This window comes from Cibotium barometz, chromosome 59 (genome assembly GCF_041138505.1).
Source record: "Cibotium barometz isolate CiBa-2024 chromosome 59, ASM4113850v1, whole genome shotgun sequence".
NCBI lineage: Eukaryota > Viridiplantae > Streptophyta > Polypodiopsida > Cyatheales > Cibotiaceae > Cibotium > Cibotium barometz.
Window position 1 is genome coordinate 201,522 of NC_141104.1, and position 144,179 is coordinate 345,700.

Below are 144,179 nucleotides of genomic sequence, written 5' to 3' on the forward strand. Positions count from 1 at the left end.
TTCACAAGAGGTAAGTGAGAATTGTTGGCATTATTTATGTGGCTTACAAGTGGGCACAGTTGTTCATGCACTGTGCTTCACAAGAGGTAGGTGAGAATTGTTGGCATTACTGATGTGGCTAACAAGTGGGAGAATCGAAACCTTTCCTCAACCAATCTTATCTACTATAATCTTATCCACATGGCCATAGACCGGATTTCCACCCTACAAGTTGATGAACAGATTGTAGCAATTTAGAACTATGTATATGTGAGGTTGCCATCTTCCTTGGTGATATCAACATTGTCTAGGACTCTTGAATCCCACAAAAAAACAAGAACCTTCAGCAGACCAAAATGCAATTGTACAATGTTTGGAAAAAAAGGAATAAACACATCTTCAAATTTTTAGTCTTCAGTAATAGTAGTTGCATAGTTCTAGCTGATGTTCCAATGCTTTAGAATTTAGGCTTACAGTATTAGGTTGAGGCACAAAGGCCACCAGCAAGTAGGAGCTATAAAGCAAAGAAGGGCGGCAAGGAAACTACAAATATAAAAAGAGTTGGAAAGGGAGACAAGGAATCTATGGCTCTGATACCACATGTTGAGGAGAAGGGTAAGGAGGCTCAAATATGAACATCATGTTAAATTACACAGTCCACCCGTGCACTCCCACAGTGGAGCTTAGATGGCGATCTAGACAGATACTAGGTGAAGAGCTACTACCTGGAAGATCTGGTCTGATCTAAACTGATCTGATACAATGGACTAGGGAGGTCGCCTCTTTATAGCTATGAGGGCGGTAGTCGGATCAACATAGTCGGTGGAGTCGACCAGTCGACCTAGTCGGTGGAGCCGACCAGTCAACCTAATCGGTGGAACCGACTAGTCGTCCATGGAATATTCAGGGAATATTCCCACTGATGTAGTACAGATGATGGCTCCGTCCACCCGTGCACTCCCACAGTGGAGCTTAGATGGCGATCTAGACATATACTAGGTGAAGAGCTACTAGCTGGAAGATCTGGTCTGATCTAAACTGATCTGATACAATGGACTAGGGAGGTCACCTCTTTATAGCTATGAGGGCGGTAGTCGGATCAACATAGTCGGTGGAGTCGACCAGTCGACCTAGTCGATGGAGCCGACCAGTCAACCTAATCGGTGGAACCGACTAGTCATCCATGGAATATTCAGGGAATATTCCCTATACCGTCGCCTCGGGGCTCCCGCCCCCAAGAATAAGGGGCTCCCACACAATCACCTTTCATCAACATTCTCATTGATTGACCTCATCTAACATGCAAGTCACGATACATCCAGTGTCCCAGGCTCACACATGGCTTCTCCTCATATGGGGGCCTTACAACTTGAGCACCTTGGACCACTGGTGGTTACCAAGAGGGTGGGGCATTGAGCATATCTAACACCCCCCCTCAATGTCCACCCATAGGTGAACTACCTTCTCGGCCCAATGCCGAGTCTCTGAAGATGACCCTGAAGCTGATCCTTCCCGAGTGCCTTGGTGAAGATATCTGCTCCATTTTGCTCTGTTGGACAGTAGACCAATTCCACTATCTCGTCCTCGATCAAATCATGCACATAGTGATATTGAATCTCTATATGTTTTGTGCACGCATGAAACACTGGATTTTTAGCAATGGCCATGCAGCTTTGATTGTCGCACCTTAGCACAGTTGCCTCATCCTCTTGCACTCCCATGTGCCATAAGATCCTCCTCAGCCACACTGCTTCACATGCAGCGAAACATGCTGCCTCAGCCTCGATAGAAGACAATGCCGCTGTTGGTTGTTTCTTATTGATCCAAGAGAAGATACCTGAACCTAAAGAGAAACAATATCTAGAAACTGATTTCCTGGAATCAACATCTCCAGCCCAATCTGAGTCACAATGACCAGCCAAGGAAGTGCCCGTACTATCGGTGATGCCATAATCAAGAGTGCCCTTCACATACCTGAGCACCTGCATCCTTGCATTCCAATGATTCTCCCGGGGCTTATTGGAGAACCTGCTCAAAACGCCAATAGCAAAACTGATGTCCGGTCTGGTGTTGCACAGATAGATGAGACTGTCGACCAACTTTGTGTACTTCTCAATGTCTGCTTTAGTGGTGAGGCATCCTCCATAGACAACCTCACATTTACCTACATAGGTGTAGCTACCTCCTTGCACTCGGACATACCAAATGCCTTCAAGATCTCCCTTGCATATTTTTGCTGAGAGATGAAGATCTTGCATGGCTCTTGCAAGACTTCAATCCCCAAACAGTAGTGCATCAAGCCTAAGTCTCTCATCTCAAACTCGGTGCTCAACGCCTTTCTAGTTTGCTAGATCATGTCTTCATAGTCACCTGTAATAAGGAGATCATCCACATATAGAACAATAATAGCAGTTTTTCCACCTTTCCTATACACATACAAGTTAGCATCTGAGGCACATCTTTTGAAGTTTAATTTATGAAAGAATTTGTCTATCCGTTGGTACCATGCTCTTGGGGCCTGTTTCAGCCCGTACAGAGCCTTCTTCAGCTTCCATACCTTGTTCTCAGAATGGGGGGCCTCAAACCCAGGTGGCTGAGTCATGTACACCTCCTCCTTGAGGTCACCATTCAAGAATGCTGATTTAACATCCATTTGATAAACTGGCCACTTTTTATGAGCAGCCACCGATAGTATTGTGCGAATAGTGGTCATTCTGGCAATCGGAGCGAAAGATTCTTGAAAATCAAACCCTTCAACCTGCAAAAATCCTTGTGCAACCAATCTGGCTTTGTACTTTTCCAAAGTCCCATCGGCCTTGTACTTTACCTTCCAAACCCACTTGGTGCCAATAACTTTTCTCTTAGGTGGTCGATCTACCAGCTTCCAAGTTTCATTCTTCATGATGCTGTCATACTCTACTTGCATAGCATTTTTCCAATCTCGGTCTGCAAGTGCTTCCTCCAAACTCGCAAGCTCCTTTACTTCTGCAATAATCTCAGCCACCATCAAGGCCATATTGACTATGTGAGCAGAAGCCCTCCTTTGCTCCTCGATTCTCTGAGGCCACCTTGTTCCATCTGCATTATACTCAACAGACATAGGCATCTTGTTATCATGGTCGCAGAGCTGCCTTACCCATCGCGACAATGGCTTTTCTGGTGGTGTAACAACAGGTTGGTGACTTATACCTTCATCATCTAATATTCCTCCTCCTTTATAGCTCTTGGGACAGGTCCATAGTGAATTACTTCTTCGCTTGATGATAAAGTGGAAGAGCTCTTCTCTGCCTCCACTGCATGTGGGTGCTCCCTGAACACCACATTGCGGCTCGTTATAATCTTCTTTGCCTCTTGGTCATACAACTTATAGGCTTTCTTCTCATCACAATAGCCTAAGAAGATACATTTGGTGCTTTTTGGTTGTAGCTTGTTTTTGTCTTTGTCTGGTACATGCGCATAGCATTCACACCTGAACGCTCACCCAAACATTCTGAAGTGGGAGACAGATGGCTTCTTACCGCTGTAAGCCTCATGTGGTGTTTTACCTTTGAGTGCCTTCGTATAGCTGCGATTAAGGATGTAAACCACAGTATTGACAGCCTTAGCCCAAAAGTGGTTTGGCAGTCCAGCACCTTTCGACATACACCTCCCCATCTCCGCCGTGGTCCGCATTTGGCGTTCAACAACCGAATTTTGCTAAGGCCTATGTGGTGTCATCGTTTGTTGCTTGATGCCGATCCCTTTGCTCTTGCAAAAATCTCCAACTGTAGAAACAAACTCACCACCACCATCTGATCTGATTTTCTTCACTTTTCTCCGTGTTTCATTTTCAACAAGCTATAGCCATTCTTTAAATTTACCAAAATCTTGAGCCTTTTCGCAAAGAAAGTACACCCACATCTTCCTACTATAGTCATCAACAATCAATAAAAAATAGGAAGATCCCCCCAAGGCTTGTGTAGGCATCTTACCGCACAAGTCAACATGCACCAACTCTAGAGGAGCGTTTGCTCTATTCTTGCTTTCTTGTGGGAATGCCTTTCACTGTTGCTTGCCCATCATGCAAGCTTCACACGGTTCTTTGATTTCTGTGACTGCAGGTAAGTGAGCAACCATACCTTGCTTTTGCATCTCCTTCAGCACTGCAAAACCGATGTGGTCGAATCTTTCATGCTAAAGTCTGCTTGTAGCTCCCTCCTTGTCAAGCTCCCTTAGTCTCAAGCTCCCTCTCCCTCTTTCTTCCTTTTCTAAGCTCTCCATTGCTGTCCTCTCAAGATCTCCCTCCTTCTCAAGCTCCCTCCCTCTCTCTCTCTCATCTTCCTTGAGTCTTGGTGTTTGTAGTCAGTGGTTTCTTGACGATCATAACGGCTTCAATTATGAAATCTATAGATGCTTTTACCAGCTACCATGACATGAAGAATCCAAAAACTACACTAAATCTTATGTATTTATGCTACACGCGCCTCAATACCACCTCTTTATACTGTTGTAGTCAGTGGTTTCTTGACGATCATAACGGCTTCAATTATGAAATCTATAGATGGTTTTACCAGCCATGACATGAGCACTTAGCTCATACAGGTTGTTCCTCCTTACTCTTGTGCCACCAAGATGGCCTGCACTATCAAAAATTTTTGCTCTCCTGTCTTGTTGAACCTCACCTCATGGTCAAGGTCAGTTATGGAAGAAACTGATAGCAAATTTCTCTTGATTTGTGGATCATACAGCACATTAGATAGTTTCTTATCATCTCCATTTACAGAAAAAAATGAAACCGTATCTGTACCCTCAAGAGGGCATTTTGCGTTATTACCAACAACTGTCACGGTGATGGGTTCCTGTAGAGGCTGCATGGAACAATTTAGACCCTTCTTGCAGGTCATGTGACAAGAGCCACCACTATCCCCATGAATTAGTGGTTGAAGCTTCTTGAACTGAGGAACACTCTTCCTCAATGGCCAAAAATAGATCCAACTCTACTTCTGCTGTGTTAGCTATCTCTTTTTCCTTATTTGTCTTCTTCAGGATACCATTCTTTTCATCTGCTTTCTTGACCCTACAATCTGCAATCATATCGCCCTTCTTTTTGCAGTAGAAGCATTCTCCCTGAAACTTCTTCTTGCTGCCCTTCATCTTTTTGTCACCACTACTAGAGGACTCACCTTTGGTGGAGGAACCACCTTTGCCTTTCTCAGTGGAAGAGAAAGCAGCGTCCCCATTGCTGCCTCCATCTTGAGCTTTAAGCCTCAATTCCTCCTCCATAAGTAAAGCACAGAACTCCTCAAATGACAATGGTTGGGGTCTCACCTGAGTGTTAAGCACTGTTACCAATCCATCAAACCTTGGTGGACATATCCGGAGACACCGCGCTCTTCGCTAGTGTTTTGTTTCCCAGCACCAGCCATCTGGTCACGCGGATTTTTGATTCGGGTTATGAACACCTCCGCTGTCTCTCCTTCATTAAACTTCTCAGCTGTAAGCTGATTCTCCAGATTCTGAATCCTTGTCTGATTCCATGTCTCATACTGACTCTTCAATATGTTCCAGGCCACAGTTGCCTTAGACGTATGCTAAATCAAGGTCAAAACACTATCAGTAGTACTTGTAACCAGGGCACACAGAGCATCTGCATTCCAGCGTTTCCAAGCTCGTAGAAGGTCTACATGAGGAGGTATCGTACTCCCCGAATTTGCTGGATCGGGGGTTCCTTGTGGTTCTGGGTCAGTCCCTAGTAATGTCTCCAGAAGCTCATATGAATCAGTAATTTTAAACTTCCACAGAGTGTAGTTCGTACCATCTAGCTTGCCTTCAATGAAGGTTGGTGGGCGAATCCTCAATGCCTGGATTGTTGGTGCAGCAGCAGCTCCATATGCTATTGAAGCCCTCGCCTCTCTTCTATTCTTCGATCCTTAGAGCCGCCTGGGCTCTAATACCATGTTAAATTACACAGCGCAGTGGAACAGAAACTGAACAAAGAATAGAGAGTACACAACGAATTGGAGAGGAACAAACTTTTCCTTCAATACTGATGTAGTACAAATGATGGCTCCGTCCACCCCCGTGCGCTCCCATAGTGGAGCTTAGATGGTGATCTAGACAGATACTAGGTGAAGAGCTACTACTTGGAAGATCTGATCTGATCTAAACTGATATGATACAATGGACTGGGGAGGTCGCCTCTTTATAGCTATGAGGGCAGTAGTCGGATCAACATAGTCGATGGAGTCGACCAATCGACCTAGTCAGTGGAGCTGACCAGTCAACCTAGTCGGTGGAACCGACTAGTCGTCCATGGAATATTTAGGGAATATTCCCTATACCGTCGCCTCGGGGGCTCCCGCCCCGGAACCCCCACTAGGGGGGCCACTGGCCAAGCCCCAGCAAGAATAAGGAGCTCCCACACAATCACCTTTCTACCATCAACAGTCTCATTGATTGACCTCATCTAACATGCAAGTTAGGATCCATCCAATGTCCCGGGCTTGCACATGGCTTCTCCTCATATGGGGGCCTTATGACTTGAGCACCTTGGACCATTCGTGGTTACCAGGAGGGTGGGGCATTGAGCATATCTAACACATCATGACAAGGGAAAAGATACACCGAAAGCAAGTGATTGACATTTCATTAGGATATGCCTCCTTAAATAGACAAAGCACATGTTCCCTCCATCCACAAAGGTACATATGTCACCATCTCATTGATACAATCTACACTCTCCAATCACGTATTTTCTCACTTCATAGCCCTCCTCTATCACTCTCCATCACTCTAGCTCTCCATGGCACCACAATTTTCAATAGAAAATAATGGCACTTTACTCGTCGTAACATGAGTATGAACAACAAAGAAGAGGATAATTTTGCCTCTTCTTCTCATCAAAGTGAAGAACTTAGTTAAGCCCCTTTTTTAATGTAAAATTCCTTCTATAATGTTCAATGTACGACTCTCATTATAAAGGCATCCTTCATTCATGATTATTTATAAGATGTAAGGTTTAGTTCAATCCGATGCAATATTGCATTGAGGGGGGATGTGAAAAGAACTTAACCGCGGGTTAAGCTTGTGATTTGGACATACCCTTGAGGTATGTGGTTCGGGAAGGATAAGGTAAGGATTGGAGAAAAAGGCTACACATCACCAGTTTAGAGGGATTGGATAACCTTGTGCATCTATATAACCACATGGTAGCCTCTTTTTGTATATGGCTAGAAACTAATCAACTTAGATGTTTTAGTTATGGCTTGACTTGAGCTTCATCTTCATCTTATCTCTTGAATTTTGACGTGTTAAGAATAGATAGGGTTGGATAGATTTTGGTTGTGGATTCTATCCTTGATAGATCTCTATCTCCTTCCTCTAACTTGAGTGTCCATCCAAGCTATTGCCTCTCTAACGTCCATATCTCTCTCACACACACATAGCTTCCTCAAGATTCCATTATTACTCATCTTTCCCAAGACCCTGGATCACCAGCTCAGTGAGGAAATTATTGTATTATCATTTGCAAATTTGATGATGTCATCCATGACATACTACTTCTTAGAGAGATCCATTACTAGGGTCTTTATGGTGAAAGAATGGTTGGTTTAAGTGGCATAGAATCCTAATTTGAATTGTGAAGGTACTTGCATTTGTCACGAGGGGTCTATTTAACCTTTTGTAATTGACTTCTCTTGCATGGTTTACAAAGTTTTGGATGTAGAACAATGAGCCTTATCCACTCTAATGTGCTTCTTTCCTTTAAGCCTCCCCAGTTGTGGTATACTTGGAATCAGGTTCAAATCCCCATTGCTTACAATCTTCTTCTTTACCTTTGAATTTCCAAACGCAGTTCTCGAATTCTCCACCAAAATATGCACCATCCTTATAACCTCCATGCATATGAGATGCATACTTTGTTATTTTATGTCTCCTCATAACTCGCCTTGACATGATTAAGACTTAATCCCCATCTATTTTTTTCAATCTCATTGCTTAATCTACATTGATTTTCTTTTTCTTTTTGGTTCACCACTCAAATTCATCAATTCCACCACTATAAGATGTGTTTTCATTTGATAATACTACCTAAACTATCACTTACATTAACCTTTTTTTGTGTGTCTCCATGATTATCTTCAACATGATCAGATTGAGTTTCTTATTTACTTTGATGCCCTTTTTTGATATTGACTCCCCATCTAGTGGCAATTGTAGTAGCATCCCTTTTCTATATTTGCTCAAAGCTACCCTCAAGATCTTGTTAAAACAAGAACCTATCCAATTTTATGGACTTTCTTTTGTCCTAGCACACAACAATAGTTACAATTTTCTTGCTTCCTAGATGCATTTCCACTCATGGTACTAACCTAATTACTTCTCTTCCTTGGTTTTTCTTCCTAGGGATATTTTGTTTATTTTGTTGACTAGCCGATCTTTGATTGAAGTCCTTTTTTTTTTTGCTTATTGTTGATCTCTTTTCTATTGTAACCTTTGGCATATACTTCACCTCTTTGTGCCTTTAATTGGAATTTTCCTCTTTGAGAACATAGCTTTTATTACCAAAACCATGTTTCTAACCTTTATTTTCACTGGACTTTGCTCTAGATATCTACTCCTACATATGCATGTTGGGACTATTCCAAATCTTATACGATGCTACCTAGTGATCATGGTATTTGCAAATTAATTATATTATCTGTCTAACACATTTAGATCCATTTGCACTAATCTTATGTTTCAACTTTATTGATAAAGTTCTTCTGGTTAGTTTGCTAGATCCTTTAATGTGAGCAAGTAATTTAGGCTTGATTTTAATGAGTCTCTTCTTTATAATAATCTATTTTTTTCTTAAGAAAGAGATTGATATGTTTTTGGCAAAAAATCTATTGGCAAGTTCATTCCAGGAACCAACCAATCTATTGGCAGTGCATTCTAGGAGTCACAACTAGACTCTTCTTTCTCAAATGACAGGTATGATCTTATCTATTGGCAAAAATATGTCATAATGGTAAAGAAAATTCTAATTGGCAAGTGCGTTCTAGGGGGCAGAACTAGACTCTTCTTATTTTGAATGATGGGTATTGTCTCACCTTTCACATTAACTTTCATCATATATAAAGATTTAGCTATTTCATCCCATTAGCCTAATCATCAGTATCAATTGCAAGATGTGAAATTGATCCATCAACAATGTTCAGATTTTGGAGACCACTAACATTCTCAAATTTGTTCCATTAACAATGCTCAAAGATTTTAGAGACCGACAATATTCTCAAATTTGAACTTAAAGGTGCTAAAATTATCATCATACAATTTACTATTGTGATCTAGAGAGATTATGTCATGATACTGCAATACACTATCGATTGGGCTATTGGCCAATGAGTCATGGTTTTCCCTTGATAATTTTCACTTCAATCTAGTTTAAGAGATCTCAATTTCCATAAAGTGGCAAAAAGTTATGCCTATTGGAAAATCAACACTTTTCTAGGCACATTGACCTTGATTTTTCCAATTTAGCAAACAAAATATTGTAAGAAATGCAAAAATTACCAAGACATGGAGTCTAAAAAATGCCAAATGACTGAGATATAGAGACTTATTTAAAAATCAATACTTTTCTAGGACATTGACCTTAAATTCTCCAATTTGGCAAATAAAATATCATAAGAAATGCCAAAATGACCAAGATATGGAGTCCAAGATTTAGAAGTCACTACTACATGTTAGCCTAATACCGGCGCTTATACCGACGTCATTGAACGGGGTCTAAAAAAGCCCCGTCATCAGTATAAACACCGGTATATGCGTCGAAACCACGACGTCGGTATAAGCGTCGAGGAATAATACCGGCGCCTATACTGGTGTCTATACCGACATCTCACCGGCGCTAATACCAACGGCTATTTCGGCGTCTATACCGGCTACTATACCAGCACTTATACCGGGGTGTATACCTGCCTCTATACCGACGTTCACCGGCATCTATACCGACAGCAGTACCGGCATGTATACCGGCAGATATACCGGTGAATATACCGGTGTGTATACCGGGGAATATACCGACGCTGTACCAGAAAATTTTTTTTTGGCAGAATAGTGTTGCCTGGCTGTTGCCTGGCTGCCTGCAATGAACAGGATCAACAACAGCAAACAGACAGCACCATTCTGTCTAAAATAGAGCACAAAAACAACCGTGCTCGTTTTTTTATTTTCCAAATCGATAAACAAGAAATTAAATTAAACATTAATACTCAAGAATGTTTTGATCATATACCATTAGTTTGAAGGTCATCTTACATCATGGTAATGCCTCCCAATTAACGGTCTCTCCTTCTTCTTCAAGCATCTCAAATAAGGCCACAAGGCCATGTTTGTGAGCGTACTTCTCCTCTCGCCTACTTGGTGGGCGATTCATGGCCAACTCCTACACAAACGATTAACAATTATAACTTTTAGAAATCAACATTTAGCCCACATACATACATTTACATAAATAAAATTGCTACAAATACTTACGAATTCATGGTGCATGGTTTCGTAACCACCACTCCCAAGATGAGAAGCCCCTACTGTTTGGAGTCTTGCCCTTGCTGCCTCTCTTTGTTGTTGAAACCTCTCTGGTGTCTCTGTGAGCTCCTGAGCAATGGCTGCCCACTCCCTGTCATCTAGCCAAACAGGTTTCTCTTTCCCCTCTCTAAATGCATCCCTCGCCCCTCTGACCTACGATGCCCCATCAAAATGCGAGCTGTATACTGTATCCACTCATTAGAGATGACATTCATAGGGTCAGATGGCTGAAACTCTTGCTTTATCTTTGTATTTATATAATTTTTCTTCCCCTTATCTTGCTGATCCCATTTAGCCATGACAGAGTCGTGAAACTGTATAGTGCACAATTGTCGAATGCGTGTCTTCATTGCCTTCCCTGCACTATTCATTATTCACTACAAGACAATGCTGCCATACACACGTTTCATACACGCGATAAATTACGAGCGCGTGTATGGTCGCGCCTGTATTTGAATAGAATCAGGCGCGTGTATTTTATCATTTAAGTTCGCGTGTATATTTGCATTTATCAACGCGTGTATAAACGCGTTTATATACACGCAGTAATACACGCATCTATACACACTACCATACACGGATTAATACATGCTACCATACACGGATTAATACACGCTACCATACACGGACTAATACACGCATGGTAAAGAAAAACTGAAAAAAAACTGAAGAAAAACTGAATTCCTTTACAAAATTAAGAACTATTTTCTTTAAACCATCTCATATTACATTACAGTATACATCATTACACAATCCCACTACATGCATTTACAACAATGAAATATATTCAAAAATAAATCATGCATATGAGATGATAGAAATGTCATCAATTTAGAACGTACAGTGACGGATTGGTTAGGGTTCGATCTCATCTTCAATAAGATCCATCCTTGCCAAACGATCAACATCAATATCCATTTGATCAATTTGTAAGGCTACGATTAAATTTATTCCACTATCGATATTCTGTACTCCATTGATAATGGTATCGATGTCCTGATCATCCTCATCAACATCACCATCATCCTCAATGGTAGGGTCATTCTCATGATCATGAGAAATGGCACGCTCATCTTCATTATCATGATCATCTCTTATTTCTTGATCATCGATCACAACATCTTCATTGGCATGTTCGACATCATCTTCATTGCGGCTTGTTACATCCTTCATATGCTCCATATCAGTGAATGTATTATACATCACTTTGGAACGTGGTGCAATAGGGATGACGTACCACCATTTAATGTCATGCACCATTGGTAGATAGATAACCTACTCAAATACACATAGTACAGTAATTAATTAGCATATCAAAAGTCAAGGGATACGCGAGCTTAGATATATATGTACATGAAACACATTAGTAAAAAAATGCATACCTGCTCACATTGTTGTGGCAATACGAGCCTATCTTTCTTTGTTTGCCAAAACTTTGTAGAGTCAATAGTTACATAGCCACTTGCATGGCGTTTTATCGTTGCATCAGGCCCTTTTTCCACCACGTTCATTTGCCATTTGACATCCAAAACATACACAAAGAAGCAACGAAAGTCAAGCATAAATATGTCTTGGATTATGCCACAATAATCATCCATTTTTCCATTAGCTCCCTCAAAGCTACTAATGACACCGCAATCTTGTGTATTTCTCTTTTCATCAATTCTTTGTGTTCGAAAATGCTTGCCTTCACACCATATAGCATTGAACATAGTGCACTGGACCAAAATAGAAGCAATATTTGTGTAAGCAATGTGAATAAATATTAAAAGCAAATCACTTACAACTAATGCAAAACATTAGTTCTATGTACCTTTAACATGCATCCTCGTGCATACTCCCATTCTTCCGCCGTGATATGCAGCCCCTCGTCGCTCTCTGCTCTCTCCATTTCCTCATGCAACCAATCAACATGGATATCATTCGGAAGTGTTGCTAGATGCTTAGGGTACGCCTTCCGAGAGCCATGTTGCCTCCGAAAGAGAGCTCTTTCTACTTGCCTTTTTGTCTTTGCATCCTCATATCTTGTAACCCATCTGCTCATCACATCACTATTAAGGATACAAGTGAAATTGAGATCATCAATCAATGTTCTGTCAATTACTTTACTCTGTCCTTTTCCTTGAGGCACAATAGAGGTCATCCTCAAGTCCTCTTCATTGCTCCATAGTCGTGGCAAAGAGCTGTCCACCTGACCAAGAAATTTTGAAATATATACAAGAGACTCTTGTATCAACCAACCCTCGGCCATGCTTCCTTCAGGCCTTGCACTTTGCCTCACAAAGTCTTTTAAAGTCTTCATGAAGCGCTCTAGGAAGAACATCCAACGTGCATGCACAGTACCACATAAAGCGATTTCGTCCACTAAATGCACAATGAGATGTAGTTGACTTGTGAGAATGGTTCGCGGCCGGAAAAGTCTCCTCTACCAAACAAACCACCTCCACTGCCATAATACGCGCATCATCCAACGTGGCTGGATCAACTTCTTAGTGGTTGTAAAGGCTCCCTTCAATGATCTCATGCATCCAGTGGGAGTATGCAAAGTGGTGATGGCCTGCTTTACCTGCTTCTCCTCTTTCTTTGATATAATCCATGGTGCAGGCGGAAGACGAGCGTGCCCACCCACCTCTCGTGGCCAAGCTTGACGCATACGTCCTGCGACCCGCAAGTCCTCACGTACGCTAACATTGTCTCGTTTACCAATAATATGTTCCCAAATACCAGATCCCACATTCTTGAAGATGTGCATGGGATCAAGAAGATGGTTGATCTTAAGATGGGTCCAATATGGCAGCCGAAAAAAAATGGAGTACCTACACAAGGGATTGCTCTATGTGACCTTTAATCCAATTAGAGACTACACAAAATAAGATTGAAAAAACATTACTATACCTGTTCATGCCATCTGGAGGAAGAATAGTTGTAGACTCCCAAATACGCTTCCAATCTTTTGCACGAAGTGTTTGTGGAGGAATGTTACTCTTACTAGCAACATATTTAGGATGATCTGAGGGGAGAAATCGATGATGATTATCGAATATGGTCTTACACAAACCGTCAGCATACTCATGTACTAACGAAGGGCCACAAACAGGACATGCATGTTTACCCGATGTTTTCAAACCTGTTAAAATATAAATAAAAGTTAGAATAATAAAGTCAATATGTATAATTAATATATATAGCCAATAGTATTAGAGTAGGGAGGTAATTAGAATTCTTACCAGAATAATCGATGTATCCTGGAAAGTCATGCATTGTCCACATCAACACTGCTTTTAAGTCGAAGTGTCGAGAGGAGGGAGGCCTACTAATGTCCACCACTGCAACACCTCTCCATAGTTCCTCCAACTCATCAATCAACGGTTCAAGATAAACATCCATATGCTTGACTTTATGTTTCCCTGGCATTAGAAGAGATAACATAAGATGTCCCTTCTTGATCGCCATTGATGGTGGAAGGTTGTAATTCACCAACACAACTGGCCACACGCTGTATGCGGTGCTTTTGAAACCAAATGGATTCACTCCATCCATACCTAGGCCAAGTCTCAAGTTTCTGGGCTCTGTTTTAAAGCTGGGCCACTCATCTTCAATATGCTTCCAAGCAGGAGTGTCTGCGGGAATTCTCCACATGCCATCATTGATCGATGTGAGGAATGCCATGACATGAGCTCTGCTATGGATTTGCACTTGAACATGTGTTTGATGCGAGGAATTATAGGAAAGTGTCGCAAGACTTTACGAGGTACATCAAAACTCTTCATATCTATTCTATACCTTGCTTCACCACAAGTGGGACAATGTCGAGCCTCCTTATGCGTCCCACGAAAGAGAATGCAATCATTGACGCATGCATGTATGCGATCATAATCCAATCCTCCAAGAGATGTCACATAGCGCCTCGCTATGTCTCTTGAGGTGGGTAGTCTATTTTCCTTTGGAAGCATGTTTGATAATAGCCTGCATTCAATATCATCAATTATAATTAGTCTTAAATCTTAAACCTTAAACCACTAATTCAAATTTGTAAGTTAGAATGCTTACTTCAATAATGCGTCAAGACTTGCATTGCTCCATCCATAAACTGTTTGTATATTGAGTAGTTCAAGTGAAGCACGTAAAACAGAGAATGTGCACCCTTCAAACACCGGTGTCGATGAAGCCTTGTAAAGATGCTCTTGTTCCATATCATCGTCGTCCATACCTTTGGGATCATCCTTAAAAAGATTCCGCACCATATCATCAAGCACTTCCTCTTCCACAACTTCGTGGGGTGCAGGGCTATTGTCATCCCTTTCCCACTCATCTCTGACAATAGATCCCGAAGCTCCAGCATCATCTCGTCAACGCTTTGCGTGCTCTTGTCGCGCGTAGGGCACCATGTTAGGGTGTGGTACTGCATCCTGCTTCAATTAGAGTTTATATATTACAACTCTATTAATTTAATTTGGATACCATGAGTCATTTGAATACCATCACTTTACATCTACTCACCTCTAAACCTGTTTGATTCCATTCTCCATACATGGAGATGTGATTCAAGGTAATTCGACGTGCTCGTACAATGCATCCTTGACATCGATTACACATAAATTTGATCCGTTGTCCCAACCACACATCGCGATTACGATGACGCATTGTCTCATCTTCCCCAGAACTGCTTGAAGAGGTTGATGACATCCTATGTACAATCCAGAAAACACAAAATCATAATATGTTTGAAAGTATAAAAATCGCGTGTATTGACGCGGCTATTTCCTAAAATTTGCGTGTATTAACGCGGCTATTTCCTAAAAATCGCGTGTACTAACGTGGGTAATTCCTGCAAAACGCGTGTATAAACGCAGCTAAATTATCATACACGCGAAGATACACGCGTTTATAAACGCGACGGTCTGTTTAAACTAAAAATAGCCCGCCTTTCCCAAATAAAGATTTTGAACTAACATATCAACACTGCTTTCATTTTCGCCTCTTCCAACAGAAACGAAACCTAAGTGCAAGGAGGGAGCAGAGAAGGAGCACACACGAGAGGAAACCGAGCAAGAAAGAAGACTCACTTTTTCAGAGGTGAGTCAGTTTGTCCTTTGCCTTGTCTCCTTCCAACAGAAACAAAACCTAAGTGCAAGGAGGGAGCACTTTTTCATAGGTGAGTCAGTTTGTCCTTTGCCTTGTCTCCTTCCAACAGAAACGAAACCTAAGTGCAAGGAGGGAGTAGAGAAGGAGCACACACGGGAGGAAACCGAGCAAGAAAGAAGACTCACTTTTTCAGAGGTGAGTCAGTTTGTCCTTTGCCTTGTCTCCTTCCTCAAATTTGTTTATGCTATTTTCTCTTTGCTTTTTGGGTTTGTCTCCATCCTTTTGCTTCTGTGCACACGATTTTGGGTGCACGATTCTAACAGGGGCGACAGTGGACCTTTTATAAGGACATTTTGTCGGAGGTCGGTCCCTTTCAAAAAAAATTTGCGCAGGTCACGTGTAGAAACGCGTGTAAAAGCGCGTGTATCCTGTCTGCAGAGTCTGTTCACGCGGATATACACGCGTTTCTGGACGGGTGTACACACGTGTTTTTGACGGGTGTATACACGTGTTTCTGGACGGGTGTATACACGAGACTGCGTTTCTATGGTTTGCAGGCTGATAGGTGACTTGAATGCTGATATTTGTGTGAGTCAAGAGACGGCCCATGATGTACATGAGGATTATTTTTGCACGTTCTTTATGGATATTCCAGGTTCTTCATCCGATCCATTTGCCTACAGCAATTGGCTGATGGAGATGCTAAATCATTTTGGGCGCCATCCTGGTCCAGTTGAGCTTACAGAGTATATGTATGCCCATCCCCCTCCTTCCCTGCCTGGTCTCTATACCCCTACCGTGAGTATCCAGGGCACTCCAGTGTCGTCTATGCCTACGAGTCCGACGAGACGGCATGCAGCTTCTCCTCTTCCACGTCCACCGAGGAGACATACCTCGTCCCAGACACACTCATGCACACCCTCACAGCCACCATCACGTGCTCCCTCAGAGCCACCGTCACGTCAGGGCTCACAGCCACCGTCACGTAGACAATCCCCCAGTCATGACTCCACCCGCAGCAGTAGGAAGAGTGGGAGTGGGAGTGGAAGATGCGGCGGGTGCTTTGGTGGGGGAGGTGGGGGAGGTAGTAGGGCACGCGGTGAGAGAGGAGATAGAGGGAGAAGAGTTAGAGGAGACAATTCGGAAGAGGAGGAGATGAGAGAGGTGGAGAGAGTGATCTGCTATGATGTGACGGATAGGGGCGGGATAGTGATGGATGCGAGGGGGAGGGAGGTAATGGAGTACATGCGTGGGGTAGTATCAAACTCATATAGAAATTGTTTTATTAAATTTAAAGATCAAAATAGCCGATTAGTTGGGGAGGTGATAGAGGCTGTACATAGTCGGTACCCCAATCCCCCACATGCTACATTCTCGGATGTATGGGGAAGGACGCGAATAAGGGAGATCTTAAGTAATAAAAGATCTCACCTTAAAAAACTCGCGTACGATGACCGGCTAAATGTAGCTGCGGGTGGCGATCCTGTCGAGAAACCTACCACTGCGCACAAACGCGAGTGGAAGGAGGCAAAGAAACAAGCAGAGGGTGGCGTGAAGAGCAGGCAGCATGTGGAGGCACGACGGATCCAGATGGAGACCATTGGATCTTCGCATTTCGGATATGGCGGCGTCGAGTCATGGGAGGCAGAGTTCGTAAGTATTTTGCCACTTTATTTGATTGTTTACTTAATTCATTGATTCTATGATTGTTTTAATCTTACAAATTGTGTTGATTATGATACAGCGACGACGGGTTACGGGGAGGAAGCCCACAACCCACGATACTGCGTATGCTCGTCGACATAGCAGACGTGACACGTGGGCCATCTTCAGAGCCGAGGGACGTATTACGGACGTGCAGTTTGAGATGGCCATGAGACCATACGGTCGACAGGTACTTAAAAATTCTAAACGAATGATTTTGGTTTATTGAATTACATATATATATACTTATATACTATATATTACTTGAACAGGCACAAGCTGCTGATGATCCACCCGCCGCCACTGCAGAGGGTGGACGTGAGCACTACTCATCGGACATTCCGACCGATGTGAGCTCATCTGAGCATGGAGGGAGCACTGAGTCATCATCTGGGTCTGAGTAGTACTCACACTTATAGTATCACATTCCATATTGAGGATGTGGTTGTATATATTTTTTTGTAAACTGAAGCCATGGGCTACTTCGAGATAAGGACTCTCTTGTATATATGTGTGAAATTTTGATAGTAATATTGAATCGTGAATCGATAGTATTACATTCATGTCTGTCTTGAATCGTGTATTGACAATGTATGCATTCATGTCGTTCTTGTCTTAATTTTCCTCGTGCATATGTTCTTCGTGGATGGTCTAATGCACAAAAAAAAAATTCCAGAGAGTGTTATTGGGTGCTGGAATGCTGGAACAGTATTCAGGCACCAAATAGCACTCTCGGGATTTTTTTTTTTGCTCTCTGTTCGCGTGTATAAACGCGTCAGAACTGCTAAAAATCGCGTGTATATACGCGGATAATCTGTAAAATACGCGTGTATAAACGCGTCAAAACTGACAATTACGCATATATAAGCGCATCTAAATTAAGAAAACGCGTGTATAGACGCATGTATCAACGCGTCTGAGCACATCTGAACTGAACAGAATGCGTGTATACACCCGTGTATGAGCGCGTCTGGGAAGTCCTATACACGCGCTTTTACACGCATGTCTGTGGCCGCGATGATACACGCGCTGATACACGGGCCCGCTACTTTTTTTCACAAGTCATTTTTAGCAGCTAGGAGCGCGGGTATGAGCCCGATCCCTTGTAGTGATTGGTGCCCCATCCCTAATTGTGTATATCTTGCTGTTGTCACGGTCATGTGCACCCCAGGGAGTGGAAGGTGACCCTATGGGTGTGCTATCAACAGATGAGAGCGAAGGACGACGCTCACGTGGTGGTGGTGTCACAGCATCTGTGGCACTACCACCACAACAACCTCCCCCTGAAGACCTACTACGTGAGCGCCGTCTATGTGAAGAGGTGGTAGATCGAGCTGTAAGAGGAGTGGAAGGCTGTGTGGTATGAGGTGTGGGAGCTGCTGTCGTACCCACGGGTGTGGGAACTGGCGTCGGGAAGCCAGATGGTGAGGCAGATGTCCCTGCTCCAGAACCCCAATAACTCTGAGCCATGGCTCTCTGCTCTGGAGTCATGGACGAAAGAAAACCATATAACTGCTGGGGACTCATGCCCTGCGGTGTAGGATTCAAAATCTCACCCACTAGCATGCCAAAAATAGTTTCTTCACTAGCTAAACCTATTTGTACATTGACCGAGTGCCCTTTAGTAACTCCGGTTTTATGCCTATTGGGATAGGCATCCTTCACGACCCATTGGGGTTCTTCATTCACATGTCATAAAATGTTAGATGTGTTGAGGGCAAATGACAATAATTATCTTTGTCCTCTTTGAGTAAAAAAGTTTTATAGCCTCAACCTATTTAATAGGATCCTCTTACAAAAAATTTGCAAGATCAATTGAGTGTTGCCCAAAAAGCACCCAATAAGAATATGTGTATATATCTTCAATGAGTGAGCACATTAGCAAGGATAAACTTTTTCCATTTGTCAAATGGCATGAATCTAGTTTGGTGGAGTGATCTTCTGGGCTCATACTAAATTCAAGTCACATGCATTCTAAACCACAAATCTACTTTGGTGGATAGTCCCTTAGGTGATAATAGTACCCTAACCAAAGAGATCATGAAAAGTCTAGCCAAATAATTGGGAGACTACTCAAGCAAAGTCATGCTATTTGGGGTAAAGATCCAATGACATTTTAAAAGTTCACGATGTCCATACCTTTAAACAATACATAGCATCTAGTTACTAGAACTTCACTCAGGTGGCAATTTAGTCCACAAATTGACATACTTAAATTTTATTGATTTGGAAAAATGCCTTCATCCAAATTTATAAAAATAATGTTGTTAATATAATATATGCATATATAATATTTTTTATCTCAAATATAATAATAAATATATAAATTTATTGATATCATATAAAATTATATAAATCTGATGTGTGTGTGTGTGTGTGTGTGTGTGCATACGTGTGATTCCACACCAAAAAAGTGTGCCGTGTAATTTAACAGAAGGAGAAGGGAGTGAAGGGGGATAGAGTGACAACACAAAGGCACTACAATGGAAACAAGAGAACACCCAAAACACTCTCTTGGAAGAGAAGAGGGAGCTTGTATTCAAACTTGTGCAAACAACAATGAAGACCAAAGTCAAACTTTTGGCCTTTTATACAAGTCACCTTTTGAAGGGAGGGCCAACCTTTTTCCTTTTTAGCACTCTCCCTCACTTTACAACCATGGGCTCTTGGGCTCGTAGGGCACCAAGGCATATTGCTATTGTTACCGTCTCTCCCTACTAGTGGAAATAGCGCTTGTGTGTTAACCATATTAAAGCGCTTGGGACAAACCTAGTGTTAGGAGGTGGTCCTAACTGCCGGTTCCCAAATAGTGCTTGTGTTAGCCTCGCCACTCCTAGGCTCGGGTGATTTGGGGCTCAAACTCCCTGAGTGCCCTCACACCTTCACCTGTTTGTGTTCGAGTCTCATGAATGTGGCTCAAAACCTAGAGTGACGAGGCTAGACTTCTGTGAGACACTCTTCGGAATATTTGGGGAACAAACTCCCTGAGTTTGAGATGTATTTCTTCCGAGGCTATTTTTGTTGGTGTCACTATTTCCTATGGATGTGGAGCTGAACAGTGCAAGGTGCATGCACTCTTCATGGTCCAAAAGTTTGCATCTCCTTGTTCCAGGCAGGGGCAGCTGGAACGTACAACCTGTGCATGTTGCCTGGAATCTTTGGACTTTTGGGCAGGCTTAGGGTATTTGGGGATCAAACTCCCTAAGTTTGAGCTATACTCCTTCTGTGTGCACATTGCTTGTAATCATTGACCTTGGTGTATTTGGGTATCAAACTCCCTTGAGCTTGTCCTGTTGAAGTAGATCATTCGAAAATACAAAGAGCAAATAAAATCTAATATAGAAATATCCCCATTTTTTTACCTTTATCAAGTACTACATCAGGGAGATTGTTAATAAAGTTATAATGACCTTGAGACATCGAAGTTATAATGGGCTCATCTCTAGAAGATTAAAGAGCTCCCTCCATACCATAATCTTGGCAGTGCCCCTTAAAGTTTTTCTATAAACAATCTATATCAATCTTGGTAAAAGATTGTTCTAGAATATAATCTCATGTCCATTGTACCGCATCATTGATGTATTGCCATATAATGTTATAATCTACATAATAGTCTTATAAAATTACGTTCAGTAGGCGTTAGACAAATAAATAATAATAATCCTCTACTAGTTAATTTCAAACTTAAGCCCTCTCATGGGGTCAAAGTATAGGCCAATGGAGTACCCTTCAAGTAGTATAAAGTCCAAAAGAGGATTAAAACTTAGTAAAGGTCCCTATATATTTTGTGATGTGCCAGCTTTTCTTTCACTTGGCTTTTGTGAGATGAGCGAATTCGAGTGAGCTGCCAGAGAGAAAAGGCAGAGATGACAAACCATGTTGTAGCTCATCTCTATTCCATAAGCTCAGTAGATTGAGTCATATGACGGGCTATCAAAGTGGACGATCCACTCATTGGCAATGCCAGTGTTGTAAGAACAAGCAAAGAAAGACGAGTAGTTAGCAATACCTTTTGATATGACGAGTAGTTAGCAAGTTTCGGAGGAAAAGACAGGCTAACAAGCAGCTCACAAACCATTGTAGGTATCGTGTCTATCCCAGCGGTAGCTCATGAGCCACAGGTAGACAAGTAGGAGTAGTATATCCAAGCGAAATGACGCTCACCAGTTTCGCTTCCACCTTTTGAGAGAAGTCCTGGCTTTGCAACTTCGGTGAGGAACTGTGGGTTGTGATTCATGAGAGGAGTTGTTTTTCACGACTAGCGGGACTCGAAGTAGTGAGCCAGTCAAACTTGGCTAGAGAGGAGGCGATCTACATAGGATTTCGTGGAGCCTGTGCGATCTTGTGAAGGCCTAAGTTTCAAAGGTCAGAGACAGGAGGTGGGACTGGCCATTTGGCACAGCATCAGGCCTTTTCGCCACATACACATGTGCATTCCTACGAAATACAAGCATCGCCAGAGCGGAACCTTTGTAAACGTTCAACACGAAAAACAAAAGGCGAGCTTGCAAACTGCTAGAGAGCTTATCAAAGGCTAACTACTGCCCAGTGGATAAAAAATAGAGGGCATCATAATGTTTTCTCGTGCAGATGCAACGTAATGGTGGGGCATGAAACCCTCTGAAGTTTGTATACGCGGAGCTGGTACCGATTTTGGCATGGATTCTACTAAGTTGTCGGCTACGTCCAAATGATCAGTAGAGCTTTGTATTGCATACACAATATCCATCTCCAATGCATTTCGTATGCATAGAGGAGCGTGAATCTCAGAGATATTTTGAGCTATCAAACCAGTAGCTCGAATTGTCACGGCGGCAGGGATTGGGTCCTCGTAGAAGTCTCCAAAATTGTCTTCTTCCATCTCTCCATCTTGTCTGAGCAGAGACGCTTGCATATGCTGTGCATTCAGCTAGCCTTGAGGCTCATCAGCCAGTAGTCCGGTGCCTTGAGACATGCTGGTGGGTTTTGAGCCATACTCTGGAGGTCTTGAGTAGAGGACTAGCACAGTATGGACTGTTGCAGAGAACTAGTACAGTATGGACTCAGCCAGTAGTCCGGTGCCTTGAGACATGCTGGTGGGTTTTGAGCCATACTCTGGAGGTCTTGAGTAGAGGACTAGCACAGTATGGACTGTTGCAGAGGACTAGTACAGTATGGACTCAACATCACTCATTTTCCAAAGTACCATATGTCCTTCCACACTATTAATTATTTGATCCTTACACATAGGATTCCCTCCAAAAAATCATGTATTCCTCATGAAATTAAAAGCTAGGGAATTCCAACATCCATTGGTGAATTGGGAGGTCTAATAAATAATCCCCTCATGCAAGGTCTCTCATCTTTCTGAACCAAGGGAGAATACTTGTTAGAGCCCTATTCCTCCAAAATTACTAATGTAATCTTCTCAATGATGGGATCAAAACCAATAATGTTTGCCTGGGTTATCCAAATGTCAAACCATGGTAAAGCTATCAAGGGTATATCCCAAATCTTTTGGTTGACCTATCACAAGTAGAAAAGAGTCCCATAATCTAGTATACTAAAGTTTAAATTCTTAGAGTCTTAGCAAGATCTCAAAAACACAACGCTCCCCAAGTGTGTGTGTCAATAATTATCATCATTATCATTACTGTCATTACCATTAAAGTATTGATACACCCCAAGGACTGCAAGGGTCCCCAAGGGGGTGTGTATCTGTGTGTGTGCGCGTGCGTGCATGTGCGTGCGCGCGTGTGTGTGCATGTGTGTGCGTGTGTGCGTGTGTGCGCACGCGCATGCGTGCGTGCATGCGTGCGTGCGTGTGTGTGTGCGCTGCCTACTATTTCAATTAATCAAACTAGATCTCTGCCTTTTTTATCGCTTCTCATTTGATAAAAATAAGATGAAATAAAATAAGATAAGAAGCTCTTTGGCATCCATTTTTTGCTCAAGACCATGATTAAACCTTAATGCAAAAAATAATAAAAAGTTCAAAAGGACCCATTGTTAATTTGTCCCTTGCAAAGTCTACCATATTCAAGCAGTGAAATCTATAGCAAAGGATCAAGGGTTTCTTTTTCCCATTAGTATCTATTCCTTATATTTCAATGTGTTGGAAACATCAAACTTGTCTTGGGTTGTCCATTGAAATTATTTTGCTCAAGTTCAAATAGGATAAAGTCGTCCTTTTCAAAATTCCAATAGTAGCATCACAAAAAATTCATGTTTCCTACATTCCTAGTTACATGTGTCACTTCTTATAGAGTAGAGTCAAAACACTAGTTTTTTCAAACATCATCTAGCGATTCTATTCCTATTGAGCCAAAAAAAGCTAAATTAGACAAAGGTGCTGCTAAGTCCATATGCAGGCCCATAAATAACAGCAAGATAGTGAGGTATCTCCATGAAAGGTGTGCTCATGTCTCCTCCTTAAGCATCAAAACGTTGGGAAAAGTGGCCAAACTCACTTGCATCAATCAAAACAAGACAAAAATTAGAATAATCTTGTAACCATAGGCTTTAATGCTTGGCCACGGTTGTTATCCCTGTCCATCCCAGCATTTCTTCAAGAAGGAGAGGAGACAAAAGAAAATCCCATGAATTATCCAATGTATATCTCTATACATGGACATTTGCATGTTTAGTTTCTTCATAAAATGGATTGGGAAAAAGCATTTGCAATCTGATATAATGTCAATAGCTTATGCAAAATAACAGCATGTCACTAGCCCTTTCTATTATCAAAACAAAATATCAATGGCTATGGAGTAACAGTTCATTTTCCCCTATTTCAAGCTTCTTTTTTATGATCTCATCTTGACATTTCCATGTCTTCAAGTATGAGGATTCCTGCAAGGACATAACTGTGTTAGGACATTTAAAAATACCTCCTAAAAATGTAAAACTCCCTTAAAAATGGGGTCAAGCAAATTCTTAAAGGGATTATGGGCATGTCCTTGTATCTAATGTATGCCAAACTCATCAGATATGTCCTAAAAGATTAGTAAATCAACTTAACTTGTCCAGTAGTCCAAGTCAGTTAAGACTTTAGAAACATCCTGGGTTCTGTTCCAATAGAAAGGTTATTACTTATTCCACAGCTTAAGCAAGTTTCAAAAAAGGAAAAATGCTAAATGTATTTCTGACAATAGTTTAACATATAGTAAAGGTTACTATAATGACTAAAACTACAGCAAAGGGTTTGGAAAGAGCTTAAGAGGTGGCCAAGTTTAGTGTAGACGAGTATGGAACTATGTGAAAGCTAATGCTGTAGTTCTGATTGAAGCTTAGAGAACTAGCCAAGAGGGAAGCTCGTGGTATACCAAAACCACAAAGAAAAAGCTTGGTAACATCCAAAATAATTGAACTGTGAGCTAAAATCTTGTGTCTATTCACTGTCTAGACTACGAGATTCCATGCATTCATCGGTAGTAAGAAAGTGATTTATCTGCTCATAGTGATGATCTTGACCTGTTTTCATTGCCTGCAAGGATTTTACTCATGGGTGCAGCGCTTGAGATGTTGTTCGTAGAGAGAAGGTATAAGAACTGCAGCAGTGGAGTGGTGGTCGACTAGAAGGAGTAGCAGTTTGGAGTACTACAAGTAGCTCTAGCACCCAAGAAGATAGGGTTATAGTTCAGAGGGAGCTCAAGAACACAGACCTAGAGCTGAGGCGGCCATCATTGAGCGGCATTTTGGAGGAGAGTTGGAGAAGACGAGTAAATCGAGAGCCGTGTAGTTGGAGGGGAGGGGGAATGTCTCTCGTTGTGTTAAGAAGTGCTACCCCAATCACATTATGGCGTGTCGCCAATCCTGGGTGACCCGTAGCTTGGTGGGACGTTGTCTTTAGGTATCCATGGCATTACAATTAAAACAACTGTCAGCACTGCAAACGTAGTGATATGCAAGCTTAGATCAAATGTAATATGCAAACACAAAGCAGGAGAGAGAGTCATATCAACTCCCAGATAGAGCGTCGAATGGGAGGTGCCTGGTACCATAAGTTTGGTCTTCCCCGTGTCACTGGGGCACTTAGACTACCCATTTCTTGTGTCGAGGGGCATCATTCAATTAGCTGAGGGAGTCGGGCTAAGTGACAGAGAGGCCATCCATAGTCGCAAGCAAGGAGCCTAGTAGAGAATTACTCCAAAGTCTATGAAATATCTACCTGATGAGTTTCCACGGTTGCGACCTTGGCTCGCTACTCCCCGAAATGAGAATTTCTCCTTTCAAGGCGTCAGAACGGCTCTCCCACTTGGCCACCTTGTTAGTCTGGTAAGTCAATGGTGTCTTTGAATTCCAGTGAACTTCCTAAGAGCAAGCAAAGTGTTATCTCTATGCCAACATGGACTTAGGTAGCATAGAATGTGTGTCTAGAGTAGCGGCAAAGCTCCACTTGTACTTGCATAAGGCTAGGAATAATCCCTCTCATGAATCCAACTTGCATGTTCTACATGCAAGCTCTACATACGATTCCTACATGCAATTTCTACATGCAACTCCTACATGCATGCTCTACATGCAAGTCCTACATGCTACTCCTACATGCATGTTCTACATGCAAGTCCTACATGCATATTCTACATGCAAGTCCTATATGCAACTCATACATGCAACATGCAACTCCTACATGCAACTTCTAGATGCAAGTTCTACATGTAGAGAGAGAATGTCTTACGATTCCTACATGCAGAGAGAGAAGCTCTCCAATTTGTATAAATACCCCATAATGGAATGAAGCGCACACTCTTTGGGCATTGTGTTGAGTTCTACTTTGGTATTCCAAGCAATTGTCTGCAAGTGTCCATGCTTCCTTGCACTCCACGCCCAAAAGCATGTCCTAACCTTGCAACTCCTCCTCCCCTCTCCTCCAACTTTGCAACCCCTCCTTTCCCTCTCCTCCTCCCTCCTCCTCCCTCCTCCTCCTCCTCCCTTCTCCTCCATCCTCCTCCTCCCTTCTCCTCCCTCTCCTCCTCCCCTCTGCTCTTACACCTTCTTCCTCTCCCACTCCTATGCTCCCCTAAACCCTTAGTCCCTCAACCCTTGACCTACATGATGATCTATGAGGGAGACGAGTTCTCCACAATGTACTCTACCCTGAACCTTGGATCCTCCTTCTGAACCCTGAACCTCCCTCTAATCCTTAAACTCCCAATGAAGGCAAAAGCCATGATGACACACGCATGCTTGCACTATGTTTTCTTACCACACTTAAGCCTACGTCTCTCACCCAAATATGACCTGAGGCCATAAGCTACACTTATACTACAAACAACAACATCGATATATCTATAGGTGACGAAAAGCCTCGGAACCCTGCATGCTGAGAATACGCTGCTCTTCCTGCGGAAGCCGTGGGAAAGAGCCAACATTTAGCACCGTTGCCTGAGAGACTAGCATCTCAAGTAACGAGTAAACATACTCAAGTATGTGTAAAAAACAAACTACCACAAACTTTCATGAACATAGCACTCAAGGGCAAGGAGAGTTTTTAAAAAAATCCCAACTCTAGACAAAAATATCAACCCCAAGCATCAACCTTGGGTTACTACCTTTTTTAACGAGTAAACATACTCAAGTATGTGTAAAAAACAAACTACCACAAACTTTCATGAACATAGCACTCAAGGGCAAGGAGAGTTTTTAAAAAAATCCCAACTCTAGACAAAAATATCAACCCCAAGCATCAACCTTGGGTTACTACCTTTTTTAAAAAAATTTATTTCTTACAAAGAAGCCACTTGAAGAGAAAACCAGGCTATGTAATAGAAACCAATGTATAGATCTCACAATTTCGAACATTTTACCTTTTTACAAAAGAGCAATCCGAGCTAACCATGAAAAGTTATGGCGCAGGAAGAGTTTAGGGTTTATCCATAACCCCAAACCCATTCCTATAAAAACCCTTAACCTAATGATCGAGACGAGGTCTTATCGGAGAGCAACAAAGAAAGGAAGAACACCGAAATTGTGTAACTTACCCAGATCAAGGTAAGCTCTTATTATGTATGTATGGTACAAAGGGGTATATACTAGGCCATTGGCCTTCACCCCAACAACCTCCCATTTAAAGGCCAATGCACCTTTAAGGGAGAAGATGGGCATCCTAATGTCATCCGACACCCATCAATACTTTGCAATGTGCAAACCGCTCTGAGGAAAGACTCTTTGTAAGAAGATCTGCAGGGTTCTCATTTGTGTGAACCTTGACAAGTTGGATGCGCTTGTCTTCAACCACCTCTCTGATGAAGTGATACTTCACATCAATATGCTTTGTCTTTGCATGGAAGACAAGATTCCGTGCCAACTAGATGGCACTCTGACTATCACAGTGCAAAACTGGAACCTCTCCTACAATGCTCAAGTCTCCCGCTGGACGAGTAAGCCATATAGCTTCCTTGCATGCCTCAATGGCTGCAACATACTCTACGTCAGTGGTAGACAAAGCCGTACATGGCTGCAAACGAGAGACCCATGAAACTGCACCTCCAGTGAATGAGAAAACATATCCTGTAGTAGACCTCCTGGTGTCTACATTCCCTGCAAAATCAGCATCTGCATATCCAACAACAGATGTGTCCTTCCTCCCAAACAAAATGCACATGTTCTTTATACCATTCAAGTATCTCATGATACCTTTCACTGCCTCCCAATGCTTCTTGCCAGGATTTGCCATATACCTGCTAACAGCTCCCACTGCAAAAGCAATATCTGGACGTGTAGCAACCATGGCATACATCAGGCTTCCTACTGCAGATGCATAAGGTATCTTTGCCATTTCAGCCCTCTCCTCATCTAACGTATGGCTGTCCGCTTGGCTGAGTTTCACATATGGAGGCGACGGAGTACTTATGGACTTCCCCCTCTCCATATTGAAACGCTCAAGTACCTTGCTAATGTACTCTTTCTGTGACAAATGAAGGAGTTTCTTGTTCCTATCCCGAACAATCCTCATGCCAAGTATGTGACTGGCATTACCCAAATCCTTCATGTCAAAGGTCTCATGCAACGTTTTCTTCAAGGCATCCACATCCAAAGTAGATTTCCCAGCAATAAGCATGTCATCAACATTTAAAATCAAAATAAGAAGGCTGCCATCTGATGCCTTCTTTGTGTAGAGGCAATGATTTGTCTCACTCCGTGTGTACCCTTGGGACCGCATAAATGCATCAAACTTATGGTACCACTCCCTAGGAGCCTGCTTCAGCCCATAAAAGACTTTTCTGAAGCTTGCATACCATCCGTTCTTTGCCCTACACAACAAACCCCTCTAACTGCTGCATATAGATGTTCTCATGAAGATCTCCATGTAGAAAAGCTGTTTTTACATCCATTTGGACAAGCTCCATGTCCTCTCTGGCAACCAACGCAAGCACTATACGAAGGGTAGTCATCTTCACCTCTGGGGAAAAGATCTCATCAAAGTCAATAACCTTCTCCTGCTTAAAATCCTTAGCTACCAACCTTGCCTTATACTTAGGCAATGCATCTACTGGAGACATCTTCAACTTGTAAACCCATTTGCATGGCAATGCATGCTTTCCTTTGGGCAAATAAACCAAAACCCAAGTAGCATTCTTCATCAAAGAATCCATCTCTGACTGCATAGCCTTCTCCCACTTATGCTTGTCATTCCTAGACGTAGCATCCTCAAAGCATGAAGGCTCACCACAATCTGTCAACATGACATAATCTAGAGATGGAGCATATCTCTGTGGAGGTCGTGAGACTCTAGTGGAACGTCTCAACGCTTGCTCACCATGAGCATCTTGCTGTCCCAACTGATTTTCCTGCATAACCTGAGGTTGTCCCCCTAGATGTGGCTCTCCCACCTCACGATCTATGGGCTGTCCATGCCCTGCATCATGTGGAACAGGTTGTGCATGCCTCACATATGGTGGTTGTCCATCCTCTTGAAACACCACTCTGTGTATCTCAACAGTCTTTTCTGGCTTCTTGTATATCTTGTCCTCATTAAAGTTAATATCATGGCTGTGTACTATCTTCCTGGCCTCTGGATCCCACAATCGGTATCCCATCTCGCCTGAATCACCATATCCAAGAAAAATGCACTTCCTTGACTTTGGATCAAGCTTGCTGCGTTTTTCCTTAGGGATATGAACATAAGCTTCACAGCCAAATACACGAAGATGCCCATAAGATGGTAGCTTGCCTGACCAAACCTCTTCTGGCACTTTCCCATCTAGTGCCTTGCTAGGTGATCTATTGATAAGATGTACTGCTGTCTTGATAGACTCAGCCCAAAAGCCATGAGGTAGACCGGCTTTAGAAAGCATGCTTACATTCCTTTCTTTAATAGTTCTATTCATCTTCTCAGCAACCCCATTCTGAAAAGGATTCTCAAGAGTAGTCAACTCCCGCTTGATGCCACGTAGCTCACAAAAATTCTTAAATGCATGAGAGGTATACTCTCCTCCATTATCAGTGTGCAAGCATTTGAGCTTCTTGCCCGACTGATTTTTAGCAAATGCTAAGAACTTTTGAAATGCATCAAAGACATCCTCTTCTACCCACACTTTCCATGTGGCATCAACAATGAAAGTAGCAAAGTAAGAAGCACCACCCAATGAGACAGTAGGCATAGGTCCACACACGTCACTATGAACCAACTCCAATGGTTCAAGCCTCTTCTTGCCCAAAGATTTTTTATGTGAAGACCGTGTTTGCTTCCCATACATGCAATGCTCACACATGCTAAAATCTGAAAAATTAAACACGGGAACATACTACAAACCAGAAAGTATCTTCATTCCTGTCATGCTCATGTGTCCCAACCGACGATGCTACAAAGAGACGGATGGCTGCTCGGTCACATTGATTACACTATCTCTTGTGCCTGACACATGCATTGAGTACAACGTTCCATGCTTGGAACCTCTAGCCATCACAAGTGACCCTTTGTCAATTTTCCATGTATTGTTGCCAAAAAACACATGATAGCCATCATCATCAAGCTGTCCCCTACTTATCAAGCTCTTTTTTAGATTTCGAACATGCCTAACATTCTTGAGTACAAATGTAGAACCATTAGGAAGAGACAAGTGGATATCTCCCACTCCAACAATGTCACATGGATAATCATTTCCAAGTCTCACGGTTCCTTTCCTTCCTGCATTATAAATGGTAAACCACTCCCTATGTGGAGTGACATGGAAAGATGCTCCTGAGTCTAGTATCCAATTCTATGACAATGCATCATCACTAGTCACAAGAAAAGCATGCTCAAACATAGAGGCATAAAGAATGTCACCCTCATTACCATTGTTACTTATGGCATTCACTTCCTCTATATTGACCATGGATTTCTCTTCCTTCTTGGGCTGCGCATTAGCTTTGCCTTTGCCTTTATCGCTCTTCCATTTGTAGCAATCCTTTTTGAAATGGCCTTTCTCCCCACAATAGAAGCATTCCAAATCCTTTTTGGCATGGGATTTTCCTCTAGATTTGCTTCTAGACTTGCTTGTATTTTTGTCATGGTATTTCCCCCTGAAATATGACCTCCCTCTCACATTGAGAGCACTTGAACTTTTAGTTCCAGCATTGTTCTTTCTATTTACCTCCTCAGTGAGAAGGCTACTCTCAACATCACTGCTTGTCAGGCCTCCTGCACGGGCTGAATTGCTTATAGCAGTCCTAAAAGTGTCCCAACTTTCAGGAAGGGTGACCAATAAGAACATTGCCTTAACTGAGTCATCAAAGGCGATTTTCTGAGCTGAAAGTTGACTGAAATTTGTGTTAAACTCATTTAAATGGCTAGACATTGAAGTCCCTTCTTCCATGCGAAGATCTATGAGTTTCTTTAGCCAATACACTTGACAAGCGGCACTCTGCTTCTCATAAAGATCATGCAACTTTGTCCACACACCATAGGCACCACCTGCAGTATCTTTCACATTGAAATACACCGATTTTGAAAGTGTGAGCATGATCGTGGAGCATGCAAGCTCATCCAATTCCTTTCACTCTTCATCATCTTCCCAATCCTCTGGCTTTATGCCTTTGCGTTTTATAGGCTTTACTTGCTTCTTCTGCACCAGAACATTGTAGATTTGCTCCTTCCAATAGGAGAAGTTTGTGCCATCCAACTTCTCAATGTTAAACAATGCATTCTCTGATGCCGAAGCCATCACAATGGATGATAGAACAACCAGGATACACTGCACCAATGTACCAAACTCAAGCCCAAAAAATATCAAGTGCAATGACAATAGCCACATTGTCACTGTCACAAATACATGTTCTGCTGTAAGTGACCTCAGGGCATCCAAAAACTAGCCAATAGCTTTTGCACGGTAGCTCGGATGCAAAAAGTGTAACAGAATAAATGTAGCTTGTAGAAAACTCTACAACTTCTCAGTTTACAGCAAGTCCAAAATCCTTACAGATTTCCTTATATCTGCTGTTGGAAACCACCACCTGCAAACTTTTACTGCTGTAATAACAGTCTGCAACAGTTTTCGCCTGTTTTGAACTGTCAATATCTTCCCAACCGTAACTCGGTTGCCTTTGCTGTAAACACCAAAGTTGTAGACAACCAATAGTTCTACAAACTTTTAGTTTACTGCAAGTCCGAATTCATTATGGATTTTTTGATATTCACTGCTGAAAGCAGCTCCCTGCTCAAACACTTTCAAAAACAAGATTGTAGATTGTCCAAAAAACTAAAACTTCTTAGTTCAACTCAGAAGACAATTAAGTAAGACTTCGTGCTCGCTGAAGCTTCCGCTCCCCCCTGCTCGCACTGCCACCTGCACGTTTGCCTCCCTCCCCACCCTCGCGTCCCCCAGCCTGCCCCGTCCTCTCCGTCTGCTCCCCCCCACCTGGATTTCTCGCGCCCCCCCCGCCCCTACTCTTTCGCGCTCACCGCCCCCCCTGCTCCGCTTCCTTAGCGCCCCCCCTGCGCCTCCCCTTCCTTCGCGTCCCAACCCCCGCCACCTGCCTCCTGCCCTCGCCCCCCCAGCCCCCTTTTCGCCGCCTGCCTCACGCCCCTCCCCCCCTTGCCCCCTTCTCGCCGCCTCTGCCTCACGCCTAGCCGCCCCCCCCCCCCCCCCCCCCCCCCCCCCCCCCCCCCCCTTTCGCTTTTTCTTCCACCCCCCCTTCTGTTTTCAGCCTCCTTCCCCCTCTGTCTCCCGCCTTTCCCCCTCAGCTCCTCCCCGCTCCGCCTTTTGTGCAGCTCGGTTCTTGCAGGTCACTCCGCATTCGCTCCGCCTTCAAACACTGATGGAGGCTCCTCCCGCCCCACCTCAGAGAGACTCTCCCGCAGCCCCCTCGCCCGCCCCTGAGGATACCCCCATCAGGCTTTCTCTTTCACCAGAAGAGGAAGCGAGCCGCGCCGCAGAGGTGGAACGCCTCCACACACATTCCACCATCTGCCGTATAGTCGGCACTCGCCCCAGCAGAGGGAAAATCCGGGATCTTCTCCAGGCCCGCCTTCTTGCAGATGTGGGCAAGATCCTGGACGTTCAGTTACTGGGCCGCGGACACTACCAGATTGAGTTCGAGACATCCCAGAGCGTGGCCCAGGTCCTAGCCATGAGTCCCCTTGACATCAGGGGCGCTCGGGCATTTTTCAGGCCGTGGCAGCATGGCTTCGACCCAGCAGCGGCCGAGCAGGGAGAGCGCCTTTTCCATGTCACAGTTTGCTTCCCTAGACTCCGACGCGAGTACCTTCCGCTCCTTTCTAGGATAGGAGCATTGGTGGGCTCGGTGCTTGAGACTGGCCCCACAGCAGCTTCAGTGGTGGCTAGAGCAGCTGGCCTGCTTTCGGTCAGAGTTTTGGTTTCTGACATCTCCTCCCTTCCGAAGGTCATTCAGCTACCTAGGATAGGGGGGGGATGGATCGATCAGAGAGTGGAGTTTTCGGGGCTCCCAAATCAGTGTTTTATATGCAGGCAGGTAGGCCACATGGCCAAGGCCTGCTGCCCTCGCAGGAGACCCCGACCTTCACCGCAGCAACAGGCCCCCGGTGGCCCGCCCACAGATGCGGCTCGGCAGGCAGCCTCCGGGACACCTGCTCAACCCACAGAGACCTCGGAGTGGCAGCCTAGACAGGGGCGCTATAGGATAGACAGCCACAGCAGCAGGCCCAGAGGCCGATGCAGCAGCACAGTCTCAGCATCACTGGGTTCCAGTGAGGAACAGCTTTGCTCCCCTCCAGGAGGAGACCCCAGCGCAGGCTGAGGATCAGGAGATGCCAGCACCCCGTCCTTCGCCCCCACCCCTCCTCCCCCTCCCCCGTCCCCCCTCCCGCCTCGCTTCCACCTTCGCCTCCTCCCGTTTCCGCTCTCGTTTTGGCTCCTTCTCCACCCCCCTCTCTCCCCCCCTCCTCCCCCTCCGCTCGCCTCAGCTCCTCGGGAGGCCCTGGCAGCACCCTGGCGCTCACCTGCAGTCCGGCGGGCACTGAGCACCGACCTTGCTCGAGCACCGCAGAGGAGACCTACCATGCCGATTTGGGCTTCACGGATATCCTCTATCCGCAGTCGACTGAGTAGTCTCGACACTAGACAGCGCTCGGAGGCTTTTGACTTCTCCTTCACACGGCTTTTTGGAGCGGCGGAGGGCCCCCATGAGCCAGCACCCATCAGAGTTCATGTGGTGATACCTCCGGCCCGAGGGGAGGAGGCACTTGATTCAGTGGTGGCCTTCTCCTTCCCTCTTTGTGGCCCTAGCGACCGGGAGTGGACTCTGGATCTCGCTCTTAGCATACTGAAGACTCAGGCAGTTGAGTTTTCTCACCACGTGAGCGATCTGGAGGTGACAGACGTGATAGGCCGACTCTGGGAGCTGGCTCACTTCTTTGATTCCAGGAGTGCGGATGCCTCCGGGGTTCGCCACTTGGTGGTCCGCATAGTGGCAGACCTAGCACACGACCCTTATGTATGTATACACGAGGTTGCTCTCTCTGAGCGGGAGGCAGTCGCCATGGGACACAGCCACTGGCGCCTGATCCGAGATTCTTGCAGCACACCGGGTGGGCAGATTCGTAGCCGCTCAGATGGGGACTATTCTCCATCCAAGCTGCTTGTGAAGGCCCGCCGTATGGCTGAGATAGCCTCCACCTCAGCATGTCATCCATGAGGATCATCTCATGGAATGAACAGGGCCTTGGCGGCGCACACTATGTACGCTATCGTGGATGCTTGAGGCAGGAGCTTCAGAGATGCCTGGTTAGGAGCAGTATTGATATTCTGATGATGCAGGAGCACCATTTGAGTGAGAGCAGGATTCGGAGATATGGTTCCATGATGCCTGGCAGATGGGACACATTTTGGTCTGCAGGGTTTGGCCCCTTGGGTGGGCAAGGAGGAGTATGTATGGTCATTGCGGATGCATGGCGGCAGGCCATTGTGGATCGCGGGGTCATTGTGCCTGGTAGAGCATAGTATGCTATTCTGAGGATGCATGATGAGCCCTTTGGCGTGCTCAATGTCTATGCGCCTAACCATGCTAGTGCCAGAGCAGAGTTCTGGACCCTTGTTACAGATGCATTGCCCGAGGCCGCACATTGGTGTGTCGAAGGAGACTTCAACATGCTTGAGGACCCGGCCGATAGGGTGTGAGGCAGTCATGTTACAGTGCACGGCACGGAGCTTGCAGCTTGGGAGCGATTTTGCATGACACTGCGGATCAGTGATGCATGGCAGCCTGAGGCTTTCTCCCGCTCTCAGGACAGTCTTAGTTTTTCTCGGTCGGATCGCCAGCAGGGAGGGACTAATCTATCACGGATTGATCGCTTCTATGTGGGTGACAGGTTCGGAGAGCGTGGGGGCTCCGTTGGCCTTCTCGCTGGCACTTCTTTCTTAGACCATGCGCCAGTTATTTTGACACTAAAGGGGACACAGGAGACCAGCTTGCAGTTGAGGATCCTAGAGAGGATACTTACAGATTCCAGTCTTTCTGAGGACATTGAGAGGATATGGCATGATAGCCAGAGCTCTGACCTGGATGCAGCAGGCCAGTGTGCCCAGGGACTCATCGAGCTCAGCTCTTTTTTGCACGTTGTAGCCTTGACACGGCTGGGAGAGACACGAGAGCGGGAACGCCGCTTGAGACGTAGCCTTGCTTCGCTCCAGCGTCTTCAGGAGCAGCAGCCTACATGTGAGTGGGTGGCGTCCCAGCAACTGAGCCAGGCACGCCAGGAGGTTAGAGAGGCAGAGGAGCAGAAACATGAGTTCTACTATCATTGCCAGGCCTCACAGTGGACGCAGCTTGGTGATAGAGTGACTGGGGAGTTCTTTGAGATTACCGGACCCCGCCATGCTCGAGCAGGTGTACGCCAGCTCAGGAGACAGGACGGCTCGTTAGCCACTGAGCCCAGGGAGACTAGAGCCATTGCCACTGAGTTCTATAGAGACCTGCTCTTAGCGGAGCCAGCCGGCTGGATCCTCAAACTCAAGGCCTTGGCCAGGACCTTGTAGACAGTATTGAGGATCGTAATAGGTCTCCACTGTCGAATATCATCAGACACTCCCTCTCCCTTGGGGATAAGAAAGATCAAGCCCTCTGAAAAGCTTTGTGGCATCACCCCAGTGTCCAAAACATACTGAAAGCCCCTGCGGATGCCTGGCCCCAAAATGTCCCAATAGCGCATAAAAAAGGCAAGCGTCAATCCGTCCTCCCCAAGGCAACTATGGCGCGGAAGGACCCTCAAAGCCTCAACAAGCTCATCCTCTGAAAGAGGCTCACCCAGAACTGTGCGCATACGATTTGTGACCCTCCTCTGTACATGGGCCCACACAGTCTGTCTGCAAGCATCACGTGCCTCCGTCTTCCTTGGGGAGTTGATTCATGCTACCCAGACAGGATTCGTCAAGGAGCGCAGTATCCTTGACAACATTTTCACCTTCTGGGAGGCGACGGCCCGAGCTAGATTTCTCGGCGAGGACCTGGTCGTTATGCTTCTCGATTTTGAGAAAGCATACGATAGAGTCGATTGGGGTTTCCTAGAGAGCACTATGCTTCGCCTGGGTTTTGAGCCAGTCTGGATTCGAGGGGTGGCGACTCTATATTCCACAGCTCGGGCATTATAGATCCAGTTGATCAGAGTAGAGCCTTATTGGAGAAGCTTATTGTTCGGGGGTTGCTTCCAGGCGGCAGTGAGCCTTGGAAGGAGCTTCTTTTTCAACGACTGCAAGCTAGGGCTCCTCCAGCAGGGGGTACTTGGGCACCCGAGAAACGATGGATCTTCATAGAGATGAGGAGGACAGGCCTCAGTAGAGGATGGGAGGACAGATTTGCCTTGAGCATCCTGCGAGCTTGGGAGCTGCTGAGACCGGGGCTTTCTCAGAGATCTCCTACTTGTGATGAGGAGCGAGCCAGACAGCCGCTCATCTGGAGCCCCACGGTATGCACTGAGCAGGGTCATATGCTGGGTTCTCGGCCTCGTCTAGCCTGGGGACCATTGCTCCTGCATCATCAAAATATCAATACTGCCACCAACCAGGCATCTCTGAAGCTCCTGCCTCAAGCAACCACGATAGCGTATATAATGTGCTCCGCCAAGGCCCTGTACATTCCATGAGATGATCCTCATGGATGACCTGTTGAGGTGGATGTTGTCTCAGCCGTACGGCGGGCCTTCACAAGCGGCTTGGATGGAGAATAGTCCCCATCCGAGCGGCTACGAGTCTGCCCACCCGGTGTGCTGCAAGAATCACGGATCAGACGCCAATGGCTGTCCACCATGGCGACTGCCTCCCGCTCAGACAGAGCAACCTCGTGTATGCATACATATCCAGGGTCGCGTGCTAAGTCTGCCACTATGCGAACGACCAAATGACGAATCCCTAAGGCATCCACACTCCCGGGATCCAAGAAAAAATGAGCCAACTCCCATAGTCGGCCTATCACATCTGTCACCTCCAGATCGCTCACATGGTGAGAAAACTCAACTGCCTGAGTCTTCAAAGTGCTAAGAGCGAGCTCCAGAGTCCACTCCCGGTCACATGGGCCACAGAGAGGGAACAAGAAGGGCACCGCTGAATCAAGTGCCTCCTCCCCGCGGGCCGGAGGTATCACTACATGAACTCTGATGGATGCTGGCTCATGGGGGCCCTCTGCTCCAAAAAGCCGTGTGAAGGAGTAATCAAAAGCCTCCGAGCGCTGTCTAGTGCCGAGGCGACTCAGCCGACTGCAGATAGATGATATCCGTGAAGCCCGAATCGGCATGGTAGGTCTCCTCTGCGGTGCTCGAGCAAGGTCGGTGCTCAAAGCCCTCCGGACTACAGGTGAACGCCAGGGGACTGCCAAGGCCTCCCGGGGAGCTGAGGCAGGCGGGGGGGGAGGAGGGGGGGGCGGGGGGGGGGGGGGGTGGAGAAGGAGCCGCTGCCGAAACCGGAGCAAGGACGGGAGGCAGCGAAGGTGGAAGCAAGGCGGTAGGGGGGGGAAGGGGGTGGGGGGGGTGAAGAAGGGGGTGCTGGCATCTCCTCGTCCTCAGTCGTCGCAAGGGTCTCCTCCTGGAGGGGAGCAAAGCTGTTCCTCACGGGAACCTAGTGATGCTGAGACTGTGGCTGCTGCTGCATCGGTCTCTGGGGGTGCTGTTGTGGCTGTCTCCCTCGACGGCGCCCCTGTCCAGGCTGCCACTCCGAGGTCTCTGTGGCCTGAGCAGGTGTCCCGGAGGTTGCCTGCCAAGCCACATCTGTGGGCGGGCCATCAGGGCCTGCTTGCTGCGGTGAAGGTCGGGGTCTCCTGCGAGGGCAGGCCTTGGCCAGATGGCCGACCTGCCTGTAAATAAAGCACTGGTTCGGGAGCCCCGAAAACTCCACTCTCTGATCAATCCATCCCCCCCCCTATCCTAGGTAGCTGAATGACCTTCGGAAGGGAGGAGATGTCAGGAACCAAAACTCTGACCGCAGGTAGCCCAGCTGCTCTGGCCACCACTGAAGCTGCTGTGGGGCCAATCTCTAGCACCGAACCCACCAATGCTCCTAGCCTAGAAAGGAGCGGAAGGTACTCACGGCGGAGTCCAGGGAAGCAAACTGTAACACGAAAAAGGCGCTCTCCCTGCTCGGCCGCTGCTGGGTCAAAGCCATGCTGCCAAGGTCTGAAGAATGCCCGAGCACCCCTGATGTCAAGGGGACTCATGGCTAGGACCTAAGCCACGCTCTGGGCTGTCTCGAACTCGATCTGGTAGTGTCCACGGCCCAGTAGCTGAACGTCCAAGATCTTGTCCACATCTGCAAGAAGGCGGGCCTGGAGAAGATCCCGGATCTCCCCTCTGCTGGGGCGAGTACCGACTATACGGCAGATGGTGGAATGTGCCTGGAGGCGTTCCACCTCTGCGGCGAGGCTCGCTTCCTCTTCTGGCAAAAGAGAAAGCCTGATGGGGGTATCCTCAGGGGCGGGTGAGGGGGCTGCGGCGGGAGAGTCCCTCTGACGTGGGGCGGGAGGAGCCTCCATCAGTGTCTGAAGCTATGTCGAAGGCGGAGCGAATGCGGAGAGTCCTGCAAGAACCGAGCTGCACACAAAGGACGGAGGGGGAAGGCGGAAGGCAAAAAGAAAACCCCAAGGGACGGAAAAATCAGAAAAAAAAAGGGGGGGTAAGGCGGCAAAGACAAAAAGCCCCTAGGGGGGAGGCGGAAGCAGCGCGAAACAAGGGGCGGGGGGGAAGATAAGGCGATGGCGGCGAAAGGGGGGCTGGGGCGCTGAAGAAGGACGGGAGGGCGCGAAGGAGAGGAGCAGGAGAAGGGGACGGCGGGCGCTACAGCGCTGGGGCGTGCAGGACAGCTAGGCGGGGGAGGGGGGGGCAAACGCGAGGGCAGGCAGGGGGGGGGGGAGCAAACGCGAGGGCAGGAATGGGGGGAGGGTGTGCAGTCAGCGCGAGCAGGGGGGGGGGAGCGTGAGCTTCAGCGAGCCTGATCTGACATCAGATCAAGGTAAGCTCTTATTATGTATGTATGGTACAAAGAGGTATATACTAGGCCATTGGCCTTTACCCCAACACCTAAACCCATTCCTATAAAAACCTTAACCCCAAACCCATTCCTATAAAAACCCACTCCACCCCCTCATTCTTCTTCTTCCACATCTAGCCTCCATCCTCTTCCTTATTGCGAGCCCTATGCAAGACCCTCCTCCCTCTACATCGACCACCACCCTACTCCTATCCTCATTGGTGAATCATTTCGATCCCTTCTCACAACGATAACCTAGCCATCCACCCACCGTCCATTCGCTGTCCACAATCTTGTTGCATCAAGAAAGACTTGGGAGAGCGTTGTAGCCACTTGAAGAGAAAATTAGGCTATGTAATAGAAACCAATGTATAGATCTCGCAATTTTGAACATTTCACCTTTTTACAGAAGAGCAATCCAAGCTAACCATGACAAGTTATGGCCCAGGAGAGTTTAGGGTTTATCCATAACCCCAAACCCATTCCTATAAAAACCCTAAACCTAAACCCATTCCTATAAAAACCCTAACCCTAAACCCATTCCTATAAAAACCCACTCCACCCCCTCATTCTTCTTCTTCCACATCTAGCCTCCATCCTCTTCCCCGTTCCGAGCCCTATGCAAGACCCTCCTCCCTCTACATCGACCACCACCCTACTCCTATCCTCATTGGTGAGTTATTTTGAGCCCTTCTCACAACGGTAACCTAGCCATCCACCCACCATCCATTCTCCGTCCACCACCCCTCCCCGCCCCCCCTCCCCTCTCCTTCTGTCAAGTTTCCACCACCACCCCCCCTCCCCTCTCCCCCCTCTCCACCACACCCCTGCTCCACCACCTCTAATCCCCCTCCACCTCCACCCCCCCTCCACCACCACCCCCCACCACCTCCACCTCCACCCCCTCCACCCCCCCCCCCCCCCCCACGAGGGCAAAGTTCTCTCCTCAAAATTTTTCACTTTTCCTTTGCTCCCTGGGTTGGTCCCCTACCGAGATCCAAAGAATCGGCTTGACTGAGTTTTGGGATGAGCTGCTGAGTGGAACTCCACCTCACTGAATGCCCTTTACCTTCACAAAGGTTCCTTGATCATCTGATGCTCAGAAGAATGGACTGGAACTCCTTCCACAAGCGACGGGCTATGAAGAAGCTCTCCGTCACCTAAAGCTTGCCGGAGCGCCGTGTAACAAAAGCAATGCCTACCTACGTGCTCAGGAACCTCGAGACAAGCGGGGAAACACGACTGTGAAGTCAGATTTCAAAACCCCCTTCTCCGGCTAGTTGAGGCTAAATTTAGCTAGCTGGGACTAAACTAGCAAAATTGCCAAAAATAACTGGCAACGCCTCCAAAGATAGCAATCTATGAATTTCCAAAAGAGAACTCAGAATCTCCAGCTTATTACGAGCAGAACCGAACGCTAGGCTAGCCAAGGGCTCCAGTCTTGGTTAGTGTAACCAAGAGGAGCCCCTAACCTTTATCGTGTTTCTCACGGTCACGGCGCCCACAAAACACGTTCGCACTGTCGCGCGAGGAATCGAACCCACAACCTCTTTGTTCGCACGTGTAGCGCCAACCGCTGGGCTAATCCTTGGTTGATGTAACCAGGTGCCACCACTTAGTTGTAAAGAGTACTCGTCAGGGAAACAAAAGGGGGTCGGCCCCCCCTCGTCGACTCGTGCCCTGGCTCCGCTCCCGGGATTCGAACTCCCAACCTCTGCACTATGACTCCGAATACCTCACGACCCAGCTAACTACCGGGGCCATGGCCTTGCTTGAGACTCCTCTCTCTCCATAGCCTTATATGCTAGCTTTGGGTGTCGGGACTACGATTGCCTTTCTCCCTCCATGCACACGTCGAGCTATCCCGCTATGGCATCACACTGACTCTGTGGAGCGGTGGGAGCTTGTGGAAGAGGTCTGGCAGGCAATGGTGCACTCAAACGTCCGAATGGATCGATGGGAGCCCTTCTGCGAACTTCTGTCCGCTTCCGTTGGTGGATTCCGTCAACCTGTGAAAACCTCCGTCGAGGTCGTTCTCCTTTTTCGGTGCAAAGTGCATATCACAAGCGTAGGTTCATGATCGCGCCAGCGAGGCGACCCTCTGTCACCAATTGGCCGACCATTTGGTCCATCTCCAGTTTTTGCGTCTCGTTCACTTGAGGCCAGGCCGGTGTCTCATGTGAAGAGGCCAGTATTTTGCTGACATGGACGGGAGCCAGACTGGTGCCACCGTGTGTTAGCAGGATGGTGTCGTATGGACAGGAGCCAGACTGGTGCCACCCGTGTATGACCTGGACTATGTTCGACCCATGGGATTGTCACGCCATGGAAGAGCCAGTATTCGTGCCGTGTTTTGCCTATGGGACTGTCACACCATAGGGAGGCTCGTGCCTGGAACTGTGTCTTACCTATGGGACTGTCACTCCATAGGAAGACCAGGTTTTTATGTTTTTATGTCGTGCCAGTTTTGTGCCGACAGATATTTTGTACTTGTTCCATGAACGGGAGATATGTCCATGTTGCTATTTGCACATGCACACATATTTTGCATGTTTGAAACTGTTTTCGCATGACATGTATTTTTGTGTTTGCCTGCTTGACGTGTTACTTACTGAGCGGCGACGCCTGCCAGTGAGTCGTGGAACAGGTGGTAAGTATATATCGCACATGTTGTTTTAATATTTTATTTCTAACCTTTTGTTTTATAAGGTTAAGTGTTCACATTCATTTAAAAGTGGGCACCCCCTTTGGGCACCCACTTAGGGGCCAAGGTGGGGACCACTTAAGTGAGTGTGGGGGTGGGCATGGTCACCTACCCACACTGGTCACCCACATGCAAGCGTGGAAATCACTAAGGTTGAACTCCACTTCAATTTTTTATTAAACAAAAACCTTCTCCTTCAAGCGTGGACATCACCCGGCAAATCGCTTCTACCATCTTTTGGCGACCATCTCTTGCGCTCGTTCTCCAACCGGCGGCTGTGTACTCTCTCTGCTCCCAGGCGGCTGAAGCTTGCTGCGCATGCTCCTCTAATAGGCTGTGCGCCCCATCTGCAGCAAGACTGCTGCGCATGCTACCTTTTCCACTGAGCATGTTATCTCTCCCACACAGGCGCATGCTTTTACCTCTACAATACTCCCTTGCAAGTGGGTACTCCTTCTCTCACAGCAGGCAGCTGTGATCTTTGCGGTGGTACTTGTCCTAGTGGCAACACTAAGTTTATCTACAAGGCGGCTGTGCCATCTCAACAAGATTGCACATCTTCTCCACTAGCGACTACAAGAAGACTTCACATCTCCTGGGTGGCTACATCTTCTACACAAATACCACGGGTATTGGTTCTCTATCAGCCATCCACAAGTAAGTGAATTTCAGATTTAAGTAAAGTATTTTGTGTTTAAATCTGATAAGGGATTCCTGACTCCCTATACGGTCAACACCCGTTCGGTGCCGGGTAGTCCAAGCTCTATTGGAGAACCTCGGTCCAAAGGTGCTGAGATCGGGAGAGCCATGCGTTAGTACGAGAGCGCCTGTTTGTGCGTGGTCTCGGAACACTAGTGAGGCGCTCTCCGCGGAGTCCAGTGAAAGCACAGGACCGTAGAGACTGGACCACGCTAGTGGTCGTTCAGCTTCAAGTGTCTACTCCGAACGTCGACTTCGAGCATATTTGTTTGGTACTATTTTCATATGTACATGGACATCATCTGGTTCTTGGAACCCATGGAGCATTGTATTTATTAAATACTCCCAATAAATATATCATATATTGAGGGGGGGGTCGGCCCGTTCCGGCCCCAGTGCTGGTGTCCATCTTTCCATTTCATTTTCATTTCAATTTCAAGTTGAATTAAGTTGTCCATTTCAAATTGTGGTTTTAAAGTTGTGCTATTAAGCGTGTGGGTGTCCAACGGAGTCTTCCCACTTGACGGGATCAGTTTCATTGGTATCAGAGCACGGTTGTTTCCCTCTTCCTAGTGGGAAAACGAACCTGTGTACTGGACATCCCGCTTTTAGCAAACTTAAAACACAATGGACAGCCAAGGCAACCCTTTGGAAGTGCCGAATTCGAGGGGTCCATCTAGTGCCTCTCGTGGGTCTGATGCCCTGCGAGGAAGACACAAGCCCCTTGAAAGGGTTAATGATAGTGAATCAAAGGGTCAACTGTCTCCAGGAAAGACAGTTATGCTTGAACACGAGCCTGATGCTATGAGGGCTGAAATGGAACATATGAGAAAACTTTTGCAGGCACAAGAGCAAGAGTTAAAGTTTTTGCATGAAGATCCCCATGTGCAAAGTGCTATTGAAGCCAGGAAGGCTGATGCAATGGTAGATGTAACTTTTGAGTCTATGGCTCGGGAAGTGGGCAAGAAACCAAGGGAGTTGGCACTTGCCTACCTTCTCCGCAAAGGTGATATCAAAGAGGGGGATGACGGAGAGCTGAAATTCAGAAATCCACCTCGTTTGAAGCATGGAGATCCCGCATCTCAAAGGCTGAAATCTTTTATGCAAAAGGAAGAGGTGACAGTCACCTCTCGACATGCATCTTCTCCACAAGGCACAAAGCCTGACAGATATATGTATGCCAGTGCTCATGGAGGGCATGAAAGTCACATGCATGCAAGACATGTATCTCATGGTGACAGGTTTGCTTCTAGAAAAATTTTGCCTTCTGAGTTGTCTCATGGAGAGACATTGCCATATGCAGGTAAGTCACATGCATCTGAGTTTCAAGTTCGTGGAGCACATGCCACCCGCCCCATGAAACTTCTATGACGGCCCATGGAGCCCATGCAGATAGGGCTACCCCGTTGGATAAGGGGAAAAGAAAAAGAGAAGACCATGAGCCTCATGCCAGGAAGCTCAAGGAATTCAAAGCACGTGACAAATCTGTTAAATTTGATGTTTTTCATGGTGAACATGATGCTTCTAAGGTGTTAGCATTTGTGGCACAGTTCGACATTGCTTTTAGCGATGAGGACTTTACTAAAAAGTCAAAGGTACGCCATGCTAGCATGTTTTTGAAAGGGACTGCTGCTCATTGGTGGATCACTGAGAAGATCACCAAGGATCCCATTTCCACTTGAAAGGAATTCAAGGACAGATTCTATGCTCAGTTTTTGCCACCAAATGCAGAGCAAAAAGTGGGACAGGCTGGAGCAAAGAGATAATGAAAGCGTGCAACAGTATGTTAACAAATTCTGGAAAGTGTTGCTGGAAGTGACTCCCTTTATGCAAATCACTGAGGATGAAAGAAAGAGGAAGTTTCGTTCTGGACTGCAACCAGCATATCGTTCGGGCATAGAATTGCACCCGAAACATACTTTGCAACAACTCACAGCGTCTGCTCTTGCTACGGAACAATTGGTGCTCAAGATTAAACAGGATCAAGGAGGTTCAAAGGGGAAAGACAAGGCTGTCCCAAATCAGCAAAAGGGTGGACAGCCACCTAAAAAGAACTTCCGGGACACTTACAAGGGTGGTAAAGCTGAAAATAACACATCTAAAGACTAGGGCCCAAGGAAGAACAAATTCGGCTTAACCCCGGAGCAAAGAGAGCAATATGCCAAGGATGGAAAATGCTTTTCTTGTGGTAGCAAAGACCACATGTTTCGACAATGCCCAGATCGCAAACCAAAGCACGAGGACAAGCAGACCAAGGCTAATGTACATGCAGTTCTTGATGTGCAAGGAAATACAGGTCATGATGCAAAAGAGTGAATGGGAGAATTATTAGGGTTAGGTTTTCATGTGGGAGACATACACAGAGAAACAAGGGAGAGAGAGAGAGAGAGTTGTGGGGATAAGTCAACTCACCAAGTTGAGTGTGTGACTCCCCTATCACACATGTATATTGCACTAGTACACATAGTGCACTTAGTATATTAAAAGTACTAAGTGTACTATGTACTATAACTTATGGGCTTGTACACACTATAAGGGTGGGCATAATGCCTTTACCCCAACAACCTCCCACTTAAAGGCAAAGTGCCCTTAAATGAAGGAAAAGAAAAATCAGCATGTACATGATAATATACAAGGCCATATCAAGGCTGAAACTGGCCTCATCCAATGCCCATCAAGTGTCTGCAATGAGCAAACCGCTCCGGAGGCAAACTCTTTGTCAACAGATCAGCCGGGTTGTCATCCGTATGAATCTTAACAAGCTGAATTTGCTTGTTCTCTATCACCTCTCTGATGAAGTGATACTTCACATCCACATGCTTCATCTTTGCATGAAAGACAGGGTTCTTTGCCAACTGGATGGCACTCTGACTATCACAATGCAACAATGGAATATCCCCTGTATAACCCAAATCAACCACTAACCGAGATAGCCATAATGCCTCCTTGCAAGCCTCTGTGGCTGCAATATACTCGGCCTCTGTAGTAGATAAGGCAATGCACTTCTGCATCTTGGATATCCATGACACAGCACCTCCTGTGAATGTAAACACATAACCGGTAGTAGACTTCCGGTTATCTGGATGACCGGCATAATCCGAATCTGTGTAACCATGCACTAATGCATCCTGTTTGCCAAAGCAAATGCACATATCTTGTGTGCCCTTCAGGTATCTCATGACACCTTTCACTGCTTCCCAATGCTTCTTGCCAGGGTTGGCCATGTATCTAGAAACCACTCCCACTGCAAATGCAATGTCCAGCCTAGTAGCAACCATGGCATACATGAGACTGCCACAAGCTGAAGCATACGGAATCTTGGCCATATCAGGCCTATCTGACTGTGGGCTGTCCATAGCACTGAGTTTCACATATGGAGACAAAGGAGTACTAGTCTTCTTCCCCCCGTCCATATTGAACCTCTGCAAAACTTTGCCAATGTATTCCTTCTGAGACAAATACAACACATGCTGATTTCTGTCCCGAAGTATCCGCATACCCAAAATGTGATTTGCATCACCCAAATCCTTCATATCAAAGGTTTGATGCAGCCTCTTCATCAAGGCATCCATCTCTTTACGAGATTTCCCGGCAATCAACATATCATCAACATACAAGATGAGGATCAATAGACTGCCATCCAAAGCTTTCTTGGTGTATAAGCAGTGATCTATGTCTCTTGAAATTCTGGGATTTCATGAATGTATCAAATTTATGATACCATTCCCTTGGTGCCTGTTTGAGCCCATAAAGACTCTTTTTCAGCTTGCATACAAGCTTCTCCTTTCCACTCACTGCATAACCCTCTGGCTGTTGCATATATATCTCCTCATGGAGATCACCGTGAAGAAAAGCAGTCTTCACATCCATCTGAATCAAATCCAGATCATCATGAGCAACCAAAGCTAATACAGCTCTAAGTGTGGTCATTTTGACCACTGGAGAGAAGATCTCATCAAAGTCCACACCATATTCCTGCTTGAAGCCCTTAGCCACTAACCTGGCTTTGTATCTTGGCTTTGCATCAGGTGCAACTTTGAGCCTGTAAACTTACTTGCAAGGCAAAACCTTCTTGCCTGTAGGCAAATGCACCAACTTCCATGTTCCATTTTTGTGCAGAGAATCCATCTCTGACTTCATAGCACGCTCCCAAAGAGCATTGTCTGCCCTCTGTAAAGCCTCCTTATAACATGAGGGCTCCCCACAGTCAGTGAGCATCAAGTAGTCAACCAATGGAACAAACCTGTCAGGGGCTCTGGAGGGTCTTGTGGACCTCCGTACCCAATGACCATCATTTGCAGGTTGCTGTCCAGCCTGCATATCACCCATTGGTGGCTCCTGTTCCATGCCATATGGTTGAAAAATCATGCCCGGTATCTCCTCTAACTGTGGTATATCCATAGGGATATCTTCTGCCATCTCTAGCTGTCCGTTTGGACCATTTTCAGCACCATTTAAGGGCTGGTTTTGCTGCTGTAATGGCTGATTTACAGCCCTTCGTTGTTGTCCATGATGTCCATCATCATCAAAGATGACTCTGCTAGGCTCCTGTTGCCTTGCAGGCTCCTTGTACATGCATGTTTCATCAAAAATGACATCATTGCTACGTATAATCTTTCTATTCACGGGATCCCAAAGTCTATACCCCATTTCACCTCTGTCACCATATCCTAGGAATATGCATTTGTGAGACTTAGGATCAAGTTTGGTGCGCATTTCCCTGCGTATGTGCACGTAAGCAACGCAACCAAACACTCTCAAGTGCTTGTATGACGGAGACTTCCCTGTCCATACTTTCTCTGGCACTTTCCCACCAAGCCTCGTGTTAGGTGACCTGTTTATAAGATGAACGGCTGTCATAACAGCTTCAGTCCAAAAACCATGAGGTAACGCAGCATGTGACAACATAGAACGGACCTTCTCCTGAATGGTCCTGTTCATCCTCTCTGCTGTCCCGTTTTGTGGAGGATCATAAGGAGTAGAGAGCTCCCTCTTGATGCCTTTAGCATCACAAAAGTCCTGAAACTGTTTGGATATATACTCTCCACCATTGTCGGAACGCAAAGCCTTTAGTGTTTTGCCAGTTTGATTCTCAACATGAGCAACAAACTTCTGAAACACTGAGAATGTATCACTCTTCAAACGAAGAGGATAAACCCACACCTTGCGTGTGGCATCATCTATAAAAGACACAAAATATTTTGCCCCTCCCAAAGAAAGCTGAGGCATCTCACATACATCTGTATGCACAAGCTCTAACTGAGCATCTTTATGTCCAAGAGCTTTCTTGTGGGGGCACTGGAGTTGCTTGCCATATATACAATGCTCACAAAACTGAAAACTTGAAAACTTTAGAGAAGGCAAGTAACCCAAACGAGACAATTGCTCCATTCCTTTGACACTCATGTGTCCCAACCGGCTATGCCACATAGAGATTTCCGGCAGCTCGGTTGCATTTACATTAGCATGGTGACAAACACCTGCATGCATGAAGTAAAGAGTGTCCACCTTAGAGCCTCTCGCAACAACCAATGAGCCCTTACTAATCTTCCACTTTCCACGACCAAATGTGGTAACATAATCAGCATCATCAAGCTGTCCAGTAGAAAGCAGGTTCTTCTTGATCTCCAGGTACATGCCTGACATCATGGAGCATAAGCTGTGAGCCATCTGAAAACACAAGCCTCACATCACCTCTGCCAAGAATCTTGCATGCATGGTTATCACCCAAATAAACTACTCCTTCATTGCCAGCAGTATACCTGACAAACAAGTCTCTGCAACCTGTGACATGAAAGGAGGCACCTGAATCAATGATCCATGAGTGCATACCATGACCATCTCCTGTAAGAAGTGAATGGGCATCAAGTGAAGACGTGAATAGGACCTCATCCTCACTGTCACCTGCATGTGACACATTGATTTCTTCAATCTTGACTCCACTTTTGCCCTTTGGCTTTACATCTTTGGCTTCATCTTTGTCTGTCTTTGTCTTTTCCCTTTTCCTTTTGATCATTTTTCCATTTGTAGCATTGCTTTTTGATGTGTCTCTTCTTGCCACAATAATGGCATTCCAAGTCCTTTTTGGAGCGGGACTTGCTCCTTCCCCGTTCTTGGCTTTTACCCCTTTGCTGGGATCTCCCACGTGCATTCATTGCATTGGACTTTCCAACAGAGTTGTTTTTCCTGTTCATCTCTTCTTGAAGAAGAGCACCCTCAACATCTGCATATGACAGCATAGCATTCGAATTGCTAGTGGCTGTCCTGAATGTGTCCCAACTCTCTGGCAAAGTGCATAAGAGAAAAGTGGCTTTGAACTCATCGTCCATTGCCAACTTTTGATTAATGACCTGGCTGACAATACCATTAAACTCATTTAGATGGGCTGTCATAGACGCCCCTTCCTTCATCTGAAGACCTATGAGTTTCTTCAACCAATACACTTTGCTTGAGGCACTTTGCTGGGCATACAAGTCCTGCAATCTCTGCCACATTCCCCAAGCTGTCTTCTCTTCATGAATGCTGAAAAGTAAAGAGTCTGACACAGACAACATGATAGTAGATCTTGCCAGGTCATCCATATCTTCCCACTCTTCAGCAGTAAGAGAAGCAGGCATTACACCCCTTTCTTTGATAGGCTTGTGCTGCTTCTTCTGGAGCAACACATTATAGCACTGGGTTTGCCAAATATCATAGTTATGTGAGCCTTCAAGCTTCTTGATGTGAAGCAATGAGGAGCTCTCACCTGTGGTTGCCATAGCAATATGCAACCTGTCAATGCCTCACTCCCTGCAAAATGTGCAAACACTGCACCAAAAGCACACAAAGTGCTCACAGTTGTTCTCCCAAAGTATATCTCCCACTGCGGAAGCACAAATGCAACTCTACTCCCACTGTATGTGATGAAATCACCAAAATCTGGTTGCTGCAGATTTAGGACAGCACCTTAAATGTGCTCTGTTGCCCTTCCAAAGTACTGTACAGCAGTACTAAGTGCTCACCAATGATGTACCAAACCTGTACCGGCAAGTACAACAGCTGAAATTGAGCCTTTTGTTCACTCAAATCAATGTGCAGCCATGCCAAAACTTGTACAAAGCTGTACCAAATCTGTACCAGCAGGTACAGTAGCAATAAATGCTCTCCTAGCTGTCCAAATGAGTGAAAATCAGACTTTTACAGTCCCGAACATTGCATACAACAGTCCCGAACAGAAATTGGGCAAAAGCCCCTTGACTGCAAGCTGATTTCTGAGGATTCAAGACATAAAAGTCTTGCCTGCTGCTTTGCCAAGCTCAACAAGCATAAAATCTTGAAAAGCCCCTTGATTTAAGATCAATTGCTGATCATACATGGTACATTAGCGCACATGAAGGCATCCAGAGTCTTCACAATGCTTTCCCCTGGCCACATATACATCCAATACATGAAAGCCCCTTGATTTACAGGCACATTGAGTGCTTGTCAGGCATCAACGCATTGCCCAAAGCATCAAATGCGATTGCCTGCATGCAAATCAATCCAATCGGCACAAAAGCCCCTTGATTTGCACTGCAATTTGCTGCAATTTTGCCCAAATGTGCGATTTCTCACATCATACAGCATGTATGAATGCTTAATTGCACAATTACATCAAAAGCCCCAAATTTTGACATCCAATTTCCTACAAATTGACTCTGATTGTGACCAATGTCACCCAATTTTGCCAATTTCGCTCAAAATTTGAGCAATTTGGCACCTGTACCTGCTCAATTGATTGAATTGATAAGAAATTCCCAAAGAATTGAAGCAAATACCTCTTAATTTTTGAATTTCTCTGAGATTTGCAAACTAAATTTTGTTGTTGCAGGAGGGGGGGGGGGGCACGTCTGATGCTGCTGAATCGGATGCTGCTGCTGCTAAAAAAGGGTGCTGCGTGTGTTGATGCTAATACGCCTGTTGCTGCAGTTGTACGGATGGCTGGGCAGCCCCCTGCGCTGCCTGGTTGGGCAGCTTGGCTGCTGCTGCTGCTGCTGCTGCTGCTGGGCAACCCACGTCTCCACCTCGCCTAGTCACGCGGACCACCACCCGGCGCCAGGGGAGCCTGCTCTCACCGAAGCTGGCGGCTTTAGATGCTTCGACGGCTCGCTCGTAGTAGCCTACGTTTACACGTTTTGCTACAAGCGCACGCACGCGTACACCTGCAAGCGTGTTCGCCTGCTTACGTGTGCTGCCCTCGCCGCCTCCGCCTAGTAGCCAGCCGACTAGCGACCAACGCCTCAACGCGCTCGAGCTCGCCTTCACGGGGACACGTAACGCCGCCTTGTTGACGCCAGTTGAACCTCCGCCTAGTGGCTTTACGCCTTGTGGCCAGGCGCCTTGCTTTGCTACCTAAGCCAGGAGAGAAAAATCAGCGCCTGCACCTTCTTCTCCTCTACAGCGAATTCGACACCATCATTGTTGGAAGTTCAGGCGACAAGTGCAGCAACATAAGCAGGCTGTTGACGGATGGACTGCAATGAAACTTGTTGGAAGGAAACTGCACATGCAGAGAGCTGCAGGCTGGCTTTGATACCAGTTGAATGGGAGAATTATTAGGGTTAGGTTTTCATGTGGGAGACATACACAGAGAAACAAGGGAGAGAGAGAGAGTTGTGGGGATAAGTCAACTCACCAAGTTGAGTGTGTGACTCCCCTATCACACATGTATATTGCACTAGTACACATAGTGCACTTAGTACATTAAAAGTACTAAGTGTACTATGTAATATAACTTATGGGCTTATACACACTATAAGGGTGGGCATAATGCCTTTACCCCAACAAAGAGCGAATGGTTTGCAAGGCTTGGGGGCAAATCAAGGATCAGCCCGCACTATTCATGTTTGATGACTGTGCAACTGATAATTTCATCTCTATGCAAATGGCAGCTGCATTGGGTATTGAGGTCGAGCATATGGAACCTCAGATTGAAGCCGAAGCTGCATTTATTGGTAAAGAGGTGCAGGTTACCCCATTGATAGGGAAGTTGCGCATCCATATCTAGGGCTACCTTGATAATGAACATTTCCTAGTTGCTCCACTGAATGGATGTGATGTATTGTTGGGCAAGTCGTGGCACCATAGGCTTAAGCCCCGCAAAGACTACAAGTCTAATATGATTTCTTTTATGCATAAAGGCCGCATGCATTTTATTGATGCTGGCAAAGAAGGGGATTCCATCCCACTTGTATCACACATCCAAATTAATAAAGCAATGAAAAAGAGTCTTTCAGCGTACTTGGTTTTTGTACGTGATAGCCTTGTGCCAAATCATCAAAATGTGGATGCTATGTCTAATGATAGGCTGAATTTTCTTAATGCATTCAACGACTGTTTTGCTGACTCGTTGCCAGGTGAATTACCTCCCCAAAGGCCCGAAGATCACCATATAGATCTTGTGCCAGGTAGTTCTCCTCCTAATAAACCCGCATACCGAGTGAGTGCTGCACAACAAGAAGAAATCATGAAGCAGGTAAACGAGCTTTTAGAGAGAGGATTGGTTCAGCCCACTTCCTCACCTTACTGCTCTCCTGTGCTTCTTGTTCAAAAGGAGGACGGATCATTCCGTATGTGTGTGGACTATAGAGCTTTGAACAAGCTTACCATCAAGAACAGATTCCCAATTCCGCGAATTGATGATATCTTGGATAAGCTTGATGGTTCGGCTTGCTTTAGCAAACTTGATTTGAAGAGTGGTTATCACCAGATACGCGTGGTGCCACAAGATGTCCATAAGACTGCATTCAGGACAGCCTTCGGATTATATGAATTTTTGGTAATGCCTTTTGGTCTTACAAATGCTCCTGCTACTTTTAATCGTATGATGGATAGGATATTCCGACCCCATCGCAAATTTACAAGAGTATTCTTTGATGATATCTTGGTTTTCTCCAAGAATGAGCCGGAACACAGAACTCATTTGGTCACAGTGTTCGAAGAGTTGCGGAAGCATAAACTTTTCATCAATGCCAAGAAAAGTGAGTTTTTCCTTTCAGAGATTCATTATTTGGGACACATTGTATCCAAGGATGGAGTTACAATGGATCATGAAAAGATAGAGACTATTCGGAATTGGCCCGAATTGCAAAACGTACATCAAGTACGTAGTTTTCTGGGATTATGTTCGTATTACAGGCGTTTTATAAGGCATTTCGCCATGATTGCAACTCCTCTACATGATCTCACGAAGAAGAAAATTGCTTTCAAATGGACTTCAAAGGAACAGGATGCTTTCTTGCAGCTCAAGCATGCTATCATATGTGGACCCGTTTTGATTGTTCCTGACTTGCACAAGTCGTTCGTAGTTGAATGTGATGCTTGTGGTGATTGCATAGGAGCTGTCCTAAATCAAGAAGAGCATGCAACTGCATACGAGAGCCATCGTTTGCATGATGCTGAGCTTCATATGGATATCTATGAGAAAGAGCTCTTGGCTGTAATTCACGCCTTGAAGATATGGAAACATTATCTTCTTGGGACTGAATTTGTAGTCAACACAGATCATCAAAGCTTGAGATACTTTCTATCTCAAACAAAGCTTTCAGAGAAGCGGATGAGAATGGCAAACTTTCTTTCCATGTTTCATTTTCAGATTGTGCATACTCTAGGAAAGAAAAATGTGGTAGCCGATGCATTATCCAAGAGGCCTTATGTAGCTGCAGTCTCAGTGGCCTCTCATGGCGATCTATCTGCTATGCGAGATTTGTATCATTTGGATGCTGATTTTTGCCATATATGGACTGATTTGTTGGCTGGTCATTCACATGCCTCTTATGTTATCAACAAGGGTTATCTTATGAAGGATAATTGCCTATGTGTGGTGAAGGATTTGCATCCAAAGGTTATGGACGAATGTCACGCTCCACCTTATGCTGGTCATAGAGGTATTATGCCCACTACACGCATGATTCAGAGGTATTTCTTTTGGCCAAGCATGCATAAAGACATTGAGGCTTATGTACGTGCTTGTATTACTTGCCAAAAGGTGAAATTTGATAGGCAAAAACCTCCAGGTTTGCTTCAGCCATTGCCTATTCTCTCGCAACCTTGGGAAAGCATTACTATGGATTTTATTATGGATTTGCCTAGATCCCAGCATGGGAATGATGCTATTTGGACTATTGTGGACAGGTTTAGCAAGCAAGCTCATTTCTTGCCCGTCAAGAAAACCATCAAAGCTGATCATATGGTAAAGCTTTTTCTTGCTAATATTCTCAAGCATCATGGTATGCCTGAATCCATTGTTGGGGATAGAGATCCCAGGACTACAAGCCTCTTTTGGAGGGCTTTATTTGATAATATGGGTACTAAGCTTGAGTTTTCATCAGCTTATCATCCCCAAACGGATGGCCAAAGTGAAGCTGCAAATTCAGCCGTGTTGGATTTATTGAAGTGTTATGTGGCAGATCAAAAGAGTGCATGGGAGAAGTAGGGGATGTCACCAATTGGCCGACCATTTGGTCCATCTCCAGTTTTTGCGTCTCGTTCACTTGAGGCCAGGCCGGTGTCTCATGTAAAGAGGCCAGTATTTTGCTGACATGGACGGGAGCCAGACTGGTGCCACCCGTGTGTTAGCAAGATGGTGTCGTATGGACGGGAGCCAGACTGGTGCCACCCGTGTATGACCTGGACTGTGTTCGACCCATGGGATTGTCACGCCATGGAAGAGCCAGTATTCGTGCCGTGTTTTGCCTATGGGACTGTCACACCATAGGGAGGCTCGTGCCTGGAACTGTGTCTTACCTATGGGACTGTCACTCCATAGGAAGACCAGGTTTTTATGTTTTTATGTCGTGCCAGTTTTGTGCCGACAGATATTTTGTACTTGTTCCATGAACGGGAGATATGTCCATGTTGCTATTTGCACATGCACACATATTTTGCATGTTTGAAACTGTTTTCGCATGACATGTATTTTTGTGTTTGCCTGCTTGACGTGTTACTTACTGAGCGGGGACGCCTGCCAATGAGTCGTGAAGTCTGCTCTGTATTCTGACGAGTTTTGGTGCATGTGAACAGGTGGTAAGTATATATCGCACATATTGTTTTAATATTTTATTTCTAACCTTTTGTTTTATAAGGTTAAGTATTCACATTCATTTAAAAGTGGGCACCCACTTAGGGGCCAAGGTGGGGAGCCCCACTTAAGTGAGTGTGGGGGTGGGCATGGTCACCTACCTGTTAGCACTTTCATCCCCAGTTTCTGCTCTTTATTATGCCAATTTGGTCCCCTTTTGTATGGCCCTTGCTTGTGGGCTGGCCACCCCTTTTTTACTATTTTTCTGGGATTTTTCCCAGCCATTCTGGCATTTTTCCAGAAGGCCATGTCCAACAGCTCCTGTCATGGCCCTGTGAAAATGGAGCAGGACAAGTGTGGGCATGGTGGTTGCAGAGTCAGAATATTCTATGATTCACATGGGGGGTGCCCGGACAGTGTTTAAGATGTGTGGACAACCCTAGGTGTGAAGGGGGAACATTAAAACTTAATATGTCATGGCCCTGTGAAAATGGAGCAGGACAAGTGTGGGCATGGTGGTTGCAGAGTCAGAATATTCTATGATTCACATGGGGGGTGCCCGGACAGTGTTTAAGATGTGTGGACAACCCTAGGTGTGAAGGGGGAACATTAAAACATTAAGTTTGAATGTTTATTGAAAGTTGCCCCTAGGCCTTAGTGGCCCTAGGGAACTTATTAAGTTGGGGCCCTAGGGATTAACTTGGAAAAGGAGTGTTTCTCTCTCCTCTCTCTCTCTCTTCCCTTTTTGGGGAGTCGTGTAGCAAAAGTGGAGAGTTCCTTCATGCGCATGGTTCTCTAGCGTGGAAAAGAGGAGGAGAAGGGTTGTTGGAGAAGTCGTGTTGCTGCTGCTGATTTTCTGAGTGCAAACCAGCCGTACAGCACTGTACGGCCAGAACTGTGCAAGCACTCTCTTTCTTTCTCCTCTGTTGCTGGCTGCGCACAGGAACGGCTGCTGGAATTCTCTGCGCACAGGCCAGTACAGGCTGTACCAGCAAGTACACAGCCCGTACAGCCCTGTACGACAGCCGTACAGTGTACGGACAGGGCTGACGCACGCTTTTCTGAGTTCTGAAGCTGCAGGCGGCGCTTGTCAGGTGGCTGGACAGACCTGAATACTCTGATTCAGGTTGGTACAGGAGTGGACAGCAGGCTGTTTATGCAAGTACAACTCCTGGCACGTATCCCGAGGCGGTACAGACGGGTACTGTGCTGATTTTCAGATCTGTACTTTCAAGGACAGCATAGGAGTGAGCATCAGGAGGAGGATACAGGCAAGTGCAAGCACACGTGTGAAGCAGGGTTGTGGATTCAAGTGCCTGCAAGCACAGATTGGTGCTGTTGCTTCCTCCAGAGTTGTTTCACGAGCTGAACTTGGTAAGCTCTGTTTCTGTTCATCTATCTCTCTTTCTACTGCTTGATGTCTGTTGCAGATATGTGTTATCTGGCCCCTTGTGAGAGGAGGGGTATGGCAGATTGACAAGGGATTAAGACAGAGATTGGACAGCACATGTATGTTTGAGCTGAGAAGATGTATCATGCACTTGAGTTATGCCAGATGTATGCCCATGGCTGGCCTGCTTAGTGATCTTGGCTGATCAGAGGGAGGCACAGTGTGTTGCTTGAGGACACAGATCTGTGTGCATAGATCCTCTGTGCTGAGAAGGATTTGTGGGCCGTCAGATTGGACTTACAGGTGTAAACTCTTGGCTGGTCTTTGTGTTGTACTCAGCCATCCATATTATTTTAATTGAATAAAGAAATACCGCAAGGGGCGCCAAGCTTTGGGGCCAACAGGTGTCGCTGTGTTTTCAGATTTGGGCACTCTAGCTCCAATCTGTGTTTTGTTTCTCATCTAGACTACAAGTGGACGGGTGATTGCTCCTACCGCACTCTGGTTTTCTATCAGAGGCCGGTTTCAAGGTTCCGTCCCCGGGACCAATCATCAACTTTCTGAAGGGGGTGAGCTCGTGGTTGTTTTGGAGAAAGCCATCGCTGAAAATTCAGCAATCATGTCTGATACAGAGGAAGAGTACTTCTATCAAGAAGAAGAAGAGCAAGAGACTTCTCCTGAAAGAGATGTATCTGAGGATATTTTTGCAGGAGAACAGGCTGCAGATGTTGAGCCTTATGAGGATGTAACACAGCCAGAAGATGTGCATAGTAAAGAGGATGATGATGCTAAGTTCAAAGATCGCTTGGCTAGTGTTATGGATACTTTTATGCAGCTCACACAGAGCGAGAGATTTGCTGAATTTTTGAGATCTCGCTCAGAGCCCCGCACAGAGCCCCAGAAAAAGAAGAAGAAGGTTCGTTCGAAGAATCTTCCTCAAGGTCATAGTGGTACCACTCCACAGGATCCATCTCCTGCACAGTTTCCGAACATGCAGCATGCTTTTGGTGCTAACCCACAGAGTTCCTTCTATGGACAGCCACCTATTCCTCAGCAGAACATGCATCCAGGTTACTTTGGTGGTGGCTCGGTGTTTCAATCCATGACTGGGGGTTACCCTCAGGGAGGCATGGGTATGTATGGGCCTTTTGGAGCCAATTTTCAGCCTGGCATGCAAGGCATGCAAGGGAATATGTATGGTGGTATGCAGTCCGGTATGGCTGGAAATATGTTTGCAGGCATGCAACCTGGGATGCAAGGCAATATGTTTGGTGGCATGCAGCCAGGTATGCATAATGGAATGTATGGAAACATGGCTGGAATGTATGGTATGCCTGGCATGGGAATGGGAAATGTTGACCCAATGATGGGTATGAATGTTGGGGGCAGCAATCTTACGAAACCACTTCCATATGATAATCTAACGCCTATGGGAAAGGCGAAGGATTACAAGGAAGGGGGAGCTGCAGTGAAGTTTGACACTTTCAGTGGGGCCAAGGATAAACTTAAAGCACTTACCTTTTTACAGCAGTTTGATGCTGCTTTTTCTGGTGGGAATTACACAGAGTCTTCTAAGGTGAGGAAAGCTGCCACTTTTCTCAAGGGCAATGCTTTGCAGTGGTGGTCTACTCTTCTTTTGCAGGGCATAGCACCCACCACATGGGTCCAATTTAAATAGGTTTTCTCTTCCGTATGGCTCACATCTACATTTGAGGTGGATGTTATGACCGCATGGCACAAGCTGGATGCTTCAAAGTGTGATAGTTTGGAGGATTACAACAAGAAGTTTTGGGAAGCTCTACTCCCAGTGACTTCTTATCGTGCTGTGCCATTATCTGAGCAGGTTGAGAAATATTGTTGTGGGCTGCCCAAGGAGGTACGAGATTATTGTATAAAGACAAGAGTAACGAACATGTCACAGATGATTGAAAATGCTATGACAGCTAATGCGTTACTCACAGGTGGTTCATCTGGATTTAAAGGCAGTAAGAAATTGGGCAAGAAAGCTGAAAAATTTGGGCATGCTTCTCGTGATGCTAAAGGGTCTACAGAGACAAAGTATAAGAAGTTGCCAATGCCCAAAAGGACTTCTGAGGAAAGACAGGCTTTGAGAGATGCTCAAAAGTGTTTTTACTGTACTGAAGAGGGGCATATGTCATTCAATTGTCCCAAAAGAACGTCCAAAAAGGACCCTGACAATAAAGGAGAGCCCAAGCCAAAGAAACCAAAGCCTTCTGCAGGCTTAGTTCCTGATCTTGTGGGAGAGCAGCTAGGTGGTGAAGCTACAGAGTTGTGCAGGGCATGGGGCAAAGTGAGAGATCAGAATGCTTTGATCTTCTTTGACACAGGTGCTAAAGCCAACTTCATTTCACCAGATTTGGCTGGCCGATTGGGGATTCGCGCAGAGGAGATGGAGCCGTTACATGAGGCAAATATGGCTTGTCCAGGGTATGCAGAACCCGTTACTCCTATTGTTGGGAAGCTTCGGCTTCATTTGTAGGGTTATGTGGACAGCGAGGAGTTCTTCATCATGCCTTTGGATGGCTGCGATGTTTTGTTGGGGATGCCATGGTGCCACAGGGTACATGCGGTGGTGGATACTTACAATAGGAAAATTACTCTGACTCATAGAGGGAAAGAGCATGTATTGGATGTAAAACTCAAAGGGGAATCTGTTCCTATTGTATCCGCTTCGGCGATTTCATCAGTAATGAAAAAGCATCTTTCCGCGTACTTGATTTATGTAAAGGATGCACAGGATGATGAGTCTAAGTCTAATTTGTCAATGTTAGATAAAGACAGGGCTGATTTCCTAAGTGGGTTTCAAGACTGTTTTTCCGAGTCATTGCCAGGAGAATTACCTCCTGAGAGGCCAGAAGATCATGCCATAGATCTGATTCCTGGTAGTACTCCACCGAATAGACCGCCGTATCGTGTTAGTGCAGCCCAACAGGAAGAGATTATGAGTCAGGTGCAGGAGCTATTGAATAAGGGGTTGATTCAGCCTAGCTCATCACCCTTTTGCTCACCTGTACTCTTAGTGCAGAAGAAGGATGGTTCTTGGCGCATGTGTATTGATTACAGGGCGCTGAATAAGAATACCATCAAGAATCGATTCCCCATACCGAGGATCGATGACATCTTGGACCGCTTACAGGGCTCCACAGTTTTTAGTCGTATTGACTTGAAAAGCGGGTATCATCAGATACGCATTAGACCCGAGGATGTGCATAAGACAGCATTCCGAACCACGTTTGGGTTGTATGAGTTCTTGGTTATGCCCTTTGGTTTGACAAATGCACCTGCCACATTTAACAGAATGATGGACAGGATTTTCAGGCCTCATAGAGAGTTTGTGGGCACATTCTTTGATGATATGCTTGTGCATTCACAAAATGAGCAAGAGCATAGAAGGCATTTGGCCATTGTGTTTGCAGAACTCAGAAACCATAGGTTGGTGGTTAATGGCAAGAAGAGTGAGTTTTTCTTGCAAGAGATACATTTCTTGGGGCATATTGTGTCTGGTCATGGAGTCCGTATGGATCCAGCAAAGGTGGAAGCAATACTTAATTGGCCAGCTCTGAGGACCGTGCATGATGTACGCAGCTTTCTAGGATTGTGTTCCTATTACAGGCGTTACATACGGCACTTTGCTGAAATTGCTTCACCTCTTCATGCTTTGACGAAGAAAGCAACTCCGTTTAGATGGGCTGATCGGGAAATTACAGCATTCAAAAAGCTCAAAGAAAAGCTTACTTCGGACCCCGTATTAGGTGTTACCGGACCTCCGAAAGGCTTTTGTTGTCCAGTGTGATGCATGTGGAAGTAGCATTGGTGCAGTTCTCATGCAAGAGGGACATGTGATAGCCTATGAGAGTAGAGTTTTGCAAGATGCCGAGAAGCATTTACAGGTATAGGAGAAAGAGATGTTGGCTGTAATTCACGCTCTTTCTACATGGAAACACTACTTGCTTGGGGCTGATTTCACTGTGCAGACAGATCATCAGACTTTGCGTTATTTCCTCACGCAGACTAAGCTTTCAGAGAAGCATATGCGTTGGGCAAACTTTTTGTCAATGTTTCACTTCCAGATTGTGCATGTGGAAGGCAAAAAGAATGTAGTGGCAGATGCTTTGTCACGCAAGCCACAGGTCTTTGCAGTTTCACTTGCTTATCATCATGAGCTTGATGAAATGAAAGAGCAGTATGCCCATGATGAGGACTTTGAAAGGTTGTATGATCAGATGTCTGAGGGTCAGCGGCATGAGCATTACACTCTCAGAGATGGATTTTTATTGATGCATGGCAAACTGTGTGTTACCAGGCCATTGCGACTCAAGGTTATGATTGAAAGTCATGCTCCACCGTATGCAGGTCATAGAGGTATTGACGCCACGGTCAAAGCAGTGGAGACTTTCTTTTATTGGCCAACCTTGAGAAGAGATGTTGATGCCTTTGTGAGGCAATGCATCGTATGTCAGAAGGTAAAGTTTGACCGTCAGAAGACACCAGGGTTATTACAGCCTTTACCTATTCCGGATAGACCTTGGGAGAGCATTGCCATGGATTTTGTATTTGATCTTCCACGGACACAAACGGGAAATGATGGCATCTGGACTATCATATGCAGGTTCAGTAAGCAGGCACATTCATTCCCGTGAGGAAGACAATTAAAGTGGATCATATGGTGAAGTTGTTCATGGCGAACATCTTCAAGTATCATGGCTTGCCTACGTCTATCATTAGTGACCGTGATCCACGGATGACGAGTTTGTTTTGGAGAGGGTTGTTTGACAACATGGGTACAACTCTCAAGTTTTCATCGTCATTTCATCCACAGACAGATGGTCAGTCAGAAGAGGCTAACTCTACAGTGTTGGATCTTCTCAAGTGTTATGTGTCAGAGCACAAGCAACAATGGGAAAAGTATCTTCCTTTGGTGGAGTTTGCATATAACAACACTGTACATAGCTCGACAGGCAAGGCGCCTTTTGAGATTGTAGAAGGAGGGAAGAAGGTACCACCCATTTTGCATACAAAGGATAAGATCTTTGAGGCTGATCAGTATGTGGAGAGCTTGGATGAAGCTTATCGGAGAGTTAAGTTGGCCCTCCAAAAAACTCAGCAGAAGCAAAAGAAAGCCGCAGACCGTCACAGACGTGATTTACAGTTTGCATTGGGTGATTGGGTTCTTTTGCGTTTTGAAAAGGCTAGACTCAAGAAGATGAAGGGTAAAGAGCGCTTATTCCCTAAGTTGAGCACGCGTTATTATGGGCCTTTTCAGGTTTTGGAAAAGATTGGTGAGGTAACCTATCGTTTGAAGTTACCAGATCACTGGAGGATTCACAATGCTTTTCACGTGAGTCTTCTTAGACCTTTCCGTGGGGATGTGCCTGAGGATGTATCAGATGAGGCTCAGCCGGAAGTTGAGGAACTTGATGAGGTTCTGATTCCAGAGCAGATACTGGCACATAAAGAAAGGAAGGTACGAGGTAAAGTTTCCCGTCGCTATCTTGTGAAGTTCAAGAACTATTCACCGATGGATGCGAAGTGGATGGAGGAAGGTGACTTAACAGATTCACCTCAGGTTTTGCAGCTTTATCTCGATGCCTTTGAGTTAGAGCCGACTCTTATTGTGGCTCATTCAGGTTCAGCAGAGCATGGGTTTGGAGCATTACCTGATGCTCAAGAGGGGGGTAGCACCTCCACTCCCTTGATACAGACAGGCTCAGATGACATCTAGAAGTCGCTTGGTGCAGTTTTTCACTCACCCAAAGGTACTGAGGCTGACAGTACATCTGTTTATGGGACTTCTATGATATATGTGTACTAGTCACATGGACATTTTTGTGGATATGTATGGTTCACAGTGGTATACAACTTGGACTATTACTATGCCATTGGTTTGCAGTGAATGATGATACATGCGTATGGCTCAGAGAGATTGGGACGCTGATCTTGCCATATTGTATATTTCACTTTGGATATTTTGATGCATCACCAGAATGCAATCGAGGACGCTTGCCATCTTTCAAGAGGGGGGTATGTCATGGCCCTGTGAAAATGGAGCAGGACAAGTGTGGGCATGGTGGTTGCAGAGTCAGAATATTCTATGATTCACATGGGGGGTGCCCGGACAGTGTTTAAGATGTGTGGACAACCCTAGGTGTGAAGGGGGAACATTAAAACTTAATATGTCATGGCCCTGTGAAAATGGAGCAGGACAAGTGTGGGCATGGTGGTTGCAGAGTCAGAATATTCTATGATTCACATGGGGGGTGCCCGGACAGTGTTTAAGATGTGTGGACAACCCTAGGTGTGAAGGGGGAACATTAAAACATTAAGTTTGAATGTTTATTGAAAGTTGCCCCTAGGCCTTAGTGGCCCTAGGGAACTTATTAAGTTGGGGCCCTAGGGATTAACTTGGAAAAGGAGTGTTTCTCTCTCCTCTCTCTCTCTCTTCCCTTTTTGGGGAGTCGTGTAGCAAAAGTGGAGAGTTCCTTCATGCGCATGGTTCTCTAGCGTGGAAAAGAGGAGGAGAAGGGTTGTTGGAGAAGTCGTGTTGCTGCTGCTGATTTTCTGAGTGCAAACCAGCCGTACAGCACTGTACGGCCAGAACTGTGCAAGCACTCTCTTTCTTTCTCCTCTGTTGCTGGCTGCGCACAGGAACGGCTGCTGGAATTCTCTGCGCACAGGCCAGTACAGGCTGTACCAGCAAGTACACAGCCCGTACAGCCCTGTACGACAGCCGTACAGTGTACGGACAGGGCTGACGCACGCTTTTCTGAGTTCTGAAGCTGCAGGCGGCGCTTGTCAGGTGGCTGGACAGACCTGAATACTCTGATTCAGGTTGGTACAGGAGTGGACAGCAGGCTGTTTATGCAAGTACAACTCCTGGCACGTATCCCGAGGCGGTACAGACGGGTACTGTGCTGATTTTCAGATCTGTACTTTCAAGGACAGCATAGGAGTGAGCATCAGGAGGAGGATACAGGCAAGTGCAAGCACACGTGTGAAGCAGGGTTGTGGATTCAAGTGCCTGCAAGCACAGATTGGTGCTGTTGCTTCCTCCAGAGTTGTTTCACGAGCTGAACTTGGTAAGCTCTGTTTCTGTTCATCTATCTCTCTTTCTACTGCTTGATGTCTGTTGCAGATATGTGTTATCTGGCCCCTTGTGAGAGGAGGGGTATGGCAGATTGACAAGGGATTAAGACAGAGATTGGACAGCACATGTATGTTTGAGCTGAGAAGATGTATCATGCACTTGAGTTATGCCAGATGTATGCCCATGGCTGGCCTGCTTAGTGATCTTGGCTGATCAGAGGGAGGCACAGTGTGTTGCTTGAGGACACAGATCTGTGTGCATAGATCCTCTGTGCTGAGAAGGATTTGTGGGCCGTCAGATTGGACTTACAGGTGTAAACTCTTGGCTGGTCTTTGTGTTGTACTCAGCCATCCATATTATTTTAATTGAATAAAGAAATACCGCAAGGGGCGCCAAGCTTTGGGGCCAACAGGTGTCGCTGTGTTTTCAGATTTGGGCACTCTAGCTCCAATCTGTGTTTTGTTTCTCATCTAGACTACAAGTGGACGGGTGATTGCTCCTACCGCACTCTGGTTTTCTATCAGAGGCCGGTTTCAGCTCCAGTCGGCCTGTTTATGAGCTCCAGTCGGCCAGCACTTCCCCACTATAAATAGTGGGTGCTAACCTCTCATTTTTCATTGAGTCTTGTACTTATTTGCTCCCTCACTTATGAGACTATCACTGTCTCTTGCTTGGGACTGTTTTGGTTCAGTATATTCAGCATAGTTTGCTCCATATCTCTCTCTCTCTTGCACTCTCTGTTCAGCACATTCTAGTGCCACTCTGCTTCCGCTCTATGCACTCTTTCATGGTATCATCGCTCCAGGTTTAGCAACCTTTCTGCTGCCCCAGATTTAGCCCTGTTTTCAGCACCTTCTCCTCTGCGTTTTCTTCCAGATCCATAGCTTTTGCTGCTGCGTTTTCTGGACAGCACTCTGCTGGTCGTTTTTTCTTCAGATTGGCTTCACCAATTCAGCCGTCTGGCTCTTGTAGATCAACGTTTCATTGCCCACTTGGAGATTGGACTGCAGGCGGCCTGTTTTCTACAGGACAGCACTTGTTCACTGCTGCGTTTTCCTCTCCAGTGGTCCTTTCCCTTTGCAAAGGGGGCTTGTGGTGTTGCAGGCTTTGGTGGCACTCTTGGTACCTGTGGAGGACACCTTTTTTCTTCAGAGTTTGTGCATTTCTTGAGATTGAGCCCAAGCTCTTGTGATGGCTGCTCCCACTTCTCTTCATATGTTTGCTGAGTCTGCCAAGTTGGATGGTTCCAACTACACCCTATGGAAGGTGAAGGTGAAATCGGCCTTGCGTGGCGTGGATCTCTGGGATTGGCTTGTTACACCAACCAACGCCACCCCTCCCACCCTTGCTTCCGGTGGTGTGACTCAGGCACAAATTGATATTTGGCAGTCGAATGATCGACGTGTTTTCTCCTTCCTGATGTTGAACTGTCAGGATGTTGTTCTCTCTCATGTGCGTACAGCAGATGCTGCACATGAAGTTTGGATAAAGCGACTGGTAGCATCTTGGCTCAGGGAGTCCAAGATAGTGGCCTCTACAAATTGACCGCTCTGCTTTCTTCTGGTGCTTCTTCTGCTCTTTGGCATGCTCGGTTTGGCCATTTGAGCTATCAGCTTCTGCAGCGAGCTTCGAAGGATGGGTTGGTTGATGGATTACCAACCATCAAGGCTCCGTCTTCTGCTTGTTCCTCTTGTTTACAAGGGAAACAACACTGAGCCGCCTTTCCGAAGGAGGCGACACACAGATCTTCGACATCACTTACTCTCGTTCATGCAGACTTATGTGGTCCCATGAGTACCGCGTCTTTGAGTAAGGCGTTGTACATGCTCGTGATGGTGGATGATTTTACCAGATATACTTGGGTTTTCTTTCTGAAGACCAAGGATGAAACTTTTCATCACTTCTGTGATTGGAAAGCCGAGGTGGAAAAAGAGACCGGTCACTCGGTCAAGTCTCTCAAGACCGATGGAGGGGGTGAGTTTACATCCCAAGAGTTTCAGCAATATTGCAAGACACATGGCATTCGGAGACAGCTTACTACAGCATATACTCCATCTCAGAATGGAGTTGCCAAGAGGAAGAATAGGACCATTATGGAGATGGCCCGTGCTATGCTTGAGCATTCTTCATTACCTCGACGTTTCTGGGCTGAGGCGGCTTCCACTGCTGTCTACATTCAGAATAGGTCTCGTACTGCTGCTCTTCCCGACAAAACTCCATATGAGGCTTTCCATGGTGAGAAGCCCTCCGTTGTTCATTTCCGGATATTTGGATGTACCGCGTATGTTCATGTGCCTAAGGAGCACCGCTCCAAGTTGGACTCGAAGTCTCAGCGCATGACTTTTCTCGGATACAACACTGTGTCCAAGGCATATCGTCTTTATGATCCTCAAGCCGGTAAAGTTGTTGTGAGCCGTGATGTGGTGTTCGACGAGACTCCTACATCTTCAGAGGGGGGTGGTGAGCTTCTTCTTCCTGCACCTCCTTCTCCTCCTCCTACTCCTCCTCCTACTCCCACTGTTTCTGTTACACCTCCAGCTGAGGATTCTCAGTCAGATGATGATGACCCTGCTCCTCCTCCGGCGAGTTCGAGCAGATCTGTACACCTGGTTGGTATTATCAGACAGTTCGTGACTCTGGGTTACGTGAGCTTCCTTCTGCTCCTCCGCCTGGTTCTCTTCGGCGTTCTTCCAGAGTTACAGGGAAACAAATTCATGAGGGCAATATGTTTGTTAATTATGCTCTTATGTCTACAATCATTAATGGTCTTTCTGATCCCACTTCTGTAGACGAGGCTCTTTCACATGAGTCTTGGCGTCATGCTATGCAGACAGAGCTGGATGCTATCGAACGGAATGGCACTTGGATTTTGGTGCCTCGGCCTCTGCAGCGTAAGGTGATTGGTGTGCGTTGGATTTTCAAATCAAAGTTCCGAGCCGATGGCAGCTTGGACAAGCACAAGGCGAGGTTGGTTGCCAAGGGTTATACTCAGCACCCTGGTGTCGACTTCGATGAGACTTTCGCTCCAACGGCCCGGATGACTACCATTCGCACCGTTCTTGCACTTGCAAGACATCATAGATGGCCCGTTTTCCAGATGGACGTCAAGTCGGCTTTCTTGAATGGAGAGCTTACACAGGAGGTTTATATTGATCAACCGCCAGGATTTGTTGTTCCCGGCAAACAGGATCATGTGTACCGACTGAAGAAGGCTTTATATGGTCTAAGGCAGGCTCCACGGGCTTGGTACCAGCGGATTGATGAGTTCTTTCAGAAGCTCGGCCTGCGCCGTTCTCATGCAGATTCGAACCTTTATATCCTCCTTGAGAGGGGGTTGATTGTTATCATTGTGGTCTATGTTGATGACCTCATCTTTACAGGTTCTTATTCTGTGCGGTTCCGTTCTGTTATGGATGCTTTGGAGACAGAGTTTGAGATGACGGATCTGGGCCTCTTGCACTATTTTCTTGGTTTTGAGATTTGGCAGACCTCGAAGGGCATTTTCTTCTCTCAGCAGAAGTACACTCGGGAGATTCTCGACAGATTTCAGATGACTGGGTGCAAACCAGTATCTTCTCCTTTGGATATTGGTGAGAAGCTTTCTTCACTTGATGCTTCTCCAGGGACTGATCAGGGACAGTATCGGATTCTCGTCGGTTGTTTGGTATGGTTGACCTACTCCCGATTGGACATATGCTTCGCAGTCAGTTTATTGAGTTCCTTCTCATCCAAACCCCGTCAGCAGCATTGGCAGTGTGCTCTCAAAGTTCTCCGGTACTTACGTGGCACTCTGGATTTTGGCATCTTTTATGGCCAAGGACGCACTCTTGTTGGATGGTCTGACTCAGACTGGGCTAGAGATCCAGATACACGGCATTCGACCACTGGTTGTGTTTTTTCACTTGGGTCTGGAGCCATTTCTTGGAGCAGTAAAAAGCAACCTACTGTGGCGCTTTCCTCTACCGAGGCGAAGTACCGTGCAATTTGTTATGCTGCATGTGAGGCGATATGGTTGCGGAGATTATTGGAGGAGCTTGGCTGTCCTCCTACCGGATCTACTCTTCTTTGGTGTGACAATCAGAGTTGCATCGCCATCGCCAAGAACCCTGTGTTTCATGCTCGTACGAAACACATTGAGATTCAGTATCACTATGTTCGTGAACGGGTTCTTGCTGGAGATTTGTGTTTGGAGTATTGTCCTTCCGCGGAGAATGCTGCAGATTTGTTCACCAAGCCGGTTTCTCAGGCTTCCTTGGCTCCTCATCTTCGGATTCTCGGAGTTTGTTCAGCATCTGGTGCTGAGAGGGGGTGTTAGCACTTTCATCCCCAGTTTCTGCTCTTTATTGTGCCCATTTGGTCCCCTTTTGTATGGCCCTTGCTTGTGGGCTGGCCACCCCTTTTTTACTATTTTTCTGGGATTTTTCCCAGCCATTCTGGCATTTTTCCAGTAGGCCATGTCCAACAGCTCCAGTCGGCCTGTTTATGAGCTCCAGTCGGCCAGCACTTCCCCACTATGAATAGTGGGTGCTAGCCTCTCATTTTTCATTGAGTCTTGTACTTATTTGCTCCCTCACTTATGAGACTATCACTGTCTCTTGCTTGGGACTGTTTTGGTTCAGTATATTCAGCATAGTTTGCTCCATATCTCTCTCTCTCTTGCACTCTCTGTTCAGCACATTCTAGTGTCACTCTGCTTCCGCTCTGTGCACTCTTTCACTACCCACACTCGTCACCCACATGCAAGCGTGGAAATCACTAAGGTTGAACTCTACTTCAATTTTTTATTTAAAAAAAACCTTCTCCTTCAAGCGTGGACATCACCCGGCAAATCGCTTCTACCATCTTTTGGCGACCATCTCTTGCACTCGTTCTCCAACCAGCGGCTGTGTACTCTCTCTGCTCCCAGGCGGCTGAAGCTTGCTGCGCATGCTCCTCTAGTAGGCTGCGCGCCCCATCTGCAGCAAGACTGCTACGCATGCTGCCTTTTCCACTGAGCATGTTATCTCTCCCACACAGGCGCATGCTTTTACCTCTACAATAGGCGACTACATCTAAGGTTGCTGGCTGCCCTATCCTCTGCACTGCAGGCTGCACCCAAAGCACCTCCCCATGCTCCCCTGCAGGCGACTGGCTACAGTTCATGCTTTTCTACTATCTATGCAACTGCTGGCTGCGCATGAACTTCTACAGGCAGTTGTGCACTCCATCTCCAATAAGGCAGGAGGCTGTGTGCTCTAACTCCAGCAAGCTGCTCATCCTCCCCATGTTGCAGCCAAGCCTCTCCTCCCTTGCAAGTGGGTACTCCTTCTCTCACAGCAGTTTCTCTCACAGCAGGCAGCTGTGATCTCTGCGGTGGTACTTGTCCTAGTGGCAACATTAAGTTTATCTACAAGGCGGCTGTGCCATCTCAACAAGATTGCACATCTTCTCCACTGGCGACTACAAGAAGACTTCACATCTCCTGGGTGGCTACATCTTCTACACAAATACCACAGGTATTGGTTCTCTATCAGCCATCCACAAGTAAGTGAATTTCAGATTTAAGTAAAGTATTTTGTGTTTAAATCTGATAAGGGATTCCCGACTCCCTATACGGTCAACACCCGTTCGATGCCGAGTAGTCCAAGCTCTATTGGAGAACCTCGGTCCAAAGGTGCTGAGATCGGGAGAGCCAGGCGTTAGTACGAAAGCGCCTATTTGTGCGTGGTCTCGGAACACCAGTGAGGCGCTCTCCGCGGAGTCCAGTGAAAGCACAGGACCGTAGAGACTGGACCACGCTAGTGGTCGTTCTACTTCAAGTGTCTACTCCAAACGTCGACTTCGAGCATATTTGTTTGGTACTATTTTCATATGTACATGGACATCATCTGGTTCTTGGAACCCATGGAGCATTGTATTTATTAAATACTCCCAATAAATATATCATATATTGAGGGGGGGTCGGCCCGTTCCGGCCCCAGTGCTGGTGTCCATCTTTCCATTTCATTTTCATTTCAATTTCAAGTTGAATTAAGTTGTCCATTTCAAATTGTGGTTTTAAAGTTGTGCTATTAAGCGCGTGGGTGTCCAACGGAGTCTTCCCACTTGACGGGATCGGTTTCACCCTCTGTTCCAAAAGGCTCGATCAATGGAGACTCAAAACTCCTACACTAAGACTTACAAGCTAGGGCGTGACGGAACTGCAAGTTCCGTTCGCTTTCATCGGTCGACGACGCGGGTACTCAGTCGGTTAGTTCTCCGTGATCCGAGCGAACCGAGCTCCTTGCTTTTGCAGAGGCGATACCACGAGGGGTCTTTAGACCTCCACCAAGTCCTGGGACGAACAGTTCAGTGACTGGAGCTCACAGCTCTCTGGATCTACACGAAGACCTCTTGAGCCTGAACGCTGATGATCACTTCGCCTCCCACAAGGAACCAAACGAGCTGCCAGACGAGGGGCTCTTTCCTCAGTCCCAGAGGAAGCCCTGGCTCCAAGGTAAGCTTTCAGAAGTACCTGCACGTTCAGAACTCGTTGAAGGGGAGGGGAGCGTTGCTTGCAATCCTATCTACCTCAACACTTCGAGATCCACACACACAGAGAGAAGACCAAGATACTGAGCCGTTTTGTATTAATCAACAGGAAGAGGCCTGTGGGCAAAATGCCACAGGTTGAATATTACAAGAGAAGCATCTCTCAGATGCAGTGAAAATCTCACACTCTCTCTCAGGGTCTCTTCCTGGAGCTCACAGTTCTCAGTCTCTCTTCTCCAGCTGCTGTTCCTTTGTCAGGTTTGAGTGGAGTCGACTCCCTTTTTGATTGAGTGAGAAAATGGAGGGAACTAGCCCTCTAGACTTCAAACGTTCAGCCACCTTCATCAAAGCAGCCTTTCCTCCTTTGGTCCTTTTCCCCAACAGCCCTTTGTGAGGGCCAATAGATTCAAACTTGCCCGTTTGAATTGAGCCCCCTCAAAAGCCATGGTGGGGATCCATACATACCATGGGCTGCTCCCCTTGGATGGATCACATGGTCATGTCAAAGGGCTGCTCCCCCTTGACCCAAATGGAGGGCAAGGATTTCTCCTTGCGGTCGGTGTCGAAGCAGGTCCTCATAGAGCTACTCCCCTAAAGGTCTAAGAGCCTCAGCCCTTAGTCGATGCCGAGGATGGTGAATAAGGAGGGGTGGACTGAGACCTTCAGTCCCTTGTCAACACGGCCACCCGTTACATTCCCCCCCTTTTACTCTTACTCCCCCGCTTCTTTGGAAAGGGGTGTGAATCATTGTAGCCGCGCATGATGTCCACGAACCACCATAGAGAAGGTTCCGTCCTCCATGAGTCTTCACTTGAAGGCTGCTCCCTCTAGTGGCAATGGTACAACCTGTTAGGTCCGAACTGATTCGGTCTATCACGGTGTGCCATGATACACTCAAGGTCTTCACCCTCTCCACGATCCATTACAAGAGCTGGACCTCTATTTAGCTGCTTACGGGCTGGATCATCATCTTCATGAGCACCCTTCAACATTGAAACATGAAAGGTGGGATGAATGTGTAGATGAGGAGGAAGTTGCAGACGATAGGCCAGCTTGCCTACCCTCTCAAGGATCTCATAAGGCCCGTCATACCTAAGGGCAGACGATCCGTGATCTCCTTGGGCATGCTGAACTGCTCAGGGTTGAGTTTGAGATAGACCTTCTCGCCAACCTCATACTCCACATGCCTCCTCTTCCTATCTGCAAATTTCTTCATCCTGTCCTGAGCTCTACCCAGCTGCTCCCGGGCAGATTTAAGCCTTGTCACCCACTCTTCGTGGAAGGCACCACCTGCTGGAGCTACTCCCCCTGCAGTAGGTAACACTGATGCTTCCCCCGGAGCCAAAGGTTGGTACCCATAGGCCAACTTGAAGGGGGAAAACCCAGTGGATGAATGCTACCAACTGTTGTAGCAGAATTCTGCTGCATCTAGATGAACATACCAGTCAGTTTGATCTCCTTGGACAGTGTGCCTGAGAAAGTCCTCTACGAACTGATTTGTCTTCTCAGTTTTTCCGTCAGACTGAGGGTGATATGAGCTGCTAAACGCAAGTTTAGTCCCACACATTGCAAACAGAGTGCTCCAGAAAGTGCCAGTAAATCTCCCATCTCTGTCAGACACAATCTCCTTCGGTAGCCCATGGTGTTTGACCACAAACTTGAAGACGAGCCTTGATGTTGCTTGGGCATCCAAAGTACCCTTGTATGGAATGAAGTGCGCATACTCTGTTTCGATCTCCTCCAAAACTGTTGACCCATGCAGAATTTGGACTGCAGCCAAGTAACAGATTCGAGAGAGGGCCTCTGCCACTACATTCTCCTTGCCGGGTTTGTACTTGATCTCGAAGTCGAAGTTGGCTAGAAAATCCTGCCATCTTGCTTGCTTGGGAGACAACTTGGGCTGTGTCACGAAGTAGGAAGTAGTGACATTATCTGCAAAACAGAGAAGTGATTGCCCAAGAGGTAATGCTTCCAAGTCCTCAAGCAATGCACCACTGCGGTCATCTCCTTGTCATGAGTAGGGTAACGGGTCTCCCTCTCAATCAGCTTCCGACTCTCGAAGGCTATAGGATGCCCGTCTTGTAAGAGAACACCTCCTATGGCAAAATCTAAGGCATCTGTCTGCACTTCAAAGAGCTTCTCAAAATTTGGAAGTGCTAGGACTGGCTGGCTGCTCACAGCTTCCTTCAGCTTCTGAAAAGCACTCTCATGCTTAGGACCCCACTTCCACGGTGTATCTTTTCGTGTAAGATTGGTGAGAGGGGCTGTGATTTCACTGTACATGTCAATGAATGTCCTATAGAAAGAGGCCAACCCATTGAAGGCCCGTACCTCATGGACACTCCTTGGGGTAGGCCATTCCACTATAGCCTTCACCTTACTCTCATCCATCATGAGCTTTCCTTGGCTCACCTTGAAACCTAGAAAATGGACGGTTTCCTTTGCAAAATCACACTTGCTTTCCTTCAAGAATAGTCGATTTGTTCTCAACCTGTCAAACACCTCCCTCAAGTGCTTGATGTGCTCCTTTAGAGTCTTTGAATAGAAACGACTACACACTCATCTAGTAGGTCACGGAAAATACCATTCATGAGTGTTGAGAAGGTTGCCGAGGCATTGGTTAACCCAAAAGTCAACACCTTCCAATCATATGAGACATACTTGGTCCTCATGGTTGTCTTTTCCACATCAGCCTCAAAAATTCTGATTTGATGATACCCGGACCTTAGATCTATCTTGGTGAAGTACCTAGAGAATCAAACAACTCTCTCATGTTGGGAAGGGGATACCGATTCTTAACAGTAACCTTGTTGAGTGCCCGGTTATCCACACAAAGACGCAAGTCTCCTTCCTTCTTTTTGACAAAGAGAACGGGAGCTCTGTATGGAGACTTTGACGGCTGGATAAATCCTGCCTCAAGCAACTCTTGCAACTGAACCTTCAGCTCCTTGTTCTCTTCTTGAGATAAACGGTAGGGTGCCTTGCTTGGAGGATCTGAACCAGGGTATATCTCTATCCTATGATCAATCTCCCGCTTTGGAGGAAGTTCCCTTGGAAGCTTCTCGGGTAGGATATCAGCATACTCTGTCAGCAAGGCCTGAACCTCATGTGGTACATGTCTTTTGACTTCAGCTTAGTCATCCTCATGCTCCTTGATTACCACTAGGTAGGCTTGATTTCCCTTCCTTACTGCTTTCTTTAACTGCATGGCTGAGAGGAGTTGGGGTAAAGGACCTCCCTTTTGCCTTGAAGCTTTCACTACCTCCCAACCTCCATCTTTGCAGAAAACTAGCTGCTCATCATGGCTATTGATGAGTACTTTGTTTGCTCTCAGCCACGTTTGCCCAAACACGAGCTCGAAGTCATCCATCTCCACTACTGAAAACTCTGATCTGTTAGAGCAGCCTCCCACTTGTACACTCACTCCTCTGGCCACCTTTGCCACTGCTTGGCCCGGGGTGTTCACTGTTTTCATGACTTTCCCCTTGATGATCTCTGATTTCAGTCCAATCTCCTTTGCCTTCTTGGAAGTGATGAAGTTGTGGCTAGCCCCACTGTCCACCATAGCCCATACTAGGTGTCCATTTACTGTTGTAGTAATAAACAGCAAATCTGAGGCTACCTTGTCCTCACTCATTGCTCCTAGAAGCTGGAGGGGTGTCATGGTCTGAGTGGGCTGCTCATTCTCTGTTTCCTGAATGGTCTGAAGTGACTATAGGGCAGTCCCTAGCAAAGTGTGCCCCCGTGCAAATATAGCATCCGCTTCCTTTTGGGGCTGATTGACTTGATGAAGCCTTCACCGATCCCACACTGCTTTTGGGCTGAGTAGTGTTCACTTTGCCTTTACATTTCTGAGCTGCAGTAAACTTGGGATTGGCCTGCTCAACTGAAACCTCCCCCACCGGTCGGTATTTCTTCTTATTCTTTGAGCCAAACCTCTTGAATTTCTTCTTGTTCTTGTATGGAGGGATCTGTCAGAATTGGTGCAGCGGAATACACACACACAAACACGTAGAGAGAAAGAGAGAGATGGCGCAGAGAGTTGACGAACGCTTGACTTGACTATTAGCAATGAAGATTGAATTTACAATGGGGGCAGATGCTCTTTATATATCCACGTGTAGGAGATGGCCGACCACCACCACACTTTGAGATACATTAATTTAACACCCTCTCTGTAGCTCATAGTGGGCATAGATGAACAAGCCAAGTTGATGTAGATGCAACCATGGACACCTCAGTACCGGCCGGATACCGAATACACCTCGGAAAATGCACCAAACAACCTGTCTCCTCAAGGAATGCCATCTTGAGCTTCAGCTGCCACATAGAATAATGAATTGCAGACAACTCCACATCCATGATCCCCCATTCGTTGAACTGCGAACACATCACGTTCAAAAAATGAACCTTGAACTATCGACACACGACGCCCAAAATTCTGCTACACAATGAACCAGGAACTCATCCCATCCATAGTCTGCTACCAATGAACTATGAACACATCACGTCCATAGATTTGTCAAGCTGTTCCATGCCAGATGCATGTGCCTTGAACTCCGACACACGGGTCCAAATCACCAAAACGGGAGCACAGACTGCCCCTCTCTGCCACTCACATGCCTCTCTCTGGCTGAAACATGTGAGGGGAGTATCTCCATAGTTACGTTGAAGCTGACACCTCCCAATCCCCCTCTGCTTCAACAGCCCGAAGGAGATAAAGAGTCTCACTGCTCCCGGATAATGGAAACCCTGGTCCAAATGGCTTGCCACGAGATTTTAGCATGGAAATCATTCGCAACCTCGATGTCAACCAATTGATTATTAGGAAAACTATCCTCTGTAAACTTGAAACTGCCAAAGAGTGATGGTCATGGTCCTCGGATCTGAGTCTCGGAACCAACTCCACAACACGGAAACTTTGTTGTACGCATGTCCACTGGTACAGATATCCTTGTCTCTTCAAAGCCAATGCTAAAGTGGTATGCCAACTATTGTCGCCCAATGCATCTTGACGATTGCCATGTGAATTCACCAAGATCCACTTGTCCATATCAATGTCTCGAGTCCCAAACCCTTGATCCATACTTGGCGGTCCCATTAAACTTCCCAGCTTGGGCAAATCTACCAGGCAACAAGTGTTGAAGTCGGTGGTTTTATGATGGGTGCAACAAAGGGAAGTCTCACAAGCCCTGAATAAGAGCACTTTGTGGACCAAAAACCCTTGCGGAAGCTTTGTGTGTGGGAACATGGGGCCTTGAAAAAATAGAACTACAAGTTTTAAAAAAAAAACGCTTTCTTTGCTTCAATGCCGACGTGGTGCCTCACTTTCTCCACGTGCTGCCGCGTGCCAAGAAATGCAGGTCTACCCTGCCTGCTCGCTTCGCTGTTGAGTTTCTTGCTCCACCCAAGCCACCAGCCGCTTCCTTTTCTCTGCCGCCTGCTTGCCAATGCTTCGCTGACTTTGCTCTCAGCCTCCTTCACACGGCACCTGCTCTTCTTCTCTTCGTCTTCAGCAGCCTCTTCACAAGCGGCGCCTTATCTTCGCACAATGGGTTCCGACAGGGGGGCTGGCGGTGGAAGAGCTGCGCTACGTAAGCGTTGGTGAGACAAACCTCCTCCCCGATCTGCGTGAACGTCTTCCCGCTCCTCGCCTTCGCCTCTCTCTGCGCTTGTCCAAGGACCCTAGAGCCTGAGCTCTGATACCATGTCAGAATTGGTGCAGCGGAATACACACACACAAACACGTAGAGAGAAAGAGAGAGATGGCGCAGAGAGTTGACGAACGCTTGACTTGACTATTAGCAATGAAGATTGAATTTACAATGGGGGCAGATGCTCTTTATATATCCACGTGTAGGAGATGGCCGACCACCACCACACTTTGAGATACATTAATTTAACAGGATCCCTTGTCCACTTGGCTTGGTCTTGGCTTGAGCTTGTCTTTCACCACCGTGATTCTTCTCTTGCCAATCGGTAAGGCGGTCAGCCACCTCGTAGGCTTCAGCCACTGTTTTGACATGCTCCCTCATGAGCTCATCATGTGCCCAAGGCCTCAGCCTTTTGATGAAGTAGTACAACCGATCAGCCTCACTCATCTCCTTGATCTGTAGCATAAGGGAGGAGTGAGCCTTGATGAACTCCCTCAGGGTTCCGGTGTGTTTGAGACTCTTCAAGGCATCCCGAGCCTTCCATTCAATGTCAGAGGGCAGAAACTGCAGCCTCAGCCTTTGTGAGAGCTCCTCCCATGTCAAAATGGTGTAGGTGTTGCGGTTGGTTCTCTCATCCTCCTTGTAATTCCGCCACCATAGCTTTGCATCGTCCACCAAGTAGGTTGAGGCATGAAGTACTTGCTCTTGGGGCTCGACTATCTTGGTAAGGGCAAGGTATTGTTGCATGTCGTAGATGAAGTTCTCCAATACCTTTACCTCTCGTGCGCCCTTGTAGGGTTCGGGCTCCTTGAGCTTGACCCGATGCCTTTTGGATGGTCCGATCCCATCATCTTTGATTAACTTGCTCATCACATGAGCAAGCTCGATCTTTGCTTCTGAAAGTTGCTGCTGTAACAGCCCCTGGCTGGTCTGCAACTCACTGAGAGCAAGCTCTATGGCCTCAAGCCCGGAACTTGATCTTGGTCCGACTCCTGGTATTACTTGGCTCAGCACCATTGACCTCATTCGAGTCACCCATGACTGATAAAATAACTGGTTGGACTGTCTGTCTGAGAAAACACAGACTGTGGGAAAAACTGTCAACTCACTTGACTCCCCAAACTGATCGAGCTGAAACTTTGGGTGAACTGACTCTGCTCAGTTCTTTCAGCTCTGATACCACTGTCATGAGGGCAAAGTTCTCTCCTCGAAATTTTTCACTTTTCCTTTGCTCCCCGGGTTGGTCCCCTACCGGGAACCAAAGAATCGGCTTGACTGAGTTTTGGGATGAGCTGCTGAGTGGAACTCCATCTCACTGAATGCCCTTTACCTTCAGAAAGGTTCCCTGATCATCTGATGATCAGAAGAATGGACTGGAACTCCTTCCGCAAGCAACGGGCTATGAAGAAGCTCTCCGTCACCTAAAGCTTGTCGGAGCACCGTGTAACAAAAGTAATGCCTGCCTACGTGCTCAGGAACCTCAGGACAAGCAGGGAAACACGCCTGTGAAGTCAGATTTAAAAACCCCCTTCTCCGGCTAGTTGAGGCTAAATTTAGCTAGCTGGGACTAAACTAGCAGAATTGCCAAAAATAACTGGCGGTGCCTCCAAAGATAGCAGTCTGTGGATTTCCAAAAGAGAACGTGCCAACCGTCGAGGATCGAACTCAGAATCTCCTGCTTCTTACAAGCAGAACCGAACGCTGGGCTAGCCAAGGGCTCCACTCTTGGTTAGTGTAGCCAAGAGGAGCCCCTAACCTTTATTGTGTTTCTCGCGATCGCGGCACCCACAAAAGACCTTCGCACTGTCGCATGAGGAATCGAACCCACAACCTCTTCGTTCGCACGTGTAGCACCAACCTCTGGGCTAATCCTTGGTTGATGTAACCAGGTGCCACCACTTAGTTGTAAAGAGTACTCATCAAGGAAACAAAAGGGGGCCGGTCCCCTCGTCGACTCGCGCCCTGGCTCCGCTCCCGGGATTTGAACTCCCAACCTCTGCGCTATGACTCCGAATACCTCACGGCCCGGCTAACCACCGGGGCCGTGGCCTTGCTTGAGACTCCTCTCTCTCCATAGCCTTATATGCTAGCTTTGGGTGCCGGGACTACGATTGCCTTTCTCCGTCGAGCTATCCCGCTATGGCGTCGCGCTCACTTTGTGGATCGGTGGGAGCTTGTAGAAGAGGTCTGGCAAGAAATGGTGCACTCAAACGTCCGAAGGATTCGATGGGAGCCCTTCTGCGAACTTCCGTCCGCTTCCGTTGGTGGATTCCGTCAACCCGCAAAAACCTCCGTCGAGGTCGTTCTCCTTTTCCGGTGCAAAGTGCATATCACGAGTGTAGGTTCATGATCGCGCCAGAGAGGCGACCCTCTGTTCCAAAAAGGCTCGATCAATGGAGACTCAGAACTCCTACACTAAGGCTTACAAGCTAGGGCATGTCGGAACTGCAGGTTCCGTCCGCTTTTGTCCGTCGACGACGCCGGTACTCAGTCGGTTAGTTCTCCATGATCCGAGCAAACCTGCTTTTGCAGAGGCAATACCACGAGGGGTCTTTAGACCTCCACCAAGTCCTAGGACGAACGGTTCAGTGACTGGAGCTCACAGCTCTCTGGATCTACACGAAGACCTCCTGGGCCTGAACGCCGATGATCACTACGCCTCCCACAAGGAACCAAACGAGCTGCCAGACGAGGGGCTCTTTCCTCAGTCCCAAAGGAAGCCCTGGCTCCAAGGTAAGCTCCCAGTAGTACCTACACGTTCAGAACTCGTTGAAGGGGAGGGGAGCGTTGCTTGCAAACCTATCTACCTCAACACTTAGAGATCCACACACACAGAGAGAAGACCAAGATACTGAGCCGTTTTGTATTAATCAACAGGAAGAGGCCTGTGGGCAAAACGCCACAGGTTGAATATTACAAGAGAAGCATCTCTCAGATGCAGTGAAAATCTCACACTCTCTCTCAGGGTCTCTTCCTGGAGCTCATAGCTCTCAATCTCTCTTCTCCAGCTGCTGTTCCTTGTCAGGTTTGAGTGGAGTCAAGTCCCTTTTTGATTGAGTGAGAAAATGGAGGGAACTAGCCCTCTAGACTTCAAACGTTCAGCCGCCTTCATCAAAGCAACCTTTCCTCCTTTAGTCCTTTTCCCCAACAGCCCTTTGTGAGGGCCAATAGATTCAAACTTGCCCGTTTGAATTGAGCCCCCTCAAAAGCCATGGTGGGGATCCATACATACCATGGGCTGCTCCCCTTGGATGGATCACATGGTCATGTCAAAGGGCTGCTCCCCCTTGACCCAAATGGAGGGCCAATAGATTCAAACTTGCCCGTTTGAATTGAGCCCCCTCAAAAGCCATGGTGGGGATCCATACATACCATGGGCTGCTCCCCTTGGATGGATCACATGGTCATGTCAAAGGGCTGCTCCCCCTTGACCCAAATGGAGGGCAAGGATTTCTCCTTGCGGTCGGTATCGAAGCCAGTCCTCATAGAGCTACTCCCCTAGAGGTCTAAGAGCCTTAGCCCTTAGTCGATGCCGAGGATGGTGAATAAGGAGGGGTGGACTGAGACCTTCAGTCCCTTGTCAACGGGGCCACCCGTTACACCCCCCCCCCCCCCCACCCCATCCATCCCCCCCTAGGCCCTTCACCCCCTCCACCCCGCCTCTCCTCCCCCACCCCCCCTCCCCTCCTCCACAACCCCCCCCGCCCCCCCCCCGCCCCCCCCCGTCTCCACGACCTACCCCCTCCGAACCCCCCTACTTTAACCTCAAGGCCCTAAGGGCCTGCAAACCAACAGCGGCAGAGCCACCAACAAACCGGCGGCACGACCCTGTCAACCGACGCTCTGCCAGGCTTTCGACGGTTTTTGCTTGCGATGCTCACCCTTTTGCCGCACCCCGTGCCCTTCCATCGCACCCCACACCCTTCCACCCATCGCACCTGCCATTAACGCCGCTCCTCCACCCTCCTTGCTCCACCCTTCATCCGCCTCACAGCCCCCTCCACCGCCTCCTTCACCCCCACCCTTCATGCCCCTCACAGCCCGACCGCCAGCCCCCCCTCTATCCCAAAAAAGCAAAAGAAAAAAGAGAGTACCTAACCCTAATCGTAACCCGTGGACTAACCTAGGTTAAGTTAGGTTAGACGAACTAGGCTTGGTTAGGTTAGGCCAGGTTAATCTTAGGTTAGTTTGGTTGGGCTATAGGGCGAGTTAGTTAGATTCTGGTTAAGTTAGGCTAACAAGGCTAGGTTAGGTTAGTTAACTGAGAGTTAGTTAGTGGAAAAGTTAGGTTACACTAAGTAAGTGTCAGTCACTATAACTAACAGCTACTCTAACTCATAGCAATTGACCAGTTCAAGTAACTGGACTATTATAGTAATTGACTAGTTCAAGTAATTGGATAATTAGAGTAACTGACGAGTTCAAGGAACTGGACAGTTAGGATAACTAGCCACTTATTGGGAGTACCCTAGTTTAGTTCCCTCAAATAGGTCCATTCACACCACACTTTTGCCTTTCCCCCCCCCCAAAAAAAAGGCCCACAATTCATGCCAATTTAACCCTTTGTAACTCATCCATTTGGGACCAAAACTAGACCCCGATTGAGCCAAGGAAACACCACGCTAGGGGGAATGTTTCCAACCCAATTCACACCATTTAGGCATCCCTAGCACTCTGTAATTTGCGCCCCCATGTGGGCCCTCTTTTGCACTAATTTGCTCATAAATTTTCATCATGACCTCCGATTGTGACGATCCATCTCTGCACACCGCAGATTTCCCTACTCACGTGGAACAATCCTAGGCACATTATTGACATGACGGTCCCTACAACACTAACGCATCTCTAACCCCCCTAACACACCTACATTAACACCTACACTTGCGAAAGAGGCACCCGTTCCACCGTTCACCAAATTTGCATGCAACTACGCTCCAGCCAACGCCTTTGACAACCCTCTGCCCTAAATCCCCCCCCCTGAAATTCAGCCAATTCCTTTGACTACTCCATGACACGACATGGTAGAGCGTCGTCGCGATGATGGTGACCTTGAGGTAGATGGGAATAATTTATTTAACCCTCGCAACAATTTTGGCCGCAACAATAACAATCAAGGTAGGCGCTCCCTGGGCAAACTCAAACTTCCCAAATACAATGGTCGGGGCGATCCAGCAAGGTTCATCCAGCATTTTGATGCCGCATGCGGAGCTGGAGGAGATCAATCTAATGAAACCAAGGGCACCTGGTTCCCCATGGTCTTAATCGATGAAGCCTCAAAATGGTACCTAGATCTCCTAGTGGAAGAAAGAGCCACATGGGACCTACTACAAACTGAATTCAAGAGGCGCTTTCAAATAAAGAGACTACAATATGATCTTGCTTTCCAACTAAGCAAGCTCGAACAAGGTCGGCGAGAAGATGTACGCACATGGGCAAGATGGAACGCTTAATTGCCAAATGTGACCCATGCCCCGATGATAAGTACCTCACGGCTTGGTTCATTGTAGGCCTAAGGAAGAAAATATGCAAAGATATGAAAAAGATTACCAGTTACAAAACATTCAGTGCTGCGTATGCAGCAGCCATTGACATCGAGGATGGCATGACTGACTCTGACACCAGCAGTGATGATGGAAGAGACAGTGCACGAGATAAGTGCTCTAAAAAGGGAAAATCCAAGTCCACTACAGAAATGTCTAATGATGATTGCCTACAAGCCATCACCATGAAGCTCAAAGAAGAAATTGTTGAGAGTTGTGGTGCCATGAGCACATGTAGAGCAAAGGTATGAGTAAAGGGCAAGCTACCAAATGGCATGGAGGAGATATCCCACATGTGAGCATGCATATAGATGTAAGTGCCCACTCTTATAAAAGGGAGGTTCATTTGAAGTAATATCAATCAAGCACTTTGCACTATCTCAAGATTCTCTTTATGAGTCCAAGCTAATCTATCTTGGAACCTAATTGACTTGAGTTATAGATCATGATCACTCTTAGGATTCATCCACCTTAGATTAGTGTTGTCATTAGAGTAGATTAGGGTCCATAGGAGAGCTCGGTCCATGCGCTTCAACAGAAATGAAGCAGGCCATGGAACAAATGCTTCACAAGTCTCAACCGCCAACTCAAACTTATCCACCACGATGAGAAAATGTATGGTATCCATACTGCATGGCAAATCATACAGCAAATGAATGCCCCATCCTAAGAGCTAGGATTAATGCACAAGCCAATCCACCACCAAGGTTGTGGTGTCATATCTGCATAGTCGGTGGACATGATGAAAATAGTTGCATCTTCAACATGTGCAACAACCCGCCTCAACCTCAACAATACCAATCGGCACCCATCCCAGTGTACAAGCAATCGGCACTTGCACAAGCACCCCCAGCTCCGAGCTTGAATCCTTTCCTGTTCGGACCCAAGTTTCGCAATTACTCAAGAATCCAAATCCATGACCATATCCAAGAGCGCCAAATCCAACTCCTCCAGCAGTTCTAATACAACTATTTCAAGGCGAGGAAGTGGATTCACAATTCGAGTGTACTATGTGGAAGGACCAGAAGGTTTAATACCAATCTATGTGAATGAAGTTCTTCCCAACACATATCGAGCACCAATCAAGTGCTACGATTGTGGAGAGAATCACTGACTTGCAAAGTGCCCTCATCGTGGTAGCCCCACTACTTTCCAACCACTATGTAGAGATTGTGGCATTGGCCATGCCTGTATGGATTGTCCCATGAAAAATAAGGTCCCACAACAAAATGAGACTAAGCCTGACATCCTAATCAGCATTATTGGAGCAGACCATCAAAGTCTAGGGCTGGAAAGAAAATTATCACAACCTGTGAATGTAATTACACGCCAGCAAAAAGAGGCCAGTTTGACATGAAGTTGGGGGTAATAAACTTCACACACCTCTTCACTTCTTACTGCTTTTGAGCTAAGTGACAAAGATATTTATCACTGGGAAAGGGACATTAAAAAGAATCTTTTATGCCAAGAGACCACACCATACTTTCCTTCCTTAGATGAGAATGAAGATGGTAGCATCCCAAGTGATGTTGTACTCAAGCATAGGGAGAAGGAAAGGATCAGCGGAGGCCATAATCTCAGCAAGTCCGTCTGTGCCAAAGAGAAGAGTGATATGTTGTTGAAAGAAGATCTTGCAGCTCAACATGACATGAATTGATATATATCAAGGAGTTTGAAGGGGAAGATTGGGTTGGATGGATAGGTTCCGGGGAAACATTGCACCTCCTTCATAGATACCTTCACAATTAGCTCAAAACACTTTGCAAACTATCATCAGACATAGAGGCCTATAAATTCCAGTAGAGACATTCTATCAAAGATTCAACACATTTGTAGGTGCGCCTTGAAATGGGCTTCGCTTTGATATAAGTTTCGTAAGAAACAAAGAAGCGGTCGAAAAGATATGGGCAGTTTACTACACGAGGGTAAAAACTATCATAAACACAGACTATCTGAAACAGAGACTCATAACTTTTTGGGTTTGTATCAAACACAAGATATGATCACACAATGCAATGTGCCTTAAAGAGAGCTTCGTGTTGATATAACTTCGTCAAAATCGGACCACCAAGCAAAAAGTTATGAGCAAAACACTGACATGGGGTCAAATAGTCATGAAAACCACACTCCTTCTACTGGTGCCAACTTGGGAGAATACTCCCTCCATGCTTAGATTTTATCAACGATTCAAATCCCACAGAGGTAACATAGGAGAGAGGAAAGAATGCCCTTCATGGCTCGAGAAACAGGTGGACCATGTACGCACAATGATCGGCCGAGTAAGAAGCACTTTGAATACTTTGAAAAAGGAAGAAAAGAACAATGGAAGGAGAGAAGACTCAAGGGAGGTAATCTGAAGTGACCTTCATTTCCAATAGAGTGAGACTCTACTCAAATGCAACTCCATATGCTATACATGCAAGGGAGAAAAAGAGGTTTCATACATACAAGAGGGAGCGGGAGCTCCAAGACTACTCATAGAAAGAGAATAAACTAGACTCAAGAGTCTACATAAGAGGATACCTACGCGAGAGAGAGAGAGAGAGAGAGAGAGAGAGAGAGAGAGAGAGCTCATGGAAGAGGCTTGAGGAGACTAGAGCTACAGCAGCATGAGGCTCAATGGTGGAAGAGATTTTGAACAAGGGAGAGGAGGGCTCTTTTTATAGAGATTTTGTCGCCCTCCTTCATCCATTTACAATTGTTGCCTATAGATTCCTTTCCCCATCAATCACGTAAGCCCGTATGTCACCATCCATGTCCTTTTTGGCTACTCTTGCCATGTGTCCCATCTAAAGATGCTCAAGATTCTTAAAATATTGAGAAAGTCAAGAGTCTCCCCACATGGAGCCCGTAGGGGCCCTCTCTTTTCCATATGTCCACATCCTCCTTCTTCCACATAGGAATTCTAGAAGGATTCCTTTTGACTCCACATTCTTCCACATACTTGGCATTATTGGAACACATGGACATGAGACCCACCTCTTTATATGACTCACTCTTCCTATTTTCTAAAATCCCCATAATATCCCATACACAAATAACTCTCACCCCATACCAAGGTATTTATCACTCATACACATGGTATTTACAATGATCCATTCCACTCATCCTCTCAATCCCATACAATATCTTAGAAAATAGAAATAAGTGAGAGCCTCAAGGCTATCACTTGATACTCAAAATTTTATCAAACATAGAGGAAAACAATACCAATGCCATATAAAATATATCAATTTTTGGTGTCACATCTTTCCCCCCCAGCAGATCCTCTCTAGTAATAGAGAGGGCATGCTGGCCCTCAAGGTGGTCGAACATAGAAGAATTTAAGGCAATACTCATTGGTGCATCCGGGTATCACCATGCTGTCAACATCCTCAAGCTGATAGGTTCCATTGGTGAACTTCTTCTTGACTGGATATGGTCCCTCGCATCAGCTGATAAACTTTTTGTCTAGCCGCTTGTCCAAACGGCTATCAAATCTCATGACCAAATCTCCTTCTATAATATCTTTCTTCTTGCGTAATTTGGTGTCAAAATGGGCCTTCCGCCTTTTTTGAGAAGCTTCCAAGTTTTGCAAGGCCTGTAATCTGCATTCATCCAAGGCTTCTAGCTATACCAAGCGTTGAGCATAGGCATCCTCCTGTCCTTCTATTCTTGCAATAGCAATGCGAAGACTATATATCTCCAATTCAATGGGTAAAATGGCTTCTATCCCATACAGTAGTTGGAATGGTGTAAACTCAATAGCTAGCTTGTGTGTGGTTTTGTAAGCCCATAAAACTTCTGCCAATTGCCTATCCCAATGCCTTTTCTTGGTGTCTACAAGCTTTCCCATTGAATTGCACAATAATCCACTTTTTTTCTCACCCAAACCATTACATTGGGGATAGTATGGCGTGGACATGCTATGATTTATCTTTAGCTTATGCACCACATCTTCAATTAGTTCATTTGTAAAAGTGGTTCCTCCATCAGTGAGAATTTCTGAAGGACAATCAAAGCGTGAAAAAATTTGATCAAAGAGAAATTTTGCAACTGTGCTTGCCATGCTATTGACGGTGGCCTTGGCCTCTTCCCACCGAGTCGCATAACCTGTGGCCACCAATAAATAATGCTTGCCCTGACATGAGCGAGGGAGTGGTCCGACAAAGTCCAACCCCCACCTCTCAAAAGGTCCATATGCTGGAACGGGCTTCAAGGGCCCAGGAATCAACTGTCTCCTTCCAAACTTTTGGCACACTATACAAGTTTGACACCATTCATATACATCCTTATGGATTCAGCAAAATGACCGGAGCATTCATGACACATTTCTAGGATTCTCCTAGTTTCCATGGGATGGACTACCCTACGGAGCAATTTATAAAGAATGTCATCAACAATAGTATAGGGACAAGCCTTCCTTACCAATCTTTGCTTCTGTTGTGGAGTTAACCCTTGAGGAAATATGCCTTCTTCCACATATTTCTAAACATCTTGCAGTTCTAGCCATCCCAGTGTCTACCAAAGAAACCACCTCGCGTGTTGTACTGCAATGGCTTGAGTAGCTAACTCATCTGCCCTTTGATTTTCTTTTCTATTTATATGAACAAACTTGCAAAAATCAAACTGACTACATAGTACCATAGCCTTCTAATTAAGCTCCTTTTTAAATGAGGACTTCTTGTCTTATAATGCCCTTGCATTTGCTTTATAATAAGCTGAGAGTCTCCTCTTACTTCTAATTCTTTAACTTGACTTTGAAGACAACCCTCCAAATTAAGAATCAAAGCATTATACTCACTTGCATTATTAGTTGTGATACCTGGAAGCTCTTGTCCTCTTGCCCATACCTCTTGACCTTCGGAATTCATTAAGACCATCCTCCCGGCTCCTTGTTGGCATGGACTAAAAGCCCCATCAAAATATAAAACAAAATCTATTGGTGGTGTCTCCCTTTCATCTTTAATGTTCTCCTTACATCTCTTTTCTTCTCCTAGATCCTCTCATTCTGTGAGCAAATCTGCATAGTGGACCTAGTGGTATTTTCAGTGACAACAAAAGAGAAAGAGAACTCTTGAAGCTCTGACAACCTCCCCCCAGGATTAGGCTTGCAAACTAAATATGCCAATACAGACTGAGAGGTAAGGAAGAAAAATGGTCGAGGAAATAAATAGAAGCAAAACTTTCTGACTGAAAACACCAAAGAGAGAGCTTGCTGGTCCATTTTTTCATACCTTGTTTCCACCTATGTAAGTTGTTGGCCATCCCTTGACCTTCATAATTCATCAAGACCATCCTGTTAGATATGCTCAATGCCCCATCCTCCTGGTAACCACCAGTGGTCCAAGGTGCTCAAGTTGTAAGGCCCCCTTATGTGTGAGGAGAAGCCATGTGTGAGCCCGGGACACTCGATGGATCCTGACTTGCATGTCAGATGAGGTCTATCCAATGAGACCGTTGATGGTAGAAAGGTGATTGTGTGGGATCCCCTTGCTCTCATTGGGGTCTGTGTAGGGAATATTTTTTGAATATTCCATGGACGACGAGTCGGTTCGACTGACTAGGTTGACTGGTCGGCTTCACCGACTAGGTTGACTGGTTGGTTCCACCGATTACGTTGATCCGACTACCGCCCTCATAGCTATAAAGAGGTGACCTCCCCAGTCCATTGTACCAGATCAGATCTTCCAGCTAGTAGCTCTTCACCTAGTATCTGTCCAGATCGCCATTTAAGCTCCACTGTGGGAGCGCACGTGTGGACGGAGCCATCATCTATACTACATCAATATTGAAGGAAAATTTTGTTCATCTCCAGTTTGTTGTTCCAGTTTGTTGTGTACTCTCTATTCTTTGTTCAGTTTTTGTTCCACTGTGCCGTGTAATTTAACACATCCCCCTGGATCCTTGTTGCTGTGAAGGACTAAAAGCCCCATCAAAATACAAAACAAAAGCTGTTGGTGGTTTCTCCCTTTCATCTTTAATGTTCTCCTTACATTTCTTTTCTTCTCCTAGATCCTCCCGTCCTATGAGCAAATCTACCATAGTGGACCTAGTGGTATTTTTAGTGACAAAAGAGAAAGAGAACTCTTGAAGCTCTGACAACCATTTTGCAAATCTCCCCCCAGGATTAGGCTTGCAAACTAAATATGCTAATACAGACTGAGAGGTAAGGAATAAAAATGGTCAAGGCAATAAAAAGGAGCGAAACTTTTTGACTGAAAACACCAAAGAGAGAGCTTGTTGCTCCATTTTTTCATACCTTGTTTCCACCTCTGTAAGCTGTTGGACTGGCATAATAGATGGGTTTCATTCTACCTGCCTCTCCTTTTTGTAGCAATACAGCACCAACTAAATGCAAAGATACACTTGTATTTACATAAAAGTCTTAAGACCAATCAGGGGGCTTCGATATTGGGCCCTTACTCATGGCCTCCTTAAGTTCCTAAAAAGACTCCTATTTGCTCCACACCCCATTGGAAAGAAACTCCTTTTCTTGTCAACAAGTTCATTGGATGCACTATCTCTGTGGAATCATCACAAAAGTGTTGGTAATACTTGCTCTTTCCTAGAATTCTGCGAACATCAGTCACACTATTAGGACTTGGCAATGCCATGATTTATTGAACCTTGTCAGGATCCATTTGCAAGCCTTCTTTAAGACTACTTTTATTTGAGCCAAATGACACTTGCTAGGATTTAGACACCCTTTTGCTTCATCAATCCTAGCTAAGGCCATCTTTAACTTCTCCATGTGATCTATGTGTTGAGAATAAATGCAGAAATCATCCAAAACACCCTTATGAACTTTCCCAAGTAAGGCTCAACAAGCACTTGACACGTGAACCTTTGAAATGTAGTTGGTGCATTGGTCAACCCAAAAGGCATCACTTTATAAGCAAAAACTCCCCAAGGTGTGACAAATGATGTCTTCTTTTGATCTTCCTCCTAAATGCAAATTTGAAAGTACCCAGAATACCCATCACATACAGAATACATCTCATGCCCTACTACTTGGTCTACTATTTCATCTTGGAATGGCAAAGGAAAATGATCCCTCTTAGTGCATGCATTCAAACGATGAAAGTCCACACAAACCCGCCACTTATTTCCTTTCTTTTGGTGTAACAACTATAAGAGATATCCATTTTGAATCATCAATAGGAAAGATGAATCCAGCCTCAAGTAGTTGTGTTACCTCTTTCTTAGTGCGTTAGCTTGGATCACCCCCAATCGCCTTAAGCGTTGCACAAATGGCTTGCTTTATGGCTTCAACTCAATGTTGTGCTCCACAAGAGAGACTGGTTGAACCTGTGAATAGCTTGTTGCAAAGAGGTATGGGAAATCATCCAACATATCCAAGTATTGGAGCTTCTCACTACTTGATAGAGAATAAAAAAGAAGCTCTTCATTGCATTGGCATCGTTTAGCGTGCTCCACATCCTCCACATGAAGTGTCTCAATAGGATCTTCTTGCACCACCACCTTGTTCCCTCCTGACTCGTCCCGATCAGCACCAAGACAAAGACCAAAGGCCACTCCATCCACCTCACCCTCTGAGCTGGACTCCTCGGAGCTACACCCAATCTCTCTTCTGCATCGGTTAAGTCAAAGCTTGAACTCTCTGATGTTGAAGACTACTCCTTGACGACTTCCTTTTTGCAGCTTTTGATGTTGTAGCTGGACTCCTCGGAGCTACACCCAGTCTCTCTTCTCCATCGGTTAAGTCAAAGCTTGAACTCTCTGATGTTGAAGACTACTCCTTGACAACTTCCTTTTTGCAGCTTTTGATGTTGCAGCTGGACTCCTCGGAGCTACACCCAATCTCTCTTCTCCACCGGTTAAGTCAAAGCTTGAACTCTCTGATGTTGAAGACTACTCCTTGACGACTTCCTTTTTGCAGCTTTTGATGTTGTAGCACACCTTCTTATCATTTCCCTGCAAAATCAATTCTCTAGTGTCCCACTTTTGAACAGCCTTCACTTTGCCTAGCCAAGGCCTTCCCAAAATCAATGGATAGGCATATGCATCTAGCTTGGTAGGGATCACCTGAAAAGTAGTCGCGACAGAAATTCCACATACATCCACTTCTAGGTTCTTCACAACTCCCAAAGTCTTTACCCTAGTGTTGTCATCCAATTTGATGCGATAAGGAGAGGTAGTACTAGAGTATTTTAAATCAGCATACATCATGGTCTTCTCACTCATGACATTAATCAATGCACCTCCATTTGATGTAAACATTAGAAATCACTTGACCATCAATGATCACATCAACCACAGGCACATCATCCCCAACATCTATATCTACCTTTTGAACAACAAGAATGGCACTTTTCTTCTTTTTCTTCTTTGACATCCTTGTGCTTGCTAGCTTTCCCCAGTTTTTCTGTAGTTTTGGAGACAAAGCAAGTAGCTGGTCAAAGGTGATATGAGCTTCCTTTTCTTTAAGGTCGGATAACAAGTCATAGCTTCCAATGCTTCGTCCTAAAGGAAAATCTAACTGGCTAATTCTCCTTCTAGATGCCTCTTTTCCATACTACGACATTCCTCTTCCTGATGTTCCTCATCTACTTCTTGGACTTGCTTTCTTCTTCTTCTTTTGCTTTACCACGCCCCATTTTATTACCTCTCTTTCCTCATCCCTAAGAAAAGCTTCTATCAAGGATACTTGTTTTTCTTCTTTCTTTGTCAATCTAGGACACGCAGGGCAATAGTGACCTTTTCATTACATTCATAGCAAGTGACCCCACTCTTATCTCAAGGCCTATCCTCGCTCTTTGGTGCTCTAGGTTGTCGTACATTAACCAAATGGAATTTCAAATTAGCAAACTCTGCCCCATCAATTGTGGGAGATATTATGATCTAACTCAGAGGACTTTGGTACCTGAGGAGTGCCCATTACCTCCACCTTAGAAGTTGAAGCTGTTGAAGACACAAAAGAGATTCGATCTATAGAGAAGCTTCTTTCTTGGTCGCAATGCGAAGTGCCTCCATGTATGTTGTTGGATCTTTACTCATTACTTTTGAGCGAAGATGAGGCTCCAAAGCCATCACAAATTTTCTCATCTTTAAGTGATCCATCCCTGAGAGACTTTGAGGAGTCGATGATGCAGATGCCACAGCTCGCAAAGCTGCCCTTTCATACTTTGTCCATAAAGTTTCATATGAGATTGCCATCATAGAGACCATCTCACCCTCTCCTTGTGATAGAACCGTTCCAACTACAACATCAATTCATTTGGCAACTCCATTGTCTCGAATCTTTGCTTCATTGCAGCCACAACTCGGTCCCAATACTCCTTGGGTAGAGTCCAGCAAGGCCTCATGCCAACTCAAGGCTACACCTTCAAGAAAATTAGGAAAAATCTCCACTCGATCCTTCATGGACCATTTAGAAAGCCGACATCCTCAAACAAAATCCTGAAGATCAGACTTTAAGTCTTTCCCTTGGGTCCCTCGAAACACTAGAATCTTCACCATGATGAAACACAAAAAGGAAACAGCAAGATCCAAATAATATCCCAAGAAAGATCCAAACAAGATCCCACAGAGCCTTAGTATACCAAGACCAGCTTATTATGCATAACCACTTGTTGAAAACCCTTCACAATGTGATCGTCGAGCAAATCTTCAAAAGTAAGTGACCAACCAGTACCGTGAAAACATTGTGTATACATGCATTCACCCTTCTCACAATTGAAAGTGCACATAATAGCTTCAAGATATTGTACTCTTCATCATTTGCATAGCAAAAGAAGTTGAAAGCATTGAGAATCACCACTCCATTAATTTAGTCAAAAACTGCCCAAAGACTCACTTCTTCTTCACACCAAGCTGCGAGTGAATGAGTCAATCCCCAATCGATCATTGTCCTTGATGGCATTGCTGATTCACCAACATATTCAAAAGTGCAAACACCTTCACAATCTTCTAGCTCTCTTAAACGGGCTACATTCTCTTCTAACGGAGTTCTTCCCCAGGCATCCTCTTTATCACATCAGAAAGCACATGCCTATATTAGAAACAACATGCAATCCATTCCACCCAAGACATTTAGTAAGGTGGGATGAATCCAATACCAAACATGCCAGGCATCTCCACCAAAAGATGTGACGTGAAGTTTGGGGTAATAAACTTATGCACCTCTTCACTTCCTACTGCTTTTGAATTGAGTGACAGAGATATTTATCACTGGGAAAGGGACTTTAAATAAAAGCTTTTATGCCAAGAGACCACACCATACTTTCCTCCCTTAGATGAGAATGAAGATGGTAACATCCCAAGTGATGTTGTACTCAAGCATAGGGAGAAGGAAAGGATCAGCGAAGGCCATAATCTCAACAAGTCGGTCTGCACCAAAGAGAAGAGTGATACATTGTTGAAAGAAGATCTTGCGTCTCAACATGACATGAACTGATATACATCAAGGAGTTTGAAATGGCTGATTGGGTCGAATGGGTAGGTTCTAGGGAAACATGCCTTCTTAGGCTATTCCCAAACATGGAATTAACAATTGAGTAGATTAAAGATTGTTGTATCACAGGGACACATTGTACTTTTGAGCAGACTACAGTTGTATTTAAAAAATTATAGTCTTTGTATAGAAAATGACTTATCTTTATTGTGCTTTTATATGGAATCATGGAGCATACCAAGGTTACAATATTTGTCAATGCCATCACCTTGACTTATGACAAAAAAGATTATGCCGCCCCAAAGGACTTCGCTCATTGGATTTTGGTTGAGACTACTAAGAAAGCTTGGTTCTTGGTAGAGGAAAACGGGAAGCTTTTCTTAGTGATGTCAAAGAGAGATTTCAAGGAACACGAGGAACCATGGGATGCATTTTTCTCAGAGAGTAATATGACTCAAGGGGACATTTTACTCGAAATAAGAGCAAAAATTGATAACACTTCCATGGTAATTTATACGAAGCCAAAAATCGCAATATGACGTTTGTTCTTTCAAAAATAGATGCAAATCACTTCGTGATACTGCCTCCCACACCATCTAAATTTCCAAATTTGATGCTTGCATTGGAGATCCTCAAACTTGTTTGGGAGCAATTTTCCCTTGTAGAAGCAAGAAAAATGCACTCAAAGTTAATGATGAGTGAATACTTTGAGGTGCAAGGATCCACACATGAGATAGGAATTGTAGTGGGTGAGGGAAGAAATGGGGCCTTGGTTCAGGGATCCAAACATGAGGCAAGAATTACAGTGGATGAGGCAAGAAATACAGCCTTGGTTTAGAGTCCTATAAATCGGAGAGAAAGTGCAGTGGAAGTGGATGATGCAACTAAGAAAGTTGATGGGATGCTAAAAAAATACAACCCTTGAGTACAGTTAATGTGTATGTAATAGAAGAGGAAGTAGGACTATCTAAAGTGGTTCTGATAGAGCCACTTAAAAGTAAATTACGATGCCAAATGCAAAAGGCGAGCATCTCAAGAGCTAAGGTACCAAGTTCTAATATCACTTCAAGTACTCCAAAAAGAGGTCATTCCTCTATAAGCAAAGAAAAGTGAGAAGACAAAGAAGAGGAATGTGATGCGAATGCAAAATCTAAAATGATGTCTATGAATAACATAAATCTTCATCTCAATGAGGCAATTATTGAGGATGATCCAAGATATGTTTGGGGCCAAAAGGCTTATCTGGTAATAGCTTCGAGGATGTGCAAAAAAAGTAGGCCTCTTCACTTATAGTAGGACACTAGATAAAGACTATGTTGCACAGCTTTTTAAGGCTCTAGTTGATGGAAAGAAGCCATTTGTTTCAAATGTGGTCGTTCGTCCAATTTCATTTTGGCCAACCAAAAGTGAAACAAATGAAGTCACTTTTAAGTAGTCTGAAGATTTTAAGCTAGAATTCTCGAAGTACCTCGCAAGTCAACTGCCATCTTTGCAGCAAGGACAATGTACAATGGTAGACGCAAAATGTCATGTAAAGGATGCCAGGGTCAATTTCTTGTCTTGGTGTATATTTGAGCCTATAGATGGTCAACATTTTGCTTATGCTTGTAATGAGCATGCCAGGGAGGAGCTGAAGGTTTGAAGAATTACTTGGTGGACCTTTGAGAGTGTTCCTCAATGAAAGTACTACACCACAGGCATATGTATCTTTAATTATAACAAATATATGATTGAGTCGGAGAGACTTAATCATGATATTCATGCACTGTGAAAGATCACCTCCACCTTAGAGATGCTGATAAAGTCTAGGATCATATGGAACACTTTATAGGCTCCTGTATAATTGGTCACAAATAAATTGCCACTAAAGAAAAATTAGATAACCTTGTTGAATTTTATACATGCTTGAGTGCAATTGTACCAAGGGCAAAGCAAGAAAGAACATAGGCGATCACAACTCTCAAGACAGTAAAGGATAGGTACTAGGACTATACCAGCATAATTTTTCATCCACACGAAGTGTTTGAGCAGAAAACAAAAGTGCATGTTGCATATGAGAAGGGAGATATCGCATATGAAGCTTTTCGGCTCGTGGCAAAAGGATTCGCACAGGTACATGGTTTTGATTATCAGGATACTTTCGCTCCCACAGCTCGACTAACCACAATTCGCAGTGTTTTGGCCTTAGTAGCACAGGAAAGTTGGCCCGTGTTTTAGATGGATGTAAAATCCGCATTTCTGAATGGAGATCTCAAGGAGGAGGTATACGTGGAACAACCACCGAGATTTGTGATCCCAGGTTCAGAAGATAAAGTCTGTAAAGTGAAGAAGGCACTTTACGGGCTGAAACAGGCCCCACGCATGTGGTACTAGCGAATTGATGCCCATTGCCTACTTTCTACAAAACGGGTTCAGGAGGAGCCCATCTGATGCAAATTTGTATATCTACAAAGAAGGAGGCAGGTGTATGATCATGGTCCTTTATGTGGACGACCTTGTCATAACAGCGAACCATGAAGAAAAGATCTCGCAGACAAAGCAGATGCTAGGAAGAGAGTTTGAAATGACAGAACTCTAACTGATGCATTTCTGTTTGGGGATTGAAGTTTGGCAAGAGCCTAAACAGATCTTCATTTCACAGCTGAAGTATGTTGGAGAGATACTGAAGGCATTTGGCATGGCTGAGTGCAAGTCAGTTGGCACCCCTATGGAGGTTGACATGAAGCTCTTAAATAAGGATTCATCACCTTTAGTGGACGAAGCAAAGTACAGAAGGCTTGTGGGAAGTTTGATTTACTTGTGCAACACGTGGCCGGACATCAATTTCGCGACTGGTGTACTAAGCAGGTTCTCCAATAAGCCCTAGGAGAATCATTGGAGGGCAGGGATGCGGGTGCTGAAATACATGATTATGGCATCACCTATACCAAGGGCAATACCTTGACCGGATTTTGTGACTCGGATTGGGCAGGAGATGTGGACAGCAGGAGATAAGTGGACAGGTTACTGTTTCTCACTTGGATTTGGAGTTGTGTCATGGGTCAGCAAGAAGCAGCCTACAGTTGCTCTTTCTTCTACCGAGGCCGAGTACAAATCAGCATGTTTTGCTTCTTGTGAGGCAGTGTGGTTGAGGAGGATTTTAGGGGACATGGGTGCAACGTAGAACAAGCCTACGCAGTTATTATGTGACAATCAGAGTTGCATGGCAATTGCAAAGAACCCTGTGTTCCACGCTCGCACAAAACAAATTGAGATTCAATATCATTTTGTACGTGAGCTCATCATGGATGGAGAGGTCGACTTGGTGTATTGTCCGACCACAGAGAATGCTGCGGACATCTTCACAAAGGCTCTTGGAAGTTACTTGCTGGAGAGGCATCTTCATCGACTTGGCATTGGACCGAAAACGTAGTTCACCTGCGGGTGGACATTGAGGGGGGGTGTTAGATATCAATGCTCCACTCTCATGTAACTATGCGGGAACCAGCTAACTCTACTTGTGAGCCCCCCATATGAGGAGAAGGCATTTGAGTAGCTAGGTTACCGGTAGGTCCTGGTTTGGACACCAGATGGGGGCCGAGTGTAGCCTGATGGGCTGGATGGCTATAGATAGAGTTGGCACACTGCCAACTAGGCTACATGCAAGTGTGGGAAGGCATCCCATGACTGACCGCACTGAGGGTTGACAGAGCATTTCTAGGGGCAGCCCACTCTTGGGTTGCGGGGCCCGTTTAGGGTCCCAGATGATCCCGGATGGCTCTGGACCGCCAAACGGAGACCATAGGTTAGTTGCTCTATTCTACACCACGGTTCTAACGTGTGGTCGGTGGCCTATTTTGGGACCGATCTCCAGGCGGTCGGTTTGGGCTGACTGAGTCAGTCTCCCGACTAGGTCTAACCGGCTATGACTGGTGGCTATATAAGAGCAAGCCTGTGAAGCCCATTTTTATCACTGGCTTCAGCAACTCTAATTCCTTAGCATCCAGCCTCCGTCCTCTATTGTTTCCAGCATGCCATCGAAGCTTCTCCCACAGGAGCGCACGACTGGGAGGCAGGGCCATCTATTGTATCAATTTTACAATAATCAAATTTTTGATTCTCCATACTATCTACTTTTCTCTCTTGCATACGAGATCCTATTATCTGTTGACCACAGACGTTGTATTGTTTTCTTACAGTTACAGAAAATATACATACATAAGGGGTTTTTAAATCCAAAAAGTGAAACTTTCCATACATAAGAGATACCTTAACCATCTAAAAATTTACAAAAGGGATGTATATAGGTAATAAAAATCCATAAGTACGGGTTTTTTTTAATACCCCTTGATCGCACATGCTATATGGGTTTTTTACATAGTGCCCCCCTGAGCTATCTCTCCATCATCTTCGGCTTTTCAGAGATCTTCTTATAGCCAATCTCGTGACATGTATTTGGGAAGAAGAGCAAGGTCATGTGGATATGGTTGCCTGGAGTTGATCTAAATCTCCTTCTTTCTCTCTCACTCTTTTTGCTTTGGCCTCTTCATATCTCTTTATCCACTTTTGCATGTCATTGCTATTGAGGATAGAAAACTTGATGATTTTCTCCCTCAACATAGGGCCCATCTTTCTTTGAATCCCTTTTTCTTGAGGAACCTCGGCTATGATATGATCATCATCATTGTTATGCTAATGGAGTGGGATATCGGGATCCATGGATGCAAGAAACTTAGTGATACATACCAATGACTCTTACACAAGCTAGCCCTCTGCCATGCTTCCCTTGGGTCTTGCCATTTGTCTAACAAATGGAGTTGGATATTGGGATCCATGGATGCAAGAAACTTAGTGATACATACCAATGACTCTTACACAAGCTAGCACTCTTCCATGCTTCCCTTGGGTCTTGCCCTTTGTCTAACAAATCCCTTTAAAGTTTCGTAAACCATTCAAGGAAAAACATCCACCAATGCCTATGAATGGTTTCTGTGATGATGACCTCATCTACTATGTGTACAAGCGAGTGTACCTAAGTTGTCATAATGGTTGAGGAAAAGTGCTTCTCGAGCAAGCAGACAGCTTTGATAGAGTCCATATTAGCTTTTTTGATGCATGCTAAGGAGATCACTTTTTGAGAGATGTATCTATTTCACATCAAAATAAGATTCAAAATTTGCTAGCCAATTAAAATTAATTAGAATAAAAGGTGATGACATGATGTAAAGAATATCTCTCAATGCCACACTGATCTTATCGATAGCTTTTTTGACATCTTCCAACAAAGCATTCTTTCATCACAATTGGGAGGATGAATTGTGGTGGGTACTAACAAATTAAAGAGGTTAGAGCAATGTATCACAAACCTAAGAGCATTCAAGCATTAATATCTCTTTTTGAAACATGCAAAATACTTGTAAGACCTTATGCTAATCATGGGACTTGAGTCCACTAAGCTTGCTGTCTTGTGTAACTGCTCCTTTCAAGCAATGCATGTGTCCCATCAGTGTCCGAAAAGAGGCAATGTCCTTCTTGATCATGACCTCCTCTCTCTTGGTAAAGATCCATGGTGCTTTCGGGAGAACAACATGGCAATCATGGATTTGGGGCCACATCTCGAACATCCTATCAATTTCTTTTAAGTCTTCGTGTGCTCCCCTTGTGTCTTTGTCACCAACCAAATGTGCTCGAATAGAAGTTCTCACATTCTTAAACATATGCATGGGATCCAAAAGATGATTGACCTGTAGTTGACCCCAATAAGGAAGCTTGTGAAAGATTGATAACCTCTACATAACTGGTGGAATCTACTCTCCTAGGTCTTTCCAAGCCTCAATCCAATCACTTGCCTTCATTCTTCTACTTGTATGACCAAGTTGACCTTCACATGTAGGATGGTCAAGTGGAAGGTATTGAGTATGAACTTTATAAACCACTTTCTATAGATCTTTGGAGTGTCATGTATTCAAACGATCACCACAAATAGGGCAAGCATGGTACCCACTTATTTGAAGATGTGCATGTAGAAAAAGGTCATCACACATGCATAGATCACATCACAAAGCATAAAAAGTTCATTAAGCATGCATACATCACTAAGCACGTACTTGAGCACTCTCCATATCCCAGAAAGTCATGCATGGTCCACATCAAAATTTCCTTAATCAAAATGTCAATTTTGATGCCTCGGAGCTCTACAAATATCAAAGACATGTATGCCTCTCCATAGGGTCTGGAGCTCCTCTATCAATGGTACCATGTATACATCCATATCTATTGCTTTGTACTTTCTTGGCACAAGGAGGGCTCGCGGGGTCACTTATAAATATGTAAGTATAGCATGTGGGTTCAATAGAATGAGTTTTTTTAAAATATGTATTTTTACACATTTTTCACATACAGAAGGGTATTGTATAAAGGGGGTATTTACAAATTGAATAGAAAAGGGTATGTTTTATTCATGATAAATTTACAAATAAGGGTCTTTACAAATAGGCCTTCAACACATGATATATAAGGTTTATACATAGTGATCCCCCGGAGAAGGAGGGCAAGCATAAGATGCGCCTATTTTATTATCAACCATGGTAAGATGCTCATTGATATCTACTTAATTACATGGCCAAGTTGGGTGCAAGTGAAACGAGTGCTCCCTCCCCCTCCATGAACTTGAGCAACATAGACTCACTGTTAAACGACTGTCAGGAATTCGAAAAGCATCTCACGAAATCTCTCCATAATCTCGCACGTGTTTGAGGATAGTACAATGCACACGTCAAATTTGGTACTTGCATTTTGTGCAAGGACAAATGCACCTCATACTAAGCTGCCCTTTGCTCTCGGGCATTGGGCTTGGGCTTCCACTCCCTCTATCCATCTGCACAAACCCAAAACATCAAGTGCATACATCCAAAAACATCTCAAAAATATCAAATCATCCCAAAAATAGAGACTACTTTGCTATTGTCGGTATACTTGTTGATATACTCATCGATAAATAGCGGTGGATATATCGATAAAAATACCAATGCTATCAATACACATACTGATGGGCATACTGATGAGACGAACATGTCGATGCTATTAGAGGGCAAAAATAGCCAAAATGCATTTCACCTTTGCTATTTCACATGTTGCTTTTCCTTTCCCCTCTCAGTTTGATTTTGAAAGTTTTTTGGTAGCTCTCTCTCCTCCAAGTTTCCACTCTACCACTCCAGTGGGCTCCCTCTCCACCTCTCTTGCTCTCCACCAAAGTTCCTCTTTTATTTCATTTTCTAAATGTCTCTTTCAAGTTTCCTTCAAGTTACAGGCGTGTATTCTAAGTGTTTCCTTCAAGCTAAGCCTTGTTTCATGTATTCTAAGTGTTTCCTTCAAGCTAAGCCTCGTTTCATGTTTCTTTCATGAAAAAATGAAAATTTGAAGCTCATGAATTCTCTTTTCTTGTTGATTCAAGAGACTTTTTGCTACAAGAATGGAACACCTCTTGATTTCTTGTCTTTTCTTTGGTTGCTTTGCTCTCTCCTTCCATTTTTTTGTATTGCTTTGCTCTCCTTTTGTTGGTTCTCTTGTATTTCATATGAAAAATGATTTGTTTTTTCTCTTTTAAACATCCATCTGAAGCCCTAACTTCTAATCTTTCTTTTTCTCTCTTCCTCTTCTCTTCTTCTCCTATTTTTCTCTCTTTCCTCTTCTCCTCCCTTTCTCTTCCCTTCTTCTCCTGTCTTTCTCCTACTATTCTCCTCTCTTTCCTCTTCTTGTAAACTTCTACTCTCTTCTCTTTCCTCTCCTCCTCTCTTTCCTCTTCTACTCTCCTCTCTTTTCTCGTCTCAATTTCTATTTGTATTTCCTCTTCTACTCTCCTCTCTTTCCTCTCCTCCTCTCTTTCCTCTTCTACTCTCCTCTCTTTTCTCGTCTCAATTTCTATTTGTATTTCCTCTCTTCTCAATTTCTATTTCTACTTCTTATCCTCTCTTTTAAAAATCCATCTCAAGCCTAATTCACTATAGTGTTGCTGATAACGAAGTGCTTATGTTTTTGTTTGTATTTGGTAGAGTATAGATGTTCGACCCCTCTTCTTCTTGATAAGATGATCTTGTTTTGCTCTCATATTAGTTGATATTAAGTTTTTATTTGTCATTTGCAATGTCTTAAGTGTTGACTAATGAGCTGAAATAGGTTCTTATCCTACTCTTTGTGTCCTCTCTTTCTCCTTTCTTCTACTCTTCTCTTCTTCTCTCTTTCTTATTCTCCTCTCTTGTTCGTCTACTGTTCTCTTCTCCTCTATTTCTTCTTCTAATTTTTCCACTCTTCTCCTCTCTTTCTTCATCTCCTCTTCTCTTCTTCTACTAATCTCTTCTACTCTCTTTCTTCTTCTACTCTTCTTTGCTCCTCTCTTTCTTTCTCTTTTTCTACTCTTTCCTCTTCTCTAACTCTTCTTCTTTCTACTTCTACTTCTTCCACTCTTTTCTCTTCTCCTCTCTTCCTACTTCTACTTCTTCCACTCTCCTTCTCCTACTCTTCTCTTCTCCTACTCTCCTACTCTTCTACTCTCCTCGTCTCTTCTCCTCTCTTTCTTCTTTTCCTCTCCTCTCCATCTATTCTCCTCTTCTTCTACTCTTCTCTTCTACTTTTCTCTTCTCTTCTCTTTCTGTTCTTCCACTCTTTCCTCTTCTCCTACTCTCTTCTACTCTCCTACTCTTCTCCTCTCTACTTCTACTTCTCATCCTCTCTACTTCTACTTCTTCCACTCTTTCCTCTTCTCCTCTATTCCTACTTCTACTTCTACTTCTTCCACTCTTCTTGTCTTACTCTTCTTCTCTCTTCTCCTCCTCTTTTACTCTTCTCTTCTCCTCTCTTTCTCCTTCTCCTCTCCTCTTGATCTACTCTTCACTTCCTCTATTTTTTCTTCTACTTCTTCCACTCTTCTTCTTCTACTTCTACTATCCTACTCTTCTCCTCTCCTTCTACTCTCCTACTCTCCTACTCTTCTCTTCTTCTCTCTTTCTTCTTCTCATCTCCTCTTCTTCTACTCCTCTTCTACTCTTCTCTTCTCCTCTCTTTCTTTCTCTTCCTCCACTCTTTTCTCTTCTCCAACTCTTCTCCTCTCTTCTCTTACTCTTCTACTCTCCTACTCTTCTCCTCTCTACTTCTACTTGTACTTCTATTTCTACTTCTATCCTCTTCTCTATTCCTACTTCTACTTCTACTTCTTCCACTCTTCTTGTCTTCTACTTCTACTTCTTCCACTCTTCTTCTCTTCTACTTTCCCACTCTTCTTGTCCTATTCTTCTACTCTTCTCTTCACCTCTCTTTTCACGTTTCTACATTTTTGTTTACATTTTCACATTTTTGTATTCTCTTCTACTCTCCTACTCTTCTACTCTTCTCTTCTCCTCTCATTCTTCTTCTCCTCTTCTCTTCTTCTACTCTTCTCTTCTCCTCTTTGTCTTCTTCTACTTCTTCCTCTATTTCAATTTTCATTTTCGTATTTCTATTTTTGTGTTTTCATTTTATTTCTATGTTTTTGCATTTCTATATTTCCATTTTTGTTTTGAATAAGGATATTGATTCAAGGTTTATTCTTGTTTTGTTTATGTTCCATGATTGTCATATAGCTATGTCTAGTAGGAGCTCATCTGGGTGAGAGAGTCGTTAGAGATCCATGTATTCATGGGTCTCACGGCGGATGAGTCCAACTTAGCTCATCAAGTTTATATCTAGCATGAACCCAAAACAACAAGAAATAGGTAGGAGGAATTTGGCGTAGTCTCGTTGGTAGATCGGGACACGACGTTCTCCAATGAGTCCTTACGGGAAGCCATCACTAGCTAGTAGTCATGCTTCATTGGATCATAGTTAGGCATCACCAACATGAGGTTGATGTGAACATGGTCCTCTGATGACGTGTGATTTTGGGTCCTAAAAAGCATATATTTTTTGTAATTTTTATGTCATGAGCATGGTTTGGCCATAGAAACAAGGCAATATCAAGGATGAATGGTGATGATTAGCAGTGAAAATTTAGTGGGAGATGCTTTATTGTGATATGAGACCTAGTGGTAGATGGAGATTGAGCGAGATTATCAATTTGTAAGTTTTTGGAAATTAGTGGTGGAAATTTGAAATCTGGTACTTGGGGTTATTTGATATAGTAGGTGTGATGTTACGGCTAGAGCTTGTTGAGACGAGCACTTTTATTTTTTACAGTGTAGCAATCCGAGTTACGGTTTGAAAGTTATGGAGGTTGCAAGTTTGAGCAAAAATACAAAATAATTGCACGTGAGAGAGGAGAAAAAGTGGAGAATTGAAGGGGTGTGAGAGGCTACCACATGTCACAAATCTAACGGTGCATGGTGCAGGAAGATCCAACGGTAGTATTTAAAAGTTGCAAGACTAAGGTAGTTATGGAGAAAAATCGAGAAGGAGAAGAAGAAATACGTGACAGAAGCGACACATGATGGAAGGAGAGAGTCAAATTCATCAAAAGTGCACCAAATTGAAATTTGACGATGCATACGAGGGTTTTTGGACATAGCCAAAGCATTGGAAGCAACGGTTTCCACAAAGATGAAGTCAATTTTCTGATCACATGTTTCTCCTACAAAAGAGGGTGCCCAATGTTGTGGTGAAGCCATCCGGGCACCATTTTGGATGTTTGTAGGCTTGCTGCGTTGCTAAACCTTGAGGAAGGAAGGAAGGGCTAAAGTGTCAGTTCATTCATCGGGTGAAGAATTTGGAGGTAGGAGCTTGGTTTTCTATCGGAAATCAAACTGAGTTCAGTACGTGCTGTAAAAAATACATTGGTTTTTTAGGAAACTGGTTGCCGATTGCATGAAAACTATGAACAGAATTGGTTTTTTGGCTATAACTTTTGATTCGTGAGTCAAAATGAAAAACTTTCTTCAACAATGTTGTTCAATTCGATTTGAGTGGTTATTTTCTGTATTTGGAGTTAAGGAAGTCGAAATCGTGATGATTGTCATTTTCTTTGTTAATTTTGGCGCATTACGGAAATGGTATTATTGAAATAACTTTTGGAGGTTATGTCGAACTGAAATGGAATAAAAAGTGACTCCTATTTATTTTCTGAGAGGAATCTATCTATGTGATTATATTTTCAGTTATGTAAAGAAATTAAAAATAATGTCAATGGCCATAACTTTTGATGGTGACATCGGAATGAGATGAAGTAAAAAGAGACTGATATTAATTTGCTATTTTGAATCATAATATTAGATTTTATTCTAAATATGATGCATTTGAATGATAGTTGCTTTGTAAAGTGAGGTTTAAAAATATTAAAAACATTAATCTTTAGATTGTTGTGGTGTAAGTCTTGGAAAGCACTGTGTGAGACGAGTGAATAATGGACTACATTGGTGTGATCTAGAATGATCTTAGACTAGCTATACCCTTTTCTGGTGCAATAGCCTAATACTTGGCTAGCTAGTACCCGTCTTGTTGGTGTTCTTAGGGGGTCTTCACCTCATCGTAGATCAGGATCATGTTACGGAGATGATGTGGAGGAGGATATCTTAGCTCCATGACTTGTTTCCTATACCACCCAATTGTAAGTTCAATTGTAAGTGGATGTTGCATCACCACATGGTGAGATATTGAAACATCACAGATTAGAGACACACGATGCAGTGAAGGAGAATAGGCCAAGGCCCGATTTTGCAAGTGAGGAGGATTGGTGGGAGTGGGTCGTGAAGGAGTTCCAAGAGGAGACAAATAAATGGAAGAAGCAGAAAAGAGCCGCATGAGCCCCCTTATGAAAGAGAGATGCTGGTGGGAGAGGCAAAATTATGCATAAGATTGTAAGTATTTTACTACATCTTTTATTATTTTTAGTTTGATTTCAATACGTTGCATTTTGCTCGTAGTACTAATTCATCTAATATTATTATCTTTTTGGATCCACAAGATCAAGGTGACTGGGTGCCCTCCAAATGATGAGGAGTTTGACTTTGGATGGGATAATAGCACGTACAACCTCTTTATGAAGATGGATGAGGAAGGCCACCCAATCAATTGGTTGGCAATGACTCGCCTGCATGTAAGTCTTCAATCCTCCTACCTTGTTCTCAATTGTCTTCATTTCCATTTCTAATGGCTCCCATACTTTAGTATGTCATATTTTCTAAATTGTTACGTGCAACATTCTTAGGGAGTAAGCACTGATACAGGTGAGGGTTCTAGATCTGGACCATGTGCACACAATGATATACCAGTAGTACCCCTGGGGGAGGAGGAGGAGGAGGAGGGGGAGGAGGAGGAGGAGGAGGTGTTGGGACACTCTAGCCCAACATGGCAGTGATGCATCTCAATTAATTACTGAGGTCCAGAGCCAATAAGGCAGTGTAGATTCAATAATACAAGTAATCGATGGACAATCTGGATAGATGACATATGACTAATAATCATCAAATGTTCATTTTGCAACATCCTTTTAACCTTTTTTCTCACACATAGATACCATTTACAATGGGACTATGCAATAAATTCAAAATCAGTGGGTTCTCATGGTAAAATATGATGCATAATCAACCCACACGTTATAATCCCAATCTAGCATAGAACACACTATTCAACATTTTTGGAGTAATGTAAAGTCTAATTTTAGTATTGGACCAAAGACAAGTCAAAAAATAATGAATAGTATGCTTCTAATAGTGTAACATCTAACTCGAGAACAGTAACCTCAAAAAGATAACTCGAAGAAAATTTTGCAAAGATTCCCTTTTTTCCATGTGAATTTTACGTTTTTTCAAAAAAGGTGAGCAATGTGCACAAGGACATTTGAAAAAATACTCCTACATCATGTTTTTATAAAATTTTGTTAACGATCTATTTTTATAAATTGAGCAAAAAAACATTCACTTGGAATATACAAATTGCATAAAATACAATAATTTCTCAAAACCATTACAAAATGGGCCCATGCATCCAATGTAGATGGAAAGGGCCACAGAGAAGCACATTTCAAAATCTTGACAAAACACTATTGCAGATGAAGTGAGAATATTGCATGGCTTCTCGAAAAAAGATTTCGTTCAAAATCCTAGGATTATTGGACATTTTTAAAAGTAGCTTATTTTCTCATTGGTCTATCTCCAAATACAATTGATGCTAGAAAAGGGCACAAATTTATGATATGCCACTTTTCATGATAAACTAAATACATATACTTAGGTTTTCATAATTGATTACATATGAATATCATCTTCAAAACACATGCCAAATTATGATTTTATTTAAATTGCATTGTAAGAAACTTTCTATGTCCACAAATTCACCCTAAGATTTCATCATCACTAATGGTATTAAAATTTAGCTCAAACGAAATGAACATGAAAGATCTTATTATTCATAACCAAAGAAACATTTCACAAAGTTTTAAAAAAACAAAGAGAACTTTGAAGGATTTATTTAAATAAAATAGTGATGTACATGTGGATTATGTACAATTTAAAGGAAAATTGAGTATGTTTAAATTTTAAGGAATTCATAAGTGTGCAATTACACATGTACCTCTAGGTACTGATAAAACACAATATTCCAAATGAAACACCCAATCATTTCAAGATCTTAAAAGATGCCCATATGAATTTATCCCAAGTATATAGAATGCCAAATGATCTAGAAGAGATGAAAATCATGGCTTTAGAGAAAGAAAGTGGCTTGGAGGATTGAAGATGACTTGCTACTACAAGAGGTGATTTAAGGAAAATCGTATAAAGAAGTCACTTTTGTTGTGTGAAAAAACAACTTTTGAGAAAGCATCGTTTTTCTTTGAGCTACTAGAAAATAGAGTTTGAATACATTTTTGGATGAAAAAAGGCAAGAAAAATCTTTAAAATTTTGCAATTTGTGACAAAATTTGATGATATCATCTAATTTTGTCATAACATATGAGAAAACTCGATGATATCATCAAATTTTGTCCTAAGTTATGACAAAACTCGATAAAAACATCTAGTTTTATCATACATTATGATAGGATTCGACGATATCATCGACACAACTGTCATAAGTTGTGACAAAATTCAATTATATCATCGAGTTTTGTCATAAGTTACGACAAAATTTGATGATATCATCGAATTTTTTCTTAATATAGGTTAAAAATAGTAAAATGAGTGTAACTTTTGAACTGTAACTCCGTTTTAGGAGTTTAATAGCTCAAAATTGAGAGTGCGAGTAGCTCTACAGGTTTCATATGATGGTTTTTTGACATTCAAAGCAAAAGGCTCTCAAAAATTGACAACAAGGCGAGGTGGTCATTATCTACTTTACATTTTGTTTACCTTGCAAAAGTAGCCTGCATAGACTTTGCATAAATTGAGACTGAATTGCGCACATTCAACTCCTACAATACCTCATTATTTTCTTGTTTTGAACTTTTGGCAAAACTGGATGCATCATTGAATTCTATCATGAGTTATGACTAAATTCGATGCTATTATCAAGTTATATCATAAGTTCTCATAATGAACAAGTTTCCTCATGGTCTTTGGATACCTATGGTTTCCAAAAGTCAACTTTTCCCTTGTTTGTACCATGATTCAATGGAGAATATGCTAATTCTAGGCATTAAAGAAAAGTCAATCAAATATTTTTTTTTAATTTTTTCACTGTTTTTTTTGGGACTTATGATAAGAAGCCATGTTTCTAAAAATGATCAATTTTTAATAGTAGAAAAAGGAATATTCCATTTAGTTCTCATTTCTATGAAATAGTTCTTACTTCATCCGCAATAGTGTTACAAGGTACAAATTTCAGTACTGCACAAACATACATGGCATTGATCCTACAAAGAACAATAGTCATCCACTGATCCTACACCTTCAAATTCACTAGAGCCAAAGCTTTGTGGGGTAGAAGTTGTGGAGTCTTCCTCCTCCAGGCTATCCCCACTAGAACATTCTTTCAGTCAACCTGGACAAGTTCAACTGTGTCACCCTTTTTTTGGCATGTCATGTCTTGGCTTCCATTTGTGCACTACATCCAATCAATGTCTTTGGAATCTTTTGGGATATTATGTATTGTGTCTCCTTCAGCAAATGCCTAGCTTGTGTCAATTGAAATGCATATACCAAAATATCTACCTTGTCCAATAATAGAGTATCAAGTCTTGGACAATTCTTTGTCACACTCTTCCCCTTTTTGCCACGCTTTCTTGTTACCACCATCTCAGGACCCAATGCCAAGTCCTTGATGCTACCACTCCACACTTCTTGAAGCCTTTCTTAGGCCTTTTTGGACTTTATTGCTCCAAGATACATTTCCCTCTCCTCCCCAAGATAGTTCTTCTTTGGTTGTCCAAGCAAATGAGTACTTGTAGAAGCATTCACACGTGCATCTGCAAAACTTTTTTCACCGCATTGTGGCCAACTAAAATCAGATATATCTTGGGGCTCATTCACGTGGTCATTTATGAAATTTTGGGCTACAAAGGATGGATTCCACCATGTCCATACCACATCTTTAAAATACGTTGTAGCATGTTGGACTGTGTCTCTAATCTCATTGATAGAACTTGTAGGGCTTACATCTCTTCCCTCCTTCATCGCCCGTTGCACCTCCTTCACTGATTGTAACGATTGTAAAGGAGCAACATATAACTCATGCTCTGGAACACACTTTAGGAACTTCAATCCTTTGGTTGGAACCCAAGCCGGTGACATGGAATAGAACTTCCCCCACAACAAGGTTGTGCCTTCTTCTACATCTTTCTTCATTCGAAATTAGTATTGAAAGCTTAGCTCGTTCAGCTTCTCAATACATCGATCAGTTCACTCTTGGTCACCAAATAGAAAGCGTTTGAAATCGATTGTTTTTTCCATGTTTGCAACTATTGGTTTTGGCACATATGCATCCTGTAAAATGCGAACCATTGTGTCTCCATCCCATGCTTCTTTCCTTCTTAGCTTTACTGAGAACCGGCTAAACATCTGATCAATATGGTCATGTGTGTGGCCCATCAGAAGGAATCCTAATTTCACTTTTTAAAATAAGCCTTTCTCCACAAGCATGCAAAGGTATGCCAACACTACTTGATTCTTATTCTCTCTGGATGTGTTATCAAGCTTGACATACAACACTTTCAGAAGAGGTTGTGTGTGATTCCTCAATGTATCATTCAAAACTAAAACTATGAGATTAGGATCATTTCTTACATTTGGTATCGTAAGATAAACCTTGGGGATTAATTGACCATGATAGATCATGCAACCAACCACGTGATATGTGCTTAAGTTCTGCTCTTTCAAATCCTTGGGCACTCACTTGAGGAAGATTGGTCTTCTTTTGATCCATTCCATCAATGATGATGGTTAGATATTTACCAGGCTTTGGTAGCTTTTCTTGCGATGCTTCGCCAACTTTTTTCTTTCTAAAGCTTGCACAACGAAGGCATGCACATTCTTGTTCCATAGTTGCACCTCTTGTTCATCTTATTGTCTTCTTGCATCAAAGGAAGGTTGTGGAGTGTTGGGCAAGGCAAGCAAAGGTTGCAAGGAGGGAGCAATAGATATAGGTTCGAACACATCTAGGCAGACACACACACACACACAACACATAGCCGCAAAGGAAGATTATGGGGATCCTGGATCATCTGGGCATGGATTCTTTAAATTATATTTATATTTTTAGTAGCCCTTCACCTCTACTTACACAACATGAGTATCTTATTGCTCACACTCCTTGTCCTTCTACTCTTTCTCCCTTCAATCCTCTCCTTCTTGGATGTTGCCAACTTTGACAAGGCCTTATATCTTTATATAGAGACTCTCCACAACTGTGATTTTTGATAGGTAATACTTGAAGCATTATCAGTAATGGCTTCCACTTGTATATCATTGTTTGCAACAATTGAACAACATGAATTGGTCCTCATAACATCAAAAAATCTAGGTACTCTTGGCATGGAGCATTTGCTATGTACACTTTGAATGCCACAAGATGTTTTGATTCTAATTATCAAAGGATAAAGGTGACTATGAATGAGCTAAATGATGGAAAATTTATGATTTAGAAAGAATGAAACTTAGGGGGGTCACTCAATAATATATGTGACTATCATGTGAGTTCAACAGAAGGACATATTTATTTTCAAAATTTCTCACATTGTCACTTTATAGAAGAGTGCCAAAAAAAGGATTTTTGGAAATTTTTTTAATAGATTTATTAGGAAAAGGGTGCATTTTATTAATGACAAATTCACAAATATAGGGTTGTACAAATAGGCCTTGAATGCACAAGACATATATGGTTTATACTTAGTGCCCCCCCCTCTTTCCCAAAAAAGAAGAAGAAGAGAGGAATGAAAGAAGAATTCCAATGATGAGAGAAGGTGGGGACCAGCTATGACGAGCATGTAGAGCTACAAATAGAGTAGCTATATCATGGGCAAAGGGTATCTTGAAGCTGCTAGCCATGACGATATGACGATGACCATCCCACGACTTCATTAAAAGTTCTTCTTGCTTGATGCCTTCCTTTGATACCAAAAGACAAGAAGATTATATTTGGGCAAGGGGAGGGCTAGGTAGCCCTACAAGAGGGGGTGATGGAAGAAGAGGTATGGGTGGAAAAATTAGTGAGTGAGAAGGGGAGCAAGCACACTAGCCATGAGGAGAGGGGAGTGAAGGGGAGCAAGCAGTTCCTGCAAGGAGAGGGGATAGGGAGGTGGAGTGAACGTTGATGCAGGATGAGAGAGTATCCATGAGGAGGGGTGGTGAGCAAAAGTGAGGGGGTTTAAGGGAGAAGCTACCAAGGAGGGGTTGGTGAGAGGAGAGGTGTGAAGGGGTGGTAGAATGGGTGAGTGAGGAATGGAGCAAGGGGGGCAAACATGAGGAGGGGAGGGAAGTTGGAGAAAACATGTGGGGGTTGAGACAACAACTTTGGGAGGAGGTGGTGGTGGGTGGAGGTGAGGGGCTAAGGGAACAACCATAAGGAGTGGGGGAGGGGGGGGCGCGCGCTAATGGAGCAACCATAAGGAGTGGGTGAGGGGGGGCTAAGGGAGCAACCATAAATAGTAGGAGGGGGGGACTAAGGGAGTAACTATAAGGAGAGGGGGGGGAGAGGTGGAGCAAAACTGAAGGGCGCTGAGAGAAGCTACAATAAGGAAAGGGTGGTGAGTATGTTGGAGTGGTGGCCTTCACCCCTCAATTATGCATGGAAAAGTGCTTAAGGCAAGGGGGGCAGCCTCTTGTTCACATGTGTACATAATGGGATTTAATCCCATAAGCATATATGGGCTTGTGTGGCCCTTGGATATAATAGGCCTTTAAAACCCCTCTCTCTCATCCCTCCCGAGACCTTTTTGGGTGAGGGAGAGGATCATGGTGTGGGTATGGGGCGGGTATTGGGACCCCCACATCCGACATCTCCTTTGGCCACGTGGCAGCCATGTCGGGCTGCCCCATCAGTGGTATCAGAGCAGGGATCAGACCTACGGATTGTGTGTGGCTATTGCTTGTGACATGTGGCGACAATGCTTTGATTGCTTCTGACATGTGGCGACAATGCTTTGATTGCCTACAGAGGTGTTGCGACCTGCGAGCAACGGCTTTAAGTGTGACTCGTGTGGTGTACTGTGCTTCTTGATTTGCGACGGCGTCAATAGCGATTCCCTAAATCCTGGTTGATCCACATGTTTGTACCTCTGGTGGGCTTTGGCGCGGCTACTCGAGGTGGTTTGATGGGCTGGCCTTTGTTGTTGATTGGTTTGGTCTTGTGTTTGACCGTGACCACGTTTGGTCAAGACCCACGTGTTGGCCTCAGGGTTTGTTCATAGGGGGGTGTTGGAGGTGGTGGCCTTCACCCCTTAATTATGCGTGGAAAAGTGCTTAAGGCAAGAGGGGCAGCCGCTTGTTGACACGTGTACACAATGGGATTTAATCCCATAAGCATATATGGGCTTGTGTGGCCCTTGGATATAATAGTCCTTAAAAACCCCTCTCTCTCATCCCTCCCGGGACCTTTTTGGGGGAGAGAGAGGATCATGGCGTGGTTATGGGGTGGGGATTGGGACCCCTGCACCCGGCGTCTCCTTTGGCCACGTGGTGCCATATGCAGGGCTGTCCCATTAGAGTAGAGGTGAGGGGGTTGAGGGAGTAACTATGAGGAAGGGGGAGGTAGAAATTTGAATGAAGTTGAGGGGGTTAGAGAGAGGAAACCATTAGGAGGGGCTGGTGAGTAACAACAGTTGAGGGAGCACGAGGAGAGGGGAGGGGAAGGTGGAGAAAAGGTAAGGGTGGGCAACCTGCAAGGAGAGGGGAGGGCAAGGTGGTTCTAAAGAAAGGGGGGTAAGACATCAACCACACGAGGAGGGATGTTGAGTAGGGGTGACGAAGCGGAGGTGAGGGGCTAATGGAGAGGAGAGGGGAGGTGAGGTGAGGGACTAGCCACCATGAGGCAAGAGGAGGTGAGCAGGAGCAAGGATCAATGAGGAGAGGAGATGGGCAAGCAGTGCAAAGGTGAGAGGGCTAAGAGAGGAGCCATGACCAGGGGTGGTGAGAACAAAGGTAAGGGAGTCTAAGAGAGAAGCAAAGGAGTGGTGGGGAGGGCATCTAAGAGACTAGCAAGGAGGGGTTGGTTGAAGGAGACACATGGAGGGAGGTAAGGGAGTCTAAGAGAGAAGCAAAGGAGCAATGGGGAGGGCATCTAAGAGACTAGCAAGGAGGGGTTGGTTGGAGGAGACACATGGAGGGAGGTAGAATTTGTGAGTGAGGACGGGAGTAAGAGGGAGCAAATGGAGGAGACATGTGAAGGGGTTGGTTGGAGGAGACATGTGGAGGGGTGGAAGAATGGGTGAGTAAGGGACATGAGTAAGGGGGAGCACTCGTGACATTAGGGAAAAAGGGAGCTCATTTTGGGGCCCTGTAAGAAATTCACTATTTTTCGATTTATTTCTCTCCTAAAAGATCTCAAAAATAATAAAATATGGAAACGTGGCTCAGAACTGTCAGTAAGGACTACTGAACTGTCAGTTCAGAAAAGAATAAGATAATCTTTTGTCTAACAAACACGATTTTGCATTAAATATCTCCTTAATTTTTTTCGTTTCTCGAAGATTCCGCATCTCTTTTGACGACGTGTGCAGGCCTCTCATAAAGAATCCATCACTGAACTTAATGATTGTATGGATACCGCCACACTTCCACAATTCATGTTACAAAAAGACTATGAGATTGACAAGCCAACTTTGCAACCTCAGAAGCACAAAAAATGGCCGATACTAGTGAGTTACAATCTCAGAAGAAGCGATTATACCATCTTCACATCGACTTAGAAGAACAATATACTCCAGCACAAAAAAGACGAAAGGATACGGTGCTGAATGCTCAACAACGGGAAAATATGAGAAGAGAAGGGCTCCAACATATTGACCTATGGTGTGATGGAAGTATATATCCAAAATGTCTAGTAAAAAACTCTACACCTCTATTTGTCAATCCAACCACACTACTGAGGTTTGCGGGCGATGGACAAAATGGACTTCTTGGTTATATTTCAGCACAGTCTGCATTCGCAGAAACATATAAAACAATGTACCTACAAGAAAAGGGGGCCATGATTCAAGTGATAGCTATTCGTGCAAAATTGGAGCAGCAGTTGCAGAATGAAATTGAGGAGCATTCAAAGAGTAAAAAAGAGTTCACAAGATCAAGAAGGAAGAGAACCGTGCTTGGAGACAGACAACAAAGCAGGAAGATTAAAAACATTGCAAATTTGAAGGCTGGGACTGGTGGATGCAAACGAAGAATTCAGGAAGCAAGGTTAGTTTGTAATTTTTTATTTTTTATACTCAAAAATGCTCTCAAATGACTATATCTATTTTGTCCATTAACGCAAAACAGGATTGGAAGTGTTGAATAATATAGGCATATTGTGTTGTTACTATAGGAAACTATTGGAGCCTGCAAAAGAAAATATGGATCCCAACCTTCTTCCAGTTAAACAAATGAAAGGATTGCTTTCTTGTGGTGTAGCAAAAGGTTTGATTGAAGAAAAAAAATACAAAACAATCAAATGCAATGTTGTAGAGGACTTTATATCCAATAATCAAGTTGATGGTACTACAATCCAAGAGGCTCTTGATGTTAGTGGAGTTAGCAGGAAGGGATATAGTTCGATTTTTCATGCGATATCCTCAACTTTGAGAGATCAAAGGATTAAACGAGTTTTACTGCCAACCAGCAACAGTGTGGAAGATAAGAGGTCATTTGAATGAAAGTATAGATGAGTTTATTGGACCATATATCCATATTGAAGAAATATTTCATGGTGCTAAAGGAACCACTGTGTATGACCCTTGGAACAATATATTTGTAGATCTACAACAACTTCAAAGAAGAATGGTCGAGTTTTATGGAATAACATTTGAAGAGTGCAAAGGCATTTTGAAATTTGTTATCAAACTGGATGAGTGTGAGGTTGTAAAGGAAAAGAAAATGGAAAGGATTACTATCACATTGATGAATGGAGCACTTGATACATCATTGACTGAAGCGAGTTCGAAGTATTTTAGTGTGCAGTCGGAGAAACACATATGGTGGTTGGGCTCGTTCCAGGTATGATCATTTTTTATTTCGTACTTGATTTTAGTCAATGTTTTCAAATCTTTTATAGTAAGACTTTTGTTTTGTATAATCACAGGTAAAGACAAAAGACCATGAAACACTAGATTGGGTGTTTCACCACACGGAAATACCAAGAATAATTAAAAGACAAGTGCAAGGAGAGAATCTCCATGCTGCAGGAAAAGGTGATTTTCAAGTAGAGTGGCACATGGCGGGGGATCTTAAAACACTTAAGTGCATGTACAACGTTAGTAAAGGAGGTAACTCAAAGTCTCCTTGTCTTTACTACAAAGAATCAGCTCAAGTAATGGATTCCAAATGGTGGAAGAGAGCACCTAATAGAGATAAAGTTGACCCTGACTTCAAGGCCATTCTTGACATTCCACTATGTAATGTTTACATATGCACATTGCATGCTCTATGTCGAATTATTGAGAAATTGGTATTTTTGTATATTGGATTTACTTGGAAACTCCGTCCCGAAAGAAATAGAAAGGATGCTCTTCATGCATTGGAAAAAGTGTTATCCGATATAGGTCTGCATGGAGGTGATGTTCATATCACAAAGGATTTTAAAAAGTCTACCAATGGCAAGGAGGTACCAATCAAGCCCTCTATTGGTGGTGTTAAGGCAAGAAGATTCTTGTCTCGACCCAAACACAGTAGTAAGCAAGCAAGGCAAGGTAGAACAGTTTCAAGGATTAGTTATGGATTGTGGAAGCAAAACCATAATGCCGTGAAAGATCATGAGGCAGATGGGGAAGCACGAAATGTGAAGGCAGAGGTGTGGAGGTCTCTTGATCAACTCTTCATGTTCTGTGACAATGTAACATGGATAAAGAGTGATTACAAGAACTTTGAAGAGGCAATTAAACATTTTGGGAAGTCAATGAAAGACGCGTGGACAGCCTGCAATATAACTCACTACATGGTAAAGTGATGTCTTCTTCTTTTACTTAAGTGTGATTCTCTTTTCTTTTATAACTTACTATGCATTCTTATGTCTCTGTGAAAACAGCATATCATCTACAACCACCTTTCCTATTTTGTCAAAAAGTATGGATGCCCAGCAATTTGGTCTACCCAAGGCATGGAGAAGTCTCACTACATGGCACGTAATGCATTTTTCAGACACACACAACACTATGGAGGGAGTCAAAAGGCAAATAGTCTGAAGGAAGTCTTCCAATGGTTTTACCGAGGCATTCTACAAAGGCTGCATGCTAAAAGAAAAGTTGCTAGTTCCAAAGTCAAGCTTGCTTTTATTCTAGCCCAAAAGCAAAGACGAAGACAAACTTTGGACAATTCAATGGCAGCAGAGAGACATAGACAATGGAGGGATTCAAAGATATTTAGAAACCATAAATGGACAAGTAAACATGAATAGCAGTTTGTAACTTATTAGTGTTATGTCCACATGTTTTCAAACTTAATCAATAGATTTTTATTCTGTGGAACAAGTGACTCTTGGTGTTATGCCTATATGTTTTGAGACTCCATCAAAAGTATTTCTTTTGTGAAACATGTGATCTATATTAACAAGCATCAATACATCCATGAGCTACACACAAAAAATTCAATCAATACTACTTAATTATGCTAGACACACTATTGATCCTTACCGATAAGGTACTGAGTGTCAAACGCTTTTAGAAGCTACTGAGTGTGGGAAGAGTACTGAAGTGTCGTACGGTGATGGGACAAATGCAAAAGGGTACTGATCGTCCATACGGACAAGGAACTGATGAGAATCAAAGACTTTGTACAAATCAGTTCAACTTCAACATAATGTTTGTGCTATATTTGATGACTAAATCCTATTACTCCCAAGGCCTGCGAGTCGGAACTCTCTTTTTGAACTTGATTGGACTCTTTTTCTTCCTTGTTGGCTTGATGTCGACTTTCTGTTTATCAATGCTTGTCTCTGTTGCTTGTCTGAGAGGGGTATCCTTGTCTTCAGCTATCTCCACGTATTCTTCTTCTTGGATTGTGTGGCCTGATGCAATCATGGGTGGCTCTCAAAACCTTATGAGCTTGTGTTTTCCATAGCGCTCTAGACATTTGGGCTCCTTAACACCACATGCTAATGCATAAGAAGTGTAAGACAAAAAGTAAGAGGCCCTAGAGGCTTGCTTATTCACATAATCCCCAAATATATATATGGCGGACAACCTCTCTATTAAAATGATCTTTTCCTTTTGCCATGGAAGATCATGTCCACCTAAAACCCTAGACAAACATTTAAAGAAGTAAACAATGGCTTCTCCATTGTTGCTCAACTACCTATGGTAAATCAAGATCTTAGCACTGCCTAGATCATGAATATAATGAGCTAGGCTTGACATTTTGCCAAACCCAACCGGCCTGCTTCCACTTGTTCTCTGGAGGAATGTGTCATCCTCAATTTGTGGCTGCCATGTATCAAAAGATTGGAGTGAGACAATAATACATAACTACAAAACATTTAAACACAAGATAAAGTATTTGATTTGAAGTAATAATATCATACCTTCTCATTTTCATCAGCAACAAGAAGTTCATCTTTCCAAAGATTTATTCCTCTCCCCTCCAGTCCAGCCTCTTCTTTAAGCTTTTCCTTATGAAGTGCTGAGAGATTCATAGCTTCCTGGGTGAGCTAGAAGGCAGCTTCATCTGGCTCTTGGAAATTTTCAGCCTCTTTGAAACAAATAGTAAGGGCCTCTGCAGGATCAAAAGTTATTTCCAAAGCTAGCAGTGAATGGTCATCCTCTATGCCAACCTCCTTGTCAAACCTTGAAGCCTGGGCAATAAGGGAAATGGCATAGTCCTCCCTCAAATTGAACATACACTCTATATCATGGAGGAAAACATAATCTTTACCACCAATCAAGACTCCTGGAAGCATGGGCACTGCATAGTTGCTGCTCTGAACATCAAAATCTTCAACTGGCTATGCTGCTCTAAGAGTTTCAGTCCTCAGTTGAACAAGGTCAAGAGCAGCCACTTGCAGCCCCTCATCCTCGAGGTTGATATCTTCTTCCTACTCTGCCATATCTATTGCCACAGGAATATCCTCTTTTACCTCCGCTACAGATATATCTTCTTCAGTCTCCTGCCCTTGCTCTTCTAGAGATTGCTGTTGGAAGACAATGTACATAAGGAATGCCATGTTTTCCTCAAGCACTCTACACTTTCTGGTGTGCAAGTTACAGCTGAATTTATATTCCTCAGGCAGGCTGTCAAACCTTCTATTCACATGGTACCTCAGCCTGTCAATGGAGACAATATGATTTAAATGCAAGTTACAGCTGAATTTATATTCCTCAGGCAGGCTGTCAAACCTTCTATTCACATGGTACCTCAGCCTGTCAATGGAGACAATATGATTTAAATGCACAAAAACCTTTTCACCTTCCACAATCCTTCCTGTCTCTGTCAGTTGTTTGAAGGTATCCCAATGGTCTGAAAGAAAATCTCTGTGATGCTCCAAAACAGAGCTCATAGTGAACTCCCTGTTGAAAATACTGTGGTATATGTGGAAGTTTCTCTGAGCCTTGCACTTGTGAAGAAAGTCAAATAGGAGCAAATCTGGAGATTTGTCCTCTTCTGGTTCCCTTTCTTTTGAAAGGGAAGACTCACCTTTCTGCTCTAGTCTCTTGCTTTTGCCTGAACAAAAATTTATATACCATGAATTCTATATGCTGACATATGCAATCAGGTAATGTATAGGATATCACCAAACAACTCTCTTCATGAGCACACATGAATCACCTGGTGATTGCTGTGGTCTGAGTATAGCAGCAGAAAAGTCGAGCTTCCTCTTGAAAGGAGGGGCCTGAGAATCAACTGTTCCAAAGCAAAAACTTTTCTCATCATCAAGAAAGAAATCCCCAGGGACATAGAAAGCAAAACAATGAGGAAACAGTGAAAACCAAAAGGGACACAAGAATTTGCAACAAAACGTGATGCAGAACCATTTGAAAAATGTCAAGTGCTCTCCTCGCATTTTGTTGCAAATTCTACATTTCTATTAACATCCATCTCCAATCAAATGCTAGGGACATCTCACAATGTTCTGGACAGTAAATGGCACTAGGAGGAAAAGAGAGCAAAACAAAGAGGAAGAAATAAAAACTGAAACTAATATAAGAATTTGTAGGAAAACGCGATTTGGAGCATTTGGAAAATGTAAAGCACTCTCCTCACATTTTGTTGCAAAATTCTAAGTCCTATTCATATCCATCTCTAATCAAATCCTAGGGTGATCTACCAGATTCCTAGGCACTGAGATTCAAGAATTCTATAGATGGAAGAAATATATATCAGAAAACATTGGAAAGGGTATGATCTCTGACCTTTCTTTTCCTCTTCCATACTGTTGGAGTTGCCCTGGTGATTCTCTTGCTCTCTTCCAAACTTGAGCTGCAGCACAGGTAACCTGGAGATCTGGCAGTGGTAGTAGTCTTCAGACAGGTTGCAGAGTGGATGGAGTGTGTTGGGTAGGAAGTGATCAGAGTGGGAAGGAAAAGGATGATGGGAGGGTGCTGGCAGGGATGGAAGATGGGGAGGGAAGAGTGTTAATGGATCTGATTATGAAATCATGATTGGCACAATTTTCAAGGTAAAAAGTGACTTTCACGTGTCAAATTTCAAATTCCAAAAGATCTGGGTGAGACCCACACGTGTTAAAAAACGACTACATTTCACACGTGTGGTATTTAATAGCTCCTTTATTTGTATTTTGCAATAATCTACTCTCCTAACTCAGTTCTCTAGCATCTCTACCTCCCTCCTCTACACCATCAGCATCCAGACCAGCAGAGCAGAGGTTCATCCCCAGCACAGGATACTCATCATCAGCACAGCACACCTACATATAGCTTCCAGGTCAGTAAGACAATCTATTTCCTTCTCTTCTTGTTTAATAGTATATTAGGGTAAGGTACTGATTGATGTGATGTAGGTTAGATATTATGATAAATATTATATGCATTTCTTAGATTTTTTCCACTGCATGTAGAAGCAGGAAGACTTTTTATTTGGGCTTGTTGAGTGAGAGCTTGATCACTTCTTGCTTTCTATAGGCTCAATCCATGTTGCACCAAGCTGTATACACACTGAAATGACTAAAGGCATGCTCAAGTATGCTGTCTCAAGAATTTGTAGTAAAACACGAGGAGAGGGCTTTAGAAATCTCAAACATCCCAAATCGCATTTCGTTGCAAATTTGAAAATGCTTCTTCATCCACCCCTTTCGTTGTGATTTTGTATCTTTCTAGGCTATTCAAGGCTGCATACTCCTTGCATAAACTCAATACATATTGTTTATAGTTGAAAAGACAGAGAATTCACTGTAGGAATGCAATAGCATGTTGTTTCAAGTATTTGCAGAAAAACGCGATGATGAGCTGTTAGAAATTTTAAATTATCATAATCGCGTTTTGTTACAAATTGTTCAATTTTGCTGTATCCAATTTGTCATTACCTTCTTTTATCATTCCATGTTCTCCATGGTTGTAATCTTTTTCCATTGCTTTGTATGCAGCTTTTCAGAGTGATGGCAAGAACCAAGGCAACTGCAAGGAGGTCTAGCAAGGGGCCAGGGCTTGCAGCAGCAGCAGCTGGGGCTGATATCAAGGAATCTAGTGTGCCTCCAAAGGGAAGAGTTGCACATGGCAGGAAGGGGAAGCCAATGAGCATGCTGTAGCAAAAGTCCAAGAGGTTAAAACATTCTGCAGGTGTGCTAAAGGAGATCAGGAAACAACAAAAAGCTATAGGCTTTGCAATCCCCAAGGCACCTTTTGAGAGGCTAGTGAGAGAAATTTGTGATAGCTGGCACCTTGGTTTCAGGTGGAACAGGACTGCCATTCTTTCCTTACAGGAAATGGCAAAGGATTACTTGGAGAAGTACTTTGAAGATGCAATGCTTGTAGCAGCCCATGCTCACAGGGTAACTTTGATGGCCAAGGACTTCAACACATTATCCAGAGTGAGATGGAGGTATGACAAGCTGGTCCATCCTGTGGAATGGCAGGACATAAAAATGAGAGACATATTATTAATTTCACCTACAAGGAAATTAAAGGCAGACAAGGTGAAGGTTGTTGAAGTGACCCACTCAAAGAGCACCAGAGGGAAAGCTGCTTATGAGGAGTCACTGAAGCAGTAAATAGAAGAATCCAAATCTGCTATAGATGTGGAGACTGTACAGATGGAGCTGCAGATACAGAGAAGATTGCAGGAGCTGGGCCCTAACATAGTTGTCCATATTGAAGATGATTTTTCAGAGAATAATTTTGACTTGACAAAAGCATGCTTGGCAGCATTGGCTCATAAGAATGAGTACTGCTCAGATACTATCATTCTTGCAATGCTCTAGTAAGTGTCTTTTATTTTACATTTGTTTGCAAAACAATCCTTATTGTACCTCCTCCCTTACACCTTACCCTAATTATTGTTTTGTCCAATGTAGCATGATGAGAAGCTGGCTGAACCATGCTGAACAGCATACAGTTCATATTATTGATCCTGCAACTTCCTTCAAGTTAAGAGATCCAAAGAAAACTCCCATGGATATTTTCGATTGGTTCAGACACTGTGATTTTGATCATGTTGATATTTTGCTACTTCTATACCATAACAAGTATGTGGGTGGCTGCTTCTTTTGAGATTTTTCTTCAAGATTGAGTACTCTTATAGCCTTTAATTTCTTAATGCTTTTTTCCTTATGCAGTGACCACTGGAGCTTTGCTTCTATTGACATCCAGCAGAAGCAATGCTTTTTATTCAACTCTCTTAGAAACACACACAGAGAGGTGAAATTGTAAGTGGTTTGTGTGCTATTTTAACTTTAAAGTTCATTATTTGGATTTAATGCACACTAACTGAATTATATGTATTGCAGTTGTATTAGAAGACTTCTAGATGCATTGGATCACTGTCCTCCTAAAGTCAATCTTTTGGATTCAATAGAGCTAATAGATTTAGAGGTAGAAAGTTGTTCCCTCTATTGATGTCTATTTCATGCTATGCCTTTGAACTTATTGAATAATTTTATTTTGTTCAGATATTAACAGTTTCTAATATATCTTTCCAACTATCCAGACGCCACAACAAGATGATTCAAGTAGCTGTGCCTGGAGAGTGCTGATTAGTGCCAAATATATACTTTCAAGCTATTTTGAGATAGGACAGCCAGAGCTTGTAAGAAAAAATAATTTTCATTTAGCTTCAAAAAATTTGATATTGGTACAAAGTGTTCTAAATCATCATATCTCATTGTAGATGAGAGAAGATAGCTTCAGCTTGAACTATGTGTATAGTTTCAGAGCTGATATAATTTGGAAGTTTTTGAAGTATGCCTCCCCCAAACCTATTGTACCAGCTCTACTGTCGAGTTGGGTGAGAGCTCTAAAGTCCGAGAAGGTGTCATACACCTTGATGACACAGATGATGCAGATGATGCAGATGTGGTGCCACAGGAACAGGTGTCATACACCTTGATGACACAGATGATGCAGATGTGGTGCCACAGGAACAAGGACCTAGTGCTGATGAGGAGAAGCCACAAGAACAAGGACCTGCTGCTGCTGATGTTATTGAGGAGATGATGGAGCAGCAGCAAACAGATGCTCCAGGGGCAGTAGAGGAGACAATGGAGCAGCACCAAGAGACTGTACACGACAAGATGGAGCAGCAGAAAATAGATTCTCCAAATAAAGATGATACGGTGAGCTTGGACCATGTAGAGCAGCCTCTAGATCAGCCTGTAGATAAATAGAAAATTGTTGTCAAGAATATGTTCTACATATATAATTAAACACTTCTGTACAGAATTTTACTTTATTGAATATAATACCTTTGTTTATGGAGTCTGTGTTATCTCAATTTTCAAATTTTCAATGTCTTTGCATTTTATTGAACTCTCTCTTCTTTTGAGCACCTGCAAAAAAGCAATATGAAACAATAGGGTAAAGTAAACTAATAGCAGTGCTTAATGAGACTAGGATAAGTCACATGGTATACCTTCTTATTGTTGTAGATAAATAAAAAGTCCTTTGAAATAGAACCTTCTGTCTCAAATAGAATGTCATTGCGCAATTGAGCTAGGGAACAACATTGTCTTAATGAGATATTGACTAGCACATCACCATTCTCAACAACATCAATATCAAGAAGTTTATTTTCTGCACCAAAAGAATCTTCATCTTGATCCATTGGGACTAGTTTTGTACCTAGCATTCGACTGCGCTTATAATAAAAAGAAAAAATGAAATTTTGTGATGCAACCATATACTTCAGTTGCATAGAAGGTTGGACAACCTCACAAAACACTGAACTACATGTCTTCTTATCCCAACCTTTATCCAAAAATTGTGGCATGCATGCCAGACTTGTTGCTTTAACTGTGAACATTGTTTTTGAAACCTTCACTGGAAAGGTATTAAACAAGTCTACAAAAACTGTGAGAGGCATGCATAAAGAAATTTTTATTATCCTTGTGGCAATATTGGACCTCAGAGCTTTCTGTACTTCTTTGAAAAGCTTGGCCCTATATGCCTCTGTAACACTAAAATGTGGGAGAGGCCAATCCACTGAATTCCATGCTGGAAGGTCTTGTTTTCTTAACACACCATGTGTGTTTGCATTGTCCAGCAACTGATAAAAATGATCAGTAAAAAATATACCGGATTGAGCTAGCTCTGTTGCACATCGACCTTGGTATTGTTGTTCTCCTATCGATCCATGCAAAACATCTATAAATCCCAGAATACAATCGATGTTTTGCCATGTCTCATACGATGAAGGGTATAAATCTGAAATAAAATAACACAAGAATGTCAATAAGCAAAGAAAGAAAGCTTTGTCTTAAAAATCCATACACCTCATAAAGAACAAAACCACAATAGAAAAATATACAATTAGGCCTGTGTTGCGGAAGATCATTTGGATAGTCTCGCAAGACAAGTTCTTTATGCATGTACACATGCTGAATCAAAACTTCTTTCACCGATATCTTCCCTCTGGTGATTTTAAAATCTCGTACTCTTCCCTTCCATGATGCCAAGAAAATGTTTTTTGTCTGGGGTCTCTTTCTTTTGCTAGGTTGCATGAGCACCCATGCTCCTTTCGAAACAGTAAACCTTTCCCAAGTTCCTTTCGTTTTGACTGTACTTGAATTCTCTACCGAAGAAATAGAAGAAGCAGGTCGACGGGGTAAGGATGTGTGGTATAATTCTGCCTTCATAGCATTATCATCCACAGAGCGTCTTCCACAAGAACGGCCATAGTTTTTATTCACCATGGAGACCTTGTGAATCTGTAACCACAGCAAAGTAATGTAAACAAGATAACAAAGTGAAGTTTCAAGAAAGAGAAAGTGGGCAGACAGATAGTTGACAAGAAACATCTTACTCTAAGCTAAACAGGATCAAGGGAGCAGTTTTGGAAAAGAAGAGGCTGCTGCACAATGAGGCAGTGGTGTAGAATGGTAGACCTTTCGAAGGAAAGGCAGCACAACATTTCAAAGTTCAAAGGAAGGTGGAAGCGGGAAGGCCCTTGTCAGAGAAAATGTCAGAATAGATTCTATCTTCATGTCCAAAGATCTTGTGAGAATAAAAAACCAATCTCCACATTAATGTAGCACGCTTGTACCTACATAAAATATTATTTCTTTTATCTATTTTCTCTTATTTTTGTGAATTTCCAACCTTACGTTGGCCCTCTGTTTATTGGTTGAGAGCTTATTTTTCCAAACCGTAAAAGGCCCCAAAATGAGCTCCCTTTTTCCCTAATGGAGGAGAGGAAGGGAAGGTGGAGAAAATGTGAGAGGGGCTGAGAGAACAACTCTAGGAGGGGGAGGTAGTGAGATGAGGTTAGATACTAAGGGAGAGTCCCATAAGGAAAGGGGAGGGGGATGTGGAGAAAAGATGAGGGGGGGTTAGAGAGCAACCACTGCAAGGAGAGAGTGGTGAGCCGAGGTGAGGGGGTTGAGGGAGCCCGTGAGGGAGTAGCTGCAAAGAAGGGAGAGGGGGAGGTGGAGTGAAGGTTAGAGGGGCTAACTTAGGAGGAGTGGTATAGTGAGTGAAGATGAGGGGCTAAGGAAGTAGCCATGCTGTGAGGAGAGGGAGGGAGAAGTCCAAAAAAGGTGAGGAGGGCTAGAGTGAAAAACTACGCAGAGAGGGGAGGGGGAGGTAGAGCAAAGCTTAGGGGGGCCAACCCGCACTGAGACGAGAGGACAAATGAGAAGCTGAGGGAGTAGGCAGGAGGATAGGGGGAGGTGAGGGAGTAGCCACACGAGGAGAGGAGAGGTGAGGGAGAAGCTAGGAGGAGATGGGTGTGGGTACCAAAAAGATTCTGTAAGCTCAAGGGTACTACTAAGGTAATACCAAAGCTTGGATTCCCAAGCGCATCAAGAAGTCACCTAAGCTTGCACAACAGAAGAAACATCAGGACCAAAAGCATCAGCCACACCAATTTATAATATTCATCAAAGATGGGTACCTATGAGTGGAGGTGAGGGGGCATCCACACGAGGAGAGGAGAGGTGAGGGAGAAGCTAGGAGGAGATGGGATGTGAGTGGAGGTGAGGGGGCATCCATGAGGAGATGGGATGTGAGTTGAGGTGGGGGGGCTGAGGCAGTATAGCTATGAGGAGAGAGGAAGGTGAGGTGGAGTAAGGTGAGGGAGACTAAGAGAGCAACTACTTTGCAAGGAGGAGGTGAAGGTTAATATGAAGAGAAAGAGACTAAAGGGATGGTAGGGGATTGGGAAGCTATAGGGAATGTCCAGAGAGAGGTAGAGAGGGGGAGCAAGGTGAGGGAGACCAAGAGAGCAACTACTTTGCAAGGAGGAGGTAAAGGTTAATATGAAGAGAAAGAGACTAAAGGGATGGTAGGGGATTGGGAAGCTATAGGGAAAGTCGAGAGAGAGGTAGAGAGGAGGGGGTGGTCGTAAGATAGCTAAGAAGAGAGGAGAGAAAGTAAAGAGGATCTGTAAAGCTCTTGGGGGAAATTGAGAGAGGTAGAGAGGAGGAGGTGGCGAGATAGCTAATAAAAGCGAAGAGAAAGTAAAGAGGGTTCGTAAGTACCATTGTGGCAAAACAAGAGAGGTTAGAGGGATAGATATCAAGACTACAACTACATTACCTTTTATCAAGATGAAGTGTTTGAGAAAATAGTTCATGTTAGTTTAGCATATGATGGAAAAAAGATTATGTGTGAGACCATAGCTTCAATGGCTTAAAAAAGCCCAAAGGGTGATAAGAAACTTTTATCCATGTGTATCTATCTAAGGTTCCTAACCCATCGAAGATGGGTCATATGTTGTAATTGCTTGGTTTAAACAATGTGCCAAAACCACTTTAACCTTGCTTTAATGAAAGGAAGAGTAGTTGAGGTAGTATTAAAGAAAGGCAACCTTGAATGCCTGTTAACAACAACTACATTTTAAAATGGCCAATGGCTTTGATTTAATGAAAGGAAGAGAAGTTGAGGTAGTACTAAAGAAAGGCAATATTTAATGCACAATAACAACTTATAATAGGTTGGTTAGGGCAAACAGAGTGCTTAACACTAACCTCAAGTTTTAAACACTATGGCCATGCTTTTAGTGAAACTGCAAGAAGACTAAATTAAGGTCATTTAAGGCATTAATGACATCCTTAACAAAGTTAGCTTGATCAAATACAAACGAAAAACATGGGAGGTCCTTTGGACCAAAAAGCCAACCTAGGCCCAAAAGCTCACAAAGTGTCTCCATCATTCCATAGACCCTTATAGGAGGACTCAAAAAAACTTGTCTTTAATGGGTCTTCCGTTGTCTTGCGTTGCCACTAATTGAGACAAAGGGCATCTCGCCTGATTGTGCAATTGAACAAATGCAGGCGGTAGACGCGCAAGGATGTGACAACTTTCGTGTCCTGGACTGCACTCCACCCTTTACAAGCTTGCTTCGATCAAATCCGTCCAACCGCAAACTTTCCTCTCCCACTAAAGGCATTATCTTCCGCTTTCTGCAACGGCACAAATGTTTTCTTCTTGCTTGTCTACATCTACAAGAATCGCGTATCTGTCGCTTGAAATCCAACCTCTACGCCGCCACGTACATGTAATATTTGTCACTTGAATATCTGCCCGTTTGACTCCAAGGCACACCCACCTATCATCATTATTTAAAAACACCCAACATCCGTGATCAATCATCTCCTTTCGCAGCCCGCAAATCGTGCGACCCAGTGAACGATGAATCTCAACTACTTGGTGCCTTTCAGCATTTCTAGGACGTCCCTGTCAGCCACGAGGCCAACGTTGAGTCAAAAACGGGAGCTCATCCTGATCTCAGAGCTTCGTCAGCATTGTAATCGATATTAGGACGTTATGTTTTACTAATATTCGGGGCCCAATCTCAAGCAACGTCTCACTGTATCACATAGACATACGATGCAGATAGACTTACGCTGCAGAGCAGCTTCAAGGTGGTAGAGGAGGAGTAAAGTGGCCGGAAATGATAGCTATAGAAGCTTGAAGGTAGTAGGGAAAGTCGCTGTACCAAGAAAGAGCTGCATTTCTGGCCATTGAGATCTTGTTGTGTGGCAAGGTCCTTCAAAGTTCTACAATCCCCTCAATTAAAAAAAAAAAAAAAACAGCAAGAAGATGAGGTATCTTGCTAGGCTCCAATATTAATTTCTTCCAAGTAGGTGCCTAATTGTCATTAGTACAAGTAGCTTGACCCGTCTATGACCGGTTAGAGACCCTCGGTTAGAGACCCACTTTCATCAGATCTCATGTTGAGAATTGAGATTATATGAATAAGATTTTAGATTTTATTTATAAATCTCAATCTTTGAATGCTTTTTATGGAATTTTCAAATTGGATCTCAGTAGCATAGATTTTAGTTGTGTGTGTAAATATGATATACCCTAAACAATGACCACATTTTAGTCACGACGATCACTGAAGAGGCCATTAGGGAGAACCTATCTAGATCTCATTTAACCAAAGCCCTCAACGTAATCGCTTTCGATTTATGGACTGTAGTATGTCACATCTTTAAAATAAGTAAATATGAAAGGCTCAGTGTAGAAGTGGAACATGAAGTCACCCAGATCTAGCGTGCGTGTGTAACCTCTGAATTCAATCTAGAATTCAAAAACCTTTACATGGCAAGGAAACATTAAAGGAACCTATTTTTAAATTTTATACTCTTGTAAAGTGGGATTTTAAAAAACTTGCTTTTGGCACTTCAATTCTTAATTGAACTTGTCATGAACAAGATAGATCATGGTAAATCTAGAATTCAAAATATGCGATGTGAAGTGTTTTTAATCCTAATGTGCAACAATGACCACATTTTAGTCAGTCATTGAAGAGGCCATCAAGTAAGTCACCGATCTCAAATTTCTAGGAGTGCTATTGCTAGTTGTTGCCAGTGCTCATCCACACAAAGCCTAATTCTGGATGGCGTCCTCCGGAAGAAGGAGCCCATCCGAGGGGACGAAGCTTTCGAAAAGCTCCACTGATTTATGTAATCTTATTGGGTGGTAGGCATGGCTGTGATTCAGAAAGAGATGTAATTCATCCTAATGCACAGAAGAAGATGAATGCTCGAGTTTATATAGCCTTAGCAATTCATGAATTTTCGGTTCAGCTTTGTTGCTTGCAGTTGGAGCATGATCAAGATTCTCAGCTTAAAACTCTTCATTTTGAAGGCTTAAGGGTAGTTTGTTTCTTGACCTTTAATATGGAATCCCTTGCCACTCCATCATGATTCAGGCTGCTTGTTACCTAAACATTTGGATTGAATACAATAGTGATTGGCAGGCTTTAGAATCCATGCCCACTCCCTCATGATATGGGGTTATCAAGAAACTTATGTCACAACATTAGGTAGTAGAAATTCCTTGTCCATTGAGGCATGCCTTTAGCGTCTCATCTATTTGAGGTATGTCAAAATGACGAAGCTCCAAAATGTTCTTTTATAATTCATGCATTTATGTTAAGGAACAAAAGGATCAAAACAAAGAAAAGTTGATGGCTACACCTGAATCTAGACCAATTTCTCTTTATTCGTAACTTCATAATTTAACGTGGCACATAAACAATGTTCTTTGACATGAAAATGAACAATAGAGAATTTCCATTGTGTCTGTGTCTAATGTCTTCCATCTATGCTTCAACGCTTGGCATCATCGAGAGTCCATGAATCTTCCCATTGAAGCTTTGGTTAATCTGCATCCGAACAACTATTTTATTCCTTTGCATGAAAGCATACATTTCTATCTGATTTACCTTTGTCTTGTTCATGATTCGAAGACTTGGTACTTGCCATTAGCTTGCCATGTTCTTCCATGGAGCTTCCCTGGGACATCCTTATGCTCACTTAGATAGGTAGGCTCTTTCTTCACACATGTCGACCAACTGGGAAGAACCAACTGAGGGAGGGCGAGCAAAGAAGGCCTGACGAAGGGTTGAGCAGTTGCAAGAAGATGGTTATTGTGAAAAGTCGTAAGTGGGATGGCCAATTTTGCCATGTGGAGTAAATGGCAAGAAGAAGAGAGGAACTCCTTGATCAGGCACCTGGCATAGCCCTTTGAGAACTATATGAAGGACACATGGCACTTCTCTCTGAATGTCACATCAAACTCTGAAATAAGCAATATATGAAGGACACATGGCACTTCTCTCTGAATGTCACATCAAACTCTGAAATAAGTAATATATAAGATGAGGGATGGTTTCCTATTTGAGGGATGGGTCCCCTTTGCTTTTGGAAATTTCCTAGGGTGGTCACTCTATAAACATGTAAGATAGCAGGTTCATGCATGGAAGGGGATTTTAAAATTTGGGGGACTTATAGACCATTTACTAACAAGAGGGGGTAAAAAACATAGTTATCTAATATAACCTATGACATGCATATGTAAGGAGGGGACTTTTAAATTCAAAAGCACTACATATGTACACACGGAAGAGGGGTAAACAATTATGAAAAAAATGTAAAAACTTAAATATAGGGGTATTTTAAATGTGTGCTTGGTCACACATGTTTTTATGGAATTTTTATAACACCCGGGGGGAAATTTACTCTTGCTAAAATTAACCTCCATAAATTAAGTACCTCTAGAATATCAAATATTTTATCTACCAAACAAGGTTTTTTAAAGAGTAATTTTTAGTAAAAAATATGATTTTGCCATTTTAAAATCGTTAAAAACTATTTAAAATGAAAAAGTCATGTTAGTTTTTAATCGACTACTATAGGAAATTGATTAACCAAAAAGATACTATGCAGTATACTAAAAACAATGTATGATATATATACTAGAATTAGTGCATTGCATTTTTAATATATCGCATGATAAATAGATTACCTCATGGTATTTTGGGGTTACCATAAATAAGGCAATCGCACATTGTCACATGGCTATTTTTAAGCACATGGTAGCATGCAATTGTATGATTTTATCACATAGTGAACCTTATACATTGTGCAATAAAATTAGACAAAAATCTATTAAAGTGGCTTCCACCACTATTCACCACATAAAATACCTTATACACCATTCAACGTTGATGCCATCTTCTTCTAGTGAGATTTTTTTTGTTTTTTAAAAAGTTTTAGTGTGTATTAGTTGGGATTGGGAATATGGCTTGCAATTGTTGACCTAATCACCCCATCCTAGTTGACATCCTAGTTGACATGTGTAAATAGACACGGAGAAAGGGAGAAAGAGAGAGAGAGAGAGAAAGAGAGAGAGAGGGGGGGTGGGGGGTGAGAAAGGGGGTCTAAAAGCTAGGTATGTGGATAGCATTTATTGGCATGGTCACCCCATTTTGATCCAGTAATATATTTTATTACTATGTATGGGCATGCTTATTAGTAGAGCGAGTTGTTATTTAGGTGCATGGCTCCCATATTTATATGGCACCCTATATCACCTCGGTAATGATCTTCCCAACCCGATGTGATTGAGAAAGCTAATCCTAGATCATTGTATTGATGTTTATGTCTAATGTTTAAGATTTAGGATGTGGGTAGCGGCGGTTTGATATTCTATGGAGTGTATGTTTAATAGCTCTCAAGAGTTAATTGTCTGATACAAATTATGTACATTATAATAATCGTGTTATCTTCTTTTGTGAGTTTAACAATCTACTGTTGACATTGGACTCTTATGTGTGTATTTGTTGGTATTTTTATCATTTTTAGTATTTGATGACTTGCCTTTCTTTTTATTTGATTTTAATGGTTAGTTTTATATAAGTTCACTTTCTCACATAATGATTATAGCATGCTTCAGATCAATGTCCAATTATCCATCATGACACCCAAGTCTTCATGGAAGTCTAGTGACCTTAAGATGGTCATCCATAAGTTTGCCTTGTTACATATTGTAGATTTGATAGAGGAAAACTTGAAACATTATCCTATCATGACAAAGGAGTTACAACATGATATAAATCCTAGTATAGAATAAGGAAGGATAGAGTTATAACTTTTCAACAATTAAAGGCATTGTGGGTTCATGAGCAGTTGGGCAAGCAAGTGGAAAAAATGGTGCATCGAGTATAAGGTGTTGATGTATTGGGTCTTAGACCAACTAAGTCATATGATGGCAAGAAATGCTCCATTAAAGACTGAGTTAGAAAAGTTAATAATGTTGCATGCATAGAGCTGTCCAGTGAGGAATAGGGTTTACACATGATGAGGACGTATGGGTCGTCAATCCATATTTTAATGGAGGAAGTATCCATGATATGTTCATGTGTCTTCCTCTCTCCTTTAGTACTTATTCCAAATGGATAAATTGTATCTCACTAATGGAAGAGTGGTCGACTATCAAGTTGCATTTTGTGAATGGTCATTGTCCATCACTGTAGAGTGATTGTTAGTGCATTAAAAGAGGTGTAGTCATGAAATTTTACACACACAAACTTGAATGCTTGTAATTACATGCTTGATTTCACAAGTGATGTTCAATCTATGTGGGTAGGAATCATCGATTGGAGAAAGTGTTTACATTGGATGGAGAGTCAACCAATGCAAGGTCTTAGATAGCCACCTCCTGCAAGATTTTTTTGGTTTGCAAAAGATATTTATCAAACAATAGCATATCCACAAGCAAGGATTCCATGGTCACTACCCAAACTATTATGTAGTGGGTTGGTTGTTTAGAAAAATGTCTAGGTTCCTCCTCGATTGTGCCTCAACTTCTCATGACAACTCTACTAGAGAGTCTTATGTGGTAGCACTCTTGGATAAATGTTGAAAAGATAGAATCCTCTAGAGCATGCCTATATGGAAGACATCTTGAGTAGGTTACGCACTCGTAAGATTAAGGAGGATCGAGCAATATGACCCATGGAAGAGATGAAGGCATGCTTTTGAAAAAGAATTAGATCTTTCTTTAGTGTTTGGATGTTTTACATTTGAGTGTTAAGGAGTACTAGCCATTTGTTAAATACGTACTATGACACCACGGGTTACATGCTCGGGTGTAACCAATTGTGGAACTATTTTTGGGGCATTTTTGAGGCTACCTTGTGATTATAAGGTGGATAAATATTTATAAATTTGAATCCTAGGACACATAATTACACCATAAAATATTTTTTAGATAAAATTTGGATCATAAGAAAGGACAAGATGAAGGTAGGATATGAGAATTCATTGCATGTAACTCATGAAAATTCCTCAAACATGGCAAGTTATTAGTAGGACATTGCAATGTGTTAGGAGTCCTATTACCAAACAAGAGTTAAAGGTGACTACCCAGACCATAAATAAGAAATTGGATGAGCGACAAGGGCCATATGCTTTCGCAAAGGAGTACATGCAGTGGTGCAACATTGTGTCCTTGTTGTAGGCTCATTATCATCTCCTATTTTCTAGTTTACTTGAAGCTATTCAATTTGAGGTAGGTGGCAGATCTAGCAAACTAATCCTTTAGTTTCCACTTCCAATAAAAAGCCAACTCACACTTCTCATCTTCTTCATTCTTCATGAAAGTTTTTACATCGCCTTCTCTTGAATTTTTTGTCCCCATTGTTGGACAATTTCTTTCAATTTTATGATTCTTATGTCAATAGGCACCCGAATTCCCTTTTTTGATGTTTGCCTTCTTAGTAATATTGACTTGTACTTGGTTACTATGGAATGAGTTTGAACTCACCACGATGTTGGTTCCATCGAACGAGTGCACCAAAATTGTTGACTATACATTCAACACTTGATCCGAAGATCGATTGCTTCCCTTTTTTGATGTTTGCCTTCTCAGTAAGATTGACTTGGACTTGGTTACTATGGAATGAGTTTGAAATCACCAATGAAGTTGGACCCATCAAGTGTGCCAAAATTGTTGACTATACATTCAACACTTGATCTGAAGATGGATTACTTTATCGGGTCTAACCTATGGTCTAAAACTATGATTTGACATTGTTTCCAAGAAAGGTTGGTTTTTGAGGACCAGTTCAGTTCTTCTTAAAAGAAGATATGAAATTGTGTTTTGAATGGACATGTCCTGATTGGAACCAACACGATTTTTGTATTGGAATTATAGCTTTGTTGTTGCTATTGAATGTGTAGCATATAGATTGTATACAGAATAGTGCATTTGCTCTAGTGTGTAATTGACTAATGAGCGGTTGTATGCTAGGAATTCTATACAATAATAAAGTGAGGATGCGATTATTTTGCATTCTCAAGTATTCTCTTAGTATTCAATACCAATAATTGATTGAATTTCATTTTTATTAATGGTCATAATATCTAATTTGATGGTATAAAGTTCATTTCTCTAAGCTTGAACTAGAATTATTAAATGTGTTTGTATTCTCTACTCATTCTACACTGTATGATGCCTCAGTGAACCCAACTAGCTATAGTTTTAGCAAGTGTTATGTAGCATGATATAGTTACTTCCAAAGCGTGTCTCACCAAGTTTTTAAAACTCAAGTGGTTTGGATGAATATTGTTTGCACCTAAAATTGCCAATCAATCTTTCATGACTAACAAAGTATAAATAATTCAACAACTTTTCAACCTTTATCCATGGCTATTTTGAAGAATCGGTTTTTATGATTTCATGTACCAAACTTTGAGAACAAGATCAAGATAGTGACAAGAGCATGGTGAGGACCAAATGGTGTGATGACTTAGATGACATTAATAGGTCCTAGCTCAACAATTGCTTTACCCAACTTTTCAATGATGTACTCTTCTATCAAACTACACCCATTTATGTTGATAGACTCATAAAAAGCCTCACCTTTCAACCATGGTATTAATTGAGGGTGTCTTTGTCTCATCCAAATCTATGAGGGCTTTTACTCATCTAACCACACTGGGCCATGGATCCTACATGAGCTCGATTGTCTCTTCATTTGTGATTCTTGAAACTTACTTTCTTGAGCTCCCTATACAATCCTCCTCCTAGCCCAATCCTGGGGGGGTCACTAAGCGAATATGTAAGATAGAACATACGATCAACGTAAGGGTTTTTATAATTTTATGGAGTTACAGAAAATATACATACATAAGGGATTTTTAAATTCAAAAAGTGAAAATTTTTGAACATAAGGGATACTTTAATCATCACAAAATTTACAGAAGGGGTGTATATAGGCTATAAAAATCCGTAGGTAGGGTGTTTTTTTAATACCCCTTGATCGCATGTGCTATATGGGGTTTTGACATAGTGGCTCCCCCAGGAGCCCAATGCTTGCCATTTGGGTCCTTCTTAAGGTATCATGTGTCCTTAATCAAATGGAAAACTAAAGCCCTCTCAAAAGAATTCCATTTATGCCTTTTAATTTATTTTCCTAGGCCTAGGAATTCCCATAGATCCTAGCCCTTTAAGCCCACTTATGCCAACATTGTTTAGCCCTCATGGTTTCCCATCTTATAATACCCATTCCATAGAATTCCATGGTCATAATTGATGTAACATTTCCTTCCCCTTCAAGCTACTTTACATCCTCAAAATTTTTTTGGGGAAACATTCTTTGGAGATTGCTTACTATTTTCCTTGTTGAACTCTCTCTAAGTCTATCCTTCCACTTAACCAAGCATTCCTAATATATTGTATGTATTATTCTTTTTTCTTGTCTATCTTTTTTTTTTTTGGTTAACAAACATTAACCTATTAAGTGGAGCAAAACTCTCAAGGGGGGGGGCGGGGGCACACTCACAAATATGTAAGAATAGCATGTGGGTTCAATAGAAGGGAATTTAATAAACTATTTTTTGCACATTTTTTACATATAAAAGCATACCATTTAAAGGGGATGTTCACAAATTGAATAGAAAAAGGGTGTGTTTTATTCATGAAAACTTCACAAATAAGGGACTTTTGAATTAGTCCTTAAACACGTGATATAGAGGATTTACATGGAACCCCCGAGTTACTGAGCATAAGAAGTGAACTCTAAGAATTAGTGCAAGTTGCATACCTGCATAGAAGCACCAGATCCATTATTGCTGAAGGAATGTGGAAGCTCTACAAACTTCTTGGCACTTGCAAAGGGTCTCCAAAGCTTAGCTATATGAATACTCACTAACTCGATGGAAAAGGGGGGGTGGTGGGTGGGCGTGGGGGGGTCACTATGTGTAAACCCTATATATCATGTGTGTTCAAGGGCTATTTGTAAAACCTCTTTTTTGTAAATTTATCATGAATAAAATACACACTTTTCTATTCAATCTATAATTCTCCCTTTATATAATACCCTTCTATATGTGAAAAATGTGTAAAAAGTGGATTAAAAAACTCCTTCTATTGAACCCACATGCTATGCTTACATATTTATGAGTAGACCCTATGAGCTCACTAACACACTAGTAGTATGATCTACATTGGACTTCATGTATCTCAGATTAGCAAAACACTTATCAATTCTGCTATAACAACTTCTAGACCTGTGCTTGCTTTAAGCCGTAGAGACTTTTCTTGAGATGGAAAACCTGATTCTCTTTCCCTGGTTCAACAAAACTTGCTGGTTTCTGCATGTAGACTTCCTCATCTAGGTAACCATTAAGAAAATAAGTCTTCCTCATCTAGGTAACCATTAAGAAAATAAGTCTTAACATCTAGCTGATACACATTCCATCTGCTGAGTGTCGCTATTGATGTCAAAAATCTTATTTTGGTACTAGATCATAAGTCTAATCATAATCCTGACCATATTGTTGTGCAAATCCTTTTGCAACTAGTCTGCCTTTGTATCTTTCAATGCTTCCATCTGGATTGTACTCCTATTTGTAAACCCATTTGTTTGCTATGGCCATCTTTCCTGGTGGAAGGTCGCCATGGATGTTTTTATCAAAAAGGTATATATATATATATATATATATATAAACATAAAATCTTGATAAAATTTTATCAAGCTATTTTTTTTTGTTTCACAATATTCATAGCATATAGCACAAATTTGTATATTTTCTTTTGAATTCTGAAGTAAAGTATGAAAACTTCCAATTTTTTCACATAAAAGTTTCAAATCCTGGTGACTATTTCAAACATTTATTTTTATTAAGGCATACAAACTTTCGACACCAATATAAAATTTTTGCTTCTTAGTGAAACTAACATGAAAAAATCATCCCTTAAGGTCACATAAGTTCCAAGTGTTGTTTTTGTACAATGTCTCCATTTTTTCATTCATAGCAGTCTGCCATTCTGGCTTGTCAACTGCATCTTTGAAGTACAATGGCTCTTCTATAGCCATGATGGTAGTCATAAGAGCATAATTGATGGTTTCAACCTACATTTCTTTGCCTTTTTGAGCATATGTCATTCTTGCTGGTGGTCTGCTTTCCCTACTAGTAGATCGCCTGAGTTGCTGCTCTTCTCGAGGTGTCTCTGGAAATTCTTGCTCTTCTTCATCAACCTTTTATGTACATGACTGATTAATTGATTTGTCTATCTCCTGTGTATTTGATGTTTTCCATTTTGATTCCTCATCAAAGATTACATCTCTGGAGATTATGACCTTTTGGTTGATGGGATCATACAACTTGTATGCTTTGCTCTCTTCACTATAGCCAACCATGATATGCATTTACGTGACCACATCCAACTTTCTGCAATGATTGTCATGTATATCCAGAGAATGCTTCATAAGGTGTCATACCCTGAATGTATCAAATCAAGTATACCTCTTGCTCGAGAGGTGCTTCTGACAAAATTGGTTCTCTTTTGTTTACCGAAGCAACATGCTTCGCAAACTATTCCTAGAAAGTGAAGTTTCAGAAATCCAATTTCCATATTCTGATTTCTGAGCTTTATCAAGCTTTTGAAATTGACATGTCCTTATCTCTTGTGCCATACTATAAAAAGTGGCATCAGTTGCTATTGAGCTAACATGGCATGTAAATCTGGAACTGAAGCTAGCATTCTAAACAAGCATCCTTCCTTGACTGCTTTTACTACTAATTGATATCCTCTAGATTTATCTCTAATAGTGCATTCATCTCCATCGAAGATGACTCTATAGTTGCATTCTGTCATTTTCCCAACTTACACTACAAGGGATCAGGCTCATACCCGCGCTCCTAGCTGCGAAAAATGACTTGTGGAAAAAAAGTAGTGGGCCCATGTATCAGCGCGTGTATCATCGCGGCCAGAGACATGCGTGTAAAAGCACGTGTATAGACGCAGTCAGACGCGCTGATACGAGGGCTTATACACGCGTTTTGTCAGTTTAGCTGCACTTATATACGTGCATTTCACAGAGTATCCGCGTATATACACGCAACTTTTACAGAGTTGACGCGTCTATACACGTGAATAGAGAGCAAAAAAAATTCCAGAGAGTGCTATTTGGTACCTGAATATGCTGTTCCAGCATTCCAGCACCCAATAGCACTCTCTGGATTTTTTTTTGGGTGCATTGCACCATCCACGAGGAAGATTTAGTGCATTGTCATTACACGATTCAAGAACAACATGACTGCATACATTGTCAATACACGATCCAAGGTCGAATCAAAAGACAGGGAAAAGGAGTCTGTAGAGGACATAAACCCAAAAGGGGGCATAAACACAAAAGAGCCAAAAGCTTTACATGATGCAGAAGCATCCATCTTAAAGGCCACCACAGAAACCTCGACACCCATAAGTGCAACATAGGATACAAAAACCTAAAAGAAAATTTGATCTCGTCGCATGGGTAAACATAGTGAAAAACTGACAAACCAAAGAAAGTCAGAGAATGAAACAAGTTCTAGTACATCACTAAGTGAGGATGAAACAAGTTCTTACTCTTCGCTCAGTGCACCACATAGACCAATCAAGAAACTAGAGCCCACCCCAACCACCCCAAATGGATAATAATGAGATCACATGACATATACGGAATGCAAAAAGCAAGCTCAAGAGAGCAATGTGTCATCGTAATCGTGATGTGTGGTTGGGACAAAGGATCAAGTGTATGTGTAATCGATGTCAAGGATGCATTGTACGAGCGCGTCGAATTACCTTGAATCACATCTCCATGTATGGAGAATGGAATCAAACAGGTTTAGAGGTGAGTAGATGTAAATTGATAGTATTCAAATGACTCATGGTGTCCAAATTAATGGAGTTATAATATATATACTCTAATTGAAGCACGATGCAATAGCACACCCTAACATGGTGCCCTACACGCGGCGAGAGCACGCAAAGCGTCGATGAGATGATGCTGGAGCTTCGGGATCTATTGTCAGAGATGAGTGGGAAAGGGATGACAAAATAGCCCTGCACCCTACGAAGTTGTGGAAGAGGAAGTGTTTGATGATATGGTGTGGTATCTTTTTAGGGATGATCCCAAAGGTATGGACGACGGTGATATAGAAAACAAGAGCATCTTTACAAGGCTTCATCGACACCGATTTTTGAAGGGTGCACATTCTCTATTTTACGTGCTTCACTTGAACTACTCAATATACAAATAGTTTATGGATGGAGCAATGCAAGTCTTGACGCATTATTGAAGTAAGCATTCTAACTTGCAAATTTGAATTAGTGGTTAAGGGTTTAGGGTTTAGGGTTTAGGATTTAGGGCTAATTGATGATATTGGATGCAAGCTATTATCAAACATGCTTCCAAAGGGGAATAGACTATCCACCTCAAGAGACATAGTGAGGCGCTATGTGACATCTCTTGGAGGATTGGATTATGATCGCATACGTGCATGCGTCAATGATTGCATTCTCTTTCGTGGGACGCATAAGGAGGCTCGACATTGTCCCACTTGTGGTGAAGCAAGGTATAGAACAGATGTGAAGAGTTTTGATGTATCTCGTAAAGTCTTGTGACACTTTCCTATAATTCCTCGCATCAAACACATGTTCAAGTGCAAATCCATAGCAGAGCTCATGTCATGGCATTCCTCACATCGATCGGATGATGGCATGTGGAGAATTCCTACAGACACTCCTGCTTGGAAGCATATTGAAGATGAGTGGCCGAGCTTTAAAACAGAGCCCAGAAACTTGAGACTTGGCCTAGGTATGGATGGAGTGAATCCATTTGGTTTCAAAAGCACCGCATACAGCGTGTGGCCAGTTGTGTTGGTGAATTACAATCTTCCACCATCAATGGCGATCAAGAAGAGACATCTTATGTTATCCCTTCTAATTCCAGGGAAACATAAAGTCAAGCATAACCCTTCTACTCGTAAGTTTATAGTGAGCAGAGATGTTGTTTTTGATGAGCTGAGCAGTTAGTATAAACCAATAAATGTGATTGATGATGTAGATGCACAAAATGGTAATGTTGCACAGAATTCACAGCAGCAATCACAAAATATTAGTGGACTTGTAGTGTCCTCTAGCAGTGGTTCACATACTTCGCCATCATGGACAGGCAGATTGAGATCAGGAGTATCCCCTCAAAGCAATGCAGATATAGTAGTAAGAAAGTATCACAAAAAGGAAAAGAGAAAGTAGATCAGCCCATGGTTGATGTGAATGCAGGTCATTCTTATGTGGATGGTGAATCCAATGGCTCAGAACAGAGCCTTGATGATGAGTTGGGTATTCCTTCTATTGCTACACCTGGAGTAAGGAAGACAAGGGATGTTTTGAGAGCACCTGGTAGTGAGCCTATTTTGTGCAGGTCTACCAGAGCTATGGATAGGCTGAAATATGATGGATTTACAACCATTCACTATGCCTATATGGTCAAAGTGATACGTGAACCAGAACCCACTTCTTTTGAGCAAGCCATGGGAAAAGAAAAATGGGAGAAAGCCATGGATGAAGAAATGGATGCCTTGGAAGCAAATGCTACATGGGAATTGGTGCCTTTGCCTAAAGACAAGAATGCAAGTGGGTTTCTAAGGTGAAGCATAATGCAGATGGTTTTGTGAACAGATACAAGGCAAGATTAGTTGTCAACGGGTATGCACAAACATATGGCATTGATTATAAAGAAACATTCAATCTGGTTGCAAGGATGGAAACTGTAAGAGCAGTCATTGCTATTGTAAGATTCCTCCCCAGCCTCTCAAAATATCTAGTATCTTCTCCTATAATCAATTCCCTCTTCAGAAATATAAAGACCTTGTTTCTAACTGTTTTAACCTAGAGAGAGAAAATATTCTAGAGAGAGAATATTTAGATTTTTAATATTTTTAGATAGAAAATTATCTTATCTTATTAAAATAAGTTCCCTTGAAACAGAAATTCAAAAAGAATTTTTCAATGTGCAATTGGAATTAATTAGAAATAGGTATAAAGAACCTTAGTCTAAGGGTCTAGATTTTCAGAAATCTTTGGACTATGGTCCAATTAAGGTTCCTATGGGCCAATAGCATCAATCCATGTGTAGGGAGGAGATAAATCCAATTTTGTAAAAGAAGATACCCAAAAATAAGTAAATGCTCACATAAGATGAAAAGTTGAAAATGTACAAGATTTATTAGTAAAATACTATGAGCAATATTAAAAATATGAGATATTTTGGGTATCCAAAAAGGAGTAAATGCTCACATAAGATGAAGAGTTGAAAATGTACAAGGTTTATTAGTAAAAAACTATGAGCAATATTAAAAATATGAGATATTTTGGGTATCCAAAAAGGAGTAAATGCTCACATAAGATGAAGAGTTGAAAATGTACAAGGTTTATTAGTAAAAAACTATGAGCAATATTAAAAATATGAGATATTTTGGGTATCCAAAAATAAGTAAATGCTCACACAAGATGAAGAGTTGAAAATGTACAAGATTTATTAGTAAAAAACTATGAGCAATATTAAAAATATGAGATATTTTGGGTATAATGATTCCATTTTGACACATATGTAAGAAAGGGGAGTTCTTTAATGGAGATGCATATTTCACATGCTTGAATGAGTTTTAAACTCATAAAAATTGAGATATTTCATCTCTCCTCATTCAAGTCTAGTTCCAAAAAGTTAGCTTAACTGACCTAAAAATGGTCAAAAAGTGACCAAACTGACTTGGAAAATTCTAGAATCAGTTTGTTTGGTTAGGAGCTCAAATTTTCCTATAAATAGAAGCCTCCCCTTGTTGAAAAAAATATAATGTCTTATGCATTGTTACTCTACTCCACCTAAGCCAAGAACTGTGAATGCTTTAATAATTCACTAGTTTTTGACACTTCCCTCTTTCTTTAATTCCCATTGGTGACTCCATCAACATACTAAACCAATTGATTGGTTGGGGGCCTCTACCGTGAACAAAGAATCAAGCAAAATTGTAAGGTAAATGGTGAATTTTGATTTTTATTTAATTTCTCAATGCTTCTCTCTTCTCAACCCCCTTCAAGCTTGAGAAGCTTAATTGAAATGGTTTTTTTTGAATACTAATGAAGGTAATTAATGAATGATAGTAAAGAAATTCATAAATTTCTATTTATGCTTAATTCTAATGGTTTTTATGTAATTTCTCTCTCTCACTCAAGAGATGGTTATACTCATGACCCTTCTCTATCCAAATGAAGCTTTTCATAAAGCTTTTTTTTAATCCAAGATTAATCTATACTTAAGAATAAATTAATGATTTTTTTATCTATGCTTTTAGTTTATGTATTCCATGATTATTTTTTTTAAGGGTTAATGATCCAATTAGGGGTCATTCTAATCGTTTCCTTAAAGTTAAGCCTTAATTTTTTTTTAAAAATAATTAAGATTTATCAGTTATAGTAGCGGAGCTATGGCAAAATTTTATAAAAATTTACACATAAAATAATTTCATTCAAAGCATGAAAAGAGGATTTCCTACCATATTCTAGGAATTATCATCCTAGATTAATTGAAAGAATTTCATTAGAATCACGAGAAAATTAAATTTTTATATTATGCATAAAGGATAAATTTTATATCAAAAGTATTACTTTTATTATTTTTATTTTATGCATAGAAGTATGCATAATAGATAAATTTTTATATCAAAAGTATTACTCTTATCATTTTTATTTTCATGCATAGAAGTATGCATAATGGATAAAAGTATTACTTTTATCATTTTTATTTTATGCATAGAAGTATGCATAATAGATAAATTTTTATATCAAAAGTATTACTCTTATCATTTTTATTTTCATGCATAGAAGTATACATAATGGATAAAATTTTATTATAAAAGTGTTACTTTTAACATAATTGAATTTCATGCATAGAGGCATGCATAAAAGATAAATATTTAATTATAAAAGTGTTACTTTTAACATAATTGAATTTCATGCAAAGAGGTATGCATAAAAGATAAATATTTTATTATAAAAGTATTACTTTTAACCTAATTGAAATTCATGCATAGAGGTATGCATAAAAGATAAATATTTTATTATTTTATTATAAAATTATAAAGAAAAAAAAATGATTATTTTATTATAAAAAGTTATTTTCATCATATTGAATTTCGTACATAGAAATAAAAAAAATAAATAAATTATTATTTTATTATAAAAATATTACAGAAAAAAATATGATTATTTTATTATAAAAGTGTTACTTTTATCACAATTGAAATTCTTGCATAGAGGTATGCATAAAGGATGAGTTAGGATGTTATAAGATGAGTTAAGATGAGTTAAGATGAGTTAAGATGTGATACGAGGTGTATGAGATGTGATAAGATGAGTTAAGATGTGATAAGAGGTGTATGAGATGTGATAAGATGAGTTAAGATGTGATAAGAGGTGTATGAGATGTGATAAGAGGTGTATGAGATGTGATAAGATGAGATAAGATGTATATGAGATGAGTTAGGATGTGATAAGAGGAGTTAGGATGTGATAAGAGGTGTATGAGATGTGATAAGATGAGATAAGATGCATATGAGATGAGTTAGGATGTGATAAGATGAGTTAAGATGTGATAAGAGGTGTATGAGATGTGATAAGATGAGATAAGATGCATATGAGATGAGTTAGGATGTGATAAGATGACTTAAGAAGTGATAAGATGTGTATGGAATGAGATAAGAAGTGTATGTGATGAGATAAGATGTATATGGGTTGTCATAAGGTGAAAATGGATGTGATATAAAAGAATAGATGTGAAGGTGTATGGGGCTATATGAATGGGAAGGAAAAAATAGATGTATGTATAGATGTGAATGTGCATGTAAATGTGGATGTATGGATGAAGATGCATGAATGTGCATGTAGATGTAGATGTACGAATAAGGATGTGGATGTATGCATATGGATGTGTATGTATGGATGTATGCATGTAGATGTGGATGTGTATGCATGGATGTATGGATATATGTATGTGGATGTGGATGTGGATGTATGAGTAAGGATGTGAAAATGGATGTATGCATGGATGAGTATGAAGAATAATGAAGGTGAATGTGTATGGGAAATAATGTGTCGTTGATATGAATGAATGGATGAGAATGAGTACATATGAAGGGAATGTGGAATAAGTAATGTGGATTGAGAAGGGATAATGTGGAAAGATGGAGTTCGATATAGAATCTGTATTTTGTGACTGTTTGTAAATGACTGTTTTATGTCAAGAATGCTGGGAAAGCATTTTGACCGTCTTGTGATCAAGGTCGTGGAGACCTAATTGATAAAGTTACAACTGCTGATGGAGAGTCATTGGAGGACGTCTCGCGCAGCAAGGTCGGCCGAGGTCTTGACCAGCCTCAGTGCGATTAAAATGGTGAGCTTCCGGTACGGTGGATGAGGGGCCAAGGAAGCGGCCTATGAGTGAAGCGCTAGGTCACCTGCGAAGGATCCTAGAGGGTACTGACCATACGGTGCTCGGGCGGCTCTGGGTCACCCAGGATACCCACGCGTGCGTCGAGGAAGATATTGGAACAAGAGTAAGAGTTATTTTCTGAAACCGGGCATGGATCTGGTCGATTGACCTTGCTGGTCCTCAACGGATGAGTCCATGGCTCTTTATATGGATCTGTTGGTTGATCTTGCTGATCTTCAACGAGAGTCCATCTTGATAAGTGATTATATTGCCGAGTATTATGGGCTAGGAATTAGGAAACGGCCCCTGAGTGGACAAGTGGTGAGCGTCCTAGTTGCCAATGATGCCATAGATACTCTAATGAAGGAATGATGGGAAAATTAAGAATCAACCGGATAAATTGGAAGATGGTGATCAGTGATACTATGGTTTTATTAAAGGATTGTTTTAAATTGGTTGAATCTGTGAAAAGGCAATTTCATATTGGGTGTGTGAGTGGTGTGACTAGTTTTATTTTTGCATGAACATCGGGCTAGGGGGCCTTGGAACTCTTTTCCTTGGTACCCGGGACAAAACCTAACCAAATTCTTAATTGGATCCCATCACAACAGTGGTTGGGCGGTTGGCTAACCCATGGGACTGGATGGGGTTAGGCTGGACTGATGGATCCGTAAATCGAGACTCAAATTCTGTTACTACGATAGATAAAGTAAATCCCAGATAGTAATTGTTCTATGGATAGGAATCAACGGCTGTGCCTCTTGATGGGGAAAAAAGCGTTGATCCCAATGATCCAAGTGCAAGTTTCTTCCTTGATCTGACCAAGTATCTTTATAGATGCACTCAGATCTGTTTGATCAGTAAGGGTTTGACTACGTTAGAGTAAGAGTTATCCTGGTGGAATCGCCCGTGCTTTCCGGATAAGGGAAGTTTTTCCGGGTTCGGTTTTGGAAAAACCGGCGGATTAGTCTTTTATCCGGATATCCGTGGGCGAGGCCCCGAATGTGGGACCCCTGTCCCACGCGAGAAGTGCTACTTCCGCTGCCAGTATCTTGAATCCGTTGCTCGGTGGGAACAGGGATCTCACAATTGGTATCAGAGCATTTGGCTAATAAAGATCAACTGAGAAACCAAATATGTCAAAAATTTATCAAGAAGCACAAAAAGGTTGTAATTGTGTGATATAATTCATACAATTTGATATTCAAACTGAAATTCGTAATTTGGTAATTGGGTCTTCAGATGGAAGTACCGCAATTATAGAATCCCTAACTTGCTTGAGGCCTAGACATGATGGTATTTACCTCATAATTCCAAGGGCCGTGACTACCCGTATATACCGAGAGTATACTGCAGCTCTTTACTGACAGTATATACGAGTAAATCTAAGACTTGAAATTATAAGCGTTAATGCTATCCAGATGATGAATTCGAATGTGGTTGATATGATTTTTAATTCTGTTTGGGAACTGATGAAATTGATTTGGATTCTGATTGAAAAATGATGATTTCTGAAATTTAGTTAAAATGTAATAAGCTGAGCAAAACCACAATGAAGATGAATGGGACGAGTCCCAGTGATAATATTCATAACTGGAATGATGATAATGATTTCAGCAAATCACTATGAGATTAGTGGATTGTGCTGTCAGATTGCTACTGTTAACACTTGACTGTAGATCAAGTTAAGGGATGACAAATTGAGAACTTGCTTAACTGAAATTCCCGTGGAGGAATGTTCAGAAGGGAATTTTTCGGTCTAATGGACCATTATCGTAATAAAGATATGAATGATATGATTGAATGAATTGTTATTTAATGATGAGTTCTATTTAAGGGATAATTATCCCCGTATTCTCTTGGGTTGACCAGAATATAAGGAACCCCAGAATAAATTGGATCTTAAGAAAAAGAGTTGTTCTCTACTTGCGAGATGAGGACATCTCGCACTTTTTAAGTGGGGTAGAATGTAAGATTTCTCCCCCAGCCTTCGAGGTATAAAGGAGTAAGAATCTCCTTTTCTGATCTTATAATTATTCCCTCTCTAAATAAAAGAAAGATTCTGTTTAAAAAGAGACGACACTTTACCCAGAATACCTTCTCAGGAGCCCATCTGTTTTAAGGATTCAAAACGATGAGTTCAGAAGTGAGAATCGATGTTTTGGATATCAAGGTTTTGGTCTTCATTCGAGTACGGCCCAAAAGAAGTTCT